The sequence below is a fragment of the Pleurodeles waltl genome, chromosome 11 (assembly GCF_031143425.1).
Source record: "Pleurodeles waltl isolate 20211129_DDA chromosome 11, aPleWal1.hap1.20221129, whole genome shotgun sequence".
Taxonomy (NCBI): domain Eukaryota; kingdom Metazoa; phylum Chordata; class Amphibia; order Caudata; family Salamandridae; genus Pleurodeles; species Pleurodeles waltl.
Genome location: NC_090450.1, coordinates 719,388,908 through 719,533,086, shown reverse-complemented (window position 1 = coordinate 719,533,086; position 144,179 = coordinate 719,388,908). Strand labels below are relative to the sequence as shown.

The following is a 144,179-nucleotide window of genomic DNA, read 5'->3' as shown; positions in this document are numbered from 1 at the left end:
GTTCTTTGGTGCCTGCGGTAGCAGGGGGACGATTCCGTCGACCCACGGGAGATTTCTTCGGAGCTTCTAGTGCAGAGAGGAGGCAGACTACCCCCACAGCATGCACCACCAGGAAAGCAGTCGAGAAGGCGGCAGGATCAGCGTTACAGAGTTGCAGTAGTCGTCTTTGCTACTTTGTTGCAGTTTTGCAGGCTTCCAGCGCGGTCAGCAGTCGATTCCTTGGCAGAAGATGAAGAGAGAGATGCAGAGGAACTCGGATGAGCTCTTGCATTCGTTATCTAAGGAAATCCCCAAAGCAGAGACCCTAAATAGCCAGAAAAGAGGGTTTGGCTACTTAGGAGAGAAGATAGGCTAGCAACACCTGAAGGAGCCTAGCAGAAGGAGTCTCTGACGTCACCTGCTGGCCCTGGCCACTCAGAGCAGTCCAGTGTGCCAGCAGCACCTCTGTTTCCAAGATGGCAGAGGTCTGGAGCACACTGGAGGAGCTCTTGGCACCTCCCAGGGGAGGTGCAGGTCAGGGGAGTGGTCACTCCCCTTCCCTTTGTCCAGTTTCGCGCCAGAGCAGGGCTGAGGGGTCCCTAAACCGGTGTAGACTGGCTTATGCAGAAATGGGCACCATGTGTGCCTATGAAAGCATTTCCAGAGGCTGGGGGAGGCTACTCCTCCCCTGCCTTCACACCATTTTCCAAAGGGAGAGGGTGTAACACCCTCTCTCAGAGGAAGTCCTTTGTTCTGCCATCCTGGGCCAAGCCTGGCTGGACCCCAGGAGGGCAGAAACCTGTCTGAGGGGTTGTCAGCAGCAGCAGCTGCAGTGAAACCCCGGGAAAGGCAGTTTGGCAGTACCCGGGTCTGTGCTAGAGACCCGTGGGATCATGGGATTGTGCCAACAATGCCAGGATGGCATAGAGGGGGCAATTCCATGATCTTAGACATGTTACATGGCCATATTCGGAGTTACCATTGTGAAGCTACACATAGGTAGTGACCTATATGTAGTTCACACGTGTAATGGTGTCCCCGCACTCACAAAGTCTGGGGAATTGGCCCTGAACAATGTGGGGGCACCTTGGCTAGTGCCAGGGTGCCCACACACTAAGTAACTTTGCACCTAACCTTTACCAGGTAAAGGTTAGACATATAGGTGACTTATAAGTTACTTAAGTGCAGTGTAAAATGGCTGTGAAATAAAGTGGACGTTATTTCACTCAGGCTGCAGTGGCAGGCCTGTGTAAGAATTGTCAGAGCTCCCTATGGGTTGCAAAAGAAATGCTGCAGCCCATAGGGATCTCCTGGAACCCCAATACCCTGGGTACCTCAGTACCATATACTAGGGAATTATAAGGGTGTTCCAGTATGCCAATGTAAATTGGTAAAATTGGTCACTAGCCTGTTAGTGACAATTTGAAAGAAATGAGAGAGCATAACCACTGAGGTTCTGGATAGCAGAGCCTCAGTGAGACAGTTAGTCATAACACAGGTAACACATTCAGGCACACTTATGAGCACTGGGGCCCTGGCTGGCAGGGTCCCAGTGACACATACAACTAAAACAACATATATACAGTGAAATATGGGGGTAAAATGCCAGGCAAGATGGTACTTTCCTACACAACCCCCCCCAAACGAAGGACAATAAGACTAGCCATGACCTGATGAATCTTCATTGTCTAAGTGGAAATATCTGGAGAGTCCATCTGCATTGGAGTGGGTACTCCCAGGTCTATGTTCCACTGTATAGTCCATTCCCTGTAGGGATATAGAGCACCTCAATAATTTAGGATTTTCACCTTTCATTTGTTTTAGCCAAAGTAGAGGTTTGTGGTCTGTCTGAACAATGAAGTGAGTGCCAAACAGGTATGGCCTCAACTTCTTCAGTGCCCAGACCACAGCAAAGGCCTCCCTTTCAATGGCAGACCAACGCTTTTCTCTAGGGGTCAACCTCCTACTAATAAAAGCAACAGGTTGATCCTGGCCCTCAGAATTAAGTTGTGATAGGACTGCCCCTACTCCTAATTCAGATGCATCAGTTTGGACATAGAATTTTTTAGAGTAACAAGGGCTTTTCAGGACAGGTGCAGAGCACATGGCTTGCTTCAGCTCCTCAAAAGCTTTCTGACAGCTAGCTGTCCACAATACCTTCTTAGGCATTTTCTTGGATGTGAGGTCATTAAGAGGGGCTGCAATGGAGCCATAGTTCTTAATGAACCTCCTGTAATACCCAGTGAGGCCTAAAAAGGCTCTCACCTGAGTCTGAGTAGTAGGGGGAACCCAATCTATAATAGTTTGGATTTTCCCCTGAAGTGGTGCAATCTGGTCTCCACCAACCAGGTGTCCCAGATAAACCACCTTCCCCTGCCCTACCTGGCACTTTGATGCCTTGATAGTGAGGCCTGCCTTTTGCAGGGCCTCTAAAACTTTCCATAGGTGGACCAGGTGATCATCCCAACTGGAGCTAAAGACAGCTATATCGTCCAGATATGCTGCACTAAAAGCTTCCAGCCCTTGCAGGACTGTATTCACCAACCTCTGAAAAGTGGCAGGTGCATTTTTCAATCCAAAAGGCATTACTGTGAATTGGTAATGGCCTCCAATGGTTGAAAATGCAGTTTTTGCTTTAGCATCTTCTGATAATTTGATCTGCCAATACCCTGCAGTCAAGTCAAAAGTGCTTAGATACTTGGCAGATGCCAGTGTATCTATGAGCTCATCTGCCCTGGGTATAGGGTGAGCATCAGTTTTGGTTACCTGGTTGAGACCTCTGTAGTCTACACAAAACCGCATTTCCTTCTTTCCATCCTTGGAATGAGGTTTTGGTACAAGTACCACAGGAGAAGCCTATGGACTTTCAGAGTGCTCAACCACTCCTAGTTCAAGCATTTTCTGCACCTCTTGCTTTATGCAGTCTCTGACATGGTCAGGCTGCCTATAGATTTTACTTTTGACAGGCAAGCTGTCTCCAGTATCTATAGTGTGCTCACACCAAGAAGTGGTACCTGGCACAGTAGTTCAGAAAACTGACCCAGGAGATTTATGCAATGGTCTCTCTGCTCAGCAGTAAGACAAACAGCCAAAACTACACCTTCCACTAGAGCATCTTGTTCTGTGGAAGAGAAGAGATCAGGGAGAGGGTCACTCTCTTCTTCCTGTCCCTCATCAGTTGCCATGAGCAGGGTGAGATCAGCCCTGTCATAGTAGGGTTTCAGGCGATTGACATGGAGCACCGTAAGGGGACTCCTGGCAGTGCCTAGGTCAACTAAGTAGGTGACTTCACCCTTATTTTTAACAATTATGTGGGGTCCACTCCATTTATCTTGGAGTGCTCTTGGGGCCACAGGCTCCAAGACCCACACTTTCTGCCCTGGTTGGTACTGAACCAAAACAGCCTTCTGGTCATGCCATTGCTTTTGGAGCTCTTGGCTGGCCTGAAGGTTTTTACTGGCCTTTTTCATGTACTCAGCCATCCTTGATCTGAGGCCAAGTACATAGTCCACTATGTCTTGCTTTGGAGCTTTTAAAGGTTGTTCCCAACCCTCCTTAACAAGTGTTAGAGGACCTCTTACAGGGTGTCCAAAGAGGAGTTCAAAGGGGCTGAAGCCCACTCCTTTCTGGGGTACCTCCCTGTAAGCAAAAAGGAGGCATGGTAAAAGGATATCCCATCTCCTGCGGAGTTTTTCAGGGAGTCCCATAATCATGCCTTTGAGAGTTTTGTTAAATCTCTCCACCAGTCCATTTGTTTGTGGATGATAGGGTGTAGTGAACTTGTATGTCATACCACACTCCTTCCACATGGCCTTTAAGTAAGCAGACATGAAATTGCTTCCCCTGTCTGATACCACCTCTTTTGGGAAGCCCACCCTGGAAAACATTCCCAGGAGGGCCTTTGCCACTGCAGGTGCTGTAGTGGTCCTTAGAGGAATTGCTTCAGGATATCTGGTGGCATGGTCCACTACCACCAAGATAAACCTATTGCCTGAAGCAGTAGGAGGGTCAAGGGGGCCAACTATGTCAACCCCTACCCTTTCAAAGGGAACCCCAACCACAGGCAGTGGAATAAGGGGTGCCTTTGGAGTGCCACCTGTCTTGCCACCGGCTTGACAGGTTTCACAGGACTTAAAAAATTATTTTGTGTCCTCTGACATTCTAGGCCAATGAAACAGGGGAACAAGCCTGTCCCAAGTTTTCATTTGCCCCAAATGTCCAGCTAAGGGAATGTCGTGGGCTAGAGTTAGGAGGAACTTTCTGTACTCCTGAGGAATCACTAACCTCCTGGCAGTTCCAGGTTTAGGATCCCTTGCTTCAGTGTACAAGAGGTTGTCCTCCCAGTAAACTCTGTGAGAGTCACTGACATCCCCATTTGCTTGTTTGACAGCTTGCTGTCTTAGACCCTCTAGTGTGGGACAGGTATGCTGTGCCACACTCAGCTCCTCCCTGGCAGGCCCCCCTTCACCCAAAAGCTCAGCAGTGTCTGCTTCCAGCTCCTCTGGTGTAGGTTCTGCACAGGGTGGAAATTCTTCTTCCTCAGAAGTAGAATCCACTGTAGAGGGAGGGATAGTAGGTAGTGCTTTACTTCTACTAGCCCTAGCTTTAGGGAGCACTTGGTCCATTGTTCCAGGATCCAAGTCACCCTGTCCTTTTTGCTTTTTGGCCTGAGCCCTTGTTAAAGCAAAAATATGCCCTGGGATGCCCAGCATTGCTGCATGGGCCTCCAACTCCACATCTGACCAAGCTGATGTCTCTAAATCATTTCCTAGTAGACAGTCTACAGGTAAATCTGAGGCAACCACAACTTTCTTTGGACCAGTAACCCCCCCCAGTTGAGATTTACAACAGCCATGGGGTGGCTAAGTGTGTTGTTGTGAGCATCGGTTACTTGGTACTGGTGACCAAGTAGGTGTTGTTCAGGGTGGACCAGTTTCTCTATTACCATAGTAACACTGGCACCAGTGTCCCTGTAGGCCTGAACCTCAACACCATTTATTAGGGGTAGTTGCTTGTACTTATCCATGTTAAGGGGACAAGCAACTAAGGTGGCTAAATCAATAGCCCCCTCAGAGACTAACACAGCCTCTGTGGTCTCCCTAACAAGACCAACCCCAACTAAGTTACCAAAAGTGAGCCCAGCTACTCCCTTGGATTGGCTATTAGTAGGTTTGCTCCCACCACCACTGCTATTACTAGGGGCACTAGGTGTAGCAGCAGGGGTTGTAGTGGTAGGAGGCTTGGTGCTTTTCTTTGGACAACTGGGATCTGTTGTCCAATGGCCTTTTATTTTACATAAATAGCACCATGGTTTCTTTTCTTTGTTTTGATTTGAAGAGGATTTGGGCCCACCACCCCCACCAGAGTGTTTTTGTGGGCCTGATGAAGACTCATTTTTAGATTTGTCCCCACCCTTGTCAGAAGACTTACCATCCTTCTTCTTATTGCCATCTTTGTCACCCCCTGTATGAACTTTTCTGTTCACCCTTGTTCTGACCCATTTGTCTGCCTTCTTTCCCAATTCTTGGGGAGAGGTCAGATCAGAGTCCACCAAGTACTGGTGCAACAAATCAGACACACAATTATTAAGAATATGCTCTCTCATGATCAAGTTATACAGGCTTTCATAATCAGTAACTTTACTGCCATGTAACCACCCCTCCAAGGCCTTCACTGAATGGTCAACAAAATCAACCCAGTCTTGTGAAGACTCCTTTTTGGTCTCTCTGAACTTCATCCTGTACTGTTCAGTGGTTAAGCCATAACCATCCAGGAGTGCATTCTTAAGAACTTTAAAATTATTGGCATCACTTTCTTTCACATTAAGGAGCCTATCCCTACCCTTTCCACTAAATGATAGCCATAGGATAGCAGCCCACTGCCTTTGAGGGACATCCTGTACAACACAGGCCCTCTCAAGTGCAGCAAACCACTTGTTAATGTCATCCCCCTCCTTATAAGGGGGAACTATCTTGTGCAGATTCCTAGAATCATGCTCTTTTGCAGGATGACTATGGGGAATACTGCTGCTGCCACCATGGGTTTCTAAACCCAATTTCTGTCTTTCCCTTTCCACTTCTAAGGACTGTCTATCCAAATCCAGCTGTTGCTTCTTGAGCTTCAGTCTGGTTTTTTCCACTCTCAATCTATTGAGCTCCCTTTCTAACACTCTGTCATCAGGGTGGGTGGGTGGTACATTCCTTGAAACAGAAGTATGGTGAGAATGTACAGAAGGAGACCCATCCCTTACAGAGGGCATCCTAACAGCTTGGTTAACAGAAACATCACTTCTACTATGATGTGAAGGAATACTCTTGCTATGATGTGAGACAACACTATCAGTATGGTGTGACTCTACATCAGTACCAACTATGCTAGGCTGTCTTGTAATGGGCAGGCTAGGAAGTTTCTTTCCTGACTCTTTTTCTAGGGGTGTCCCTGGATCAGATTGTGAACCATTAGCTACTTTTTCAACAGATGGGGCACCTCTGGCCTTATCCTGTTCTATAAGCATGTTAACCAATAGTTCTCTGGGGGGATTCTTCCCTACACTTAAACCTCTTTCTATGCAGAGACTCCTTGCTCCTTTCCAGCTAAGGTGATCATAAGCAAGTTTGGACAGATCAACAGTTTGGCCTGTGCCAGACATTTTAGAAAGTGTTTTAGTGACAGAAAAAGGAACAAAAAGTTTGTCAGAACTTTTAGAAAGACAGAAAAAAACTTTTAAAACTTTTTAAGAACTTTTTAGAAAGTTGAGAAGTACTTTTCAGCACTTTAGAAAAGAAGTGGGAAAAGAAATGCAAAACTTTTCGGTTAGGTGTACATACACTGAACTTGTTTTGTATATCTTTCTCTTATGAAAAGTACAATGACAAAAGTGGTAAGTAGTTACAGAGCACTTATCCCACCACTGCACAACCAATGTAGGAGGCTGGACTGGCTTGTAGTGAGTACCTAGGGGTACTTACACCTTGCACCAGGCCCAGTTATCCCTTATTAGTGTATAGGGTGTCTAGCAGCTTAGGCTGATAGATAATGGTAGCTTAGCAGAGCAGCTTAGGCTGAACTAGGAGACGAGTGAAGCTCCTACAGTACCACTAGTGTCATATGCACAATATCATAAGAAAACACAATACACAGATATACTAAAAATAAAGGTACTTTATTTTTATGACAATATGCCAAAAGTATCTCAGTGAGTACCCTCAGTATGAGGATAGCAAATATACACAATATATATGTACACAATACCAAAAATATGCAGTATAGTATTATAAAACAGTGCAAACAATGTATAGTTACAATAGGATGCAATGGGGACACATAGGGATAGGGGCAACACAAACCATATACTCCAAAAGTGGAATGCGAACCACGAATGGACCCCAAACCTATGTGACCTTGTAGAGGGTCGCTGGGACTGTAAGAAAACAGTGAGGGTTAGAAAAATAGCCCACGCCAAGACCCTGAAAAGTGAGTGCAAAGTGCACTAAAGTTCCCCAAAGGACATAGAAGTTGTGATAGGGGAATTCTGCAGGAAAGACACAAACCAGCAATGCAACAACAATGGATTTCCAGTCGAGGGTACCTGTGGAACAAGGGGACCAAGTCCAAAAGTCACAAGCAAGTCGGAGATGGGCAGATGCCCAGGAAATGCCAGCTGTGGGTGCAAAGAAGCTGCTACTGGACAGTAGAAGCTGAGGATTCTGCAGGAACGACAAGGGCTAGGAACTTCCCCTTTAGAGAACGGATCCCTCACGCCGTGGAGAGTTGTGCAGAAGTGTTTTCCTGAAGAAAGACCACAAACAAGACTTGCTAGCTGCAAGTTGTGTGGTTAGGGTTTTTGGATGCTGCTGTGGCCCAGGAGGGACCAGGATGTCGCCAATTGCGTCTGGGGACAGAGGGGGCGTCATGCAAGACAAGGAGCCCTCTCAGAAGCAGGCAGCACCCGCAGAAGTGCCAGAACAGGCACTACAAAGAGGAGTGAAACGGTGCTCACCCGAAGTCGCACAAAGGAGTCCCACGTCGCCGGAGGACAACTTAGAAAGTCGTGCAATGCAGGTTAGAGTGCCGTGGACCCAGGCTTGGCTGTGCACAAAGGATTTCCGCTGGAAGTGCACAGAGGCCGGAGTAGCTGCAAAAGTTGCGGTTCCCAGCAATGTAGTCTGGCGTGGGGAGGCAAGGACTTACCTCCACCAAACTTGGACTGAAGAGTCACTGGACTGTGAGAGTCACTTGGACAGAGTTGCTGGATTCAAGGGACCTCGCTCGTCGTGCTGAGAGGAGACCCAGGTTACCGGTGATGCAGTTCTTTGGTGCCTGCGGTAGCAGGGGGACGATTCCGTCGACCCACGGGAGATTTCTTTGGAGCTTCTAGTGCAGAGAGGAGGCAGACTACCCCCACAGCATGCACCACCAGGAAAGCAGTCGAGAAGGCGGCAGGATCAGCGTTACAGAGTTGCAGTAGTCGTCTTCGCTACTTTGTTGCAGTTTTGCAGGCTTCCAGCGCGGTCAGCAGTCGATTCCTTGGCAGAAGGTGAAGAGAGAGATGCAGAGGAACTCGGATGAGCTCTTGCATTCGTTATCTAAGGAAATCAGAGACCCTAAATAGCCAGAAAAGAGGGTTTGGCTACTTAGGAGAGAAGATAGGCTAGCAACACCTGAAGGAGCCTATCAGAAGGAGTCTCTGACGTCACCTGCTGGCCCTGGCCACTCAGAGCAGTCCAGTGTGCCAGCAGCACCTCTGTTTCCAAGATGGCAGAGGTCTGGAGCACACTGGAGGAGCTCTTGGCACCTCCCAGGGGAGGTGCAGGTCAGGGGAGTGGCCACTCCCCTTCCCTTTGTCCAGTTTCGCGCCAGAGCAGGGCTGAGGGGTCCCTGAACCGGTGTAGACTGGCTTATGCAGAAATGGGCACCATGTGTGCCCATGAAAGCATTTTCAGAGGCTGGGGGAGGCTACTCCTCCCCTGCCTTCACACCATTTTCCAAAGGGAGAGGGTGTAACACCCTCTCTCAGAGGAAGTCCTTTGTTCTGCCATCCTGGGCCAAGCCTGGCTGGACCCCAGGAGGGCAGAAACCTGTCTGAGGGGTTGGCAGCAGCTGCAGTGAAACCCCGGGAAAGGCAGTTTAGCAGTACCAGGGTCTGTGCTAGAGACCCGTGGGATCATGGGATTGTGCCAACAATGCCAGGATGGCATAGAGGGGGCAATTCCATGATCTTAGACATGTTACATGGCCATATTCGGAGTTACCATTGTGAAGCTACACATAGGTAGTGACCTATATGTAGTGCACGCGTGTAATGATGTCCCCGCACTCACAAAGTCCGGGGAATTGGCCCTGAACAATGTGGGGGCACCTTGGCTAGTGCCAGGGTGCCCACACACTAAGTAACTTTGCACCTAACCTTTACCAGGTAAAGGTTAGACGTACAGGTGACTTATAAGTTACTTAAGTGCAGTGTAAAATGGCTGTGAAATAACGTGGACGTTATTTCACTCAGGCTGCAGTGGCAGGCCTGTGTAAGAATTGTCAGAGCTCCCTATGGGTGGCAAAAGAAATGCTGCAGCCCATAGGGATCTCCTGGAACCCCAATACCCTGGGTACTTCAGTACCATATACTAGGGAATTATAAGGGTGTTCCAGTATGCCAATGTAAATTGGTAAAATTGGTCACTAGCCTGTTAGTGACAATTTGAAAGAAATGAGAGAGCATAACCACTGAGGTTCTGGATAGCAGAGCCTCAGTGAGACAGTTAGTCATAACACAGGTAACACATTCAGGCACACTTATGAGCACTGGGGCCCTGGCTGGCAGGGTCCCAGTGACACATACAACTAAAACAACATATATACAGTGAAATATGGGGGTAACATGCCAGGCAAGATGGTACTTTCCTACAGACATCACTTCTTAAAATTTGTATGCAAGCAGCTAGCACTGAGGGTGATGCTGGTGTTGTACTGGGTTACCTTCACGTGTTGCCCTTAGCCTGCAACACTGTCAGCAGACAGGCTTCAAAGGGGATGCATTGCCTTTTTATCAGATCACTTTTACTGATGTCTGCAGGATTACTCCCTCTACAGCAATCCCTGTATTCTTTGTGCTACCTATTCAGGTTTCAGGGTTCATAGTGCCCAGGAAGGGCCTCTACGTGGTTCGCATTTTGGGGTGCAACATCCTAGTACCTAGGTGAGGTATAGTAGGGGCCTCTTTGGTTGAGGAAAGTTGAGTTGTCCACTACTACTACCACCACACAGAAGCTATTTCTATTTTTTGGGAAGTCGATGTGTCACTAGTACATCGTCATTAGTTTACCAATTTTACATTTCTACAGGTTATTGGCACCAGAACTCGATTTTCCAGAGCTTATATTTTGTCATTATACTTTGACTCGTAGCATGAAAGATAAAGGAAGAAGTGAGTAAAAAGGGAGAAAGAGAAAACAGAGACCAATTGAGAAAGCAAGGATGAAAAATAACTAGCAAGAGTGAGTTAAAGAGATAGAAAGTGGAAGGTTTTGGTGGAAAGAGGCATGAGCTAGAGTCAAGACCAGGCAGCTTTTGTATTAAAAATCTTGGCATTCAACATTGGCAGCAGCTGCTCCTAAGAAAAATTTTGATCACCTGAACTTTTATTTATTTATTACAAATTAAGTACTGGCCTCAGCAGTGGAGGGCCACAGTTTCACTTCGGGCACCATTTGCATGCGCTTATGCACCATTGGCAGCCTCTCCTTGGTCTGGACTTCCACAAAAGTCCATCCTCATTTTCTCCCAATATATTTTGCTTGGTTGTTCTAAAAGGATGGGTGATGTCCTTTCCAACTAATATGATGCCTGACACCACTATCATAAATAGTCTGCTGATCCCAGGAAACCTCCAGTTGGCTGATGTGGGCTTTGGTTTCTGTAATGCACTATTGTATCACATCAGTGAGTTGGCTGGTACTAGGAACCAAAACATGAGATATGATGGTCCCTGCCCATTTTCAGACACAACTATTTCTTGCCCCATGTTCATGATAGCAGCAATGTATAGCTTTGCCTCAAGTACGGGCTCAATGCCCTTCTGGAATGTTCTTACACCTTCTGAGCATGGGAACAGATAACAGCTTGAAGGCACTTATCTACAGTGGTGAATACAATCTCCTCAATACTGATGGGTGACAGGAGAGCCACTTCCACCCTCAGACTTACAAACACCCCGGTTTTGGATGCCTCCTCCTAATCAGTGGTTGGACTGGTTAAGAGTGCCTTGACAAATAGTCAGGAGGGTTCTCCACTCCTGCTCAGTGTTTCTTAGTGAATGTGAATCCAGGCAGCTGCATGTTTTATGGTTAGGTCTAGGTTCGGACAGCAAAGCTGTCAATCAGACCTATTACTAACAATATACATAAAGTGACTTTTAGGTTTACCCCTTTCAACCCTTGATTTTGTTCGACCAGCCTCTTTCAGCCATTGGTTTGAGACTTTACCTATTATGGACAGTGCAGTCCACTTGGGTATTCTCCTCTTACCTAATGCTGTTTGGGGGTATCCTTACCCCTGAACTCAAGTGCTTGCACTGAACTGCATGAGGGCCTACTTTATATCTATGGCTGTTTCTTTCCTCTCCCGCTGGCACCATGTAGTGTTTCTCACTCAAATATACTAATACTGCATGCATCCACACATTAAATTCAGCTACAGGCTTTGCTAATACATCTACTTTGTGTGGGGGCAGGCATGGTGCAGAAACATCTTCAGCTGAAGCTCTTGAGCTCTGACATACAGCTTTGGGAGGATTGGCGTGCTATTCAAGTATACTATTATGTCATCAGATCAGGTGTCTCTTTTATATCACTTCACAGTTAAGTAGTCGAATGTCTTACTCTGTATGGTTTTGATCAAGTTTCTTTAGCTTTTGGCTGGCCACGAATAAGAAGGCCCACAAGAGGAGCCTCTGATTTTCTTGAAGACTGACATGTCTTTCAATTTCTGGATCTCCTTTTCCACTTCTTTGAGCATGCGTAAGCAAGTGAGGCACTGTCTGAAAGTCACAAGGTGCACTGAGTGGTCAGTACGTACCTTTAGCTTTTTTCTGTCCAAGAATCCTATCCGAAAAAACAGTGTTCTGAAATGGTCTAAGATGAAGGCACTAATGATGGATTTGAAATGGATATGTTTACCTTTGTCAGCTGATCCTCTGGGCTTCCATGTGTGCAGATTATTGTTTCAGTAGCTTGTAACCGTAGTCTTTACTTCAGTCCCTGTGGAGGCCCACATTTACTTTTTCTCCATTGAGACTCATTCTACTGCTTCCACTTCTCCAATTATGATTTGGCACTTTGTGAGTGACTGTGTCACAAAGTCCAGTTGCACATTGCTGCACACCTCCTTGCCCTCTTCTTAATATTCTGTTGGGTATTCTTGGATGTCAGTCTCATCTCTTTTTACCTTGCAAACACCGTTTTGTCAGGTAGTGCAATTCTCTATTGATGTATGCTGTCTGACAACCTGCAGACTTGGCCAAGAGAATTTGTTATCCACTTCCCCGAGGTGGGCATATATACTCATGCGTGTGGCTCCATCAAAGTACCCGCATGCAGGTTTTTATTTTTTGGCCCCTGGCCTTACTGTGGGCTTATGTTCTGCTTCACATCAAGGTCCCACATAACAAATTCGAAAACCTTGAAAACTGTCCTGTGCACGCTCCAGTTTCTTTGAAATGCTTTGTGATAGATTTTGTTTTAACATCTATGCACTGAAGGACCCACCTTTAAGCTAGGAAGCATTGGCAGAGCCAACAGGTCTGGAGTTTTGTTAGGGGGGATGTTTGATAATAATTAGACGACTGTTCCTCTTGTCACAACTTTGTGGAAAGAAAATCTCATAATGTAGCTACATCTCTATCAATATCGATATAAAATCTGATAGTAGTTCTTGACTGAGCAAACTCTATAAGCAGAATTAAGCTGTACTCTTAAAGAGGAGTATAATGGAAAGATTCAGAAAATGAAATTTGTATTCAAGAGGTGATATTTAACACCATATAACAAAAGAGATACTTAGGAAAAAGGGCCAGTACTTTTGTTGTATCTTTTAAAAGAACCCATGTGTGCGAACACAATTACATTATAAATAAAAAAGCAATAAACCAAAAACATGCTATCAAAATATCATAGCAAAATAAATGAATGTGCAATGTCAATTAGTGAATAACAATGTATTTTTATGAGCTGCTATGGCATCTGAACATCAAGTACTTTCTGAATAAACAAGCTATAAATCACCAATTGAAATTTCCTTATATTAGTAGAGTACATACATCAAAAAACAAACTGTAGCGTTTAGTTACAAACTACACATCATGTTTCATCTCCACTCTAATAAAAGGACTGTTTGATGCCAAATCACCAAAGTTTAATGATAAAACAAGTGGCACAATGTAACCATCCTCGAAATACTATGGCCTTTAACAGCAGCTCATCAAAGCTAGAGAAAACCATTAAAAACATGTGAGATCTACTGGCTAAATGGGAGTGGCAAAAACCCAGTCTCTGTATTTTGAAGAATTAATGACACCCAAAGCTGTCAGTAGCCACTACTAAAAGAATAAGTTACTTACCTTCAGTAAAGCATTATTAGACAATATCTAGCTGCAGACTCCTAATCTTTGAATTTCCCAGGCGTCAGACAGGATCTGGAAACTTTTGCATGAATAGTACCCCAGTGTACCGTCAGATGGCTTTGTTTGGTTCCATGCAGCGTTCTCGTCATTGTTGGCATAGGAAGTGACTTCACGGTCACCTATATAGGCGCTACCCAGGCGCGCCATTAGATATTTTCTTTCCGTGCCAGTTAGTGCTGATCCGGAGTAGAGCTACCCTTCTGTCTCTTTTTGACAGTTTTTTTCCAACATTTTGGCAAATATTTTTGTGAAGTGTGTTGAGATGTTGTCTAAGAAGGTAGGGTTTAAGCTGTGTGGTGCCTGACACCGTGCCATGTCAGTAACGGGCCCACACCTAGTGTGCTTATGGTGTCTCGAGCGTGACCACAACTCTAAGTCACTCGGACTGCCAGACCATGGTGCCGAAAGCTTTGAGGGAACGGTCCCTAAAGCTGCTTGCGGCCCAGCAGTCGATGCCATCTAGTGCGGCTCCTAGGAGGTCTCAATCCCGATCGAGAAGAAGGTCGTGGACCACTCCAGGAGCTCCAAGTCCTCTTTGTCACAATCGGGGTCAGCGAGCACTCAGGGAAGAGGCACAAGAAGAAGAAGAAGTCTAAACGGACTTCAACTTCACCTCGTCCGTCAGCTGACGTGATGAGTGGGGAACATCGGTGTTCCAGGCAAGATTCTATGGAGCCGTTGTCAGGTCAGATTCTGAGCCTCCCCCGTTTCCGGGAGCCAGAGCGACCACAGCTCATATAAAGGAGTTTTACAAGGCCATGCGCCACATACTCAAATGGCCAGATCCCTCCAGAGCACCTTCAGGCCCCCTGGGGTCAGTGGAGGGCCCCATCAGGTTTCCGCACAGGCGGTTCCAGCCTCAGCTCCGATGGGGGTCTCATGGATCTGATCTCGGATCCAGATCGGTGCCGGTCGTGTCAAAGTGACCTTCTCTGGCACCAGTGATCTCGGTGCCACTGGTGTCCACCGGTGGCACCAGCCCCATTCTTATCCCCGACAACTTGAAGTTGGAACAGTGTTGATCGATGCCAATTCCGGTGTCGACAGGACCCAGTAGCTCTAAGTCATTGCCTGAGAATTTTGTTGAGTTGCCAGGAAAGGGGGACACGTGGAAAGGGTCACTTGACACTTTAGAATACCAGTTGTACATCCATAGCAAAACTTTGGACTGATATGAAGATCTAGGAGATGCCAGTTGACTGGACACCTCTCCAGAAACTTGTCTGCTCTCTCTACATACCATATCTATGGAGGAGGGAGCATCTAACGCAATGGTGATGAAGAGGGCAGCAGAGGTCCTTGGCCTTAAGCTTCCCTCTGTGGCAGTCAAGAATAACCTCTTGATGGGAGTGCTTCAGCCTGGGGCTTCCTCTTCCGAATCCCTCTTGCCCTTTAAAGAAGCACTGACTGATGTCCTACTGGGAACATGGTCCAAGCACAGTACAGGGGCTCCTGTGAACAGGACAATTGCCCCCACCATCTCCCTGACCCAGGTGATCCTAGTTTCCTCAGCTCCACCCCTGAGAGCTTGGTAGTCCAAGCCTCAACTTCCCATGGTGCTTTCCCTGCTCCCACCCCTGGACATGGAATTCAAGAGGCTAGACACACTTGAAAAGAAGATGTTTTCTTCCGCCAGCCTGGCATTATGGTTGGAGAACACCACATGCCTTTTGGGCTGCTATTCCCATATATGAGATACGGTTGGGCAAGTGTTGCCACAGGTTCTGGAGGAGGCCGGGCCATCCTCCCCCAAGCAGTGAAAGACGGTAGAGATGCAGCAAAGTTCATCATTAGGTGTGGTTTGTATATAACTGACTCTCTGGGTAGAGTGGTTTCGTTGACAGTGGCAGGGGTACTGCTCACGCAAAAGTTTTCTGGATCCAGTCTGATGCCTGGGAATTCAAAGGTAAGGAATCTGCAGCTAGAAGTCTCTATCAGATAAGTTAATTACTTGGGTTAACTATGGTGTGTGTTTCAAATACAACTAGGTAGAAGGCATAGCTCACCATCAGCACCAGTTGCATGTGACAGCTCTCTCTCCCTTTGAGTTATTCAAGGGGGATAGGAGTGCAGTTAACTGCACCATATAGGACAGAAAAACCTGAATAAGCAGAATGATTGTAAGAATTGGTGACCCCTGGGAAAATGTCATAGCTTAACAGAGGTGAGATCATGGAACTCTTCTGATCAATCACTGTGGCTCTTTATGCGCCTAGGGAGTATAAGAATGAATACCATCCTCTCTATATAACAAGCCATCTCACAAGTTGCTTTAACACCACAGGGTCAAAGAGACTGAAGAAGGAATTCACACTATCTTTGATTCAGAGGAGTGTATCTACCAAAACTGGAAATATTATGCCAGATCATCTTAAATTCTTAACAGTTTGGTTGAGGCTGACTATCGGCTTTCTGAGATCTCTATTGAGTTGCGTTGAGGGTGACGAGGTTGAACTTTACTGGATGCTAAACTTTGAACACCTAAATCCCACTATATGGACTTATATTGATAGTTCCTGTTTGTGGTTTTTATTGTTTGAAAACAAGTAGTATTTTTCCCTCTGTTGAAAGGCGTTTTTCATGCTTAACAGTATGGCTTTGCTCTTCCAATCGTATGAAATATCTAGTGATGATAAATGCAACCAAACGTTGTCCAGCTCTGGCAAGGAGTGAAATTGGCAGAAGATAAAACTGGAAAGGCAGACATCTGTTTTATACTTCTGGGAACAGTTAGTGGTCTCAGTTAATAGGTTGCTGCTGTATAAAGCAACACAATGACAGTCCAAGAGATTGAGCAACTGGCGCAGACAGAGAATTCAGTCCAGGGACACTTGCTGCTTGTGGGGAAAAATTTAACTGTTAGCGGCTGGGAGATTTCCAGTGAGAGTGACAATGACTTAGAAACATGAAGAGCATGTGGGAGGCATTTCCAGGATGCATGCTAGTAAATTTGATTTTTAATGAAAATCTCTAAATTGATTCTTGAGGTAATCTTAGCAGATATCAGCCTGGACAGAAAGGCAATGAACAGTTCCAATATCGACTTTGAGTATGAGGGAAAAGCTTATTTAGAAAATGAACTAGGAGACCTGTCACTAGTCACAGTATCTGGGTGCATGCAAATAGGTGGCCAGGCACACTATGCAGCAGAATGGTGCTCCTATCATACCATTTTGTGGTATTCCTCTGTCGGGCAACCTCTGCCCCAAACTTCGGCAGCGCAATTTCTGTATTCCTCTATAAGGGCACCCTCAGTACCAGCCTATTTACTCCCCTAACCAGGCAACTGCTGCACCACCTGCTATGTTAGTGTCCCCTCTGCTGTATCCGGTCAATTTCTTTATGCGGGTTCTTTCAACAAGCCCTGTATTCTTTTATAGGGCAACATCTGAAGCACTAGAGTTTTTCTTGTTGGGACACCCTCTGCAGCAGACAGTACATTCATCTAGGGATGCTCCATTCACAGCATAACTGGTGTATAACTTTATGTGGTAGTGATAGACCTGACAGCCTTAGAGTGGTAACCCCTAACTTTTTGCCTGCCTCCCTCCACTTTTGAGATACTGTTTTTGCTGGTTTTTAGACTCTGCGCACTTTACCACTGCTAACCACTGCTAAAGTGCATTTGCTCTCTCCCTTTAAACATGGTAACATTGGATCATACCCAATTGGGCTATTTAACTTACTTATAAATCCCTAGTAGAGTGCACTATATGTGCCCAGGGTCTGTAGATTAAATGCTACTGGTGGGTCTGCAGCACTGATTGTGCCACCCACTTCAGTATCCCCTTAACCTTGTCTCAGGCCTGCCATTGCAAGGCCTGTATATGCAGTTTTACTGCCAATTCGACTTGGCATTTAAAAGTATTTGCCAAGCCTAAAACTCCCCTTTTTCTACATATAAGTCACCCCTAAGGTGTGCCCTGGGTAACCCCTAGGGCAGGGTGCTGTGTAGGCAAAAGACAGGACATGTAGCTATGTCCTGGTAGTGTAAAACTCCTAAATTCGTTTTTACACTGCTGTGAGGCCTGCTCCCTTCATAGGCTATCATTGGGGCTTCCCTCATACATTGTTTGAGTGGTAGCTGCTGATCTGAAAGGAGTAGGAAGGTCATATTTAGTATGGCCAGAATGGTAAAACAAAATCCTGCTGACTGGTGAAGTTGGATTTAATATTACTATTTTACAAATGCCACTTTTAGAAAGTGAGCATTTCTCTGCACTTAAATCTTTCTGTGCCTTACAATCCACGTCTGGCTGGGCTTAGTTGACAGCTCCCTTGTGCATTCACTCAGACACATCCCAAACACAGGATACTCATCCTCACTTGCATATATCTGCATTTTGAATAGGTCTTCCTGGGCTGGAAGGGTGGAGGGCCTGACACTTGCATGTCAAAGGACAGTAGCCTGCCCTCACACAAAGGATTGCCACACTCCTTACTGGGACCCTAGCAGACAGAATTGGACTGAAAGGGGGCCTTGTGCACTTCTAAGCCACTCTTTGAAGTCTCCCTCACTTCAAAGGCACATTTGGGTATTTAAACAGGGCTTCTGCCCTACCAACTCAGACACTTCCTGGAGAAGAGAACCTGAACCAGAACCTGCATCCTGCCAAGAAGACCAGCCTGGCTGCTCAAAGGACTCACCTGTCTGCTTTCTGTGAAGGAGTGCTGCCTTGCTGTTGCCCTGCTACCTTGCTGCTCTCTGGCTGTGATGAAGGAGTGCTCTCCAAGGGCTTGGTTAGAGCTTGCCTCCTGTTCCCTGCAGTCTCAGGACTAAAAAGACTTCATCTCTGCAAAAAGGACTCCTTGTGCGGCGAAGATCGATGCACAGCCTGCCAGAAACGACACACAGCCTGCACTTCAGTGAAAATTTCACTGCACGCCGAACCGGAATGACGCAGCCCGACTTTTCAACAAGAAGATTGACACAGCGCCAGCGTTTCAACCGGAAATTCGACACGCGGCCTCACCAGATCAACGCACAGCAGATCCGGAACGACGCAGCCAACTTCCAGAGAGGAATCGACACAGCGCCTGCCGTGCGGTAGAAAATTCGACGCAACGCCTACTGGATCGATGCAGCTCCTCTGACTTCGTCCTAGCAGCGCCGGAAATCCACCCATCAGCCCTGGGGCGTCTGAAAACCCCGCGACCCGAAGCGGATCCACGACCGAGCACTGGAAGTCAACGCACAGCCGCCCCTGCGTGAAAATTAAACGACGCATCACCGTGTGCGGCCCAAGAAATTTATGCACACCCCTTTGTTTCCACGCACCTCCTCCTCTGCGGTACTTTGCAGAGATTTTTTACGCGAACCAGGTACTTTGTGCTTCAAAGAGACTTTGGGGGTTATTATAACTTTGGAGGAGGTGTTAATCCGTCCCAAAAGTGACGGATATTCCACCAGCCGTATTACGAGTTCCATAGGATATAATGGACTCGTAATACGGCTGGTGGTATATCCGTCACTTTACAGTCACTTTTGGGATGGATTAACACCTCCTCCAAAGTTGTAATAACCCCCTCTGTTTGCTTTAAAAAGACTTAAGACACTTTATATCACTTTTCAGTGATATCTCAACATTTACTTATTGCATTTTAATCGTTTTGACCTGCATTTATCCAGATAAATATTATATATTTTTCTAAACACTGTGTGGTGTACTTTTGTGGTGCTATATTGTGTTATTGTATGATTTATTGCACAAATACTTTACACATTGCCTTCTAAATTAAGCCAGACTGCTCAGTGCCAAGCTACCAGACTTACCCTGACTAGAGTGAGGGTCCTTGCTTGGACAGGGGGTAACCTGACTGCCAACCAAAGACCCCATTTCTAACAGGTGGGCAGGTCAGGGGACACCTTTCGTGGGCTGGGGGATACTATGTAACTCGAATTTCTTTAGGCGCCATTGTCCATTCACCTGTGATGGCTCAAGCACATGGGACTGGCGTTGGGAGAGTTGATTTAACCAATCCGCAGCTGGATTTGTAACACCGTGATAAACTCTGCTGTTGCATCCTCGTCATTGTAATATGACCTTCCTCTCCTTCCGCTGGATTAGAAGTATCGTTACATTATTAACCCCAGTGCTGCAGCATCATCGAAACCATGACAACACTGGGACGTAGTTCATGCCACAGGCTGCGAGCCCGGGGTGGAGGCATGCTGCGTTCACACTTCCACAATTCTTTTTGCAGAAATCCCACAGTAATATTACACTGCAGAGTACATGAGCAGAAAGCAGGCAGCATCTACAAAAAGCCTCCCTTCCCCCACCAGACCTCCTCCAGGAAGAGCTCCTGCTCATCTGAGCTGGAAACAAATTTAATTAGAAGTAATTACAGGCCTGCAATCTTTCTTTCTCGAACACAGTTTGCAGGGTCCCCCCTCACCGGGCTGCTGGCACCAACCCTTGTTTATAGAAGCGAAAAAGGACGGCTAATCCCTGACTGTAGAGAGGCCTGGGCTGTAATCACTGAAAAAATGAGAGAGGGGGGCCCTGGATGTGCCGGGATTAGAGGGCCGCGACAAGACACCTAGCCCAGCCTAGTTCTAGCTCAGCACTCCCGAGAGGCGGCGTAGTATGCAACATACGCAGCTGGTCCCCACCTCACATCATGTATTCACTAAAGCGGCAAAGAGGGGGTGAGCATAACTAGGAGTAAAAGTACTCGTTGAAGCACAGACAAGCAGAGAGAGGCACCTCCGAGTGAGCCCGTGTCCGGCACAGTGACTAGCAGCTCCGCTACCTTCAGGCAGTCTTCCTTGTTGCTCCTCGCGTGGTCAACCCTCTTCAATCCCCTAAACCTCGGTCCTCCAATCTCTCTCCAATCCTTCGGTGCGCAAATCCTTTTCGGTACCTAACAACTAGCAGGGGAATTCACCTGGTCTAGTGCGTAAATTGTACAAAGCATGCCATCTTTCTCCTGTCAACTTTCATTTTCCCACGTACAAAACTCCCCTAAGCGCCCCACCCTTCCTGTACCTACTTCTATCCGTTGTGCCCTACTTTACCTTAGGCCCAAAATTCTCCAGTCCCTCAAGTCTCTTTGATGACTCAACTCTTCCCTTTGCCAACTGCCCCAACTCTCCCTTTTGCCCAGCCATTCCATGTACCTTAATTCTCCCAAATGCTCCCACTCCCTCTGATGCTTCAACCCTCCCATGAGTTCCAAGTCTCCCGAATGGTCCAGCTCTCTCTGGTCCACCAGCTCTTCCCTGTACCCCTTCTATCTCCAATGCTGCCATCCTCTCAGGCTCTTCAACTATTCCCTGCACCCACGGTTGGTCTGGAAGACAAAATCAACCCTGGCAAAAATGTTCAAACCAGTCTTTCATCCCAGGAGGCTGTGAGTAGAATAGGAGACATAGCCGGTTCATGGTAACCCATTCTGCTCTGAAGCTGCCTGAGCCCGCAGGCCAGCAGGAAGATGGCCAGCTGAATTACCTGTTCAGCTCTGCTTGCTTCCAAACTTTCTCCAGTGCCCTAACTCTCCCCAGGGCACCAAACCTCTCTCAATGTTCCAACTACAGTAGTTTAGCGTGCATACATAATTGCAAAACCCGGAGACAGTCATTTGTAGAGTTAATTATAGCGATGTATATGTTAGGCAGCCATAATTCACTAGGGCTGCAATGTGTTTAAAATACCATCAGAGGGCAACCAAAAGTCTGTCGTTAATGTTGTAATCATAGTTACTAAGTTGTTGTCGTGATTCGTACAAATGTAGAAGTTTTCTTTTTACAACACAAAGAGTCAAACAATTCTGGATATACACTGTTTAAATATGTAACTGGACACGAGTGTACAGTATTACTTTTACTGTAACTTTTAATGTTGTAGGCTGGAGGACTAACCTCCATCTGGAATAGGAAGTTTTTTCTATGGTCTGTGAAAGTTCAGGATACGTTTACTACTTTGGCCCTGATTCCAAGTGTGAAGAATTCTGATCCCCCTGGAGGCAAGAGTGCACTGAGAAAGGTAACCTCTGGTATAACGCCTACAGAATGCTTGCCCATATAGCTGCTTAGCATATGGCATTCAACTCCACCTTAGCCCTAGTGGAGTGCAATGACATTTGATGAATGGCTCCATGCATAACGTAGCAATGTGTGATGAACGATGTTGTCCATTTAAAAATTGTGTTTTTAGCAGCTCTTAGGCCAACATTATCGCCCCACAGATCATAGAGAGTTGGTCTGGCAATTGCAGTTTCCTGTTGATTTCAATTAAATGCACAAGGCACTCCTCAACTGAGATGACACACGAATATGTGAGAAAAGTCAGGAGTTTAGGTGGCACTACAATATTACTGATTGGATGAAGGAAGGAAGGGTGTTAAGAGAGCAAGCCTGTAACCTCTGAACACTGTGAAGGGCTCACAGGCACAAAGGGCTCGTAACTTGCTTATGCAACTGCCTAATATTATTGCTCCCTAGCTAGACCTTTTCCACAAAAGGAATTTTAGGTCACAGGATGCTGTTGGGTCAAAAATGTGTGCATCAGTCTGTTGATATGCAGCTTAAGGACCCTTGCGCAATGGATTGCTAATTGGAAGGAAGTAATTTATTTGAACAACAAGGTGTCCCTTTAAAACATCACTGGCCAAGGAAAGGATTCTCCAGACCTGCACAGGGAGGGTCTCAAGGATGCTAGTTATATCTTACCCTGCAGCAGGTGAATAGCTCCCCCATACAAGAGTCTCAGTAGGTGGCGCAAAAAAGACATGACACTTTAAACTGAGCACGTAAGTGGGTTGATGTTATTTATTACGCTAAGTGCTAGAACCACAAACATTGTCTATTATCCTCAGTTCAAGTGCAGGATTTCCTGACAGCCGCTAAAACTCGCAGGTTTCTGGCAATAGAGCAAACAGTGTAGCTTTTGAAGAAACATGTGCTCATGTCGGGTGATGGTACAAAAGTGTGAAGCACTCTCTCCCCCTCGACGGACAGGATGGCTCTATTTTGTGGCAGTCATATGTGGTTTGATTGCAAGATTTCGGCAGATGCAAATAGCCAACCTTGCAATGGCAATTGGAACTGCCAGAATCACTATACACCCCTGGCTCTTCCTGATCGTCTGGAGAACCATTGGAAACGTCTGACTCAGAATAGGCATACAGGAATATCCCAATCCAGACCATCATCATGATGTTCTCTAGGGAACAGGGCCAACTGGCCATGTAAAAAGCAAACTGCTCACACCAGATATTATGTTAGGTTCTAAAGGCATCAATTGGAGTTTGACCCCGGTTCGTGAAGGTGAGCTCAAGGAATTCCTGCAGAATCTCTCACTTGTGTACCGTGTATGCTCTGGTTCTGTTGAGCCAAAGTGGGACCCTCACAGGAACATGCTGTGAAGACGTGCCCACTCCCACAGAGGTACAGCAAGTTGGAAGAGCTGTAGGTAATGGTGACCACGTTTGAAAGAGGGCAGTGTTGTCTGTGTGGGCCATCACCATTCCAGATCTCAGCACTGGAAGGAAAGTCTTCAGTGTCAAGGAGATTGTTTTCAGCTTTAACATGTTTATGTGTGGGGACACATCTGATTTGTTCTACAAGTCACTGATGGTGAGCTTCTTTCAATGTTTCCTCAGCCTGTACACAGAAAAGTAGCAGTGAGTGTGAGGTGTGGGCGGAGCAGCCAGAAGAGGCATCCTATCACAAGAATGGGAGAATGAACCCATGATTCCAGGGGTAAAACCAAAGATGCATGGGTCGTTTGGGCTTTAACTCTTCTTCTCGCTGGTGGTTGCAATGCTAGGCCAAAAGGAGTTCCACAGAACATATATGTCAATCTTGAAGTTAAGTCCCACCCCCTGGCAAAACACTTGAGTCATAGATATCTCTGGAAGCACTAGGCTTTCATGGTGTCAGTGGTCAAGAAATGAAACAGTGCCTGGTTGATGGCCATAAAACATCTTTTAGAGAGGAAAGTGTTTTGCCAAGCTGGGGCCAAGAGTAGCCCCCATGACCTGAATCCTTCTGCAGGGGACTAGTATGGATTTTGGATAGTTTAATGAGGCTCCAAGTCTATACGAGGTCTCCAGTGTTAGGAACAATGTAGAGCGTGCACCCTCCCTTAAGGCCACTAGGATGAAACGGCCATATGGGTAAAGCTAACAGCAAACCTTCATTTGAATCAGGAAGGCAGAGTGTGGATCTTTATAAAATCCAAAAGGCAGCATTGAGACCAAAAGACCTGGGCACATGCTGCCAGGAGTACATTTTATAGTAACCCGCAGACTCGTCCACCTCGTTTGTGAGGATGCTGATTTGTGGGCCCAGGATGAGATAGGGAATTTGAGTAACTGTTAAATGTGTTTATATTTAACTGTTGCAAAAGGCATGAGGGCCAGAAAAACGCAAGGTTGAGAAATACTACATTGACATTGTGACATTTTAAGATGTACTGCTTGGGAGGTCAGAGATACTCTTAGGGGATTATTCAGATGTAGTACTTCTGGTCCTGAGGCTGGTAAGCTTGCCAGAGACGGATAGGCCCAGGTGTAATGTACAAACATGTTTTTATTGTTTTACATCATATAAGACAGAACAAACGACCAATACCAATTGTGCCTCTATCCATGCCATAGTATATCAAAAAGCACAATGGTTTCATTATAACAATCCCCCTCTTCCCTCCCCTACACACCTCCCCCCCATGTACTCATCTATGGTAAGATGCTTTGGACCATTCGTCACCATGGTGCTCCACCTTCGACTTAGGATGCAGCACCCCATCTGTGTGTTATCTCCCTGGGCTATCAAGTTCAATAGCCATAGATATATAGGGCATGTCAGTTCATTACACTGCATGGACTATAAAGCAATGTATGGCATCCATAGATCGCAGTAGGCTGTTAAGGTTGTTGGGTATTGTAAAGATTAGCTTCTCCAAACCAAGAATGTGCCAAATTCTATGCAGCCACATTGTAAATACGAGGATTTTGTCAGTGCCACAGAGGGAGAGTATTGCTTGAAGCACCATTCATAATGCCAAACTAACTTGTCATCACCATAGGGATTTCAGAGAAAATGTGAGTGGGTTAGGGAGCCCAACCATGATATATGTAGGAAAACGTTGGAGCAGGACTGCGTCCCAGTATTTAATGAGCTTTAGGCAGGTCTACAAAACGTGGAACAGTGTGCCATGCGTTGCACATCATCTCCAGTAATGTTCAGTACATGTAGAGTTATCCCTGTGTATTCTGGCACGGGTAAGATAACAATATGTCGTGATCTTAGCGACTGTTTCTTTACACACTGTATTACAGGACTCCCTGTGATAAATGTCTACCCATTCTTTACATGAGAGAGTGCAGCCAATTTGTGTTCCCATCTTTTCTGTTCTGGTGTTTTCTCTCCACTATCAGATTGCACCAGCAGTGTAAAAAAGGGTGTGTACAGCAAATAAACATTCATTTTAGGACATCATCACTCCTCAATCCTCATCCCTACTTCTTATCCCTGCTTCTCATCCCTACTTCTCATCAATCATCCCTACTTCTCATCCATCATATATCATCCCTACTTCTTATCCATCATCCCTACTTCTCATCCATCATACATCATCCCTGCTTCTCATCCATCATCCCTACTTCCCATCCATCACCCCTACGTCTCATCCATCATCCCTACTTCTCATCCATCATACATCATCCTTACTTTTCATCCATCATCCCTACTTCTCATCCATCATACATCATTGCTACTTCCCTTCCATCATCCCTACCTCTCATCCATCATACATCATCCCTACTTCTCATCCATCATCCCTACTTTTCTTCCATCATCCCCACTTCTCATCCCTGTGTCTGATCCCTGCTTCTCATCCATCATCCCTACTTCTCATCCATCAAACATCATCCCTACTTCTCATCCATCATCCCTACTTCTCGTCCATCATCCTACTTCCCTTCCATCATCCCTACTTCTCATCCATTATCCCTACTTCTCATACATTATCCCTGCTTGTCATCCATCATCCCTACTTCTCATACATCATCCCTACGTCTCGTCCACCATCCCTCAGCCCTACTTCTGATTCATCATACATCATCCCTACTTTTCATCCATCATCCTTACTTCTCTACCATCATCCCTACTTCTCATCCCTCAACCTTGCTTCTCATCCATTCTTCTTTTCAATCATTCCTACTTCTCTTCCATCGTTCCTACTTCTCATCCCTGCTTCTCATCCCTACTTTTTATCCATCTTCCATCATTCTTATTTCTCATGCCTCGGCCATCATACCTACTCCTCATCCATCGTCCCTACTCCTCATTCCTCATCCCTCAGTCATACCAACACATTTTCAGTTTTGTAAAACACATCTTCACACTGATCAGAGTTATGGGAGAGGCCTGCATTCTATTTCACTGAAAAACAGCCTTCTCATTGCATGTGCTGGATGAAGACGGAGGAGAGGAAATGCAACTGTGTGTTTGTTTCCAGTGAATTCAAGGCTGCACAACATTTCATTTTATTCAACTGAGTTTTTTTCTGTTTACACATGCTCTGCTGGTATGGGAAATACAAGGAGCCCACAGCTTGGGCCATACGTCAGCTCCTGGAGAAAGGGTTATACAGTTTGTCTACAGTTCCATGTAAACCTTTCTGGTTTCAGGAAAGAAAAGAAAACAGCTCTCAGAGTTGAAAGCAGCATTAGATTTAAACAATTTATTTGTTACAAATAAAAATAAAACCAGAAAAGGTTTGGATGAATTGGATTGCACTGTCCCCAGAGCTGATTTTAAACATTTTCTTTCTACATATGAAACTGAAACCAGGAATGTTTTTGGTTGAACCATAGATGAACTCTATAACTCTTTCTTCAAGAGCTAATTTATGGCTCAGGCAATGGGATCCTTGTATTTCTCAAACCAGCAGATCTATCTGCAGAGGACTGTGTAAACAGAAAAACACTCATGTAAATAAAATGAAATGTTGTGCAGCCTTGAATTCACTGGAAACAAACACACAGTTTCATTCCCCCTCCTTCATGCTTTTCAGTGGAATTGAATGCAGGCCTCTCTCATAACTCTGATCGATCAGCTGTTGCCAACCAATCAGTGTGAAGGTGTGTTTCACAAAACTGAAAATGTGTGGGTATGACTGAGGGATGAGGAATGAGGAGTAGGGATGATGGATGAGAAGCAGCGATGAGGGATGGGAAGTAGGGATGATGAAAGAGAATTAGGGATGGTGGATGAGAAGTAGGGATGGTGGATGAGAAGCAGGGATTAGACGCAGGTATTATAAGAAGTAGGGATGATGGAAGAGAAGTAGGGATGATGTATGATGTATGATGGATGAGAAGTAGGGGTGATGGATGAGAAGTAGGGATGATGTTTGATGGATGAGAAGTAGGGATAATGGATGAGAAGCATGGATGAGTAGTAGGGATGATGGATGAGAAGCAGGGATTAGACGCAGGGATGAGAAGTAGGGATGATGGAAGAGAAGTAGGGATGATGTATGATGGATGAGAAGTAGGGATGATGGATGAGAAGTAGGGAGGGCGTATGATGGATGAGAAGTAGGGACGATCGATGAGAAGTAGGGATGAGAAGCAGAGATGAGAAGTAGGGATGTGGAGTGAGGATGTCCTAAAATGGATGCTGTTGGTGTGAGGAAGTGTTTATCGCCGTTTTTAGTTAGGAGCCATGATTTATAAGGCATGAGCAGTTGCTGTGCTCCGCTTAGAATAGAAGGAAGAATTAGCCAGTGTCAGATTTGGAGGTATCAGTGGCATTCCATTTCAAGGTGACATGAGTTTTTGTTTTTTAATTATTCAAATGATACAGGCCCTGCAGCCTCAAAAAGATGCTCTACAGATCTGCAGCCTGAGTGCTGCCAGGAAGAGAAAACTGCTGTGTGAAGGTGTCGATATAGTCCAGGTTGCCCAAAATGGGATTCAGTGGTGAGGGGAAGGATATTAGCCCTCTCTGAGTGGCCACCCTATCCTACACTGCCAGAGGAGCTTGGTGATCACAGAGGAGTATAAACCTGCCCTTTGTTTTTGGTGGAGCCAGGGCACTTTCCATAGATGACAGTCTGCTATGGCCCTGTCCATAAAGCAACTTTGTTTCTCGGTTTTGGGCGGTTCCATTCTAGCAAGAAACAGAGCTGTACAGCTTGGTAGCTATGAGTGGGGTTGGGTAATCTCAGACCCCCTTTAGCTGGAGATTGATATGCAAGATTAAGATACAAGTACAGGCGGCGTTTCCCATCACAGACAAAACAGTTGAATTCTGCTTGAAGCATCTTAACCATACCCACTGGAGGAGTCAGTGATAAGGCCTGAAACAAAAAAATGGCCTTAGGGAGTGCAGTCATTTTTAGGACAGAAACCTCCCACGCCAGGATAGGCAGTAGTGCAGCAGTACCCGGTAGTTAGCAGTCAATCAATCAGTGCTTGTAAAGTGCAACTACTCACCCGTTAGGATCTCAAGGCACTGTTTACCATATCAATAAACGTCAGAGAAATCTGTGACCCAAGGTATAAAATAGAGGAGCTAGATCATGCCAAGGGGTGTAAGACAGCCAGATGTTCCTAAGTGTGAGGTGTGGTTGACAGGTTAAGGGCCTGCGACTTTTGGAGATTGATACAGAAGTCTGACGCATTACCAAAGCTCCTGAGCTCCTCAGGTAAGAGAGGCACGTAAAGCATGGGATCGTTGAGCACTACCAGCACGCCCTCTTCGAGGGTATGCATTTTCCCTCCAAACCACACCCAGGTGATCTTTGAGTCATTGTGGACTCTTCACAAGAGAAGCTCTTTATACAGAGCAAATAGAGGGGACAGCGGGCACCCCTGTTGCATTCCTCTTTGGATCGGGAAGCAGGTCGAGAGCATGCGTTTAGTCGTACAGCCAGCTTGGGGTCGCTATAGCTGCTTAGATCCAGTTAGGAAATCTGTTCCCAAAACCAAAGTGGCTCAGCGGCGCATTCGATATGACCAAAGCACACCATTAAATGCTTTTTCACCTTCGGCAGCTAAGAGTATTACCTCTTTCCAAGTCCTCGTGCCTTTCTCTATGATATGGAAAACCATTTTCGAGTAGTCTCCACACTGTCTATGGGGGATAAGCCCAGATTAGTCAGGATCCAATAAATCAGGCATGATGGGGTTGACTCGAGCTCTCAGAATGCCAGTAAAGAGTTTAGTGTCCACATTTATGAGCAAGAAAGGTTGGTAAGTGCCACAAGGGGACGCATCCTTCCTAGGCCTTGGATAAGTGAGATCAAGGCCTCCAGCATAGATCAGGGAAGGGTACCCGTGTGTGCAACGGAATTAAAAAGTCTGGTGAGGACTGGGACATGTGCAGGGCAGAAGGTCTTGTAAAATAGGATGGTGAAGCCACAAGGGCATAGAGATTTATGTAACTTTGGTAGTGCTACTACCTAGATGTCCTCCTGAATTTGTATAGCGTGATCTAGGGTAGCGACTTGCTAACCAGTCAATCAATATTGTGAGCCCCCTGCAGATGGGAATGGATGTCTGCCTCCTGTAAGTCTTGTGCCTCATTTAGGGACTTGTGAAGGTCCCAAAAGGCTGTCACTATCTGGCCATCGTCAGAGACTTTGCCACTGTTGGAGGGGACAGGCGTCTTAAACCTCTCTGCCTAATGCTTAGCCCAAAACTTGTGTGGCTGCAGTCTCCCACATTTGTCCCAGCCTAAAAAGAACGTATGCTGTAGTTGAAGAAGGGCGTATTCGGCTCAACTGTATTGTATTGTATTGTAATAGTATTTATATAGCGCTTACTACCCCTCCATATCTAGGCCACGCAGCTGGGCCCCTGCAGATTCAGCCTGTTACCAGACTACTGCAGCCCAGTGTGCTTGTGGATGGCCACTGTTCCCTGCATCTCTAATTTCTTTCTCACATCTGAATGCAATTTGTTGGCCGAAGAGAGGCAGTCTCACTACCCTCCTGAGTGTCTCCCATCGGGTGGAAACAGAGATGTCACCTGTGTCCTTAGACAGCAGGAAGATGGCGTTCGTGACCTTATCAACAGTGGCAGGTCGATGCAATAAGCTGTCTCTTAGCCTTCATGAACCAGTCACTCAATGTGAGAGGTTGGCTGGTATAGTGAGGCTCAGGAGGATGAGGTCAGGCAGGGTCCTAGGTTCAATAGAAATGTCATTTATTTTTGTTTGCATGGTCTGTGTACCTAAAAGTAGTTTATGGTGGTATGTTTTGTGGGCAGGGGACAAGTAGGTGTAATCTCTAGGGTGAGGGTGGACTAACCTCCACATGTCTTCAAAACCTGCTTTCCTTAGCCACTCCATCCCCCCCAAAAGAGTCCTAGCATGGCCATACCGTTGTCCCAATCTGTTGAGACCGTTGCTCATTACCAGGTTGAGATCTCCCCCATTAGTACAGCCTGTTCTTGGGTGTCCATGGTGTCCTGCGTGGTGTTCTGCACTGATTGCTTCAGGAATTGCTCCTAATTCTCATTAGAAGCATTTGCTGAAGCAATTGTGAGTGGAAGCCCCCAAACCTAACAGTCTACCTCATACCTTAGCTACTTTACTCCCAACTGTTCCCATATAGGAGCATGCAAAAACAATGGATACCCCCTCCTGTCTTAGTTGAGTTGGAGGAGAAATATTGGTGGGGATAATGGTGGGATTTAAGCCTATGCCAGTCACAAACAAGCAAATGAGTCTTGGAGGAGGCATGTGTACCCCCTGCTGTGTTCCACCACGTTTTGCTTGGCTGGGTTGTTGAGGCCTCGAACGATAAGACTGGTGATCTTTAGATCAGAATGGGTAGGGGCAGGTGTGTGTGTGTATAGGAAACTGGGCTTCTTTGCACATGCACCCCCTCTGACTTTTTGCCCCCTTTCAGGACCCCGACCAAGAGGAACTGATGTTTGATGGTTTGAGTATTATCCCCTTTTAAAACTCCACCACGGTTCCCTCGACTACAACATGAACAATGAAACAAAAAATTTTCCAGTGTATGCGGTCAGCTGCCTAGGCAGTCCTGTGGATGGCTCTAGGACTGAGGGCAGGATACTCCGTATTTGACAGTGGAGTGTACAGATTCCCACTCCTCTACCGCCATCCAAGTCTGATACAGGAAGCTGGCCCTGGGGTGTTTCAGGCCCTCCTTTAGTGTCAGTAAGTGCAGAACCATTCTTAATTTGCAGTCAGTCTCTCTGGGTCTCCAGTAAGACTGTGAATGACTGCTTGCCTCGCTAGTGTGATAGTCTCAGGGTCTGGGTAAAGAACTGTGGGAAGTTTTCTGACCTGTTGCCATTGGTGTCTTCATCTCTTGCTAGTCATGGGGATCTGTGGGGGGAGCTGCATTCCACCTCAGGTCGGGAGGCTTACCTGGTGACGCGCCCCTGTTACCATTTTTTAATATGGTGCAAGGGTCTTCTTAGTGTAGGATTAGGCGGAACAGATGGCCCCAGCTGCATGAGAGTCCTTTGCTGTGTAGGAACTTTGACTGGAGATTCAGGGCAGAAAGATCTTGGTACAGTGCAAGCTTGTGGCCCTGGATTGTATAGGGTGGAGGTCTCTAGCCGTGTGCAAGATATTTACGTTGAGCTGAAAATCATGGACACATGCAAGGTTTGGTAGATGTGTCCCTACGGGGTCTGCAAGCTTCACCTTGTGAACCGTAACCAGCTGTATTTGGAGCTCTTCTATTGAGTCTAAAATCTGATGAAGGAGAGCCATAACATAGTCCCATATAACCAAACCCTCAGCCCATTTTGGTACCTCCCTGATTCAAATGTTGTTCCTGTGGGAATGGTTTTCAAAGTCTTCTGCCTGGGCCAGTAGGTTCACCTGCTACTCCTGTAGGTGTAGAACCTCCTGCCTCAGATGTTCAAGCTCCTCACCTCTGCAGTTTCATTATCTTCCAGTGCAAAGACCCGATCACCCACCCCCGCCAAATCATGCTTCACATCCCTGACATTCTAAAAAAGCTTGCTATTGACCAGTTGAATGTCCTCATGCAGAGACATAAATAGCTTCTCCATACATGATCTCATTAGTAGGGCCTCACCCTCCCTCCCTCCTTCACAGACATGGCTGGTTGAAGGTGTTATCCTCAGTGGTGCCTGCGGAGAGAGTGAGTATATCTTTTAAGATGCGGTCCTTCTTTCCTTGTGCCGATGCCATACTGGGCTACCACATTAAGGAATTTGAAAAGAAAGACCCCAGGTGAAATGCAAAATTCTCCACCACTTAACACTCTACTGAAACACTCATACATCCAAATGATCAATCTTAATAAAGGAATATCTGAAAAATGATTTAATAAATAATCCCAAATACAACAAGAAACATAAAATCACTACTAAAAAAAAGCCCCCACCTGCTCCACAAGGTACCACTAGAGGGAGTTTAAGCTAAAACAAAACATTATGGGAGACAAAACACAAGACATCCTCATGGTCTATCACCCAATGCTGTCCTAAATTTGGTATATACTGGCCAACTGATTCATACACCAAGTTCTTAATCAATTTTAGGCCAATTCCAATGGGTCCAGCAATCCAACTAGCGTCAATGCGTTTCAGTGGTCTTTCACAGTCCTTTTACCTCCTTCTTCAGGACAATTATATATTCTCCCAACACAAGCAATCCATATTAGCATACAATATAAATCATACAGGCACAGACTCACTCATCGTCACCAAAGTATATCAACATCCAGTGAGTTTCTTTTACTTCTCTTTCACTTATGGACGGATCACTTCATATGGTCCACTTAGGGGTATATTTATACTCTGTCTGCGCTGAATGTGCGTCAAAAATTTTGACGCACATTTAGCACAAACCTTGCCCCATATTTATATAATGACGCCCGACCACGCGAATGTCAAAATTCCTCAGTGTGCGTCATTTTCTGGATGCGGGAAACTGCCTTGCGTTATTGACCTGCAAGGTAGGTGTTCCCGTCCAAAAAATGACTTTAAGGTCTGTGTGCCTTATTTATACTCCCGCGTCATTCTGACGCACAGGAGGGGGCGGGCCTTAAAAAACAGCGCACAGCCTGATGTGTGCCGTTTTTTAATGCCTGGATGAGGGCAGGCGTTAAGGGGCCTGTGGGCTCACTTCCATGGTCTCTGACCATGGAAACAGTCCAGAGGTGCCCTCCCCTGCCCTCAGGGACACCCCCTGCCACCCTCGCCCACCCCTGGGGGACACCCATGGATGGGGGGAGCCATCCCAGGTAAGTAGAGGTAAGTATAATTTTTATTTTTTTAAACGTGGCATAGGGGGGCCTAACTTGGGCCCCCCTACATGCCACTGTGCCCAATGGCCATGCCCAGGGGACAGAAGTCCCTTCGGCATGGCCATTGGGCAAGGGGGCATGACTCCTGTCTTTGCTAAGACAGGAGTCATTTCAATGGGGGTTGTGCGTCACAAAATGGCGCAAGTCCGGTTTGAGCCATGACTTGCACCATTTTTTGACGCACAACCCCCATTTTTCCCTATGCTGGCGCTGGCTGGTTTGAGTCATTTGTTTTATACTCTGACCAGCATGCAGTGCCGGCTAATGCCAATCCTTAAATAAGGCGCCCGCCTGGTGCATAGGAATGGCGTTAGCCGGTGGTAAATTTTTTAAGGCAAACCAGCGCCGGCGCTGGTTTGCGTCAAAAAGTATAAATATGGGCCTTAATCGTTAAATTCCTTTAAATGTTTAAAAAGCTCCAGTGCCATCCAAATGGCTCTCAATCTCAGACCTTTTTGATGAAGCAGCGTGACAGCGTTCTTGTCCTTCCTTCGTTAATTTATAAAAAAAAAAAAAAAAAAAAAAAGAACTAACACATTACGAGCCAGTGCACGTCCACCTGATAGGTGCAAAGATGGGGATCTGCAGGCTCAGATCAGTTTGTGACAAAACCTGCTGTGTTCTGCTGTGGTCTGTATATCTGTCTTAAAGATCTCTTGTTTTGGGTGTACCTTTTGTTGCTATGCACTCAGCTGACTTGTGCCTCGAATCGGCGAGGGTGCAGGAAATTGCTTAAGTAGAGTCATCGAGATACCCACTCATTTAGGCCCATATTTATGGATGGTTAGAGTCATTTTAGCGCCATTCATTTTGGTGCTAAAACGGCGCTAACCCAACTCCATATTTATATATTGACGCAAGGCCCATCTAGCATCAAAATATAGGGGTTAGCGCCATGTTTAGGATGCGCAAAACGACCATCTGTCAATGAGATGCAAGGCGCACTGGCGTTCTGTGGCCTCGTGTGGTCCCAGAGGCAGCTCGCTGATTCTATTCTGTGCCTCTCAGCTGTGTACCAGGTGTGTTTCTGCTCCGATCTGCGCGATGTTGGGTCCCGCGGTTAGCTGTGGCAGGCAATAGCCATGAGGGGTGGCCGGAGGAGCCAAGCAATGCATCTTACTCGGTTGTCATCTTGGCCCCGCACTCCCAAGCCCGGGTTTAGACATGACCAGTATATCAGTAGCAAGAAAGTAGTCAGTGGCCTGTCAGGATGCAGACAGTTATAGGAAATGTATGAATGCCTAGAAAATGGTCAATTTGTTTCTGGGGTAGGAGAGGTGTAGAGGTATAGATAGTCACATGTACTAGTTTGATAGGTAGGGTTATTAGTCTGTAAAGTAATTGAGCAAAGGAACAGACCCTTATCTTACCTTTTTACTAAAGCAACCTTTTGCTGACGTGGAAGTGTGTCTGTGTGATATCTTTGTCTGTGTGATATCTTTAGTTAGCACTGTGAGTTACGGCTTACACCAAATTCTTGGCCAGAAACAATGGAGGGCTTTGGAGTCCGTCAGCACATGGGGTGGGCAGCAATAGACTCTCTTACTTCAACCCTAGCCAGGATCAACAATCCCTCCCCACCTGCACACCTCTGTGTCACCCCACCTCGTGGACTTACACACATCCACAGACACAGATCGTATTCAGCCCAATGGATACTAAACTCCGCTAACAATTGCCCCGCGACAAAGTAATTTAGTTTTACTCCATGTAGTGGCCCACACTGTCCACCACTTCCCCTGGGCATAGTTTTCACTGTGCACCATTCATACTTTCACAAAAAAAAGGAACACAACGAGAGAGTCAGAAAGACACCCTTTTGTTACAAACTGTACACCAATTGTACAGTTTTACACCGTGGAATGAGTTAACGCCAACTCTAACCAGGCGTTATCCTCGTTAAATCACACAACACAGTGCTTCCAATGTAAAGCAGGACACATTTAATAAAACAACATTTTCATTTATTTAGGCACACGCTGAAGCATGGTGTGATCGCCATACCCCCGTGAGCAGGGGGAAATAAATTATAAACAACCCATCCAAAGAGAAAAGACCGAAAACTGCTTTATAACGATACTTTTTCAACAAGAAAATATCTGGATACATACAAAGGATAAAGGAAGATCGCATTTTCCTTGTTTATGAAATTGATACAAACATGTTTTTGCACAAAAAAATAGCGACTTTAAAGTCATGGCTGTTCTCTGACGCATTCGCACGCAAGGCGCACACACTGCTGTGCTGTTCACTCGCTCCCCTCCTTGGTCCCTTTAACTGCGGCGGTCTTTGCCTCGGTGTTGGAATCAGCGTCACCGGCGGCACTGCCCGGGACAGAGGCCAGCACCTCGGATTCAGGGACCCTTCCTCGGGATAGCGCCGCGTCCCCCACAGCCCTCCCTCGGCACGACGCTATGGCCTCGGCATTGATGATCATTCTCCGGCGCCGCGCCACCTCCTCGTTGTCGCTCATCACAACCATGGTACCAGCGCCTGGGAGCTCCGAGGCCGGCCACACCGTCGCACGGCAATAGGGGTGCAGCTCCTGCGGGTACAGCTCCTACGGCACAAACAGTTGTATTAGTGCTGTCACTGGCAGTATGTAGCTGGACAAGAACTCACACTGGAGGCCAGATATACTACAGTAATACTGAAGGACAAAAGATGGCGCAGCGACTGCATGTCCGCTCTCCAATTGACATCAAAATAAGGAGATGCAGTGTATGTCCTTAAACGGCCTAGGCAGACAAACAGGATTAAAATGCACTGTTTTTTGTTTTAAAAAAAAAAATGATATTGTGTTACAAAAGGCTATCTTTATCAGAGGAGATGAGAGGGGAATGGAATGCATTCTCATGAGCTCTTTTCAAATACCCTCTTACTACACCCTTTCTCTATTTGGACTTTGCTACACTTGATTGCTGAATTCTTGGACTCTTCAACTTAGAGAACCTCCGAATGCTGAACCTCTGCTACCAGGAACTACTGACCCTTTTTGCTACTCGCGTGTATGTGCACCTAGCTCTTCTCACTGTGCCTACCTTGTCTGGGCAAAGCCGAAGGCCTCTTAGCTGAAGGATGCCTTGAATGGTATAAATAAGGCACTAACTCACGAGGAATGCCAGAATTTGTCTTACTGTCACTCTTTTATGCCTAATATGTATGACTTATTGTGTAAACTGTCCACTTCTCGAAGCCAGGTATGCAGTCTGCAAGAAACTGTATACTGGCTCAACAAAGTGCACATGTGACACGTTCTCAGAGCTCGGCTGAGTGCTTCACACCATACTGTTCAATGCAGATACACCTCTGATGCTTTTGGAATACATCTTGCTCGCCTGATCTTTCTAATCATAACCTTTCAGTCAAAAGCCAGTGCTGAGGAGTTACAAACTCTTTGGTCAGTTCCGCAACAATTCTTGGTGTCAGAGCATGGTATTGCCTGGTTCTCTGTGTAAGGGGCTGCCATGATGGGAACAGACAAAGGTTGTCCGGTCCGTAGTTTTTGTGAGGTCTCTTCCTACCTGCTGGCCCACTGCAGACAGTGGTAATCAGCATCCCAAAAGCGTCCAAGTAAGGTGTATGGGGACCTAGCGTTAATTATGAGTGGCAAGATAGAAGGGGTATTCTCTGTTATATGGGACTCTCTTGAGCTCTCTTCAGGTGAAAGGCATGGAGTCACTCCCTGTTGTCTATCCTCCGTAAGATAGTCCAGACCTGTGAAGGGTTGGGAACTGGGAAGTATGTGAGATGTGTGATTATCTGTGTGGATGTCTCTTTTGCATTATTGTATGGTCCTGTGACTCTAGATGCAGGGCCAGTAGCCTCCGCAACTGCAGTAGCTACAGGGTCTCCCCCGCTATAACCCACTGTTTGTTGAACACAAGGGCCACCAAGCGTTTGACTTTGTTCCTCTGCAAATCCTCTCTTCTCTTTCTCTCAAACCCTACAACACTCTGCTCATTTTTTCCCTTCTCTTGTCAGTGACAAGAATGGCGATGCCTATGCGATTCGACAGAGTCTGCCCTCTGTACACTGGAGATTAAAGTGTGACTGTTGTGAAAGGGCCAGGACTAAAGGTGAAGCAAAATAGGAGGAATATTTTCTTGGCCCTCTGGCAACACTCCAATGGCATACGTGTGTAAGATTTGTTTGCAATTTTTAAGAAGGGGGGATTGTCATTGAAAATATGATATCCTTGTGTCATGTTAGCATGGATAGATTTCTGACAAGCCTGGTTTGCAATTTCCTGATGTTGATCCTTTTGATCTTGATTAAGTTGAGGTATTTGCAGGGGTTTTTCGAAGTGTCCCACCCAGGGAAAGGTCTATTTTTACCTGTGGTATAATGAAGGTTCACGAAGATATGATAAATCTGTTATTGCTAGTTTGCAAGACTCTAATAAGATGATTGAAGAGAAATGGAAAATCTTTAAACAAGACACTGAGAGGGATTTGGGGGTTCAAACCCACAGTCGCTGGTTGTCCTCCACGCCCAGTCAAAGAGAGAAAAACAAGACCACCCCTATATAATGAGGATACACAGGGATTTGCCTTCCTCCTCCCCAGATTCATTTTCCTAGGAAGCAGAGCCAACTGACCATTCCGCGCTAACCAATTAGGGGCTGAGGGAGGGACCATTGGAAGAGGACTTGAACTGGGCAGATTTTGAAATAATGTTAGACAACTTTCTAACCCCAGCTGAGAAGGGTGCTATAGTTACCCAAGCAGTCAAAGCTCACGAGACAAATAATACTGCCCAGATGTGCCAGTGCAGAACCCTTCATGTGACATACCAGCAGAAAATAGATCCCACCTAACTGTTTTAAGGAATGCCTGGAGGGCCCTGATTCGGGCTTCGGAGGAGGTGGGGAAGACACAGGCGAATTGGACTAAAGTTAAGCTACACATGCAGCGGACTTTGCCTCCAGAGTGGTAGGTATCCTGAGAGTACCCGAGGGAGTAAATGCAAGTTCAGCTAACTCTGTGCCCTTAGTGGTCGGAGCCTATGTTAGAAATTCACTCCGTTACATCAGAGGGTACACTGAAGAACACACTGCCATTGAGGTTATTTTGTGGCAGAGATAGTAGAAGGACAAGTTGAAGGAAAAGTATAAGTGGGGTAAAGTCCTTGCACTTTAGCTGAAAAACTTGGAGGCTTTAGTAGAGGGGCAGGGAATGGAGCACAGGCAATAGGGTCAGGGCCTTCAGGGAAGACTAACAGGTTCCGGGCAATGAGGACACACCCCGGGGATAAGTGTATATGTATTGTCATAGGAAAGGACATGGGGTGAGGTCTTGCCCTAAGAAATGGAACAGAGACCCTAGATTTGATGAGCAGATTGTACCCGAGTCTTCGCGTGACCAGTTTACCAGCCCTAATGTACCCCAACACCAGAAACACCAATGTCATGCACACCTTTGGTTTCTGACGGTCTTCTCCCTCCGAGGTTCCCAACACTATGGGGCTCATTCCGAGCCCGGCGGGCGGCTGGAACCGCCCGCCGGGCGGGAACCGCCCAAAGACCGCACCGCGGTCAAATGACCGCGGGGTCAATTTGACTTTCCCGCTGGGCCGGCGGGCGATCTCCAGAAGATCGTCCGCCGGCCCAGCGGGAAAGCCCCTGCAACGAGGAAGCCGGCTCCGAATGGAGCCGGCGGAGTTGCAGGGGTGCGACGGGTGCAGTAGCACCTGTCGCGATTTTCACTGTCTGCATGCAGACAGTGAAAATCATGGTGGGGCCCCCAGGGGCCCCACGACACCCATTCCCGCCATCCTGTTCCTGGCGGGTTTTACCACCAGGAACAGGATGGCGGGAAGGGGGTCGGAATCCCCATGGCGGCATGGAGGATTCCCTGAGCCAGGGGAAAACCGGCGGGAAACCGCCGGTTCCCCTTTTCTGACCGCGGCTTTACCGCCGCGGTCAGAATGGCCCTGGAAGCACCGCCAGCCTGTTGGCGGTGCTTCCGTGGTCCCCGGCCCTGGCGGTTTGAAACCGCCAGGGTCGGAATGACCACCTATGTGCCTTGCAGTGTGCTGAACCCTCAGGTTATCATCATCATTGAGGTACATCCTTTTGAAATGCAATCAACACTGGGACATCGTTCAGCTCTCTGGGGATGTGAAAATGCTGCCATCAGATGTTAACACTGTTGTTCAGGGCTTTGCTGGCACCCCCATCAGCCTCCAACTATCTGAATCTCTCTCTGTCTCTTTTGGCCCTATTAAAGACAGACACATGTTTCTTCTCAGCCCTGTTGGAAACGTCCTGGTGATGGTTGATAAAATGTCAGGGTGGCTGGATGGTTGATAAAATGTCAAAGCCACAAACTTGTCACAACGGCAGGCATATTTGGTCTTTGTGGAGGAAGACCTGGTTGCAAAGATAACCTCACAGACTTTGGGAGGGAGACTGAGGACTCTCAACTGCTGCTGCGCAATCTCCATGCAAGAAGGCGGCACATGCGCAGGTTTGGGTGCAGAACCCTGCCCTAATGCTGGACCAGGCAATCCTCCCAAAGGGGAAGCCTGATCGGAGGACTGATGTTTATGTGCAGGAATTCGGGATACCATACTCTATATGCGCAATTCAGAGTCATAAGGATGAGTTGGGCCCAGTCTGTCCTGACAGTCTTCACAGCCTGGGCAGGAGTGGTATTGGCGGGAAGAAGTGAAGGAATCCTCAGCTCCACTAAAGAGTATGGGGACATATTTATGAGCCCCTAGCGCCACTGGAGCATCACTTTACATGTTGCTCCGGTGGGGCTATGCCCTGCACCTTATTTACAAGGTGGGGTTAAGCCACTTTTTGTGGCTTTACGCCACCTTGTAAATACGGCCCCTTCACACGCAGCACTTTGCGTTAAAGGGGCATGCAATCAGTGTTGCTGTCGGCGTGCCACAGCAACACCCATTGCATTTTGACGCTGCCTCAGATTTATGTGTTTTCGTAATCCTGAGGCAGCACCAAAATTTAACACCACCCCAGGGGTGGCGTTAGAGTGACATGACGAAGAGGAATACTCTTATTCCTCCTTGTTTTTTTGCTTTTTCTATGTGTGCTAGAGCAAAATGCCAGAAATGATTGTTTATGTGCGGGAAGGTGTCCCTTTCTGCACATAAACAATCATTCAAAATGACGCTTTGGCATTCTGCAGCAAAAACAGAAGTGCCAAATCTCCATTAGTGATTGTTTATGTGCAGGAAGTGACACCTTCCTGCACATAAACAATCAAACCCCTCAATGCAGACATCCTTGCATGATGGTGCAAGGATGCCTGCGTTGGCGCTAGGCAGCTCAATTTAGCGCCAGCGCAGGGGGAAACGCAGGCGTATTTTAATTAATATGGTGCATCCCTGCATTTCTAAAGTGACGCATTCTGGCGCTGCCAATTTTGGAGCAGCACCGCAATGCGCCATTTTCTGTTAAATATGGTCCATAATGCGTCTCTGAGCAAGAGCCGGCTTGGAAAATCCAACACACAGAAGTGCTGACATTGCGCGTTCTAAGCAGTTGTAAATAGTTCAAACCTAGGTTCTCATGAGTCATAGAAGAGACTTTGCATCATCCCCGGATGTGGATAATCCATGAGGCATTGACAGCTGAGTTCAGAGACCCCACCAGGTGTTGCATGTCATGGAAAATGTCCTGACGTTCCTGCAATGCCCAGAGTCACAGACACTCCTGGCACAGAGTCCATGTGACGGTGTGTTGTCCGTGAAAAACCTAAACCAGCCGTCCCTTGATGGAGGGATGGAAGATTTTCAGTGCCAAGCCTATCGCTCTCATCTCCAACAAGCTGATGTGGATATGAGACTCCACCAAAGACCAGAGTCCTCTGATCTCTGCCTCTCCAAAGTGGCTTCCCCAACCCAAAAGCAACGCATCTGTTACTACTGTGAGATCTAGTAGGGAAAGAAGATGGGTCTGCTGCTGACCTACTCACTGTTTGTTAGCCGCCACTCCTGACCTTTTGCAGCACCCTCCGATATCTGGGCCAGGTTGGAGAGATTTCCCTGATGCTGTGTCCATTGAGGCCCACATGTGTCAGTGATCATGCTTTATCAGCAGGATGCAGGAGACCATGAGACCCAGCAGCCTCACAGTCAGTTTCACCAAAATCCAAGATAGAAGCTGAAACATTTTTATTATAGCCCGAATATCCTGGACACAACGATTCGGAGGATGGTTGCGGAAGTGCACTGTGTCCAGAATGGCTCTGATTAAAGTAAGCATCTGATACGGAGTCAGGTGTGACTTCAGCACATTGATGGTGAGTCCCTGTGAATGCAGGAGGTCCGCCGTAGTCTGGAGATGTGTGATGACTACCTGCAATGAGCCCGCTTTCTACTGCCAGTTGTCAAGGTAGTGGAAAACTGGAACCCCTGATTTCTGTAGATGGGCAGCAACACTGTCATCACTTTCATAAACACCTGAGGGGCACTGTTAAGGCCAAAAGGGGGCACAGCAAACTGAAAATAAGCAAACTGAAAATATTCATGGCCCGCTGTGAACTGCAGGTAACATCTATGGACCAGCAGGATGGGTATATGGAAATATGCGTCCTGCAAGTCCACCACTAACATCCAGTCTCCTGGATCCAGGGCAATCAGGAACTGAGCTAATGTGAGCATCTTGAATTTCTCTTTCTTCAGGAAGTAGTTGAGATGGCGCAAATCTAGAATAAGGCGAAGGCTGCCATCCTTTTCGAGCACAAGAAAGTAGCAGGAATAACTACCACAACCTACTTCTGATGCTGGTACCCTCTTGATGACCCCTTTGGACAACATTGCCTGTACCGCCTGATGCAAGAGTTAGAGATGATCCTTCAACAGCTGATCTGAGGAGAGTTGCAATTGATGACGGGGTTTCTGTGAATGGAAGGGGTAACTCCGCTGAACAATTTAGAGCACCCACTTGTCTGAAGTTATAAGGTGGTGCTGGATCCTGCAGTCAACTGATTGCTTGTGATGTTCTGAGGGCATGTTAAAGAGGTTTGGAAGGGACAGCTGCCAGACTGGGCAGATCTCTGGTTTTGGGTCCCACAAGGCTTGTGGGAGCTGTTCCATGACCACGAATGACTGGAGAGTCTGTTGGCCTTGGATTCTGGGTGGAAATGGACTGATAGCCCTTACCCTATCCACGGAAGGAGCGGAAGGCAGGATTAGGCTGGCGTGGGACCGGGCAGTGGCCCTGCTCTCCCTAAAGTGCTCAAGTAGTGAATCTACCTTGTTGCTGAACAGGCAAGTTCCTTTGAAGGGCATGTCCATAAGGGATGCCTGAACTTCCCTTTGAGAAGTAAGTGGATCTCAATCAAGATGGCTATGAAGCACCACCGACTAAGCAATTGCTCTATCCAGTGACGGCAGTGCAAGGCTGATGGAAGATAAAATCCTCTTGAATTCCCTAACTGATGGCGTGGTAGGGAACACAGCAGTGTTAACCTTGGAAGTTGAGGCTTGTATTACCAGGCTTTCAAGGGTGGGTGCCTGGTGAGGAAAGGTGGATTCCCAGGAGCAGGGCATTGGCGGTGCGTGATCATCTTCTGCTCATGAGCACTTGTGCAGGGCTTGGCCCAGACCCAGTGGGGGATATCAGTGAGGGCTTCATTGAAGGGGAGGAGAGGTTCCAAAGGGTATATACCCCATGTTGAAGCACCACTGTAAAGACATTTGTCTTGACTGACACCAAGGGCAGCGTAAGATGCAATACCTCAGCCATCTTTCACACTACCCTAGCAAAAGAAGCCCCATGCTCTTTAGCTACAATAGGAGGAGAGACCGGGACATTGTCTGGTGAGTTTTGGTATCAGTCAGTTCCTCATACCAGTTATCCTTGGACAAGGGCTCCTCAAGGTGGGTCAATGTAGCCATACGGATCCTCAGATCTGCCCAAAGCATATTCCTCACAGGTCCTGTAAAAAAATAAAGGCACTGTCTACAACTGAAAGATGGGAAAACATTGGCCACAGCACACAGAGAGTAATGTCCAACAGTAAGGCAGAAAAAGATATTCCTGGTGTGGTTCCGAGAGTTGAGGGAAGTATAAAGTTGAAACGAGTCTCAAATCCTGTTTGCAGATGGTGTCTTTATTCGTAGGTGCTTAGAAAGCATTGAGTCATCGTGGAGATACAGCCAACACGTGTTTCGTCACACAAGTGACTTTATCAAGGCTGTAATAAAGTAATGACAGCAAACATTGGATACATATGTGTGTATTGGAATCTGGTGTGAAACCAGAAAGCGTTCTGATTATGTAAGTGAGTAAGTGATTAACATGGCTTTAGAGGTGAGTGGTAGTGGGGTCAAATAACAGCACCGTGATCAAGTTTTAAAGTTGGTCTATAAAAACAAAATGTTGGAGAGTAATAGAGTATATGCAATTTGAAGCAGTGTGAGCATGCAATTGTTGTGCAATAGGGAGAAACTTAAAAGTCTACGAGAAATGCAGGAGAGAAAGTAGAAAAGATAAAGGGGAGATACGGCTAAATGCAAGTTTAGAAAAAAGAAACAGTAATGAAGGCGGTGAGCCCAGAGGGCATAACAGACGGGTGAGAGTCATACCTGGGACAGCAGGCTCAAGTAGGTTTGGTGGTGGTGTGTAGTAGTGAAGTATAGGTGGGCTGGAGAGAAAGTGAGTGAGATGGATCAGAGAAAAGGAGAGAAATAGAATGGGATAAGTAATCGTGTGTGACAGGATAGTTGGGAAAACGTAGAGAGCTAAAAAATGTAAAGGTAAGGTGATAAGAAGGAAAAAGGTGGGGAAAAATGTAAAGGTAAGGCGATAAGAAGGAAAAAGGTGAGGAAAAGTTGGATTAGAGAGAAAGGAAAATCTATATAAATAGAAGAAAGATAAGAATGGTCAGTGAGAACATACCTGAGTAAATGGTAAAGAACTGAAATAGGTATGGCTGCGCCAGGCAGCTACAGGTGCGTGTGTAAAAGGCTTGCATGGAATCGAAGATATGAGAAGGCCCTGATAAGCCTATAAAATGACCTAAAGTGGTAACAGGGAAGAAAATAGGTATATAAAGCGAGGGCAGGATTTTAAAAAAGAGTAAACGCAATAAAAGCCGGTGAATGAATATCCAGTTTAAATAAGCGGTTGGTAATTGGTGATTTAAGGTAAAAAGAATTAATTGTTGCGTCTGAGTAAGAGTCACACCGGTATAAAGACACAGAATCGGGGTGTACGGTGGCCCCAAAATGAACAAGTCACGGTTGGGAGAATGCAAAAAATATAACCCGGGTCGTGGTGAGCGGCTGGTGAGGGCTCGACACACGTGAGTCTAATTAATTAAAAATGACCGCAGGGGCGAGGGCGTGCACTAAATAACGGTGAGAAAATCACTGAGAGAAAGGATAAAGTGCGAGTCTCGATCGTAAGGCGAGGTAAGTGATAAGCACATTGAAGTGACTGTTGCCCGTGAAGAGGAGCGTAGGGGTGTGGGTATAACTAGAGTGATTAGGGGGGAAAAGGAACGCTTAAAACATGGAGTAATAGAAGCGATTCTCGTTCTTAGGAAATATCTAGCAAAATGCGTTAACTAGTGGCAGTGAGGACCGCGTTACGATGAGCGTGGCGAAGGCGAGTTGGGAACTTACTGAGTAGTAGCGTAGTGGTGAGCTGTCCGGTAAACGCGAGATCGAGTGATGATCTGCGAGGGGAAATACTAGTAGATTAAGTAGGAGGCAGAGGTGCAGTTGACATGGAAAAGGGACTAAGTTAAATAAGCTGCACTGACGACCCTCTTTGGTGTGACTGGGCTGAAAGGGTGAAAGCGACGGCCATCTTGAATGTAAATCGGAGAAAATGTGACACCATATAATAGGAAAAGCATAAACAGTAGAAACGTTAGTAAGGGTTCGACAGTGACTCTGTTGATGCTGGGCACCGAGAAGGTGCCTGGAGAACCGGAGAAGAGGATAGAATCAAGACATAAGAGAGTGACAGTGTGATTGTGTCCAAGGATATAATAGGTGTGTAATGTTACACTACTGCACTATACAGTTGTGATGGTAAATGAGACCAACAAGAGGTAGAGGCAATGAAGTGTAGTAGGTAGGTGCAACAGTTGAGCCATATGCATAGAAACATGTATACATCAGTGGGATATACAGTAGTCCTCAGTATTATACAGTGTTTGGGAAATATTAGTCAACAGTATAAGAGCCATTCATATTTGTTACAATGAAAAGAAACAGAAAATATATAGTTCTTTGTATTGAATGTGTTCTCAGTGTAGTGAGTGGGTGTAGCAGTTCACACCCATTGCATAAAAACATGTGTTTATTAATGGGATATACAATAGTTCACAGTATTGTTAATGTTTAGGAAATATTAGTAATAGTTGTAAGAGCCCTTCACATGTGTCGTCGTGAGGAGATAAGTATATAGCACTAAGATGGTACACAGTGGTCCACAGTATTACTAGAGTTAGGAAATATTAGGTAACGGTATGTGAGCGAATCTCATGCGTCGCAGTGACAAGTTACAACAATCAAATCAGTAAATGTGGACGTACTGTACATGCGCAATGGAAAATCAAATTATAGAAATAAAGACCATGAAGTACAGTAAGTATAGTAGTTAACACAATTTGTGTAAGCACATACATGTACCAATAAGGAATACAGTAGTGCACAATATTAGTGAAAACAGGCAATGCTAATGTGTATACTGTAGACAGGAGGAATGGCGAATCATGCGAGAAAAAAGTGAAGTTCACGATCCGTGTTCAAGCCTAGTTCAACTGCGCGAAGCTTTATGATCCATTTAGATTCGCATCTACGTAGATCCCTGGTTCTATCTCCCCATCTTGGTGAATTGGGAACTTGAGTGATGCCATGGAATCTAAGGCTCAGGAGATCCTGCTCCCCGTGCGATGTGTTGAAATGGACAGCCATAGGATAGCTGATGTTAGCATTCCTGATGGCTCTGACATGTTCCTGAATACGTTCTTTTAGTGGGCGTATTGAACTGCCAACATAGATCAGACCACATACACATATCAGACAGTAGACAGTGAACTTCGTGTTGCAATTCATGAAAGTCTTGATGTGATGCGTGGTCACGGTGTTGTAGGAAAAGGAAGTGGTTTTGTTAAGGGCTAGTTGGCAAGAGATACAGCAACCACATTTGTAAAAACCATTTGGTTTTGCGGGAATCCACCCTGTGGATGGTGTCAGAGGTGTGGGACAGAGAAAGCTCGGGCACAGAATGTTCCTAAGGGTCCGACCTCTGCTGTGTACAATGGTAGGAGACCCTCCTATTGAGTCTTTGAGGCAAGTGTCCAACCTTAACAGATGCCAGTGTTTCTTGAGAATACGTAGCACATCCTTACTTGCAGGGCTGTATTGGGTAATGAAAGAGACCGGTCTGCTGTTGGAGAGACCCTGAGCCACTGGTTCTTTGCGGTTCTTAATCAGTAAATCGTGTTGGTTTTTGTTACATATACGTTTTCTGGCCGCCGAGATGAGTTTGTTGGTATACCCTCTAGTTTGAAAACGGTAAGTCAGGTTCTTAAGCTCCTGTTTAAAGATGTCATTGTCAGTGCAGTTGCGCCGAATTCTAACCATTTCGCCGTATGGGATGGCCCTAATCTGTGAAAGGGGGTGGGCGCTGTGAGCATGTAGTACAGAATTGCAGGCGGTGGGTTTCCTGTACAGTCTAGACATGATCTTGTTGTCGGTGATGTACAAAAGCAAGTCGAGGAACTCGATTTTGGTCGTGTCCATTTTGTGAGTGAAAACTAAGTTAAAATCATTGGTGTTAAGGTGTTTGATGAGTATATTGAGATCCGAGACATTGCCAGTCCAGATAGCTAGAATATCATCAATATATCTACCCCAATACAGGATATGTTCAGTAAGATCAGGCGGGCAGTTGGACCATAGGTGTTTTTTCTCAAATTGACCCATGTAGAGATTGGCATATGAAGGGGAGAATTTAGCTCCCATGGCTACACCTTGACACTGTCGGTACCATCTACCATCATGTAAGAATACATTGTTCTCTAGTACCAACCGTGTGAGGTCAAGCAGCATACGTGTGTGATCAAATAGTGTGGCATCTCGGGTATTGAGCGTACGTTGGAGCATTTCCAGTCCCCTTTCCAGGGGGATGGATGTGTAAAGAGAACTAACGTCGAGGCAGACAAACATAAAGTCTTCTGACCAATCAATGTCTTCCAATTGACACAACAAGTCACGGGTGTCCTGTATGTAGGACGGAAGGTTATGAACCAAGGGTTGGAGAAAGGAGTCAATGTACTCAGAGATGTGTTCCGTAGGTGAACCAATCCCTGAGATAATGGGTCTGCCAGGAGGAAAGCCCCCTGGCTTATGGACTTTTGGTAAGATGTATATACAAGGAGCCCGGGGCGCCTCGATGTACAGAAATCTGTATTCTAAGTCAGTCAGGAGACAGTGATTTCTCCAAAATGTCAATTTCTTTTTGATCATGCTGGTAATGTTGGAAAGAGGGTTACTTGGTAGTAGAGAGTAGGCCTGGGTGTCATTGAGTTGTCTGTCTATTTCTGCAACATAGTCACTCCTGTTCATGACGACGACATTGCCCCCTTTGTCAGCCTCCCTGATAACTATATCTGGACATATGGAGAGTTTATGCAGCGCACGCAGTTCCTCGGAGTTGAGATTGTTGGAAGGTCTGTGGGTGCGTGTGCTCCTTTTGTCCTCTAGGTTATAGAGTTCCGTACTGACGGCTTGGTAGAAGACGTCAATGTGATTGTCTGGCGGTAGCGTGGGGACAAACATGGAATTGGGTTTGAGCCAAACATTGATTGGTCAGAAGACTTTATGTTTGTCTGCCTCGACGTTAGTTCTCTTTACACATCCATCCCCCTGGAAAGGGGACTGGAAATGCTCCAACGTACGCTCAATACCCGAGATGCCACACTATTTGATCACACACGTATGCTGCTTGACCTCACACGGTTGGTACTAGAGAACAATGTATTCTTACATGATGGTAGATGGTACCGACAGTGTCAAGGTGTAGCCATGGGAGCTAAATTCTCCCCTTCATATGCCAATCTCTACATGGGTCAATTTGAGAAAAAACACCTATGGTCCAACTGCCCGCCTGATCTTACTGAACATATCCTGTATTGGGGTAGATATATTGATGATATTCTAGCTATCTGGACTGGCAATGTCTCGGATCTCAATATACTCATCAAACACCTTAACACCAATGATTTTAACTTAGTTTTCACTCACAAAATGGACACGACCAAAATCGAGTTCCTCGACTTGCTTTTGTACATCACCGACAACAAGATCATGTCTAGACTGTACAGGAAACCCACCGCCTGCAATTCTGTACTACATGCTCACAGCGCCCACCCCCTTTCACAGATTAGGGCCATCCCATACGGCGAAATGGTTAGAATTCGGCGCAACTGCACTGACAATGACATCTTTAAACAGGAGCTTAAGAACCTGACTTACCGTTTTCAAACTAGAGGGTATACCAACAAACTCATCTCGGCGGCCAGAAAACGTATATGTAACAAAAACCAACACGATTTACTGATTAAGAACCGCAAAGAACCAGTGGCTCAGGGTCTCTCCAACAGCAGACCGGTCTCTTTCATTACCCAATACAGCCCTGCAAGTAAGGATGTGCTACGTATTCTCAAGAAACACTGGCATCTGTTAAGGTTGGACACTTGCCTCAAAGACTCAATAGGAGGGTCTCCTACCATTGTACACAGCAGAGGTCGGACCCTTAGGAACATTCTGTGCCCGAGCTTTCTCTGTCCCACACCTCTGACACCATCCACAGGGTGGATTCCCGCGAAACCAAATGGTTTTTACAAATGTGGTTGCTGTATCTCTTGCCAACTAGCCCTTAACAAAACCACTTCCTTTTCCTACAACACCGTGACCACGCATCACATCAAGACTTTCATGAATTGCAACACGAAGTTCACTGTCTACTGTCTGATATGTGTATGTGGTCTGATCTATGTTGGCAGTTCAATACGCCCACTAAAAGAACGTATTCAGGAACATGTCAGAGCCATCAGGAATGCTAACATCAGCTATCCTATGGCTGTCCATTTCAACACATCGCACGGGGAGCAGGATCTCCTGAGCCTTAGATTCCATGGCATCACTCAAGTTCCCAATTCACCAAGATGGGGAGATAGAACCAGGGATCTACGTAGATGCGAATCTAAATGGATCATAAAGCTTCGCGCAGTTGAACTAGGCTTGAACACGGATCGTGAACTTCACTTTTTTCTCGCATGATTCGCCATTCCTCCTGTCTACAGTATACACATTAGCATTGCCTGTTTTCACTAATATTGTGCACTACTGTATTTCTTATTGGTACATGTATGCGCTTACACAAATTGTGTTAACTACTATACTTACTGTACTTCATGGTCTCTATTTCTATAATTTGATTTTCCATTGCGCATGTACAGTACGTCCACATATACTGATTTGATTGTTGTAACTTGTCACTGCGACGCATGAGATTCGCTCACATACCGTTACCTAATATTTCCTAACTCTAGTAATACTGTGGACCACTGTGTACCATCTTAGTGCTATATACTTATCTCCTCACGACGACACATGTGAAGGGCTCTTACAACTATTACTAATATTTCCTAAACATTAACAATACTGTGAACTATTGTATATCCCATTAATAAACACATGTTTTTATGCAATGGGTGTGAACTGCTACACCCACTCACTACACTGAGAACACATTCAATACAAAGAACTATATATTTTCTGTTTCTTTTCATTGTAACAAATATGAATGGCTCTTATACTGTTGACTAATATTTCCCAAACACTGTATAATACTGAGGACTACTGTATATCCCACTGATGTATACATGTTTCTATGCATATGGCTCAACTGTTGCACCTACCTACTACACTTCATTGCCTCTACCTCTTGTTGGTCTCATTTACCATCACAACTGTATAGTGCAGTAGTGTAACATTACACACCTATTATATCCTTGGACACAATCACACTGTCACTCTCTTATGTCTTGATTCTATCCTCTTCTCCGGTTCTCCAGGCACCTTCTCGGTGCCCAGCATCAACAGAGTCACTGTCGAACCCTTACTAACGTTTCTACTGTTTATGCTTTTCCTATTATATGGTGTCACATTTTCTCCGATTTACATTCAAGATGGCCGTCGCTTTCACCCTTTCAGCCCAGTCACACCAAAGAGGGTCGTCAGTGCAGCTTATTTAACTTAGTCCCTTTTCCATGTCAACTGCACCTCTGCCTCCTACTTAATCTACTAGTATTTCCCCTCGCAGATCATCACTCGATCTCGCGTTTACCGGACAGCTCACCACTACGCTACTACTCGGTAAGTTCCCAACTCGCCTTCGCCACGCTCATCGTAACGCGGTCCTCACTGCCACTAGTTAACGCATTTTGCTAGATATTTCCTAAGAACGAGAATCGCTTCTATTTCTCCATGTTTTAAGCGTTCCTTTTCCCCCCTAATCACTCTAGTTATACCCACACCCCTACGCTCCTCTTCACGGGCAACAGTCACTTCAATGTGCTTATCACTTACCTCGCCTTACGATCGAGACTCGCACTTTATCCTTTCTCTCAGTGATTTTCTCACCGTTATTTAGTGCACGCCCTCGCCCCTGCGGTCATTTTTAATTAATTAGACTCACGTGTGTCGAGCCCTCACCAGCCGCTCACCACGACCCGTGTTATATTTTTTGCATTCTCCCAACCGTGACTTGTTCATTTTGGGGCCACCGTACACCCCGATTCTGTGTCTTTATACCGGTGTGACTCTTACTCAGACGCAACAATTAATTCTTTTTACCTTAAATCACCAATTACCAACCGCTTATTTAAACTGGATATTCATTCACCGGCTTTTATTGCGTTTACTCTTTTTTAAAATCCTGCCCTCGCTTTATATACCTATTTTCTTCCCTGTTACCACTTTAGGTCATTTTATAGGCTTATCAGGGCCTTCTCATATCTTCGATTTCATGCAAGCCTTTTACACACGCACCTGCAGCTGCCTGGCGCAGCCATACCTATTTCAGTTCTTTACCATTTACTCAGGTATGTTCTCACTGACCATTCTTATCTTTCTTCTATTTATATAGATTTTCCTTTCTCTCTAATCCAACTTTTCCTCACCTTTTTCCTTCTTATCGCCTTACCTTTACATTTTTCCCCACCTTTTTCCTTCTTATCACCTTACCTTTACATTTTTTAGCTCTCTACGTTTTCCCAACTATCCTGTCACACACGATTACTTATCCCATTCTATTTCTCTCCTTTTCTCTGATCCATCTCACTCACTTTCTCTCCAGCCCACCTATACTTCACTACTACACACCACCACCAAACCTACTTGAGCTTGCTGTCCCAGGTATGACTCTCACCCTTCTGTTATGCCCTCTGGGCTCACCGCCTTCATTACTGTTTCTTTTTTCTAAACTTGCATTTAGCCGTATCTCCCCTTTATCTTTTCTACTTTCTCTCCTGCATTTCTCGTAGACTTTTAAGTTTCTCCCTATTGCACAACAATTGCATGCTCACACTGCTTCAAATTGCATATACTCTATTACTCTCCAACATTTTGTTTTTATAGACCAACTTTAAAACTTGATCACGGTGCTGTTATTTGACCCCACTACCACTCACCTCTAAAGCCATGTTAATCACTTACTCACTTACATAATCAGAACGCTTTCTGGTTTCACACCAGATTCCAATACACACATATGTATCCAATGTTTGCTGTCATTACTTTATTACAGCCTTGATAAAGTCACTTGTGTGACGAAACACGTGTTGGCTGTATCTCCACGATGACTCAATGCTTTCTAAGCACCTACGAATAAAGACACCATCTGCAAACAGAATTTGAGACTCGTTTCAACTTTATACTTCCCTCAACTCTCGGAACCACACCAGGAATATCTTTTTCTGCCTTACTGTTGGACATTACTCTCTGTGTGCTGTGGCCAATGTTTTCCCATTTTTGCTCTAGGGTACTCCTAGTACCCGTTTTGGTGCCTACCGGGCAATAAGGCACCGGGCCATTCTGCACCGGACTTTACTCTCACTTATCTATTCTGTTTAAACCACATGTCTACTGTCTAGAAGAGCGGCACCTCTCACCCTTACTGCCCCACAACTGAAAGATCTTGGTCTGGCCAGCGCCGGAGTTGACAGACGATGCCAGTCTGGCTCCAAATAGGAGTTGAGAATTACAGTGGGTTCAGCACGACCGATGGGTGTTGGCAATGCCAGGAATGGCACCACTGGACGACTAGAGCCAGTCCAGATTTGGGAACAGATCTAAAGGACCCGATTGGCACTGAGGTCAAACACACCAGCAGGATTCCAGCCAAAGTACCTTTCAAACATATGGGGACCTGAAAACGCTCCAGAGTGGGTGGTTCGTCCACAGATGCGGTGCATATCCTCAAAGAATTCTTTCAATTGGGTGAGGCTCGCTCTAGGAAAATCTGGGAGGGTGGAAGTGGACTCAGGCACTGCAGTGGAAGCGTGGGCGCAGGACCTAGATTTATGTTGTTGTTTCTGCACCTCGTTTGATACTTGGGCTGATGCAGTGAAGTCAAAGAATGCTTTGACTTCTTGGTCTTCTTCTTGTGGGACTTACTTGACAAAGATTTTGGGCTGACGTGTTGACTTAGAACTTCATGATTTTCTTCTGTGGGATTTACTTGACAAAGATTTTGAACTTGATGGGGACCGAGGGGAACGACTTTGAGAGTGGACCCGTGACCTTCCAGGTTCACTGGCACCTAGTGCGGTACAGAGTCGTTTGATGCTGATCGACCAGGAGCTTCAACGCATGCTCCTGGACGCCTTTGGTGTTTATTGCACTGAAGTCAGGGAAGGCCGTGGAGCCATGGTCCGTTTCCAGGCACAATAGGCAAGCCAAGTGAGGGGTCAGGTATAGGCATTTGCCTCTGACAGGCTCCAAAGGACTTAAAACTTACAGGTGTCTTAGGGAACATCCCTAAGACACACTGGGAGCAAGAATACTCAAAACATATTGACAGAAGTCGAAAAAAGGAAGTCAAAATATGACTGAGGTAGCCTTTCCAGATTTGCACAGAAAGAAAAGAATTGATGTTAGTGTGCTGGGGTGGTGTCCGTATAGGTACAGTGCACGTCACTAACAGCTTTGCAATTATTATCTCAATAAAGAAATTAGACTTTTGCTCCACAGCGTGAAGACTGACATCTAAAACCAAATCTGTTTTTCTCATTGCAGCTGAGAAAAAAATAAACTAGAGAAATTACAAGACCACTGGCATTCTGTATATCTATATACATATTGTCATCAAAATGAGCAGAAGGCAACAATTTCACCGTCTCTTGAAAGTCATCCTCAACTTGCTCAGGGTAAGAACGTTTAAATTTGAGAGCATTTGAATCTATGCCAAAAAGGTTATCAAAGCCCTTAAAAATCTGTTGCAATGCAATCACAGACTTTTGTGGAATCACATCCTCCTTTAAAAAAGCACATGTTTGAGTCTTAGGGCCTGATTTATGAAACGTTAGCGCCGCCTTTATGTCATTTTTTGACGCAAAAGTGGCACAAACTTTTTTGTATTTTTTTTACGCAAAAGCAGCGCAAACTTGATGCAAAACCAGCGCAAACTTACAAAATATAATTATATTTTGTAAGTTTGCACTGCTTTTGCATCAAAAAACTACGTAAAGGCGGCACTAACTTTTCATAAATCAGGCCCTAAGTCTTTTAAGACGACTCTGTCACTGGAGTCTTAGATGAAGACTCCAATTTCATAGATGCTGAGCCCGACATTATTCGCAAAGTTAATTTCACTGTCAGTACAGGCTTTGTATAATAAGTAGTGAACCCACCAATTGTTTTTCTCAAACGAATCCAAGGCCAGACATAAACCCCCAACTACTTATATAACCTGGCTGCTGGTATGCGTCTCCGCCACTATAGTGATTCCATAAGGCTGCTGTGTAGCACAAATTGCCAGCATAGTTTTAAAGATATTGGGGGTTATTACAACTTTGGAGGAGGTGTTAATCTGTCCCAAATGTGACGGATACACCACCAGCCGTATTACGAGTTCCATAGGATATAATGGACTCGTAATACGGCTGGTGGTATATCCGTCACTTTACCGTCACTTTTGGGACGGATTAACACCTCCTCCAAAGTTGTAATAACCCCCATTGACCTTATACAATGTCATCCCAGGGGAAGGAACTCTTATCACTGATCTGGGCTGAAAATTCTCCAGGATAGGTACCAACTCCGAAGACGACAACTCTAACTATTCCATAGCATTCCTCTTTCATCGTTCTCTATGAGAGAAAGATACGTTTATTTTTGCTTCTGGTGCTTCTTCTCATTAGACTACCTAATTTGATAGGGTCTCGATTTGGATTTGGCAGTATGCAAAATAATTTGCAATTCCACATCTCTTAGCACTGTAGGCTGCACGAAAACACGAGATAACACTTAGCAGCATCATGAGCGCTAACCAAACAGCTAAGGTGCTTGTTGTGGATATCGGTTATTGATAAAAAATAGTTTGTACATTTTTTATGTCAAGGTAGCAAAAAGATGAAAACTCGACAACTCTGGTTTCGCATCTCTTGTCCACAGAAAAAAAATGGAAGTGTTACTAGTGTTGTATGGTGTATTCATATTGGCGGTAATATTGTCAGCTGTGGAGACTCTGATACATGGTGAAGCCCTGCTGGCACTGAAGAAGGGTACTGCTGAAAACAAATCTGGATCTTGTCCTGGCGCCTTGGGGATGCTCAGGCAAGGAAGTATGGAAGGTATCCATTAGGAAGAAAAGTTACTCACCAGTAACACGTTAACTTCAGGGCTGGGTTTATCAAAGATTACGGACCCCATGAACTTCCCTTTCCAGCTTAAGGAAATCATTATTTCCAGTAATACCTGTAGGAGGCTGGACTGGCTTGTAGTGAGTACCAAGGGGTACTTACACCTTGCACCAGGCCCAGGTATCCCTTATTAGTGTATAGGGTGTCTAGCAGCTTAGGCTGATAGATAATGGTAGCTTAGCAGAGCAGCTTAGGCTGAACTAGGAGACGTGTGAAGCTACTACAGTACCACTTAGTGTCATATGCACAATATCATAAGAAAACACAATACACAGTTATACTAAAAATAAAGGTACTTTATTTTTATGACAATATGCCAAAGTATCTTAGAGTGTACCCTCAGTGAGAGGATAGGAAATATACACAAGATATATATACACAATAGCAAAAATATGCAGTATAGTCTTAGAAAACAGTGCAAACAATGTATAGTTACAATAGGATGCAATGGGGAAACATAGGGATAGGGGCAACACAAACCATATACTCCAGAAGTGGAATGCGAACCACGAATGGACCCCAAACCTATGTGACCTTGTAGAGGGTCGCTGGGACTATTAGAAAATAGTGAGAGTTAGAAAAATAACCCTCCCCAAGACCCTGAAAAGTGAGGGCAAAGTGCACTAAAGTTCCCCTAAGGACAAAATAGTCGTGTTAGAGGGAAAATGCAAGGAAAACACAAATCAGCAATGCAACAACGATGGATTCCTGACTGAGGGTACCTGTGGAACAAGGGGACCAAGTCCAAAAGTCACAAGCAACTCGGAGATGGGCAGATGCCCAAGAAATGCCAGCGGTTGGTGCAAAGAAGCTCTTACTAGGCTGAAGAACTGTGAATACTGCAGGAACGACAAGGGCTAGAGACTTCCCCTTTGGAGGATGGATCCCCCACGCCTTGGAGAGTCGTGCAGAAGTGTTTTCCCGCCGGATGGACGCCAACAAGCCTTGCTACACGCAAATCGTGCGTTTGGCGTTTTTGGACGCTGCTGGGGCCCAGGAGGGACCAGGAGGTCGCAAATTGGACCTGAAGAGAGAGGGGACGTCGAGCAAGACAAAGAGACCTCACTGAAGCAGGTAGCACCCGGAGAAGTGCCAGAAACAGGCACTACGAGGATGCGTGAAACGGTGCTCGCCGAAGTTGCACAAAGGAGTCCCACGTCGCCGGAGACCAACTTAGAAAGTCGTGCAATGCAGGTTAGAGGGCCGTGGACCCAGGCTTGGCTGTGCACGAAGGATTTCCGCCGGAAGTGCACAGGGGCCGGAGTAGCTTGCAAAGTCGCGGTTCCCAGCAATGCAGCCCAGCGAGGTGAGGCAAGGACTTACCTCCACCAAACTTGGGCTGAAGAGTCACTGGACTGTGGGGGTCACTTGGACGGTGTCGCTGGATTCGAGGGACCTCGCTCGTCGTGCTGAGAGGAGACCCAAGGGACCGGAAATGCAGCTTTTTGGTGCCTGCGGTTGCAGGGGGAAGATTCCGTCGACCCACGGGAGATTTCTTCGGAGCTTCTGGTGCAGAGAGGAGGCAGACTACCCCCACAGCATGCACAAGCAGGAAAACAGTCGAGAAGGCGGCAGGATCAGCGTTACAGAGTTGCAGTAGTCATCTTTGCTACTATGTTGCAGGTTTGCAGGCTTCCAGCGCGGTCAGCGGTCGATTCCTTATCAGAAGGTGAAGAGGGAGATGCAGAGGAACTCGGCTGAGCTCATGCATTCGTTATCTAAAGTTTCCCCAGAGACAGAGACCCTAAATAGCCAGAAAAGAGGGTTTGGCTACCTAGGAGAGAGGAAAGGCTACTAACACCTGAAGGAGCCTATCAGCAGGAGTCTCTGACGTCACCTGGTGGCACTGGCCACTCAGAGCAGTCCAGTGTGCCAGCAGCACCTCTGTTTCCAAGATGGCAGAGGTCTGGAGCACACTGGCGGAGCTCTGGACACCTCCCAGGGGAGGTGCAGGTCAGGGGAGTGGTCACTCCCCTTTCCTTTGTCCAGTTTCGCGCCAGAGCAGGGGCTAAGGGGTCCCTGAACCGGTGTAGACTGGCTTATGCAGAATTGGGCACATCTGTGCCCAAGAAAGCATTTCCAGAGGCTGGGGGAGGCTACTCCTCCCCTGCCTTCACACCATTTTCCAAAGGGAGAGGGTGTCACACCCTCTCTCAGAGGAAGTTCTTTGTTCTGCCATCCTGGGCCAGGCCTGGCTGGACCCCAGGAGGGCAGATGCCTGTCTGAGGGGTTGGCAGCAGCAGCAGCTGCAGTGAAACCCCAGGAAGGGCAGTTTGGCAGTACCAGGGTCTGTGCTACAGACCACTGGGATCATGGAATTGTACCAACAATGCCAGGATGGCATAGAGGGGGCAATTCCATGATCATAGACATGTTACATGGCCATATTCGGAGTTACCATGGTGAAGCTACATATAGGTAGTGACCTATATGTAGTGCACGCGTGTAATGGTGTCCCCGCACTCACAAAGTTCAGGGAATTGTCTCTGAACAATGTGGGGGCACCTTGGCTAGTGCCAGGGTGCCCTCACACTAAGTAACTTTGCACCTAACCTTTACCAGGTAAAGGTTAGACATATAGGTGACTTATAAGTTACTTAAGTGCAGTGTAAAATGGCTGTGAAATAACGTGGACGTTATTTCACTCAGGCTGCTGTGGCAGGCCTGTGTAAGAATTGTCAGAGCTCCCTATGGGTGGCAAAAGAAATGCTGCAGCCCATAGGGATCTCCTGGAACCCCAATACCCTGGGTACCTCAGTACCATATACTAGGGAATTATAAGGGTGTTCCAGTAAGCCAATGTAAATTGGTAAAATTGGTCACTAGCCTGTTAGTGACAATTTGAAAGTAATGAGAGAGCATAACCACTGAGGTTCTGGTTAGCAGAGCCTCAGTGAGACAGTTAGGCACCACACAGGGAACATATACATGCACACCTATGAGCACTGGGGCCCTGTGTGACAGGGTCCCAGTGACACATACATATAGGCCACAAACCTATGAGCACTGGGGTCCTGACTAGCAGGATCCCAGTGACACATAACAACCATACTGAAAACATAGTGTTTTCACTATGAGCACTGAGGCCTGGCTATCAGGATCCCAGTGAGACAGTGAAAACAGTGACAAACACCCTGACATACACTCACAAACAGGCCAAAAGTGGGGGTAACAAGGCTAGAAAGAGGCTACCTTCTCACAATACCTGCTTTCTGAAAGTTGTCTGTTTTTCAAAAAGTGAATTAGAAATATGAAGGTCTGATTGTATGTGATGATACTAAGAAGGGCAGGGCCAAAAGCCTTGCCCTATGCCCAGCAGCTAATGTGGTGAGGTACTGGCATCGCGGAAGACCACATTCGGTTCCCTGAGCATGTCAGGGCACGAGCACTAGGAGCACAGTGCGACCTGTGCTCAGAGCCCATTCTTCATGGGCACAGGTTGTGCACACCTGTGGTGCAGGAGGATTAGGCTTAGACCATGGCTTGAACTCAGATCCTGAACTCAGATCCTGAACTCAGATCCTAGGGAAACTCCGCATAGGGCTCAAAATATATGTTAGCAACACCACAAAAGACACACATACACGTTTTCACTAATAGCTTTGTAGCGTTATATTATGTTTTGAGCGTTCCTATAAGGGCCTCTATCATTAGCATGACGAAGTAGCAGGTTGATAATCTGGGCGCTGTTGTGTATACTTCTGGGAATTCCATTCATCTGCTGCATATTTCGTTTGGTAGCACGTGATTAGCAGAGTTGTTGAATGTTTAGCGTAGTAAAGTTTGTTATGATTAATGTAAAATTAAAATTAGCTTAACCTTCATAAATGTTTTTTTAGTGTCTTTTGTGTATAGAAGGACTTGCGAGGTCTTTTTCGGCTTTTCATTTGAGCTAGATGATTGTTTATGCATTGCTTAGCGAATGCGGAGTATGTTCTAGGCGTGCATGGCTACAGGGACAGATCACTGCGATGTAGAGTTGTGCATGTGAAGGTGTGGTACGTTTACGCTAACCTTTCTCAGGCGCTAGTTGGTGTTATGCTGTAAGCAGTGCTTTAAATGGGCCGGTACTGTCCGGTACTGAGTACTGGCACTTTTTTATTTGGAGAGGGAGAGTACCGGCACATCTCAAGAAAAACGCAATACTTTTAATTGGAGAGTACCGGCACTTCTCGGAAACAAGCAGGTACTCTGGCACAGAGTACCTGCACTTTAATTTTTCCATTTCAAGCACTGGCTGTAAGTGTTGTGTGCATGATGGTTTAGGGGGTCAGTGAAGTATGTTCTGCTTGAGAATGAGTGGTTCCCAGGAAAGGTTGACAAATCTTCAAACATGAGCCAAGTTATATGCATACGGTACGTTTTGTGAAGAAGGACCTCACAGCATTGAACAATTTCATTATTACACTTGTTACTGCATAGCTAAGGATGTGGTAAAATGAACTGTATAAAACAGTGAAGGCTTTAGTCACAACAGTGCATAGTTCACAATATAGTAATTCACAGCCATATGTACACATTTTAGGAATACCGATTAATTGTGATTTTCTGCAAAACACAATTAGGAAATTGCAATTCCAAATGTATAAAACACATTAAGTTTTATTTAGTGATTCCTATTGGGTCACAACTCTACCTACCTTATGAATATTAATGAGGTAGTGTGCATTTTGTGACCCATTAGGAATTGCAGCCATCATAGAGATGGTGGTCATGCTAGGGTCAGAAGCTCACCATGTCTGTGACTGATTTTTAATAATGTAATCATGTTTTGTTTTTTAAATGCAGCCCCTTTTTCCTTAGAGGAAAACAGAAAGTATTTAAAAAGCAAAAAATGAAATGTTTAAGTTTAATTTTTTTAAAGTAGACAGTGGTCCCTGCCTGCTTTTAAAAATTATTTGCACCAACTTTCAATTATAGTTAATGTAGTGTGGCTACTGAGTTGAATACACTGTCTATGGAGATGTGTGAGTTATAATAATTTACACATGGTGCGTAAATTACATTTAAGGTATAACTATAGTGACTTTTAAGTTTGGTTGTATAGAAAGGATAAATAAAGTTTTCCTAACTACAACAAATGTTTCTCCATCTTCAGGGACCCCAAAACCTGCCCAGGCCAGCTTCGCAACTGGCTATGAAGAAGACCGTAATGGTTAAAACGCGTTGCCATTGATGTGAGCTATTAAACAACTATTGGAGCTATCTGGAGTGCTGGGATTTAAAACGTTAAAGTTCTTTTGCTGTGTCATATAATTACGGGTACTGCACCCGTAGCCATGCACCGATCCCGGCTGGTGTGGCCAAGAAGAAATATAAATATATATATATATTGTGTTAATAAATACTATTAGCTTTTGTGAATTCCTGAGTGTGCGTCTTCACTGTGGAAGTTTTTGCATTTTTTTATATATATATATATATATATATATATAAATATATATATATATATATATAAATATATATATATATATTTATATATGTGTATATATATATATATATATATATATATATATATATGGGTTGTCTGGTTAGCAAGCTCAAAAGACTGTGTAATGAGGTAACAAGGTACGCTACTTTTAATAAATGGAAGGTGATGGATAATTTGTAAATGAAAGTTATACCTATAACTTTAGAATTTTTAAAGTTTGTGTAGTCTAAACTTGGTTTGTATAGTGAAATGAAGTTTTCCTAACTATAACTAAGTTTTAATGATTGGTTCTTTACATTGAATTTGAATGTTTTCTTTTTTCTTTTTACATTTTTAATAAAAATGTGTTTAAAATTGCAGAGCCCAGTGTTGCAATTGAAGAGTTATTATGTGTAGTGTTGTACAGTACAGTGGAGGAGAGTGTTGCAAAGTCTTTAGTCATAGATTGGAGCATTGTAGATTATAATCGAGTGTAGTAGAGTGTAGTACCATACGTACAGTGTAGTAAAGTGTCATGTAGTGTAGTGGCAAGGTGTTGTAAACTGTCATAGAGAGGAGTAGAGTGTTTTAAAGTGGAGTAGGGTGAAGTAGAGTGTTACTGAGTGGAGTATTGTCAAGTGGAGTGACGAGGAGTACGGTGGAAGAGAGTATTGTAGAGTGGAGAGCCATGTCATATAGTGGAGTAGGGTATGGTAGAGAGAAGTTGGGTGGCATGGTGTCAACTGTCATACAGTTTAGTACAGTGACTTAGAGTGGCTGAGCTTAAAGTGGAGTGGAGTGGCATAGAGTGTAGTACAGTGTTGTAGAGTGGAGTTGTATACAGTGGAGTAGAGTGTCGAACAGTGGAGCAGTGCAGAGCAGAGTATACTACTGTGGCGTAGAGTGGGATAAAGTGTAGCAGAGTGGAATATAGTGGAGTGGAGTACACTGGAGTGGAGTTGTGCAGGTTGGAGTAAAGTTTCATAGAGAGGAGTCGCATGTTGTAGGCTATAGTGGCATGGAGGGGAGTAGAGTGGAATGCTGTAGCATACAGTAAAGTGTCAAAAATTGGAGTACTGTGTTATACAGTAGAGTGTAGTGGGGTGTTTTACTGTATTGGAAAGTAATGCAGACTATAGTAAAGTAGAGTGGCATACAGTCTAGTTGATTTTCGTAGAATGGAATGCTGTACAGTACATACATGTTGTACAGTGCAGTACCTGGAAATGACATACAGTGTTATAGAGTACAACGGCATTGAGTGACGTAGAGTGGAGTACTGTGACAGAGTAGAGTGGAGTAAAGTGGGGTGCAGTGGCATACAAAGAGTTGTGTACAGAGTTGTATAGTGGATTGTAGTATTGTAGAGTAGAGTAGAGTGCTGTACAATGGCATACAGGATAATACAGTGTTGTCCAGTGGAGTGAAGGGGTGTAGACAGGAGTAAAGTGTCTGAGAGTGGCATACAGTGATGTAGAGTGTTGTGGTGTGGTGGTGCATAGAGTACAGTAGTCTATGAAACACTAGAGCTGCATAGAGTGGATTGTTTTATAGTAGCGTAGACTGAGGTAAAGTCTTGTACAGTGGAGGGGAGTGGTGTAACATACTGTGGAGTAAAGTACAACAGAGTGTATTGGTGTGTCGAAGAGTAGCGTGGAGTGTACTGGTGTAGCATAGGTCATAAACTGTTATAAATTAGAGTGAGGTTTCATAAGTAGAGTGGAGTGTTGTGTGGTATAGAAAAGTGTCTTAGAGTTGAATAGAGTATTGTACATTGGAGAGTATGGCCACAGCTGGAGTATAGAGTTAGACAATGGATTGTACAATGATAGGGCAGAGTAGAATGTCGAAGACTACCATGAGGTGTGGTAGACCTTTATGGAGTGGAGTTATATACAGTGGAGGAAAGTGTCATACAGTGGAGAGGCGTAGAGAGTTGAGTGGAGTACACTGTAGTGGTGCAGAGTTGATTACCTTAAAGTGGAGTAGCTTACAATGGAATAGCACACACAAGAATTCTGTACAGTGGATTATAGAAGAGTTAGTGGCATAGAGTGGAATAGAATAGATTAGAGTGGTGTACAGTGGAGTGGCGTAGAGTGGAGTATGGCATAGTAAATTCGCGTAGAGTGGGGTGGCATACACTGACGCAGCATAGTGTAGAATTGAGGAAATTGTGATAAATTGGAGAGGTGTCTCATACAGTAGAATGGTGTGCTGTGTAGTACAATGTTGGAAACTGTCATACAGTGAGCATTGTACAAAAGAGTGTACGGGCACAGAATCAAGTCCAAATTTGGACAGTGGAGTGTACAGGGATAGAGTGTAGTAAAGTCTAGTAGAGTTGCACAGAGTGTAGTAGAGTTTTGTAGAGTGGAGTTATATAGAGTGGAGGGAGTACACTGGGGTGGCTTAGAGTGGAGTAGAGCAATGTGGAGTGGCAAAAAGTGCAATAACGTAGAGTGAAGTAGCATAATCTGGAGTGGTATACAGTGAAGTGCTGTAAAGTGAACTTGCATATAGTGTAGTAGCATACAGTGGTGTGGCATAAAGTGTAATAGCGTATAGTATAGTAGCGTACAGTGGAGTGGCATAAATTGTAATAGTGTATAGTATAGTAGCGTACAGTGGAGTGACATACACTGAAGTGGTTTAGACTGGAGTGTTGTATTGTGGTATGCAGTGGAGTGGGGTACAATAGAATACCATACAGTAGAGGGGCAAAGACTGAAGTTGTGTACTGTGTAATAGTGTAGAATGGAGCGGCATAGAGTGGAATAGCATAGAGTGGAGTACAGAGGAGTGACGTAGAGTAGAATAGCGTAGAATGGAATAGTGTCAACTACAATAGCATAGAGTGGAGTGGTGTACAGGGGAACGGTGTAGACTGGAGCAGTGTACAGTGGAGTGGGGGTAGAATGAAGTAGTCTATAGTGGAGTGGCATAGAAAGGAGTGGTGTATACTGGAGTGGTGTAGAGTGGAGTGACGTATAGTGGAGTAGTATACAGTGGAAAAGTGTAGAGTGGAGTGGTGTACTGTAGAGCCGTGTAGACTGGAATAGCGTATAGTGGAGTAGCATACAGTGCAGTGGCATTCAGTGAAGTGGTGTAGAATGGAGTGGCGTATCCTGGAATGAGATAGAGTGTAACAGCATACAATGGAGTGCCGTACAGTGGAGTGGCGCCCAATGGAATAGCATAGAAAGGAGTGGCGTAGAGTGGAGTGGCATAGAGTGGAGTGGCATACAGTGGAATAGCATTCAGTGGAATAGCATTCAGTGGAATTGAGTAGAGTGGAATAGCATATATTGGAGTAGCGTATAGCAGAGTGGCAAGCAATGGAGTTGTTACACTGAAGAGGCCCAGAGTGGAGTTCCATACAGTAGAATAGCGTAGAGTGGACTGGCTTAGAGTGTAGCTGTGTACAGTGCAATAACGTAGAATGGAGTGTTGTACAGTGGAGTGGCCTAGAGTTTAATAGTGTATAGTACAGTAGCGTACAGTGGAATGGCATATAATGGAGTGGTGTAGACCAGAGTGGCATACAGTGGTGTGGGGTAGAGTGTAACAGCACACAGTGGAGTGGTGTACAATGGAGTGGGGCCCAGTTGAACAGCATAAAATGAAGTTGCATATAGTGGAGTGCCATACGCTGCAGTGGCCTACAGTGGAGTAGCGTACAGTGGATTGGCAAACAGTGGAATAGCATACAGTGGAGTGTTGTACAGTAGAGTGGCAGACAGTGGAATAGAGTGGAGTAGAGTTATGTTCAGTAGAATGGCATAGAGTGGAATAGCATATAGTGGAGGGGTGTCCAGTGGAGTGCCGTACAGTGGTGTTACATACAGTGCAATAGCGTAGAGTGGATTGCTGTATAGTGAAGTCTCATACAGTGGAGAGGCGTAAAGTGGAGTGAGGTAGAGTGGAATAGCGTAAAGTGGAGTGGCTGCAGTGGCATGGCATAAGGATGTATGAATAATTTAGCAGCATTGTAAATTATGATGTGCAGAGTAACTCAGAGGAGTGGGGTCCAATTGAACAGCATAGAATGCAGCGGATGCAGTGGTGGTTTCTTCTTGAGAGCAGGGGAACATCACTCCCCCACACCCGCTGCAAGCCACGCAGGCAAAAATAAAATGCCAATTTAAAGATTTCATTGCCATTTTATTTTTATCTGCACAGCACACACCAGCCTAGAGACATGCGAGGCGTGTCTTCTGCTGCTGAGTGGCAGCAGAAGACTGGAGCAGTGGCTTGACTGGATGTTCTAAAGTGCGCATGACATGTTGGACGGCTGTTTTGTGATGGCCAAAGTGACATGTGCACTTTGAAACTCTCCTCTCAGCTGTCTTAAGATAGCTGGGTGGAGACCAAGCACTGGCCTCTAGGGAAGAGGCCTTCAAACTTTTTGATGCCGGGACCCGCTCAAACCTTTTTAGGCATAAGGACCCCCTCCTGACAAAAATTTCTAGAACCTGGTACTCCTCATCCTCAACGGTCATAAACATCCCCAGTTTCCACTGCAAATAATTTTTATGGTGAGGAAATAATGAGAAACAGTGTTTAGCAAACCAAAGGTCACTGAGTTTTGGGGCATGGTCAATGGTGTGGCTACTAACAAAGGTCCTTATTTATGAGGAATTTGCATGGGGCAGCGGTGCAAGTCTTCTTTCTACACTGCCCTACCCCAATATAAAAGGGCAGGAATGCATCGTATTTATGAATTACAGTGCATTCCTGTCCTTTCCCCTTTGCCCTAGTGCACAAATTGCTGCCTAGAGCCAATGTAGGCAGGATTGTTTTTGTGCAGGAAGGGGCACCTTCCTGAACAAAACCATCCTGAGAGATATTTTCATCTTTCCATGTGTGCAGCATAATGCAACACACATGGAAAGAAGAACAAATGAGGAGAAATGAAAACATTTCTCATTCTGCATGTGTAATGTTTTGGCACTGATCCAGTTTACGTGATATTGTAAATCTGGGACAGCGTCAAAATCTATGGGTGTTGCTTGGGAACACCCACTGCAACCCCTAAGGAACGCCTCCTTGACACAGAGTAAGGTCAGAGGCCATGCAAAGCCGCTTAGGGTGGCTGTGAGTTGCCTCATAGGTATGACTGAGAGGCTTGTGCCGCCGGAGCGTCAACAAGTTTTTAAAACATTTTTGCTGGATCCATGGACCCGCCACGTATCAGGGTGAAAACATTAAAAAAAAAATTGTTTAGCCCTGGGGTGGGGGTTCCTCTGGGACCCCACCACCAGAGCTAAGGGGTCAGGGTATCTGTACCTTGTCTCCTTTTCTTTTTTTTCCAATTTTTTTCTGGGACTTGGCAACCGAGTCCCAAGACAGCAGCCAACACCTCCTGGTTTTATGTTGACAGTCAACGCGCTTCGTGTTCATTAAGCCCCCAGGTGGGCCAATTCCTGGGGGCATTTTTTTTTGTGTGTGCAGGAGATCTCCTGGCCTTCCCACAGCCCCAGGGACCACTACCTCGCTGGGGCGAAATGGAAATTATATGCGGGGGTGCACGCCCCCCCCCCCCTCAGCACCCTGGGGTCACACCTCCCAAGGGTGAAATTATTTATTGGCATGGGGGAGACCTGTTGGCCTCCCCCCGAGCCCCGGGAACCGCCACCTCCCCAGGGCTTAAATTAATTAAGAAGCGGGGTCCCATCCAGCATCCGGGGAGGTGCCCGGGGATTGCTACCTCCCTGGGGCTATATAAAATAAATAGGGGAGGTGTGCCCGGCCCCTCCCACCCCAGAGACCACCACCTCCTTGGGCTTCTTTAGTATTTGGCGCGGGGGCCACATGCCCCCTGCTACTCCGGGATCTCCACCTCCCAGGGGCTAACATAAAAAATAGTGAAGGGGTCTGTTGCAGACCACCTTTAGGCCCAGTGATCACCACTTTGCCGGGGCTATATCTTGTAGAGGGGGGCCGTGTGACCTCCCTCATGGAGCCACTGATGGCCCTAGAGATCACCACCCACTAGGGCCGGCTGCTGCTATATCCCGGCATGCCCAGCCCTGGGACATACATGTTTGCTGTGGCTTGGCTGCTGCTTTGCAGCAAACACTTCGTTTTTTTACTGCGTGACCTGTAAAGCAGGTCCTGCTTTCAAAAACAGAATCTTTCATCTCTGTGTGCAGGGACAGAGATAAAAGGTTTGCTTCAGCAACCACGGAGCTGCTGCTTCAAGCAGCTCTTTGGTTGCTGAAGCAATGAGACTGCGGGGGAGGCCTTGAGGCTTCCCCCACAGTCCCAGATAGCCCATAAAGGGATTGTTTAAAAAAAAAAACATGTAGGGACCGCGGGGGAGCCCTCGATAGCCCTTTAACGTCCGACAAAAAAAATTTGAAAAGCAATAGCTCAGTGTGAAGGTCGCTGACCTTCACATTGAGGGTTCAAGTCCAGCTAGACTTGTGTCCCTGTCTTTTATTTTTTTTGCTACAAATCTTTAAGGCTCATACTGAAAGTTACTCTTACTCTTTTTAAATGACAAATACAATTTTTATTTTTTATTTGTACAGAAATATCTAATTCTAAGTATGTCATATAACAAAGCCTAAAAAAAACTCTCTCTCTCCCTCTCTCTCTTTATCTGTTTCAAACTTTCTCACACTCACGCACCCACTCAGACACTTACGCACCCACTCACAGACCCACTCAGACACTCACATACCCACTCACAGACCCACTCAGACCCTCGTGAACCCACTCAGAGCCCCAGTCAGACCCTCACGCACCCACTCAGATAATTATGCACCCACTCACACCCTCATAAACCCACTCAGAGCCCCAGTCAGACCCTCACACACCCACTCACAGACCCACTGAGATAGTTATGCACCCACTCACAGACCCACTCAGACTGTCACACACCTACTCACAGACCCCCTGACACTCTCATGCACTGATGGCTTCCATCACTTCCTGGACAGCAGCATTAGCAAACTTCTGGCACTGGCATATTGTCTGTAATGATTCAGCAAAAGGGACACCCATAGCAAAATGCTGGCCCTAGCAATGGAGGTAATTTTTTACATATGGGGCACACATAGGACTTTTTCAAAACATAATTGGGTCAACTGATTGGCACTGTCAGATTTCAACAGTTTGGCACACAATGAAAGGACTTGAAATGTTCTATTAGAGCCCATTGCTTTTCAAAATGTTCCCGGGGAGAGAACCTCACACTCTTTAATCTCCTCTAGAAGACATCAGACTCACTTTGCTTGCATACTACAATTCAGTTAATGTTCCCATGACACATTATATCCACGCCTTCACATAGATGATATACAAAAATAGACGTTTGTGGTATATTAATCATGCAATATTATGGAAATTCAACTATGTGAATAATTTTGATATCATCAGGATGAAGGTCATGTGACATCACTGCCTAGGAATATTCAATGCCAAAGGTCATATGATGTCACTTCCTGTGACATCATTAAGATCAAAGGGTAGATGGTGTCACTTTCGCTACCTCTAGCATTTGGGAGAAGCGACATCCATGCTCTACTGTCCCTTCAACTTGGCAAGGGTGGAGCAGTAGTGGAACTCCTGCCAATTCAGTGTTCTTATTTCTGGAGAAGGAGTGCCTCATGGTCCCGAAAACTGATAATATTTGCAGTGGTGTAAAGGGAGCTGGAAGGTGTACTGCCACATTTGGCGAGACAAAAGTCCTCATATTCCAAGCCACCTCTAACTATACTGACTGAAAATGCTGTGACAATGTGTGCGAGTGCGCATGCTTAAGAACACCCACCCACATCTTCATGTAGCATATCGGTTGCCCCACGAAAGAGGTTGACACTATGGGGGTCATTCCGACCCCGGCGGGCGGCGGGCGCCGCCCTCCGGGCGGAGACCGCCAAAAGACCGCACAGCGGTCAAATGACCGCGGCGGTCATTCTGACTTTCCCGCTGGGCCGGCGGGCGACCGCCAAAAGGCCGCCCGCCGGCCCAGCGGGAAAGACCCAGCAACGATGAAGCCGGCTCCGAATGGAGCCGGCGGAGTTGCTGGGGTGCGACGGGTGCAGTGGCACCCGTCGCGATTTTCAGTGTCTGCAAAGCAGACACTGAAAATCATTATGGGGCCCTGTTAGGGGGCCCCTGCACTGCCCATGCCAGTGGCATGGGCAGTGCAGGGGCCCCCAGGGGCCCCACAACACCCGTTCCCGCCATCCTGTTCCTGGCGGTAGAAACCGCCAGGAACGTGATGGCGGGAAGGGGGTCGGAATCCCCATGGCGGCGCTGCAAGCAGCGCCGCCATGGCGGATTCCCTGGGCCAGGGGAAAACCGTCGGGAAACCGCCGGTTCCCCTTTTCTGACCGTGGCTTTACCGCCACAGTCAGAATGGCCCAGGAAGCACCGCCAGCCTGTTGCTGTGCTTCCGCGGTCGTTGGCCCTGGCGGTCAGAATGACCCCCTATGTACTACAGAGGTGCGCCCATTGGCCTGTGTTTCATGACACAAAATCTAAATGGGCCACACTGTGCTCATTATACAAAGCACCCAGACATGCTCCTTACTTGTTCTGATGCTTCTTCATTGATTAATTTATTGGTGATTTCTCTAGTGTGCTGCATGGAATGTCATTTTGGGGGTCATGAAGCAAAGCATGGAGGAGTACATACATACTTTCTCTATATAATAACATATCTTTATGCCTAATATTCCTATTTAGGATAGCGACACACTCATGTCACCCAGAAATATACATTGTCAGTTTTCCTGTATAATTGAATTTGCCTCTGCTCCCGAAAATCTAAATATAGCTCTTCGAGACCACAGTAATGGCACAATACACATTATATGACTATGTCTACTATCACGTACAGTGCAAATAAATTGGCAAACACAATTACACATTTAAATATCCCTCTTGTGTGTCTCAGATATTGACATGTGTACTTGCATAAGGCCAGCGTGCATCCGAGAGCTTCCCCATTTAAGGCTGGCAGCCAAGTATGAATTTCCCGCCCCTCTACAAAGAGTGGAGACGCTGTGATAAAGAAAAGTAGAAAGGAGCCCTCTTCTGTCTTTTTGCCACTTTTTTCTAGGGACTCAGCTGAGTCTGAGTTCCAAGATGGCTGTCAACACTTCCTGGTTGAAGTGTTGGCCGCCAATCAGATCTCACTATGAGATCTGTGCAAAGGCTCCACCCAGATATCTATATTTCTTTTTTTTTAACTCCAAAACTTCTGAACAGATTTACACCACATTACCAAAAAATAGCTCTTTCTAGACCAAGAGCTAGCTTTCTGACAAATATGGTGTAATTCCATCTAGCTGTCCGGGCTGTAGTTGTGTCTAAAATAGCTATAGGAAACTGCTTGGGGAAATGTGTTTTGGGATCCCCCTTTTTCACGGCCCCTGCTTGACTTATCACCCTCAAATTATTAAGACAGTAGCTACAGTGAATGGAAAACTAGTTTTGAAAAGTTTTGTGAAGATTCGGCAAACAATGACAAAGTTACTAGCAAAACAATAAACGCTTTGTCTATGGAAACTAGTTCCTAATTATAACTACCTACTGGTGACCGCCAGCAGGTAATATATACACCTAGCAGAGTGCTCTGGGATCCCATTAGTGGGTGGGACAAATCAGTGCTTCTGACTATTGATGAGGATCTCCTGGAAGAGAGGGGTACATACCACACCACAAAGTGAGGCCTGACAAGTGTTTCCAGGAACCTCATGCATTCCTTGTGCCACTAACCCACTCATCTCCGCTCTACAGTCTCCTGTTTCACTCCAATATCTGACAATGCAGTAATTTTCTTTCCTCTCGAGGAGCCATGAGTGCACAATTCCTATCTGTGAACCCCTCGCTGGTCCCACTTCATTCATCCAGGTTTACCTCTTTCCACTCTGGCAGGAGCTCTGTGTTTCAGAAGGGGCGACCAAATTGAGAAGCAATGCAAAAGAGCCCAGCTAAGCAGCACTGGACCAAGAGAGGGGGCATCAGCTCAAAGTAAGCTTCAAAGGCATTGTCTGAATTTAATTATTAATGACACATACACTCCCCGTGTTAATCTCTACTCGAAGTAGACTGGTAGGACCATCTCTTGATGCTTGTGGCTTTCATCATGCCTGCTCTCACAACTCCCTCCAACCCACCACTCTGCTGTTGACAACCTTTCACATCAAAATGTATCTATAACAGTGTGCTTACACATGTTACTGTATTGGATTGCTCATGGACTACAACCAACGTTTTAAAACACTTACGTTCCTCTACAGTTGTGAAAACATTGTTTGACAGCTGCTACTCTGCATTATTAGCTGAGACTAACATGATAGCTCCTTTCAAGAAGACCAGTCACTCAAACTCTGTCTGTAATTCTTAGTTCTAAGTCTCTCTCTTCCGCTAACAAAAGAAAATTTGTGAACTAGAAAAAGGCGCTGGAGTTCTCAAAGGTCCTATACTTCTTTGTATATTATAATGACTTCCAGGATCATCTACATTCCTTAAGGCCTTGGCTGTCAAATTGCAATTCATCTAAGATAAAATAAACTGTTCGAGAACTCCTTAAATGGGAGAAACAAAGTTCACCACACCAGCCTTCTACTTAAAACCTCAGCCCACATTACCTGCAATGAGTATGTGGGCTCTTTCCTGAAAAAAGTATCCCCTTTCAGAGATTCCGTTAACAAACACATCTCTCCGCTTGATGCCCTTACTCCATTGAAAACAAAGCAAGGGGATTCTTCTCTCTAATGACAGAACTATCTATGATACTAATAATCAAAGGACCAAGGCCCTCATTATGAACATGGCAGTTCAGACGGCCATGCCGGCGATGGCGGAAATTACCGGCACCGGCACGGCAGTCTGGACCGCCATATTCTGAACAAGGGAGAGCCGCCACAGGCGGTCCTCCGCTACTGCCAGGCTACCGCCGACAGGCAGCCTGACGATGGCGGATTACTTTATCCGACAGGGCAGCGCTGCCCTCCGGATAAAGAATCCTTGTTTCTCCAGCCTTTCCCTGGCGGGTTCCCCTGCCAGGGAAAGGCTGGCGGAAGGGGTGCTCAGGGGCCCCCCTGGGGGCCCCTGCACTGCCCATGCACTTGGTATGGGCAGTGCAGGGGCCCCTGTGCAGGGCCCCGTCATGCAGGTCACTGCCCGATTTACGGGCAGTGATCTGCGCGACGGGTGCTGCTGCACCCGCTGCACAGCGGCATTGACGACGGCTCTATGTGGAGCCATCGGCAATGTCCCGGCCCAGCAGAATGTATATTATTTGGCCGGCAGGGTCTCAAGGGGAAATGCGGTCTGTGATAAGACCGCCAGCATGAACACGGCGGGGATTCCCGCTGTGTTCATAATGACCCCCCAAGTCTTCTTTCTGACAATGTCAGACCATTGCACGTTATCAAAAAAAGAACTATGACAACTTCTCTAAATTATAATGTCAGCTTATTATCTCCTCATTAACTTCCGCTTATCTTATAACTTCAGACCTGTTATCACCCTGTCCTGGATGAGCACTCTCTTCAAGAAATGTGTTGCTCTCCAACTGGAAAAGCATTTAAAGGAAAACCAACTACTGTGCCGAAATAAATCTGGCTTTAGACAGTGATGCAAAACCAAAATGTACACCACTTGTCTTTTTATTCTACTACATCTGTCTTCAGTGTTTGACACAATTAACCATTAAAGACTCTTACAAATGCTAGAGTTTTGCATGTGTTTCAAAGGAGGGGTTCTAAATTGTTTTCAATCGTAACCAACAAATCATTATCAAGTAATAAGGGAAGATATTCCGTCTCCAGACCTGTCTGCGTTAAATGCAGTGTTCTCTAAAGGTTACTGATTGCACCAATACTAATCGTCCTCAAAATAGAACCTTTAAGACTACTGATGGAAGAGACTGGAGCATCCATTCATAAGTACTCTGGTGATACTCAACCGTACTTAATCTTTTTGTGACAAAAAAAAATGCCTCATCAGCTTTCAAGAGTGATTGCCAATAAATATCTGGGAATTAAATTCAGACAAAATCAAATTAATTGTGACTAAACGTGTACACTACCCCAAACTATATGAAGAATGGCTGACATTTCTAAAATCAAATAGTTTCGCACTGATTTTGGCAAAGGTCGTTAAATCCTCAGACGTTGTTTGACTGTCTCCTCTCCATGGTGACACAATTTGATCAAGTAGTATCCAAAGCCACGCTTCGCACAATAAAAAAACGCAAGGCTTTCTTAAAGCCAAATTACATCTGTATCACTGCACATTGTATTATAATCTCGAAGACAGACTAAAAACATTCCCTTTTCGTTGGAAGCGTCATTATGACCAATTGAAGCAATCAGCCACTGCTGTTACCCTTTCTCTAGCACTAGATATATGTACACGTCACATTTGTGATGAAATACATTCACTGGTTCCCACTGGAAGATACATTAAAAGTTATATGGTTTGCATTACCTAGAAAGCCATCCATATGCTACAACATTTGCCTAATAGGGGCCACTAGAAATCTCCAAAAATACACCCAATGACAAAATAATTAATGTCCTGCAAAGCTGCATGTCAGGTCTTGTCCAAGGCCACCCCTTCACTTTGGAACATCCAAGATCAGAACTTTGGAGACACTGATCATCTTTAGGAAAAGATTCAAGATAAACAAGTTACTTACCTTCGGTAACGCCTTTTCTTGTGGATACACTAGCTACCTGTGGATTCCTCACCTAATGAATTCTCCCAATGCGCCAGCATTGACGGAAATTTTCTTCCCAGCTCTGCACGTCGACGAGGACGTCACTATTGCCCGACTCCCACTTCAGTTTTCCCCATTTTTTACGTGCCTTTGAGGCGAACAGGTGATCACCTGACATCACATACTTGACATGACTACATCAATCAAACATAATACGCAATATTTAATCAAATAAAAACAGCAAAAATATGCAAATATAAATATCTATATATCACCATATATGTATATATATATATATACATATATAATCAAATATAAATACACATCCTTATATACATACACCCTAGGAAATCTTGGTATGACCAACCAGGCAACGGGGAGGCGGGTGGGACCGTGAGGAATCCAGAAGTAGCTAGTGTATCCACCAGAAAAGGCATTACCGAAGGTAAGTAACTTGTTTTTCTGATGGATACAACTACCTGTGGATTCCTCACCTAATGAATAGAGTCCCAAAGCAGTACCGCACTTGGTGGCGGGTGCCTGAATGGTCACACCAAGAAATCCCGCAGCACGGACCGTGCAAAATGGCCATCCCTCCTAAACTCCGAGTCCAAGCAATAATGCTTTGCAAAAGTGTGGAGGGAAGCCCAAGTTGCAGCCTTACAAATTTCATCCACAGGAACACCTCTAGCCAAGGCCGAAGAGGCCAACTTAGCCATGGTGGAATGGGCTCTAATTCCAACAGGTGGAACCTTCTTTGTTAAGGAATAACATACTTTTATGCAAAGAATGACCCACCTGGACAGCGTTCTTTTGTGGACAGCCTTGACTTTCCTCTTCCCCACGTAGCCAATGAAGAGCTGATCGTCCACCCGGAACTCTCGTTCTCTCCATGTAGAAACTTAAAGCTCTCCTCGGGTCAAGCCAATGCAGTCTCTCCTCCTCTTTTGATGGATGACGAGGAGGATAGAAAAACGAGAGAGTTATAGATTGTCCCAAATGGAGGGGTGTAACAACCTTTGGTAGGAAAGCCGCCCTGGTCCTCGGCACCAGCTTGTCCGCATGAAAAGAAGTAAAAGGGGGTTTAACGCTAAGCACTTGAAGTTCACTCATTCGCCTAGCCCACGTGATGGCTATGAGAAAAACAGTCTTTAATACCTAAAACCTTAATGGACATGAATGTAAAGGTTCAAACGGCGAACCCATCAGGAATGTAAGAACTAAATTCAAATCCCACTGAGGCATAATAAAAGGAGTGGGAGGAAACCTATTGGTCAGACCTTTTAAGAACCTTATAACTATAGGGGACTTAAATAAAGAGGGTTGATCGGGAAGGCGCAGAAAGGCCGACAGTGCTGACAGATAGCCCTTAACCGTTGCAACTGCACAACCCCTCTGCGCCAAGGACAACGCAAACAATAAAATGTCCGACAAATGGGCACGTAAAGGATCAATTTGCTTATCTCCACACCAAGCAACAAATTTTGCCCGTCTGCCAGCATAGGTAGATTTAGTGGAGTGTCACCTGGTTGATAAAATAACGTCCACCACTTCTGGCAGGAGAGAAAAGGAACTCAGATTGCCCTGTTCAATTTCCAGTCATGAAGGTGCAAGCTCTGGAGGTGGGGGTATAGAACCTGCCCCTGCGACTGCGAGAGAAGGTCTGCCCTGTGAAGGAGGTGGAGAAGAGGGCACAGTGAGAGTTGGAGAAGATCTGTGTACCACACCATTTTTGGCCAATCCGGAGCTATTAAGATGACTTGGGCCCGGTCTTGGCGAATCTTCCTCAGAACCCGAAGAATCAAGGGTATGGGGACAAACGCGTAAAGCAACTGGCTGTACCAGGACATCTGAAACACATCCCCCAACGTTCCTTTCACCGGATACTGGAGGCTGCAGAACGGTGGACAGTGCGAGTTCTCCCGAGTGGCAAAGTGGTCCACCTGAGGGGATCCCCACACCCGGAAGATGTGAAGGACCAGGTCTGGATGGAGACGCAACTCGTGATCGACCGAGAAGTGCCGACTGAGACTGTCCGCACGTACGTTCAGAACTCCGGCCAGATGGTTTGCTACTACGCAAATCTGATGGTCCTGTGCCCAGGACCAGAGCCGCAGAGTCTCTCTGCAAAGAAGGTACGACCTTACTCCTCCTTGCTTGTTGATGTGCCACATCGCGGTAGTGTTGTACGTCAGGACCTAAACTGACTGACCGCAAAGGGAAGGGAGGAAGGTCTTGAGAGCCAAACATATTGCCCGCAATTCGAACACATTGATATGAAACATCTGTTCCACTGGAGACCAATGACCTTTGGCCTCCAGGTCCCCCAGATGAGCTCCCCACCCTAGAGTGGATGCATCCGTTATAACCGTGGCCACTGGTGGTGGTAGCAAAAACGGCCTTAGTTGGGAAAGGTTGCCATCCGCAGCCCACCATTGTAGATCCACTGCAGTGTCTCTGGAGATTTTTATCGACTCCTTGAGATCCCCTCTGTGCTGAGACCACAGTCTGCGGAGGCACCACTGAAGAGCCCTCATGTGCCAGCGTGCATGAGTGACCAACATAATGCATGAAGCGAACAGACTGAGCAGACGAAGAACCTTGAGGACTGGAACAACCGCTCCATTTTGAAACATTGGAATCAATGCCTGAATGTCCTGAATCCGCTGAGGCGGAGGATATGCCCGATTCAATGTTGTGTCCAATACTGCCCCTATGAACAGGAGGCGTTGAGAGGGCTCCAGGTGAGATTTGGGCACATTTACCGAAAACCCCAGATCAAACAACAACTGGGTTGTCATCTGCAGGTGATGCAGCATGAGCTCCGGAGACTTGGCTTTGATCAACCAATCGTTCAAGTAAGGGAATACCGATATTCCCTTCCTCCTGAGATTTGCTGCAACCACCGCCGTCACCTTCGTGAAGACTCGAGGTGCTGAAGTAAGACCAAAAGGAAGGACCGCAAACTGGTAGTGTTGCGACCCTACCACAAACCGGAGATACTTCCTGTGCGACTTCAGAATAGGGATATGAAAGTAAGCATCCTGTAAGTCGACAGACACCATCCAATCTTCTTTGTTCAATGCCAGAAGCACCTGCGCTAGGGTCAGCATTTTGAATTTCTCCTGTTTGAAGAACCAATTCAAAACCCTCAGGTCCAGGACTGGCCTCAAACGACTATCCTTCTTGGGGATCAGGAAATATCTTGAATAACAACCCTGACCCCTTTCCTGCTCTGGAACCAGCTCCACTGCACCTTTCGATAAAAGGACTAGAACTTCCTCCTGCAACAACAGGAGATGGTCTTCTGTGCAAAAGGATGGACAGGGAGGGATGGGAGGGGGAAACTCCAGAAAAGGAAGTGCATAACCTTTCCCCACAATATTGAGGACCCAGGAGTCCGATGTGATCAACTTCCACATGCAGAGAAAATGAAACAACCTTCACCCTACAGGAGAAGCATGGGATGCAATGGATGGAGGACTAAGGCTGCTTTGCCTGTTGTACCCCCCCTGAAGCAAGAGGAAGAGGCGGGGTGCTGCTGGATGGCCCCTCTCGTTCTAACCCTACCTGCCCTCTATAGGACCTATAGGGAAGGCTAGATGGTTATTGGCCTGTCGGTAGGGGTCTCCCCAGAAAGGAAGTTCCTTGTCCAAACCCCTTGAATCTTCTAAAAGACCTGAACAGGGTGGTCGTAGAAACCTGCAGGCCTAGGGACTTGGCGGTAGCCCTGCTCTCCTTAAAGTGCTCTAAGGCAGAGTCAGCTTTGGAACCAAACAACTTGTCCCCATCAAATGGCAAGTCCAACAGGGTCGACTGTACATCTGTTGAAAATTTCCGAAGACCTCAAACATGCATGTCTCCTTGTGAGAATGGATGTGCCCGTTGCTCTGGCCACCGAGTCCGACATGTCCAGCCCCGAGTTATTAACCTGAGTCACTGCCGCTTGCGCATCAGACAGGAGACCCTGCATATCCTGAGGCAAATCAGGCAGCACAGCCTTGGCCGCGTCCATCAGGGCATGAATATACCTGCCCAAAACACAAGAGGCATTTGCAGACTTAAGGGCCATACTGCACGACGAAAAAATCTTCTTGCCAGACTGCTCCATCCTTTTTGACTCACTGTCCGATGGAGCCCCAGGGAAGGAACCAGGAGCCGAATGCGAGGAGCACGAGCCCTGAACCACCAGACTCTCCGGAGTAGGACGCCGAGAGAGGAATCCTGAGTCCCCAGGAGCCACTCTATATCTTCTTGCCACCAATCTGCTTACAGCAGTCGAAGATACAGGTTTCCTCCAGACTTCCAGGATTGGTTCTGTAAGAGCCTCGTTGAACAGAAGGAGTGGTTCCGCAGCAGCTGAAGCAGGATGCAAGACTTCCGTCAGAATGTTCGTCTTTACCTCAGCTGCCGGTAGCGGAAGGCCCAGAAAGTCCGCCACCTTCCTTATCACCATATGGAACGAGGCAGCCTCCTCAGTAAATTCCCAAGGAGAGGCTAGATCCCACTCAGGGGAAGTATCGAGACCACTTGCGAAGTCCAAACCCTGAAAGTCCCCCAGGAGCTCAGTGATCTCTCCTTCCTCCAGGAGCTGCCTTCTACACTCTTGCTTCTCCAAAAGCCTCAGAGCCCTTCTTCTTGAGCACAGCCTGGCCTCTATCCTCGGCGTCAACATAGAATTGGCCGACGTCGGCAACCTTGGCTGACGCGGCCCAGGAGACACACCCCGATCTCTGGATTCGTCCGACACTGGATCAATCAGCGCCATGGATAAACGGACTCTCTTTCCCGGCATTGACTGGATTTGTGGCAAAGTCATCGGCTTCACCGGATCAACAGAAGACACCGGTGTCGAAGGTCTCCTCGGCGACGCCAACGGCACCGGCGGCAGACCAGCACCCTCTGCTGGACAGAAGGGCATGAATGGCGTCGGCTTGTATGAAGCCGGAACGCCCAATCCAAAACCCAAGGGACCTGAGGGACCAGCCGGTGCACCGCGAGGGGCCATGGAGCTAAAGATATTAAACATAGCATTCAAGAATGCCGCCGGATCCTCCCCTGGAGCCGGGGATGCTGGATACTCCTGCGGCATTGGCGCTGGATCAGGTACCCCCGACTGTGCTGCAGGCGAGAAGCAAGGACTCTGGTGAGGCTCGACCACCTCAAAGACCAACGGCGCCAGAGAAGCCTGAGGGCTCTCAGGCTGAGGAGTCACCGTCGGACTGGCATCCCACGTCGGACGACGCCGAATAGATGGTGACCTCGACCGGGATTAGTCTCTCTCCGAACGGCGCCGGGAATCCTGCCGACGCCGGGAATCATGTTGACGCTGTCTCTTATGCGACCTCGAGGACTTCCCTGAATATGACCTCCGATGCCTATGCTTCTCTTTCTTTTTAGCCTTGGCCAAAAACAGCTTGGCCTCTCGCTCCTTGAGTGCCTTTGGGTTCCTTTTTTGACAACAACCACACTCCTCCATGTCGTGCTCGGAACTCAAACACCACAGGCAGTCATTATGCGGGTCCGTCACTGACACACGACCCCAGCACTCTCTACAAGGCTTGAATCCTGATTTACGAGGTGGAGACATTTTAACAAAGTAACACCTTCGAGAAACAGTAGCTCCCCAAGAGTCAGGAGAAAAACCGTTATGCTTCGAAGGCATGGAAAAAAGGGAACTGACGTCAGCGGGCAGGCGAGGTCCTCTTATTGCCACAATGACATCAGACGGAGTCACGTGGGAGTCGGGCAATAGTGACGTCCTCGTCAACGTGCAGAGCTGGGAAGAAACTTTCCGTTGAATGCTGGCGCGTTGGGAGAATTCATTAGGTGAGGAATCCACAGTGAGTTGTATCTATCAGAAGTATCCTTTTAACTTGTATCTAAAGTAGATTTTTGATACGTGTTCTTCTCAGCCTACTGTCCGCCCAACCTCTCCCATTTGTTCTCCCTTTACAGATTTTACTACTGACCCATTCTTGATTTGCCCCATGATTTCAATGTTCCTTTCTCCCTACAGCTCTAATTGGCCTCTTTAGATCTGGCACCTATCACTTTCTATTGACCTACAATTCTAACTAGACTCTCTTGATTCTTCTCTTCCTGATTTATTTTCTAATAGGTCTACTTAGTTTCACCTAGTATTTTTTGTCAGTCATGCTTTGTCACATATTTTCAATATAAAGCATGATGATATCTCAGGTGGGGTGCACTGTATTAAAAAAGTCAAAATAAATAAAATAAATTATCCATTCAAACTGTCCGAAGCTTCTAGTGTGTTGGGAAGGTACTACCCATACCACATTGGCATTGTCACTCCCCCAGCCTGACCACCTGTCCAATTCCATCCCTCCCACTTTCAGGCTCTGTCACTCTTAGCACTCCTTTCAGGTGGCCACGGGGCACGCAGGGGCTACTAGGCCCAATATGAGGGTTGAGGCCTTTTACTCCTGATGTCCTGGGACCCGACCTAAAATGGATACAGAGAAACTGGCAAGTACCCCTTCTGCACTTGACTCTCAGTGGTAGACGTGAACAAGCAGTCTAAGAGTCCCTCGGGTGGGAGGGGAGGTGTGGATACAGATTAGTGAACACAGCTCATAACTCAAAGAGAGCACAGCAGCAACAATAAATCAATGACTAGCCAAATACTATTTTTTATAACAAAAAGAAGTATCTTATTTCTAACTCTACTCATTCAAAGAAAAGTTACGGCATTCACAGACAACAGCACATTTCCCCCTTGAAGTCTAGGCTCTAGTGTTTTAACTGGCAAATCCCTGTTCCACCCGTTCCTCGTTGTGTGAATGGGGTTATTCCCCATTCACTGGTGGCTGCATCCAGGGAAAGGCCTTAATCTCAAGAGTACATTCTGACTTTTAGATTACAGCTAAAAGTGTTCTAGAGCCACAGCACTCTTAGCAATAAGTTCTGCAAGGCACGATAGGCCCATCAAAGGTTTTACCCGCTCTGGCAGAAAGGAAGCATGCAGCATCCTGGAGGATGCCTGGTCCACAGGCACTCTCAATGGCTCTGGCCCTGCTCAGGTAAACCGGCTACAAGCGAGTGTCAGGGCAGCACTTGGCAGGTGCAGAAACTCCTCTGAGTCCACGCAGTCGAGCTCCAGCAGTGATCAGAGGTGTTTCAGCATTCCTCCTGCAGAGTAAGAGTCCATGCTCCCCAAGAAGTTGTGAGGCTGTGATTCTGATGCTCCCGAACCGGTTGAGGCAGATATTCTTGCAGGGTGCCCTCACTTGATCCCTGAGGTCTTGTCAGATTCAGTTCTTGTTGCTCCTGGTGACCTATGGGTCACCGGTACTCACATTCCGTGAGCTCCTGCCCAGCCCATATAGCATAATTACTCCCAGTTTCCCCTTCTGGTACACAGGGTTGTTGTGCCACATAAGGCTTCAGACTTTACTGCAGGGCAGACCTTACTATTTTGGGCCGTCTTGGCATAGGGGTCGCCTCTAAAGCGTTATACCAGCTTCTGCCCCTCTCCGCAAGGCAGTCTTTTCCAGGGCAGCCCCTCCTGGCACAAGGGTCTCTGCAAAGGTGCTACAGAGATTTTCGCCCTTACTGCACAGCAATATTTACATGGCTATCTTCATGGTGGCCCTCTCTTGGCACACAGGGGTCACCAACTCAAGTCTGCACATGGGCAACGACCTGATCAGCACAGCAGCCATCTCTTAACACCTCGCAATGGGAGTCCATTTGACAGTACTCTCCACTGAACCAGGCACCCCGATCCTCTCCTCAAAGGGCCCACTGGTCTGGGCCAAAAGGCAAGCATGGTGCTCCAGAGCAGGTGGTTATTGTTTTCTTGGGGGATGTCCCCACACCAAGCAGGGAGACTAGCAGGCTTTTGCCCCCAGTCCTGGTCACAGGCAGAAGTCTTGCAGAGCTTCTACTCCTCACACACCCTGACGGGCTGCTTGGCAGATGACAATTTTGGGGGTTTCAACCTCCCCTTCTTATAGTCCAATTCTAGACACCAAATTTGATTTAGAAGGTGGGACTTTGAGGATTTATGTTGGGAGTTCTGGTTCTTCTGAAGAATATACTTCTCCTCTCCTTTTCCCTATTGAAAAGCAGTCTTTCACATCAGGAAGGACTCCCAAGCTGGCAGACTCACAACATAGGGCATGGAAGTGACTAGAGTTCACACATGAATGCCAGCCACAGTGATATACATCAAAAGGTTAATCGAGTGCTCCCAGCCCCACTATTTATGATTCCCTTATCAGCTCCATCTCCTTCCTTAGATGCGTCCAGGCCCCTTCATTGTGATCTCTCACTGAACCAAACAGCACTCTTGGAAGTGTATGGGGGAACCTACTCCCCAACCTCCAGTGTCTCCCACCAGGCTCACAGGAATGCAGAAATACACAAATCTGTCTGGAGGGATTCCCCTACTTCCTCATGTCTTCACCAGACAGGTCTGGGACTCCCAAAATGGAACCCAGCTCCCTCCAGATAAAGTACCAAACAGGCAAGCTTTCATTCAGTGTATATACACAGCATGCACACTATCCAGCACTATTACCTCCATGTATTGTGCCATTCCAGACACACATACAATCAGCACACACACATTCACTCTGCGTGCAATACTCAGTACTGTAGCCTATCTGTGTTGCCACTTGCAGGCATACAAGCAACCAGCACACACATTCATCATCTGTGTGCTGCACAACACTCTACCCTTCATGTGCTGTACTCCTCCCAGGTACAGATACACCCACTACATGCACTCACCACGGACGCCCTGCATATAACACTTCATCTTTCATGTACTGCTCTCCTCGCAGATACACATACACCCCATACATGCACTCACTATGCATGCACTACACAGCACTGCTCTATCCTTGAATTTTACCCTTTCCAGGTACACATACAACCAGTACAGTCACCACTCCTGCACTGCAAAGCACTTCACATCTAACTGATGTAGGCTAAGAGAGAGTTAAGCACATAGCAGCAGAACTTTAAAAAGTGAGTGAGCCTGTAGGCCTCACTATAGTGACAGATTAAAAAGAACCTGTTTACTTCTACTGATCACTACACAGTATGCTGCCACCACAGCGCTTGTGCTGCTTAACTACCGTGAATGCAGTAGCCATGCACCACTCTGAGGGAAGACTTTGGGCGCCCAGTCCGGTCCAGCAAGACCGCAATGCATGAGAACGGCCTGTGCCAAGCCACACGTGAATGATACATGTTTGCCTATGACAGCACAAATTAGCATTAGGGATCCAGACATCAGCACAACTGGGCACTCAGGGCAGGGGTACATGTTCATTACCATGCAGAGGACTTTTCTGTCCCAGCAGCCATCTACGGCCCACAAAAAAAGATGGAGAAGCCTCAGAGAAAAGCATGCTGAACCATCACACAATGGGAAGCACATGACGAGGAGAAAGGAAGTTAGCTTGAAAACTGAGTAAGCAACATATGGACCATGGGAAAACTTGGTGGGATGGAAACGAAAGGTGTTTCTGAGGAGATATTGATTGACCCCTTGAATCTCACTATCAGTGCATGCAGCCGTTGTTGTCCTCACTGACCTACTTTGCTAGTGAATGAACAGAGAGGAGGTCTAATACAGTAAGAGGGACTGGGTCTAAGTCAGGGGAATGAGGTTTATATTGGAATGCCGCAACACAGGTGTAAGTTGCAGGCATAGCGGGGGAAGCATCACCAGCAGGAATGCAACATGCACAGAAACAGAACTGAAATGGACGAAAACAAAACGCCACTTCCCACCCACTAACCCACAGGAACCTGGCGAAGCAACAAATGAAAATTCATACAGCCTAACCAGGAGTTATACAGCTACCACTATCATCACAACTGGTGAATCTATTAGCCAAAAGATTCAATACATGAAGGATCATTATAGCAAGTATGAAGGCCTCCAGTAAATTGCAGCACCGGTTTCAGTCCCCATGGTCGAACCCTGCCTGGCATCCTCTGTTCTGCAAAATCCCACCCACTGTGGTGCCATCTGATGAGTCTTTGCAAAATTTGGCAAATCTCTTACCCATCTAGAGGCCTATATTTCAAATTGGGCACACATTGGCTCCGGCAGGGAGGGAACTATGTTAAAGGTCAGTACAAATATGTAACCGACATCATATACTCTGTGAGACTTAACATTATTAATGTAGAGTGAAGCATCAAAACTTATTTTTGGAGATATATTCACTGTAGAAACTAGAGATCCATATATGCCTGTGTTCTAATGTTTAACTTTAATATTATGATTTGTAGTTCTTATTCTCATTTACACTTGTATTTCAATATATTGCATTTATTAAAAGCATGTTCACATCATGAATTCCTTTATTCACGTTTTGCATTAATCCTGACATTATGCATACACCTATAACTGTGTAATTGAATCGAAGTGCAAATTGACTATGATTTACTAATGTTAGCTCAACGAGGGCTTTTTTTTAACATATGATGTATTTTTCCAAACTCTGCATGTTTCTTCTTTTGATGGAGTGGCATTCGTAATTTCTTTGTTAGAGAAATGAGTATTGTGTATTAGAGATGGAGAGAGCTGAGAAAGAAAACTTGGCAAGAACAGGACAATTTAATTAGCAGAAGACTTTAATTCATTGTGTATCAGAAGCGAAGGTGCTCAAGGTTATCTTGGTCATTCGAGCTCTGTAGGTTGGGAAAATCTATGAATGTTGTAGATGTGCCATGTGGAAAAGAGAAATAATTGTGTTTTTGGTGACACGTTTAGAGATGTGAATGCTTCTGGAACTTTCCACTTTAAGTTAGTGTTTACCCTGTTAGAGTTATGGCGGATTCTTTTAGACTTTGAGAGGTACGGACCTCTCTGCTTCCCCTTGCCCTTTGAGTACACAGCTTTATGCTAACAGTGATTTCACTTTTTTAGAAGGCTTCAACTGGAGTCTTCATGATGTTGACACCTACCTTGCTTCATTTCCAAATCCTTTGAGATTTTCTATTCTTCACTTTCCCAGTTTATCATAGAACCTGAATTGGATGACCCTAGATCTGTTCATATTTAGGAGGAGCAATCCAAATTTCTTCAAGAAATGTACATTTCTGTTTCTCAGTATATGTACCGCTGTGGCTGCAATCTCTGTATGCCTTATGCTACTGAGACTGAATTTATTCTGGCGTTTCAGTTTGCTGGTTCTAATTCTGTACTTTCACAATCTGATTTCCATATGGACCTGTATTGGATTGATTACTAATTTCTAATAAATCTATTAAACTTTCCATAGTGATTCCTGGTCCTCATTGTGATGCCAAATGGGCTTCATCACATTTAAACTGTAAAGCTGTTGCTTATTCTCTTGCTTCCCAGTCAGCTAACAAAGTCCATCGGATGGCGACTACCTTTCCCTTCCAGGCGCACAGTCACAGGCCTGATCCAAAATTAATATTTCCCATTCAATGTCAATAGGTAATTTTGCTCTCTGTTGTAGTAATTAATGCTAACTGAAATGACACCAAGCCTCATATGAAGAAATAACTTTTTTGTTTTTGTTAAGGCTTCTCCATTCGGGAATCCAAGAACGTTCATAAATCATCTGTAAACCCTTTGTTGAGGAAAACATTACATTACAGATGCTGGGACCTCGGGGATCTGAGGACATCCCAGAGACTGTGCAGCAACCAGCGAAGAAAAAGAGTAGGTGCAGGTGCCTAGTCTTCCAAGCCAGCTACCCGCAGCCTAAGGATGCGTGAAGTGGAAAAAAATTGGTAAGAGGTTAAAATGCACTGAAATGTACGCAGGAAACATACATCCCTAACCCCTATGCACCCATTTATTAATTACTTGCCTGAGGTCCAATCCGTTGGCTGTGGGAAGAACCCAGTGAGTAAGGGCCATCACTCCCCTCCCCTAAAACGTCCCTCTGCCCATCAAAAATGAATCTGTTTGTATCAACTCAGGCTATATGCTTAACATTAAGGAAAACTGTACAAAATCCCACTTCGCAGCCAAAAATGAAGGCAACTTCCTCGACGCGCATTCTTGCTCTTCTGACCACTGACTTATTTTGTGGTTGTTTCTTTTAGCATTTTATGAGCGCTAAAGTGCCACTATACGGCTGCTTTAGAGCCATCTGAGACACACTGAGGGAGCAGATTTGCCAAAACAAATTAATATCCACACCGTCACAGTGAACACCGAGCACGAGAAGTCTGTTTTCTCCGTGGGGACTTCTGAATGATTCCAAGTGTGGCCCAAAGGCCACGAACGGCCAGGTTCCCAATATAAGTGAACCCATGGGAATAGGGGAGCATTCAGTTGAGCGAGTTCACTCTGAATGTAAATGACTGTGGTTTATGATGTCAACATGCAATGAAAGAAAATGGCCTCCCAGGATTTGTGTGTACTTTGCACGTCAAGTTCTAGCGTGTTTGTGTTTATTTGTCTTGTTTGTGTGCGTCCTTTTTGCCTCGGCGTGCTTATGAGTTAGAACACATCCCACAGAGAGGGGCCAGTTTTCTTTATATACGGCTGGAGTGTCACCTCTTGCCACAGTATCCCGAGGGCATCACCTGTGAGCCGCAGTTGCGCCAGAGCTTTAGGGCACGTATCCATCTCTGCACCACATCACATACTGGCTTCTGCTTTTGCAGAAACATGCCAGCCGTTGCTGCTGCCAACCTCCATTCTCGCTTGCAACACTTTCCCTGGTAGGGCGAGGTCTTACTTTGTTCGTGTGAGGTTCATTTGTGCAGCGCTGTGTATGCTGAATGTATTAATAGTGTGTGAGGTGACGAAAGAAGGTTTATTATGTATATTATATGTAAATATATTTTGTTGCAGTTTTATATAGCGTGAATTCGACTGGAAGGAATTGGAGCGCTTTACCTGAGCACCAGTTGCATTACACAAGGTCACATTAAATTTTTACTCCTCCAACTAGCATACAAACCTTGTCAAATTTAATAATATTATTTTGCTCTTACGCATGGAACTTTTTTTTACATTTTATTTTGGAGAAACCCCTTCTTCCCCATAGGGTGAACAACTATGGTGTGCCCCTTTACCTTCTCAGTCTAAAGAAGAAGTTACTTACCTTAGATAATGCACTATCTTGTAGAGACTATGGCCCTCATTCCGACTCTGGCGGGTGGCGGTAGCCGCCCGCCAGGCGGGAACCAGCATTTGGCCGCCATGCGGCCAAAATACCACTTCCCGCATTCGGACATTCCCGCTGGGCCGGCCGGCGCTAACCAAGTTAGCGCCGGCCGGCCCAGCGGGAATGGGGGCCGCAACACAGGAGCTGGCTCCGAATGGAGCCGGCGGTGTTGCAGCGGTGCGACGGGTGCAGTTGCACCCGTCGCGCTTTTCACTGTCTGCTAGGCAGACAGTGAAAAGCATCATGGGGCCCTGTTAGGGGGCCCCAGGACACCCGTTCCCGCCAGCCTCTTCCTGGCGGTGAAAACCGCCAGAAACAGGCTGGCGGGAAGGGGGTCAGAATCCCCAAGGGAGCGCTGCTTGCAGCGCTGCCCTGGAGGATTCTCCCAGCCTGGGTAAATCCGGCGGGAAACCGCCGGACCCGGCTGGGCGACCGCGGCTGTACTGCCGCGGTCGGAATGACGAATGAAGCACCGCCAGCCTGTTGGCGGTGCTTCCGTCATTCGCGACACTGGCGGTCTATGACCGCCAGGGTCTGAATGAGGGCCTATATCTAGCTGCAGATTCCTTACTTATGAATTTCCTGGGTGTCAGACTGGAACTGGAAACGATTGTGTGAGTAGAACCCCTGCGCAGCATCGGATGGATCACTCGGTTCCATGCAGCATCGGAAGTGACGTCGCAGACACCTATATAGGTGCCACCCGGGAGCATTGACGTCAGCTACTTTCGACAGCTTTCCACACCAGGAGTGCAGAGCCATGAAGTGAACTGACAAATGTGTGTCCAAGCTAGGGCCCTGAAAAGGATCAACCTTGACTTTATAAATCAGTTTGCAGAGCGTAGAAGCATGGGTTGGTGTAAGGAATGTGCAGCTAGATATAGCCTCTACCACATAATGTGTTACACCTTTGAATAGATACCCAAGCCATACCATCCTGGTGGTGGGCTCTGAAAAATTGACTATACTAAGAAGTCCAGCAGGACTTAACGGGCGAAAGGCCCATCCCTGTGGACCTGACTGTCCAGGCAGTAGTGTTTGGCAAATGTGCAGGGATGCCCACACTGCTGCCTGGCAGGTGTCCAGGACTGGGACACCACAAGCTAATGCTGTAGTTGCAGCTTTTCCAAGGTGGAATGGGCCCCTAAGCCCTCGGGAGGTTGGTTTTTAACCAGGGCGTAGCAGATCTTAATACAGATAACAACCCAGTGCGAAATGGTTCATTTCTCTACTGCCTGACAATTTTTAGCTCATACATAGCTCACAAAGAGTTGTTCGTCCACCATGAACTCTTTTGTGTAGTCAAAGTAGAACGACAATAATCTTTTTGGATCCAGACAATGGAGTCGCTCCTCTTCTTTAGAGGGATGTGGAGGAGCATAAAAGGTTGGTAGGGTGACAGATTGTCTCAAGTGGAATGGGGTCACCACCTTAGATAGCAAAGAGGCCAGTGTGCGAAGCACCCCCTTGTCCAGGAACACCATAAGATAGGGAAGCTTGGATGATGAGGCCTGCAGCTCACTCGCCCTCCGGGCAGATGTTATTGCCACTAAGAAGACTGTCTTGATGGTAAGCAGACGAAGGGGGCAATTGTGTAGCACACATGAGGTATGTGAGAACCAGGTTCAGGTCCCAATGAGGCATGATAAAGAGCGAAGGGGGGAACATATGTACACGCCCTTTGAGAAACCTATTTATAATAGGGAACTTAAATAAAGAGGGTTGGTCAGACAACTGCAAGGTGGATAGAGTAGAGAGATAATCCTTAAGAGTGCTCAGAGCAGAGCCAGGCTGGGCAAGGGTAAGAATGAAGAGAAGAATATCAGAAAGAGAAGCAGAAAGAGGGTTGATAGACTTTTTCGTACAATATTTTTTTTAAAATTGCCAATGGCAGGCATATACTGTTTTGGTGGAGGACTGCCTGGCAAGATAAATTTACATACTTCAGGAGGAAGGTCAAAAGCTATAAACTGTCTCTGCTCAATCTCTACATCTGGAGGCAGAGAGTTGACAGGCTTGAGTGGAGGACCCTTCCCTGCTGCTGCGATAGAATATCCTCCCAAAGGGGCAGCATGATCGGAGGTTTGATGCTCATTTGCAGAAGCTTGGGATAGCAGACTCTCGTTGCCCAGTCCGGAGCCACAAGGAGGACTTGGGCCCAGTCATTCTTGATCTTTTTTAGCCTGGGCAGAAGTGGTATGGATGGAAAGGCACACAGGAAGCCTGAACTCTACTCGAGATGAAAGGCATCGCTGAGCGATTGCCACCTTGGAAACTCAAATGCACAAAACTGCTGACATTGTGCATTCTCTTCGAAGGCCAGCAGATCTAACCAAGGCTCATACCACTGCTGAAAGAGTCTTTGTGCCACCTCCGAATAGAGACGCCAGAAGTGTTCCACTCGTCATCGATGGTTGAGTTTGTCTGCCCTGGAGTTCAGAGAACCTGCCAGGTGTTAAACCACTAGGTTTATGCGCTGCTGTTCCAGCCGTATCTAGAGGTGCAGAGTCTCTTGACAAAGGGTCCACAACTCCACCCTGCTTGTTGCAGTACCACATGGCGGTGGTGTTTTTCCATGAACACCTGCAATAACTTCCCTTTGACAGAGGGGAGAAATGTTTTCAATGCTAGCCGAATTGCTCGGAGCTCCAGCAAGTTTATGTGGAGTCTGGATTCCAGAGGAGACCAGAATCCTCTGATCTCCACCGCCCTTAGATGGTCACCCCATCCCAGGAATGGTGCATCTGTCACTACTGTTAGATCTGGTTGGGGAAAGGAGAGGAGTTTGTCGTTGATCCAATTACGGTTTGTAATCCACCACTGCAGGTCTTTTGCAGTTCTCTCCAAGATCTCGACCATGTCGGAGAGATTCCCCTGATGCTGCCCCCAGTGGAACTTCATGTCTCACTGCAGAACGGGCATATGCCATCTGGCATGATTCACCAGCAGGATGCAGGAGGCCATGAGAACCAGCAGACGCAGAGTTATTCTCACTGAAATGCAGGAAATTGGCTGATACATTGTTATCATAACCTGAATATCCTGGACTCGCGTCTTGGGAGGATACGCCCAAAACTGTTCTGTTTCCAGAGCAGCTCCAATGAAAGGGAGCATCTGAGAAGGACTCAGGTGTGACTTTACCACATTTATAGTGAACCCCAGCGAAAGCAGGAGGTGTGCCGTACTCTGAAGGTGGGAGATGATCACATGTGGCGAGGCCGCCTTCAACAGCCAGTCGTTGAGGTAGGGGAAGACTGAAAATCCTAACCTGCGCAGATGAGCAGCAACCACCGCCATCATCTTGATGAACACCCGAGGGGCACTGGTAAGTTCAAAAGGTAGCACTATGAAATAAAAGTGCTTGTGGCCTACCTTGAACCACAGGAAGTGCCTGTGGGCAGGCAGGATGGGGATGTGAAAATACGCATCTTGCAAGTTCAACGCTACCAATCAGTCTCCTTGGTCTAGGGCAGACAAGACCTGAGCTAAAGTGAGCATCTTGAACTTCCCCTTTTTGAGGAACAGATTGATGGTTCACAGGTCCCGAATAGGGTGAAGACTCTTGTTCTTTTTGGGTATCAGAAAGTAGTGGAAATAACAACCACTGCCTACTTCTGATATCGGAAACCTTTCCATAGCCCCCTTGGCCAGGAGAGCTGTAACTTCCTTTCGGAGCAGAGACAGGTGATCCTCTACCAGCCATTCTAGATTTGGCGGTATTGGGGAAAAGAAGGATTGAAAGGGTAGGGAGTAGCCCCTCCGGATGATCTGCAAGACCCATTTGTCTGATGTTATTGGCTGCCAGTGGATGAGATGGTGATGGATTTTCCCACCAACTGGGCACCCATGGTCTTGCAGACCAAACTAGGAGGTCTTAGAAGCTGCAGCTGTCAGGGGCTGGTAGTGGATGGCTTCTGGCTACCCTACCCACAGGGTCAGAATGCATAGCCTCCACATCTTCGCATAGCTTGGGAAGCTTGAGCAGGATGGTGGCTGAGACATGGATGGCGCGGTGGCACGCCCCTTCCGGAGCCACGAAAGGGGAGAAAGGAAGACTGAGGGTGAGGTGTCTTTGAGAGGCCCAAGGACTTGGCTGTAACCTGCAAGTCCTTGGCTCCAGTGCAGAGTATGCCTTTTCTCCGAAGAGAAGAGTCCTGTCGAAGGGCATGTCCATGAGTTTGGCCTGGACATACACTGAAAAGCCAGATGTTTTCCGCCAGACGTGGTGCTGTTAAGGCCACTGTCACCGAAACTGCTCTGTTCAGCGAGTCAGTCACCCCAGACCACCCCTAATAGTGAACTTTGCTGCATCCCTCCCATCTTTCATTGCTTGGGAGAGGATGGCCCGGGCCTCCTCTGGGATCTGTGGCAGCGCTTGCGCAACCGTATCCCATACGGTAAGAGAGTAACGACCCAAAAGGCATGTGGTGTTTACTGACCGCAATGCCAGGTTGGCAGAAGAAAACATCTTCTTCCCAAGTGTGTCCAGCCTCTTGGATTCCCTGCCTGGGGAGTGGCAGGAAATGTGCCATGGGAAGTTAAGACTTGAGCTACCAAGCTCCAAGGGGTGGGGTGTTGGCTGAGGAAAATAGGATCACCCAGGGCAGGGCGATAGCGGAGGGCATTTGTCCTGTTCACAGACGCACCTGTGCTGGGCTTCAAGCAAGTTCCCAGAAGGACATCAGATAGTGCTTCATTAAAGGGGTTCAGATGAGTGTAGAAAGCTGGGTTCTGGTTGCAGTACTCTTGATGCAACTTTCACTGAAGTGCACTGGGTTCCTGCTAACCAGGTACCCAGTGCCAGTATTCCTTCCTAAAAACAAGACACCTAGTCACTTGATCCCCAAGTGGCAAAGACCTTTATCACCTCTGTAAGTCCCTAGTAAATAGTACCCCTGGTAGCTAGGGCATGGGTACTATAGAGGGGACCTGAGAGCTGCAGCACAACTTCTGTCACTCTATGGGATCCAGCACCAAACTCATGCAGACTACCATTGCGTGACAAGGTGCTCCTTAAAAGTGAAAACACGACATGGCACACAGTCTTTGTACCAAGTTCCCTAAACACTGCATGCTTTATTTGTAAGTCACCCCTACAACAGGCCTCACAGCCCTAAGGCAGAGTGCATCATCTTACATGTGTGGGCATATCTGCAAAAGCAGATATGCCCCTGCTATGTCTTTGTCGATTCTTAGACATAGTAAGTGAACAAGGAAGCCATTTTAAATACATGTGCTGGACACTGGTCAATACGATGGCTATAAGATGGCTTCCCTGAAACTAGGGATGTTTGTTATCAAACATCTCGTATTAATAAACCCTCCCTGATTCCAGTGATAGGTTTATTAATACATGCACCCAGAGGGCACCTTAGAGGTGCCCCCTGAAAACCTACCAACTGCTGGTAAGCTCACTGACCAGTTTTGACCAGTCTGCAAACCAACAGACGAGAATATGACCTCCGAGGGTGAGAGCATCTGCTCTCTAGAGGTCAGAAACAAAGCCAACTCTGGTCGGGGTGTTAACACAGGATGACCCGCAAATCTATATTCCAAACCAGGGAGCTTCAAAGAAGCCCACCAACTCTGGTATGCAGACTGGCTTTCCTCAGAGAAGGATGGTGACTCTCCGTGCACCAAGGCCCATCTGGCACCTGGACAGGCAGGAAATGAGCTATGCACGAGGTGTCCCATCCTTCCAGGCTGGACACACCCCTAGGGTGACCAGCCTGGAGGTGGACATGACCTAGGAAATTCTGCTATCTTGTGTGTGGTGAAATGTAGGAACTCTGGACAGGATGATGCCCATTCCCCACAAGGAGTGGTCCTATAGGGGATGTAGTGACCCCATGGGTAAGTAGCCCATTGGCTACTACTCATCACTCCCCTTAGAACCCCCGAAATTGAGTTTTTAGAGGACTCTCTGATACCATGAAAACAGATCTTTGCTGGACACAAAGGAAGGAGTGGACAAGAAGCCTGCTGAACACGAGAACTGAGAAGCACAAATGACTTGGAGCTAGTCCTGCCAGCCTGTCTGGTGCACCTGATCTTCAAGGGCCAACTGGCCTGTCCTGTTGCTGCAGCCTCCAAGAAACTGGGACAGCTGCCAGTGCTTCGTAAGTTGCCAAGGAGAACTCCCTTGGAGTAGAGGAGCTGCTCCCCTGTATCTGCAGGCACCCACGAAAGAACTGAGAGGACGGGGACCGCCAAAAACCTGATGACGGACATCACCACTGCACCTGAGACACCTAGCCGATGCTGAAGTGGGACAACAGTGTCAGCTTGGTCCCCAGGCCCTCGACGAGACGAAGCTCACCTTTAGTGAACCCACTGTGGACTTCATGTTAGAGCCTGCAGCCTGTTTCTGCAGACCCCCCTACAACCGCAAGTGATCAGGAGACAAAGACCTGATGCCCCAGGACACCTCTGCAGCTGTCCACCCCGGATGGAGGAAAAGAGAACCTAGAGTGTCCCCCGTCTCCCAGCCTCATAAGACCTGAGCCCTCTTGTTGGCTTGGTCTGACTGGACCCCCAGTCCAACCCTGCAGACCATCTGCAACCACGAGGAACTCTAACCCCAGATCCGACACCAGAAGACACCACTGCACCCGCGCCCTACAGCCTGAGAAGGAGTGGACCGACGGTGTTACCACATGCCCAAGGACCTCAAAGTTCGAGCCCCCCTGTGGGTTCCCCTGTACTGACCTTCCAGTCCTCCCCTGCAGCAACTTTTGTAACCGGACCGATCCCCATAGACTTACACGGAGCACCCAATGCTAAACTGCACCCCTGCACCCTTCCCACCCAGTGCTACCCGAGGTGACCTGCTGGTGTGACCTTGGACCATGCCCCTTACTGACTGTAAGTCCAGGAGATGGGTCCCTTAAGTCGCTGTGCTACCTGGTTTGCCGTCTTCGTTTTCTTCTATAGGATTGCATTGCAGCTTCCTAAAAATGAACGTTGTCAACTTTTAAAAACTCTACAAAATCATTACTTGAAAAGTACTCACTTGACTCTTGTGAGCTTGGAATTTAAATTTATATAAAAGTCTTGTAAGTTTTATAAATTTATGTCAGATTTCTTTTTTTGTGTGAGTCTCTATTACTGCATGAGTGTGTGCCTTATATGAGTAGCACTACCCTCTTACCTACCAGTTACCTATGCCTAACTGCTCGATCACACTACCACAAAAGAGAGCATATAGGATGTCATTTGTGTCTTTGTGATACCTCTGGGGTTTGTTGGTGTCTTTGCACAATGTACCTCATTTTGGTCCACTACATAAAGAGCCAGCTTCCTACAATGGGGAAGCCCCAGGTCACTTCAGTCGAGAGGTTAGTCGACCTCCGCTGCCCGCTTCACCACCATTCTGTAAGATGCTCCCTCCTCCATAGCCACGGTTGGTGGAGAGAGCAAGCCAGTATCTAGAGAACTGTCCAGTCCACTGGCATGTCCTAGCTCCTCATATCAGTCTAAAGTCTCACTAGGAGTGTACATCTAGTGTGCTAAAGGGTTCAGTGACCCCTCCCACTCTTCCCCCATGCCTAGGTGCTCCAAAGAACGCTCATGCAACAACCTAGGACCAACAGACCCTATCAGCACCAGAATCAGTGTTGATTGATGCCATTCCGATACAGATTCATTGGGGTTGAGAATGGGGCGGTGCCACCTGTGGGCACCGGAAGTATTGGCATTAGGACCGGCACCAGAGAAGGTCACGTTGGCACAACCAGCGCAGATCTGGATCGGATCCATGAGACCCCATCAGAGCCGAGGCCAGAGCCGTTGGTGCAGAACCTTATGGGGCCTCCTCAGATCCTGCGGGCCCGAAGGTGCTCCAGAGGGGGTCAGCCCACTCAAATACATGGTGGATGGACTTGCAGAACTCGTTAATTTGAGCAGGGTCAGTCCAGATCCCTGGAAACAGGACGATGGGTGGAGTCAGACCTGGCAAAAGCTCTGCAGAAGCGTGCTTGGAACTCCGATGTTCCCCGCCCATCGCGTCAGCCGATGGATGAGGTGAAGTCAAAGTCTGTTTAGACTTCTTCTTATTGTGCCTCTTCTCCGAATGTCCCGAGGACCTTGAGTGCGACGAAGAAAACTTGAGGCTCCTGGATCAGTCCCGCGACCTTCTTCCTGATCAGGAATGAGATCTCATTGGAGTTGGGCTTAGTGGCGTCGACTGCCAGGCCACAAGCGGCATAGGGACTGCTCACTCAAAGCTTTCAGCGCCATGGTGCTGCAATCCAAGCACAACTTTGAATCATGGTCACGCTTGAGACACCACTAGCACACAAGGTGTGGGTCGGTAATTGATATGGTGAGTTGACAGGTGCCACACGGCTTGAGCCCTACCTTCCTGGGTGACATTCCGATGACACACTTCAGAAAGAAACGGACAAATTGTCGGAAAAAAACCTGTCAAAACGAGACAGAGGGGTAGCTCTTCTCCAGATCAGAGCTAACTGGCACAAAAAGAAAATAATTGATGTCCACGCGCCTGCGTGGCACCTATATAGGTGACTGTGATGTAACTTCCGGCGCCAACAACACCACGCAGAACCAAACAAAGCTACCCGATGGCACACAGGGGCACTGCTCACGTAAAACTTTCTGTATCCAGACTGACACCTGGGAAATTGAAAGGTCAGGAATATGCAGCTGGAAGTTTCTATCAGATACAAGCTTTGGCAAAGCCCATAGGTCTTGCCTTTGAGATTTATGGGCTTTGCCAGTGGCTTGTACTATGCTGCACAGCATCGCCAATACTATGCAGCATGGCTAAATATGTTTTAAAAAAGCCTTTGACACAGCCGCCTGTGTCATTTTTTAAGCACACACCACGCATGTGCATGCCTACTAAAAGACCTGGGGGCTTGTCTTCTGTTTACTTATGGAACCGAGTGGGATCGATAACTAAAAAGAAACAAAAGTGTTGAAGCAAATTAAAAAAAAGGCGGGTGGGGGGAAGCAAGGGAGGGGATATGAAGCAACATGGTTTGGGGCAGAATCAAACGGGAGGAGGCAGAGGCAATGCAGGGCATGTAGTTGGGGGAGAAGAAGCAAAGAGCAAGAGAGCAAAGTGGAGCAGGCAGGGAAGGATAACAAAGTGGAGCAGGCAACGGAGAGTGTCCGGGGTGAGGAGAAGCAAAGGGTAGGAGAGGAGGGTGCTGTAGGGAGAAAACAACTTGGAGAGTGGTCGTGGAGAAGGGAGACAAAACGAAGGATGGGAGGTGAGAAGGAGAAGTGACAGGGGAGACAGCAATGTGGAATGTGTGGGGAGGCACAGTCAAGAAAGCAATAGTGGGAAGTACAAGAGAGTGATCACAGTGAGGAGGGGTGTGGGAGAGAAGCACATAGACTACAGCAAGCAACACGGAGTGCAGGGAGAGAGAGGTGCACGAAGGAGATAACTAGTAAAAACATGCACTCTTGTAGAGTGTTCAGTTATAAAAAAAAAGGGTAGTGTTTGAAAAGAAATCAGTAGAACGACAGAAGCTAGCCAATTAAAAGTAATGGTAAAGAAGTAATGCTCAATGGAAGGAGTAAACACAAGACTGACAGTCTGGTACACGAATAAGCAGTAGGCGTTACCAATGGTAAGCAATGAGTGAGCTCCAAGGCCTTGTTTGTTCTTGGTAAGCACACACTTTCTCTTGAAAAGTACTGCACATATGCTGTATAGTAGGCGAGACCTAAACAGGGTTTACAGGAGTAAATCTTGACCTTTTTTTTAGGGGAGAAACACAGGAAGGGATGACAGACGAATTGGCCCTGCGTACAAACCTGCAAGTTTGTGAATGTGCACAGGTCGTTCTCCATGCTTCCCACTCCCCATCCTTGCTGGTATATGTACTCACTCAACAATCTTCGTCCGAACACAGAAAATACATATTTGTTAAGCCAATGTGCTTAAGGATATTGAAATAAGTATGTTAACGTAGAACAATTTAGTGCTGTCACAAATTTACATTTCTCACAATAACACTACTCATGCATTATTCATCACAATACTTTTCTGTAAATTTCTATAGTCGTCCTTTGTTCCACGTGGAGCTGATCTGTGGAATGAAATTCACATGACATTTGTATAGATAAGTCACACGCAAAAATTATTGGTTGACACCTCTATAAGAAGTAGGCACAACAAAAAAGCCTCTACCACTGCAAGTGGACTATACCAATTTCTTTGTTTTATCAATTAAATGTTTTCGGCACATCCCAGTACTGCTTAAAAGGCCCATGAACTAACTACCCATTTCACACCCCAGCTTGGTAGATATTCGATCAACAACGAAATACCCAGCACCTGACGTTAGAACTCAAAACTCAGTGTGAAACAATTTAGTAGTAGATCAAGGCAAAGGAAAAACTGGGTATGTCGAGAGAACCAGGCAGCCTCAAATCACATCAACGATATTGAGGCAATTAAACCTTGGACTAGGAACAGTTAAGAAAATGGTAGTCTCCAATGCAGTAACTTCGGGCCCTCATCACAGAAAAATAGTAACTGCTTGCGTGGGCAGAATTTTTACCCATATGTAGAAACTTAAGAACAGGAAGGGATTCATTTGATTCTCTCTGGAGGGAGCCGAAACAATGTCTACAATGACCGTTTTTCTACCCAGCAGGTAATGCCTAGCTGCGTGTCTAAGAGTGTTGGATGGCACATGCAATATGTCTTCTGGGATGAGGTAAGTCAGCCCTGAGAGGTATCCTCTATGACTGGAGAAGTCTGTGCTCTCCTCCCTGAGGGTGGATGATCCATTGCAGCCCTCACTCATATGCCAGCCAGTTTTACGGCGTACCTGCCGGAATTAGCCAACGCATTCTGGGTAGCACTGGCAGTTGCCTCACAAACACCTCAAATGCTTATATGACTCTGGAAAACTAAGGACGTTCTCTAGGGTCTGACAATGTCCGCATGGGTGTGTTTCAGAAGGGAAGTTCTTTGGTTGGAATATCGTTTTTTAAATAGTGGGACAATCTAATAGTTTGTTTTGCATAGCGTGAACTTGACCCGAAGGAGCGCTTTACATAAGCACCATTTTCATTACACAAGGGCACATTCATTTTTGTTTTTAAGCATTGGGAGATTAAGTGATTTGCCCAGAATCACAGTATATTGAGCGGATGCAGAGACTCAAACCTGGTCACCAGTTTCACATTTAGCAGCTCTGACCGTTACCCCACATCCTCTCCACATATGCAAAAAGTAGCTTTGAGTCTGTCTTCTATGTGAAAGCCTGTCATAGATAGACCCCTGAAAAACCACCAGAGTGATAAATGCAATGCTTAAATTAATATTAGCCACTGATGATTGCTCGGGCTGCATCCAACTCCATGCCCAAAATGAGGTGGGGTGGTGTGCAAAATCATGATGGATTGGGATGCTGCCTGAGTAATTACACGTGGCTGAAATTGATTCAAGCATTCCATCCATCACCTTTTGTATACTTTATTATGTCACCCAAAGTGGGATAGGTATGCCCAGACTTGGGTCCTGTGCACACTGTGTCACTGGAATCAAGCTATGCCCAGCTGATGAGCTCACATCCAGGGCAAAACTGGTCCGGGGTTGCTTGTGCTGTGGTTTAAGGAGGATCTGGCTTGACAGTTCAGGATGGACTGCTCCCATTGGAGTAGGGTCAAGACAGATTTGCATAATGCTGGGTCCAAACTGAGGTGGCAAGGTATGCAAAATAACAAATGGATTGGGATGCGGCCTGAGTAATAACTAGTGGCTGAGATTAATTGAAGCATTCCACCCACCACTTTTTATATACTTTATTATGTCACTTTAAGTGGGATGGATATGGCCAGACGTGGGTCCCGTGCACACTGTGTCACTGGAGCCAAGCTATACCCAGGTGATGAACCTATGACAAGGGCAAAACTGGTCCTGGGTTGCTTATGTTCCAGTTCAGGGAGGATTTGGCTTGGCAGTTTGGGCTGGGCTGCTATCACTAGTGCAGGACCAAGACTGATTTGTATATAACTGGGTTCAACCTGAGGTGGCATAGTGTGCAAAATAACAATGAGTGGTTGACACAAATTCAATCATTCCATCCATCACTTTTTGTATTCTTTATTATGTCACCCTAAGTGGGGTGAGTATACACAGATGTGGATCTCGTGCATGCCTTGTCATCTGAACCAAGCTATGCCCAGCTAATGAGCCCATAACAAGGGTGAAACCAGTCCTGGGTTGCTTGTGTTCTAGTTCAGGGAGGACCTGGCTTGAAATTCAGACTGGGCTGCTCCCATTAAAGTGGGATCAAGACTGAGGTGCATATAGATGAGTCTAAACTGAGGTGGCATGATGTGCAAAATTGCAAAATAACAATCGATTGGGACGAGGCCCAGAGTGGTTACCAGATTCAAGCATTCCACATTTTGTATTCTTTATTACAGATAGATCCTGGACAAAGATTTTGTACCTTGGTTATCGCCAGTGAGAATTTTGTCTTAGAATTCCGAGATCACAAAAAGTCTTACAATTCTCTCAGCAAATCTCCCAATTGCTGTACTCACATGTGGCCTGTTCTGCACAAGCAACTCCTGCCACTTGACATAGGTTCGTACAGCTAGGTTCTTGAGTTTGCTGCGGTACATGAGTTGAGGAGTCTCACGGATGTTACTCATGATCTGTTGATCCAGCTGAATGCATAATGCATGGAGGTAATTCTGCAGATGCACAAAGAGGACAGCAAGGGTTAGCGAGAAAGACACTGGAGGACATATCAGTAACTGCATTTAGATGAAAGAGTAAGCACATGGAGAATAGACTGCATGAAAAAAGCAGATAAAAACAACATCAATTAGAGTCTGAGAGGACAAGCTAAAGTACACATAAAGAGGGTAAAAGCACAGAGCACGAAGGGAGAGAGTGAAGAAGGAAGAACAGCATGAAAGAATGATTTGAGGGCACGGAAAGAAATACAGATTACAAAAAATGAATCTGCGTCAGATGAAATAGAAAATATAACACATATTCCAGTGGCACAGGCCCCTGAATCCCCTGCAGTCTCTGCAGTGCAAGGAGGCCCTAAGCCCCTCAGGGCCCCCCTGACCCTCCAGAGGATCATTCAGCCCAAGGCCAATGTATATCTGTGACACATGGGAGTCTCAAGGGCCCCTCTTGGGTTGCTTGTGTTCTGATTCAGGGAGGACCTGGTGTGATAGTTCGGGCTGGACTGTTCCTATTGGAGGAGGGCCTAGACTGATTGCAGATGGCTTGGTCCCAACCAATGTTCCCTCTAATTTTTTTCCTTTATGTGCGACAGTAAAGGTGCTTCGTGCACTACAGTCAAGGTGGCGTGCACTGAAGATAAGCAACAACTTAATATGCAAGTATGTGTAGCGTGCAAGATACCAAATTCAGTGGCACAGCAACAGTACCGTCAGCCTTAATTTAAGGGTATTAAAAGAGACAGGGTCGCAGTGAGCTCCTTGCACCTCTGAGCACCAGTGACACTGAATCTTGTGACCCTAATCATTCTACGTACCATTCCTGTCGCTTCGCTATTGTCATGAATCTCATCTCTTCCTCACACCTTTTCTTTTCTCTATCCACTTCTCTTGCTTGTCCTTACCTTGTTTCTCTCTTTTTTTAACGTTTTTGTCTTGTCTCCTTGCGCCTCCTTATCTTCCCCACTTTTCTTTCTCCCTTTCCCCTCTCCTCTACTTCTCCGTCATCCCGCCTCCTCTCTCTTCAGCCTACATCCTGCCATTCTCTCTCCCCCAAACTCTATCTAATCTCCCTGTCCTCTCTCTCTCATTCTACTCTTTCTTTATCAAATTAATATCTTTACTGTGTTTCTCTTCTACTCATCTCGTTCTTTATCTCTGACGTCTTTGGTTGTCATCTTTGTCTACATATCTCCTTTTTTGGGAAAATCTGTTTTATTCAAGTGTTCAATTTGTTACATTAGAAGAACACAACTACAAAACGCCCCCCTGGATGAAAGCTCCTAAGCAGCAACCATTTGCAAAACTACTTACCCACTATACTAACACATTTTGTTACCTAGGAGATTAACCTATCGAACTAGTGTGTGGGTGTTGCCCTGATAGTTTTCTAATTGTCCCTTTCAATCTTTTGCCTCCCCTGTGGCAACCAATCATCTTTTCTTTGTTCTTATCGTCCTTCCTTCTTTTTTTCTTTTTCTCTCCTTTCTATGTTTCACAGCCCTTTCTTTCTTTTTCTCAGCACTTGCTTATTCACATCTTTCTTTTTATTATCTCAATCCCATAGGTCATCCTCTCCATACATGCCCCCTTTTCTCTCTTTATTCAAATCCCTCTTTCCTTCATCCTCTCCTCCAAATCTTCTTCCCTCGCCATCATTCTATTATTTATGTCCTTCCTATTATTCTACTTTCCTATCCTGCACATTGTCTTTCTTTCCAGTCCCCATTCTTATCTTTTCTCCTTTTCTTTACTCTCCCATCTTTATCATCATTCTGTCTTTCCTACATTCTTTGTCCATTTTCCAACACTGGGACTTTCCTGTCTTTATTCTCTCTACTCCATATCCCATTCTCACTGTACCCTTCTGTGTCCCTCCTTTATTTCCTTCCTCAATATCACTCCACCATAGTTGCCCACTCCTCCTCCCAGCCTCTTTTTATCCAGCTTTACTGCGTTCTAACCTTCTGGTTTTCTTCATTTCAATTGCCTTTTCACCTTATCTATCAACTTCCACTCTGTCACCTTGTCCTATTTCTTTTCTAATTCATGGCAAGCTCCTCCACAAACCCAGCGAATAAACGTCTGGCCTGTGCACTCGAGGTGAGAACCCTCATCACTGATGACTTCTACCATTCTGAGTAGCCTCTGGCTCTTAGGTAGCGTGGTTCAGATTCTTGCACCTCATGACCACAGCTTCCAACCATTGTAGGTATATGGGGCCTAGGTTGCAAGCCGGCTCCCATTGCCACAATGCATCTGCAGGTACCCTCAGCCTGTGCCGGGCCTCAGAAGGTACCTCTATCCAAACAACCCTCACTGTGCGCATATGCATGCCCTGCATTTCACCAGATGGAATACATGAAAAGCAGTGTGCAGGAGTGCAAATCACCCTTGAAGACTCTTGTGTTGAGTCCCCCTCTTCACACAGCTCTAACTCTGGCCAATGGTGCTAAGTAAGGTTCCTTCACTGGGCCTTCCAGAGCCCAATGTGATGTCCCCATTTACTCTGAGTTCTCCACAGTACTGACATGCTTCTTCTCTGCAATCCCTGCAAGCCAATCTATGAGTCCTTCATACCCCTGCCCCTGTGCTGACATGCCCCTCTCTGACCCTCAGCCTTTCAAACTCTACCTCCAGGGCTGGCTCCTGCCACTAGTGAGAGCAGATTGATTCTCAGAACTCTATTTTACATGGGTAAGGATTATTGTATGCCTGGCGACTCATTCTCATTTGCACCAACATAAGCCTACAGCCAAAAGCTATACTTTGAGGAACTGTTACAAAAATCATTGGTGCTCAGGCTATCAACCTCGGATGAAAGGCTAACCTTACAACCCAAGCCCAAAATTCTCCTTAATCCGGCTCACTATTCCAAGAATAGAGCTCTCCCCAACCAGCCCTCTGCAGGTCTGGTGCTACCACAAGACACTAAAACTCTTCCCAAGACAACACACACAGGCATCCACTCCCTTCCCCCTCTATGATGCCCTTAAATATGATGGACTCCAAGGAGTGAAGGGAAGATAATGCATGAGCTAAATGCTGCTGGCTGTGGAAGAAAGAGGTAACCAATACCATGCAGTTTGCAAGCAACTTTGATAACAATTCATAGGTCACTATGCTATATTAGGATTGTAACTTTTGAATTGCAAAGAAGAAAAGGATCTCTGTGACAAAAGCAGTAACTCACTGAGCTATCCACATAAATACAGTTCTGTTTGCATAGTACACGTTCTTTGCAGCAGGCATATTAAACCTTGGCGCTACCTTAGATGTCAAAACTGCCACTGGACAAAACTTCGATCTCTCTCCAGCAGGCCCATTAATCACCAGTTATCTTAACACTTTTATCGTTGCCTAAAAACTGTTGAACACACAGCACAACCCTCAAACCAGGCCTGCTCCATAGGCATCCTGAACCCACGTACTTGAAAGAGCTCTGGTCTGCGATGAAGAATGAAACAAAGTATTTTCCAAGTCTTTAAACAAAATAATCAAGTTCAAGGCATTTATTTCACACTGCCCCAGATTGGCCTCCTGAAATGCTCCATTCTTGAATTAAAGGAAGGGGCAACCCCTTTGAATTTGGTGTGTGTCCTGGGCCTCATGCAGTGCAGCCTGGCACACACAAAAGAGGATTTTTCACACTTGCTGCACATTGAAAAAATGTATTTTTATCATCCCTTTTGGTCCTGGAAGTGGCCAGGGTGCTCCCAGAGACAGCCTGGGCGCAGGAAGAGGCAAGGCTGCGTGCACACGCATATGTGCAGTGTAAAGGGAACATAGGTCTCAACTGAGGTGGCATTGTGGGCAAAAGAGCAATGGTTTGGAATGTAAGTCCAAGAGTTTTCTAGTGATTAGACTAATTGCAAGCCTTCCTCTCATTACTTTTTGTGTGACTGATATGATGCCATAAGTGACCTGGGTATGCCTAAAGATGGGTCTTGTGCTTACTATGCCACTGGAACCAAGTAATACACCAAGCTTAAGAGCTCCATTCAGATCAAGCCCAGTCTTGGGTTGCGTGTGTTCTGGTTGATGGGGACCTGGCAGTTTCTGCTAGACTGTTTCTATTGGAGCAATGATTTGTACATTGCTGGGTACTAACTGAGTTGGCATGCTGGGCAACGAATGATGGATTGGATGCTCCCTCAAGTAACTGACAGTGGTTGGACTTATTGCAAACATTCCTCACATCACCATTTGTGTGTCTAAAGAATGATCCCTCCATCCCCACATTACAGTTATTGTAATCACCCTCCGCTAAGTCACAAAAACAAAGCCTGGAAAGTGGGCACCCTAAGACTTAGACACCACCATTACATATAAGGGCTTCTTGACTTTTTTATTGAGTAAATGAACAAGTTACTTACCTTTAGTAACAAATTATCTGCTAGAGCCATATTCTAGTTGAAAATTCCTTACCTTAGAATATCTCCCAGGTGTCAGTCTGGATCCGGAGATTTTTCTTCGAGCAGTTCCTTTGCGCACTGTTAGGTGGTGTTGATTGACTCCACATCCATCGTTGATGTCGTGATCGTTAGATGTGACGTCGCAGGTCGGATATAGGCATCACCCTGGCGTGCTGATGTCAGTTTCTTTTCACAACTTTCCATGCCAGAAGTGCAGAGCCATGAAGAACACTAATTCTAGAGCGCCAGAACTAAGACCCCAAAAGTGAAGTCTGTGTCCCTAGAAATTAGTTCGTAGAGCAGGGAGGATGGGTGGGTCGGTAAAGGAATCTGCAACTAGAATATGTCTCTACCAGATAATTTGTTATTGAAGGTAAGTAACTTGTTCATCTAATAGAGATTTGTAGTTGCAGATTCCTTATCTTAGAATAGATATCCAAGCAATACCATCACCGGAGGAGAGTCTGCGTACCAAGATCATACTAGGAAGTCCTGCAGGACCGTATGGGCAAAGTACCTGTCCCTTTGGACCAGACTGTCCAGGCAGTAGTGTTTGGTAAAGGTGTGCAAGAATGCCCACATTGCTACCTGGCAGATGTCCAAGACTGGAACTCCACGTACTAACACAGTGGTTGCAGCTGTTGCCCTGGTAGAATGAGCATGCAAGTCATGCGAGGGTTGGTTCCTAGCCAGTGAGTAGCACATTTTAATGCAGAAAACCACCCACCTTGAGATGGTTCTCTTCTGCACTGCCCGACCTTTCTTTGCACCCACATAGCCCACAAAGAGTTGATCGTTCACCTGGAACTCTTTTGTATAATTAAGATAGAGCGCCAATGCTCTTTTTGGGTCCAGACAGTGGAGTCTCTCCTCTTCCTTAACAGGATGGCGGGGCACGTAAAAAAGTAGGCAAGGTGATTGATTGGCCTACATGAAAGGGTGTAACCACTTTAGGCAGAAATGAAACACTAGTACAAAGCACCACCTTGTCAGGGTGGATGGATATGAAAGGTGGCTTAGAAGAAAGAGCGTGCAGCTCACTCACTCTGCAGGCAGAGGAAGGCAGTTTTCAAAGTAAGCAAGCGAGGAGGACAGTTGTGAAGCGGCTCAAAAGGTGCGTACATTAGATAGGTAAGAACTAAGTTCAAATCCCACTGGGGCATTATCAACCGGGAAGGAGGAAAGAGATGGGTAAAACCCTTAAAAAATCTTCCAACAATGGGAGATTTAAATAAAGAGGGCTGATCAAGGAATCGGAGAAAGGCCAAGATGGCAAACAAATAACACCTGAGGGTGCCCAGAGCACAGCCCTGCTGAGCCAGAGAAAAGACAAACAAAAGAGCCTCAGGAAGAGGAGTGGAGAGGGGGTCAACAGACTTGTCTGTACACCATGTCACAAATTTGTTCCATTTACAGGCGTGTACCGTTTTCGTGAAGGGACGCCTGGCTGCTAAGATAACATTGCAGACTTCTGGCGAAAGTTCAAAGGCTGTCAACTACCGCCACTCAATCTCCACGCAAGAAGGCAGAGACTGGACAGGTTCTGATGGACAACCATCCCCTGCTACTGCGACAGAAGATCCTCTCGAATAGGCTGTCTGATCGGAGGATCGATGGCCATTCACAAGAGCTTGAGAAATGACTTGTGCCGGTGTTCTTGATCTTCTTGAGAACTCTGGGCAAAAGTGGTATTGGTGAAAAGGCGTAAAGGAGGCCTGAATTCCACTCCAGACGAAAAGCGTAGCCGAGTGAGGTCCATCTTGGAAACTCTAGCTCGCTAAACAGCTGACATTGCACCTTTTCTATGGAGGTAAATAGATCTAACCAAGGCTCTCTCCACAGACTTTGCCCCATCTCTGGATGGAGATGCCATTTGTGATTGAACAGGCATTGACAACAGAGATTGTCCGCTCTGATGTTCAGAGAGCCCGCCAAATGTTGAACCATCAGGGACATGTCCTGATGTTCCAGCCATGTCCAGAAGCGGACAGCCTCCGGACAAAGGGTCCACGACCCCACCCTGCCGTGCTTGTTGCAGTACCACATGGCAGTGATTTTGTCCATGAACACCTGCACCACTTTCCCTTTGAGAGAGGGAAGGAATGCTTTTAATGCTTGTCTGATCACCCTGAGCTCCAAAAGGTTGAGATGGTGCTCAGACTCTGCCGCAGACCAGATATCTCTGATCTCCGCCTCTCCCATGCGGCCACCCAATCCCAGGAGGGATGCATCTGTCACTACAATCACATCTGGTTGGGGAAGGGAGAGGGATCTGCCTCTGACCCAATTGTGGTTCAAAAGCCACCACTGTAGATCTTGCACAGTCCTCTCTGAGATCTGGACCATGTCGGAAAGATTCCCCTGATGGTGAGCCAAATCGAACTTTAGATCCCACTGCAGAGCCTGCATATGCCATCTAGCATGTGTGAGCCGCAGGATGCAGGAGGCCACAAAGCCCAGCAGCCTCAGAGTCATTCTCACCGAAGTCCAATATAGAGGCTGAAACATCGGTATCATAGCCTGAGTATCCTGGACTCGCCACTGGGCAGGATAGGCCAGAAACTGCAGTGTGTCCAGAACAGCTCAGATGAAAGGGAGTGTCTGAAAGGGAGTCAGGTGACTTCGGCGCATTTATAGAGAACCCCAGCAAATGCAAGAGGTCTAACGTAGTCTGGAGGTAGGAGACGACAGCCTGGGGTGAGCCCGCCTTCAACAGCCAGTCAGTGAGGTAGGGGAAGACTGAAACCCCTAACCTGCCCAGATGAGCTGCGACCACCGCCATCATTTTGGTGAATACCTGAGAGGGACTGGATAGCACAGTGTATTGAAAATGCTTGTAACCGACCAGGAACCGTGAGTAATATCTGTAAGCAGGCAGGACAGGAATATGATAATAAGTGTCCTGCAAGCCCAACGCTACCATTCAGTCTCCAGGATCCAAGGCAGATAGGACCTGAGTCAGAGTAAGCATTTTGAACTTCTTTCTGTGGAAGAGATTGAGGGACCGGAGGTTGAGAACAGGACAGAGACCCATGTCCTTTTTGGGCACGAGAAAGTAGCGGGAATAACAACCACAACCTACTTCTGGCACAGGGACCCTCTATATGGCTCCTTTGGCCAAATGAGCAGTAACCTCCTCGCGGAGAAGTATCAGGTGATCCAATCGTAGGATAGTGGCATAGCAGGAGGAGTAGTCATAAAGGGGAGGGAATAGCCCCTTCTGACTATTTGCAAAACCCACCTGTCTGATGTGATGGTGTTCCAACAGGGCAGGTGATGGCAAATTCTGCAGCCTACTGGTTCTTGGTGGGGAAGCACCATACTAGGAAGGTGTGGAGGCTGCAGCAGAGGGGGGTGGTGGACTAGCTAGGCCGCTGGCTCCCTGATCCACACCAATGCAGGATCCCATGTCTCTGGCCACGCACGGGCTGAGCAGCATGCGCAGCATGGTGGCTGGCGGGGAACGGACGTGGTTGGACACCCCTTCTGTAGCCATGAAAGGGGCAAAAAGCCGACTTAGGGGTGCGAGTGGCAGCAGTGAGACCAAGGGACTGGGCTGTAACCCAGGACTCCTTAAAGCGCTTGAGTAATGGTCTGCTTTGTCAAAGAGGTGGGTGCCATCGAAGGGCATGTCCATCAGAGAAGTGTGGACATCCCCTGAAAAGCCAGATGTCCGTAACCAAGCATGACCTCTCAGGGCCACAATCAAAACAACTGATCTGCACAGTGAGTCAGCTGTATCCAGCCCACATCTGTTGTGAACTTGGCTGGGTCTCTTCCATCAGCAACAGCCTTGGAGAGAACGTCCCGGCCTCCTCCAGGACCTGTGGCAGCACTTGTGTAACTGTGTCCCATAAAGTATGGGTGTAACAGCTCAAAAGGTATGCGGTGTTCATGGACCACAATGCAAGGCTGGAGAGAGAAAACAACTTCTCCCAAGGTGGTCCAGCTTCTTTGATTCCCTATCTGGAGGAGCAGAAGGGAACGTACCAGGCTTGGATGACCAAACTCTTGGTGGTGGGGTGTTGGTCCAGGAAAGCCGGGTCACTAGGCACAGGGTGTAAGAAAATGCCACTGTTGGCCTGGTTACCCCCTAACTTTTTGACTTTTGTTGATGCCAGCTTTGATTGAAAGTGTGCTGGGGCCCTGCTAACCAGGCCCCAGCTTCAGTGTTCTTTCCCTAAAACTGAACCTTTGTCTCCACAATTGGCACAGCCCTGGCACACAGATAAGTCCCTTGTAAAAGGTACCCTGTGGCATAGATAAGCCACCCCTCTAGCAGGCCCCACAGCCCTAAGGCAGGGTGCACTATACCGCAGGTAAGGACATAGCTGCATGAGCACTATGCCCCTACAGTGTCTAAGCCAATTCTTAGACATTGTATGTGCAGGTTAGCCATAAAGAGTATATGACCTGGGAGTTTGTCAAACACGAACTTCACAGTTCCATAATGGCTCCACTGAATACTGGTAAGTTTGGTCAAACTTCTCAGCACAATAAATCCACACTGATGCCAGTGTGAGATTTATTGAGAAATGCACTCAGGGGGCATCTTAGAGATGCCCCCTGCCTGCCAGCCCAACTGCTAGTGCTAGGCTGACCAGTCTCTGCCAGCCTGCCCCTTCCAGGCTAGTTTATGGCCACATGGGGTGAGTGCCTTTGTGCACTCTGTGACCAGGAACAAAGCCTGTCCTGGGTGGAGGTGCTTCACACCTCCCCCTGCAGGAACTGTTACACCTGGCAGTGAGCCTCAGAGGCTCAAGCCTGGTGCACACCACCCCAGGGCACTCCAGCTAGGGGAGATGCCTGTCCTCCTGGACACAGCCCCCACTTGTGGCAGCAAGTCCAGAGGAGTTAATGAGAAAAACAAGGAGGAGTCACCCTCCAGCCAGGACAGCCCCTAAGGTGTCCAGAGCTGAGGTGACCCCTTCCATAGAAAATCCTACATCTTGGCATGGAGGATTTAGTCCAATAGGATTAGGGATGTGCCCCCCCTCTCCAAAGGGAGAAGGCACAAGGAGGGTGTGGCCACCCTCAGGGACTGTAGCTATTGGCTACTGCCCTCCAGCCCTAAACACACCCCTGAATCTAGTATTTAGGGGCGACCCTGAACCCAGGAAATCAGAATCCTGATGACCTAACAAGAAGAAGGACTGCTGACCTGAAAACCCCGCTGAGAAGAAGGAGACGACAACTGCTTTGGCCCCAGCCCTACCGGCCTGTCTCCAGATTCAAAGAACCTGCAACAGCAAAGCATCCAGCGAGACCAGTGACCTCTGCCAACTCAGAGGACTGCCCTGCAACCCAAAGGCCCAAGAAACTCCTGTGGACAGCAGCTCTGTCCAAAACAACAAAGAAGAAACCATCTTTAAAGGGACTCCCACCTCACTCCTGAAGCGTGAGTCCCCAACACTCTGCACCCGACACCCCCGGCCTGTGTCCAGAGAAACCAGCACTGCAGCGAGGACCCCCAGGCGGCCCCCACGACATGTCCACCCTGAGACAACCTCCCTGCACCCCCACGGCGACGCCTGCAGGGAGAATCTAGAGGATCCCCCTGACCGCGACTGCCCGGTTACAAAGACCCCAACACCTGAAAGAAGCACTGCACCCGCAGCCCCTAGGCCCGAGAGGAACCAACTATCGGTGCAGGAGTGACCAGCAGGCGGGCCTCATCTTTGTCCAGTTGGTGGCTGTCCCGAGAAGCCTCCCCTGTGCCCTGCCTGCATCGCCAGAGTGACCCCACGGTTTCTCCATTGAAAGCAATACAAAACACAATGTCTTGTTAGCACACTGCACCTGGCCGCCCCTGTTCCTCTTAGGGTGTATTTTGTGTGCCTGGTTGGGACCTCCCCCCCAGTGCTCTACAAAACCACCCTGGTCTGCTCCCCGAGGACGCAGGTACTTACCTGCTAGCAGACTGGAACCGGAGCACCCCTAGTCTCCATAGGCGCCCATGTTATTTGGGCCCCTCTTTGACCTCTGCACCTGACCGGCCCTGTGTTGCTGGTGCTGGGTGTTTGGGGTTAACTTGAACCCCCAATGGTGGGCTGCCTGTGCCCCAGAGACTGAACTTGTAAGTGCTTTACTTACTTGACAAACTAACCTTTACTTACCTCCCCCAGGAACAGTTGAATTTTGCACTGTGTCCATTTTTAAAATAGCTTATTGCCATTTTATGCTAAACTGTGTACATTACTGTTTGGATTCAAAGTTCTCAAAGTTCTACATTTACCTATGCCAAGTACCTTACAATTTATGTACTTACTTGATATCGGAATCTTGTGGTTCTAAAATAAATTAAGAAAATAATATTTTTCTATCTAAAAACCTATTGGCCGGGAGTTAAGTCTTTGAGTGTGTGTTTCCATTGCCTGTGTGGGTACAACAAATGCTTACCAATACCCTCTGATAAGCCTAACTGCTCGACCACACTACCACAAATAGAACATTAGTATTACCTATTATTGCCAATATCAACTTCTAAGGGGAACCCCTGGACTCTGTGCACACTATCTCTCACTTTGAGATAGCATATACAGAGCCAACTTCCTACACAGGCCTATAGGGGCGAGCTATTGTCCTATCAACAAGAGCCCCTGTGCTGGGTTTGGACCAGGTCCCCAACAGGACTCTGATGTGGAATCCCCAGGCTGAAGCACCTCAATCAGGAGATTGGTCCTGGCAGCCACCGAAGACAGCTCGAAGCCCAAGACCTCGCCGCTCTCCACACCACAATGGAGCAGGAAGCCCCCTCCTCCATAGCCACGGTAGGGGAAGAAAGCATACCAGCACCAGGGGAGGTATCCACACCGCTGGCTTCACCCAGTTGTTGAGCCCAGTCCATAGGGCCTTCAAGCTGGAAATCTAGTGGGTCTAGCGACCCCTCCATACTCCTACCGAATTCATACCCATAAGAATAAGGGTCAGGATCTGATCTAGGGACCAAGGTCCCCACCGAAGTTGGAACTGGCGTAGAGCGATGCCGCTCTGACTCCATGTCGGTGATGAATATAGGATTGCCGCCTGTGGGCCAAGGCGACGTCAGGAGCGTTGACGCTGGAACCGTCATTGGGGAAGGACGCAAGGGTACGACTGATGCCTGTCCAGAGCGGGAAGTGGACCCTTGGGTGTCCCTTTGAGCCGAGGCAGAAGCTGCTGTTATGGAACCCAAAGGGACCCCTTCCAACCCTGCAGGGCCCTGAGGCTTCCCAACAGGGCCGTACTGCCCAAAGGTGAGGCACATGACCACATAAAATTCTTTTAATTGGGCAAGGGTGGCTCTAGCTTCCGCAAACTCAGGGAGGCACGGAGCCGACCCAGAAACATGCTCCGAAGACAGAGGCCTAGGGAAAGGACACTCCTTCTCCTGCGAAAACACATCATCCAACTGACAGGGTGAAGTCGAAGAACGCTTTTGCTTCTTCGACTTCTTCATGTGCTTAACTGAATGACCTGACGATTTGGAGTGGGACGAGGAGGAGCGGTGATGGCTCCGCAAGTGGTCTCAGGAGCTTCCTCTCGACTGAGACCAGGAGCGATGAAGAGCCGGACTATGAGCAGCTTTAGGGGCAGCTCTCTCAAAGCCTTTGGGTTCATGGCCCGGCAGTGGGAGTACGACTTTGGATCGTGGTCGCGCTTCAAGCACCACAAACACACCAGGTGCGGATTCGTCACCGATACCAGGCAGTGACAGGTGTCGCAGATCTTGAAGCTGGTCTTATGAGACAACCTCTCGATGCACCCGAAGTAAAAAAACGTTGACAAAAAGTCAAAAGGCCAGTCAAAAGCGACTGTAAGAGTAGCTCTCTCAGACCCAGGTGAAGGCTGACATGGAAAGAAAAGAACTGACATCACCGTGACGGGGTGGTGCCTTTAAACTACCCACGATGTCATATCCGGTGACCATGATGCCAGCAACGGATGAGGAGTCGACCGACACCACCTAGCGGCACTAAGGGTACTGCTCAAAGAAAAATCTCTGGATCCAGACTGACACCTGGGGGAGATTCTAAGGTAAGGAATCTGCAACTAGAAATCTCTGTCAGATGTAGTACATTATAACGTCATTGTACTACATTTATGGATATCAAAAAAATAGTAAATGTTCAGAAAAGGTTACAAACGAAAACACACAACAAGGTGAATGAAAAAATGTGTAGGAGATACCTCATGAGAACAAAAATGAGGAGTCTAACATGGTAGTAGCAACACCACCCAGGCTTCTCATCATTGGTGTGACATAGGCTGTTGCGAAGGTTGGGTACAGATATGGTCTATAACCTACTGTCAAAATCTAACTATCAAGTGCTATTCTCTATTCCTAACCCTACTGCTAAAACCTCATTATCAAGCATGTACATGTGATAGGATTAGCATTCAGGTGGCACATGACAATTTACCTAGTTAGATTTTATAGATTAGAGGCTAGTAAAAACTGAGGAGGTGAACTGCAAGTTTGATGGGCCAAGAGGACTGCTGGATTACGGTGGCCCTCCTACTCCCCCTAGATCTAAATTAGGGCCTTAGTGTTTGTTCGACCAATGCTATAACTTCTTGCAACAGAAGAGGTGACCTGGCTACTCCTTGCTTTAGAATGGTGAAAAGACATGTCATCATGATTGTCTTATTTTGCGAACCTGGCAAAAAAGGTTTGAGGGCCAACCTGCCTGACCATCATTGGCTACAGAAGATTTATGTGCTTCCAGTGTTCAGTGGTCCCTTACCACCAATCTGAGGCCCAAATAACGCAGCTACCTACATCCCCAGAATGACAGAAGTATGACGAAGCTCAAAGGAAAACTACTGATGTTTCTACATCGTATTTTGGGGACTTTGCTTTTGCTAGTTATATGCCCACCAACCCAAATGGGGTACTGATCTTATCAGGTGGAGTGTGGTAGGTGTTTTGTCAATCCCCTTAGACTCTAAAATTTTCCTGCACATAAATGTGAGGAAATTCTGTCTGCCATTGGCAAGATATTCCAGGTAGAATGTAGTGGAATACAGGCAAGTCAACCCACCCTGTCCTGTTCCGGAGATCTAGTTTTCAGAAATATCTTGGATTGGTAGATTTCCAAGGGTACTAGCTAACCTTGGACCAAATACAGGGGCTCCCCACAGCCTCATAAAAATGGAAATTCAAATACAAAATTGAGACGTTTACACAGAGTGTTTTAGTTTAGGATGACAGATCCGCCCTCAGATGAGGAGTACCATTTTTATTGAGAGAAGTGAGGCAATGTTATTTGGTAGAACTTCTGTCGATCCATGATACTGTTTCAGTTAGGAGATATATGGTAACAGTGGGTAATAGATCTTCAGTCAATCCAAATTGATTGTGAAAATTTCCCTCGTAAATTTGAGGGTGTTTTCAGGGCAATCTGGGTAAAAAAGCAATGACAATCATGCAAGACATAGTACCCTGGACGCTCCCGGGTGTCGGTGTCTGCATTTCAGAAATGTTTGGGATTGGTAAGTTTCCTTGGATGCCTAAATACCGCCTAAATACCGCAGCTATTTACATCCACAGAATGATGGAAGTTCAAAGCCAAAATTGAGACTTTTCTATAGTGTGTTTTGAGGCCTTTCCTGTTGCCAGTGTCCGGCCACACTACACAAGTAGAGAACATTTTTTATTGGGAGAAGTTTGGCAATGCCTTGTGGTAGAACGTTTGTTGCTCCCCACAGATTTTAACGTCACCTCAAGGGAATCTGAGGACGTGCTTTGATTTTTGTCATATTTGACATTTGCAGGACATTCTCTGAAGAAAAAGTAGGTGATCCATGTAAGCCACATAACCGTGAACCGTCCCGGGTGTCTAATTTAAAAAAATGCACGGGCTGGTATGTTACCCAAAGGCCCAAATAACGCAGCTATCCCTATCCCAATAATCAGTGTAATTCAAATAAAAAATCTTCATGTTTCCATGGTACGTTTGTGGGGCTTTAGTGCCCAGAGTGACAGCCCCACTCACACCTGTGTACTATTGTTTTTATGAGAACTGTGGGAATTCGGACGTTCTTAACATTTTTTACTTTCACGTGTAATCCAGAGTGCACAAAAAACATCAACATGTATTATGGGTAACCCCAAATTCAGAGGGTGAAAAATAACCCCTATTCTCAAACTCTGATTCTTGGGCACATTTCAAAATGCATAACTTTCCTTCATGTCCACGTCTGATTCATGAGATTTTACCTTATGAATGTGCCACTCTAAATCTTTGTCATACATTGTAGAGCTTTCCTTGCCCTAACACAGATTACCAGACACTGTAAATCCTCCCGAGACCCCCTTACAGTCAGTTGATGGGACAAGATCATACACTGGGGCATGGCAGAAGGATGTGCACTAAGAAGAGAGGAGTATCGTGTTCTCTGTAGACAATAGCTTTAGCTTAGGATGACCTACAAGTAATTTTGAAGACCCTAACAGACGTTACGTAAAGAGTCCATGGGAGAATGAGGAGCCCATTACCTATGTATAGCTACTGTCACCTGACCTTCCACGTAGAAGTTGTTAAATACCGAAGCAGATTCATCACCTTCGGGTTTGTGTTGTGTCGCAGGTCCACCTTGTTTCTTAGATGTTGCTCTCATCCCTTCCCACAACCCCTTACCCTGCCTACCCTTTGATGTAATGCACAGGAAACGCGTAGTTGGGGTTAGGGTGGGGGTAAGGAGTTGATATTGTGTTTCTATGTGTCCCTTTGTTCCTTTTTTCAGCGATATTCTGTTACAAAGCCTCTGCACACACACCTCTTACATTGCTTACTAATGTTCGTTATGTGCTCTGTACAACGACTGCTTTCAAGTCAAATGTAATGCTAACAACCTTGTCTACTTGCAATATACAAGATGGCTGTAACTATAATATATATTACATATTTCTTTCTATACCACAAAACTCAATAAGGTTTGTTTTATAAATATGAATGTGTGCATGGTCGAAACAGAATGAAAAAAACATCATAAGTTGGCAGCGTGGTTGATGAATGTAGGTATCTCGTGTTCTTCGACAATCGACACATGCTTTATATTTCTGCGACTGGTAAAGCCTAATTTACATAACAGTACATCTGTTTGTAGACTGGCCTTTAGTGCACACACTTAAAAATGAAAACACCATCATCTATTTGTATATTTTTCTACTTACTTTCACTACATTTTTTGTATTTCAAGCTTTAGTTTCTTTGGTACACATATAAGCTATCCACACAAATGACACTTTGCTGAATTCAGATTTGTATCTACTTTTCAGAAATCTATGTTTCCGGTTTCACACTCCCCCCATCCCTCCACTAACTGTAAGTACACACAAACCGGAAAAATATAAAATGTTGACCACCACTTGAAAAATTGCAATAAGTACCCTGGAAAGGCGAATTTTCTTTTACATCTCTGCCTGTTTCTGAAAGCTGGGACAAAGATGATCTTAGCACAGTGAACCTTTTGTTGATGCCATCTGTAGAAAAAGAAGCCACCTTTCTTGCACAGCACATTTTTCTCATTTTAAAAAAAGGCATCTTTGGGTACCTTTTAAACTACCAAAACATAGGAAAAAAGGTAAAGTTGTAAAAATCCTCAAAATGTCGGTAGCCCTCTGGATGAGTGGCCATATGGAGATACGGTCTAAAGACAGAAACAGTCATTGCCAAGGACAGAACGAACTCCAGGGACATATTTACTGACCAGATACGTTCGTTCTGACAGAGACAGAGCCACTCGTCAGAGAAGGAAACTGAGTTTCTGGTGAGAGGCAGGCAATGGGATACAGAAGGGCAAATCTGACAAGTGCTTCCATGTCAACCTTTGGCACCAGGCTTGACTGGACGGACTTGTGCATACTGTTTAGAACGTAGGAGGAAAAAGTACAAATGTCGGTTAAAAACATGACTGGCTCAGGCTATCTCACTTTGAATGGGGCCACTTATCATCACCTCACAGTGCCACTCGTCACACCGCGCCTCGGAACAAGCGGTATCTCAAACAAGTACAAGGCCAGTCAAAAAACGACGGCACAAGGGAGGACAAACAAAGCCTCTGCTGCAGACAAATAAGGTCCGGACAAAAATGGAAACTGGATATGGGAGACGGGCCCCTCGAGCCCAAGAGCGTGCTGCTGAGGAGAGCAAGTATGCACAGATGTGCGAGCGGTTTACTCAGCTGTTTACTCACCCAGTTATCCCGGGAGATGGCCTCACTCCCAACTACCATGTTGGCCAACGTGAGCAAAGTGTGGCAGAGGTAGCAGACCTGTGGGAATAGATAACACATGTCATTCATGTGGAGCCTAAGCTCTTTACACGACACAAACTGCAGGACCAGCAATGACTACACTTTTTAATACCGATTCTGTGCACTCTGCTGTCAGCACCACCGCTGAGTCTCGAACCTGAGGCCTACTTTGTAACCTACACATATCAACAACACTGGGCGAGCTACTCCACACTACACCCAATGCACTCAGAACCACCACATCCTGAACCAGGATGAAGCGAGCAGTTCTAGATCTGCACTTAATCCTTCACCGTAATATGTCACTCACTCTATACATCCTATAATTAGCACACAGACCTTCTCCGTGTCCATTTGAGACGTCACCAGCGCAGTGTGTGGGGCTCAAACCTACTGTGTGTTGTCCATACAACAGTCAGCACTGAGGAAGAGGCCTAAGATATGCTCTGTGCTACACAAACTGCAATGACCATCAGGTAGGGAGCCTCAGCCCCTCTCTGTGTTGTACACACTGCAGTCAGCACTCACTGAAGTATTTTCATTACTGCAATCAGCCACGAGTGAGAGCCAGTGGTCCTCTCAGTATTTACACACTGCAAACAGCCATGGGTGAGAGCCTGAGCTTCCTCTGCACTTTACACACTGCAGTCATTCACGGGTTTGAACTCCCTCAGTACTCTTTTAGGCACTGGGGTAAACGATGAGTGAGAGCCTGAGCTTCCTCTGTGCTTCACACGCTGCTATCAGCCATATGTGAGAGCCTGAGTTCCCTATCTACTCTACACACTGGAATCAGCCAAGAGCGAGTGCCCGAGCCACCTTTTTACTTTACAACTGCAAACAGCCATAGTTGAGAGACTGCCCCCCCATACACACTGCAAACAGCCATGGGTGAGAGCCTGAGCTTCCTCTGCACTTTACACACTGCAGTCATTCACGGGTTTGAACTCCCTCAGTACTCTTTTAGGCACTGGAGTAAACGATGAGTGAGAGCCTGAGCTTCCTCCGTGCTTCACACACTGCTATCAGCCATATGTGAGAGCCTGAGTTCCCTATCTACTCTACACACTGGAATCAGCCAAGAGCGAGTGCCCGAACCACCTTTTTACTTTACAACTGCAAACAGCCATAGTTGAGAGACTGCCCCCCCCCCCCCATACACACTGCAAACAGCCATGGGTGAGAGCCTGGGCTCCTTCATTAGAGCCCGTAAGAGCCCGTGCCCCTCTGTACTTAATACATTGCTGTCAGCCATGAACCCGAGTCTTAGCTCTCTCTGTTCTTCACACACTGCAATCAGCCACGAATGAGAGCCTGAGCTTCCTCTGTACTTCACACACTGCTATCAGCCATGAGTAACAGCCTGTGCCCCTCTGTACTTCACACACTACCATCAGCCACAAATGACATCTTGAGACCCTTCTTTACTTTACATCCTATTAGCCATGAGTGAGAGCCTCAGCCACCTCTGTACTTCACAAACTCCTAACAGCCATGAGCCTGAGTTTGACCCCCTCTTTATTTTATGCACTGCAATCAGCCATGAGTGACAGCCTCAGACCCCTCTTTACTTTACACACTGCAATCAGCCATGAGTAACAGCATGAGCCCCCTCTTTACTTTACACAGTCCAATCAGCCATGAGTGAGAGCCCGAGCCCTCTCTTTACTTCACACACTGCTATCGGCCAAGAGTGAGAACCAGAGCCTCCTCTTTACTTTACATACTGCAATCAGCATGAGTGAGAGCCTGAGACCCCTCTTTACTTCAAACACTGTAATCAGCCTGAGTGAGAGCCTGAGCCCCCTCTTTTGTTTACACACTGTAATCAGCCTCAGTGAGAGCCTGAGCCACCTCTGTACTTTACAAACTGCAATCAGCCACGAGTGAGAGCCTGCGCCCCCTCTTTACTTTACACACTGCAATCAGACATGAATGAGAGTCTGAGCCTCCTCTTTACTTTACACACTGCGATCAGTCATGAGTGGGAGCCTGAGCTACCTCTGTACTTTACACACTGCAATCAGCCACGAGTGAAAGCCCAGGCCCTCTCCGTACTGTACACTCTGCGGTGTGGTCGGACTAGAGATTGGGACCCCTTTACTCACGGAAGACATCACTGAAAGAGAACCTCAGATACACTCTATACTGTACACACTGCAGTGAGCTGAGTGGAGCCACTGAGAAAACATCTGTACTTTAGACAAATTTCAGATTTATTTACGAAATGATTTAGACCTTAAAGCAGGTCAGCAATAAAGTAAACTTCAACCATAAATACAACAGTTCCATCAATTTACGACTTCTATCAACATTTTTTTAAAAAAAAAAGCTCTAACAAAATTAAAAAGCTTAAAACATACAAGTTCATCAAGTTCATTCGGTGGTGATAAAATAAACGTTGTACATTTCTCTGATCTTGTGATGCTATACTTAAAATTTAAATGTTACAAAAAACTGTTCTATACACACAGCAGGCACTTCTGCGTGGAGTGCATGAGATATACTATGTGCTGCCCACTCTGCTGAGGGGACCTGTGTACGCTCAACTCTGAGTTCTGAAGGGCATGCAGTAAACTTCACTGAATTCTCTTCTGACAGCTTTTGAGCCTGAGATGTATTCTGTGCTGTGCACTCTGGTGTCTGCTCCAAATGTAGAGCCTGACATATACTCTATGCAGCCCACGCCGGAGACAGCTCTGAGCACTGTACAGCCTATGACACACTCTATGTGGGGCACTGATGCCAGCTCCCAGTGAGGAGCTAGAGATATATTCTAAACCATGGGTACTCACAAAAATTTTCTCTGGGGCCAAAAAGTTTGGTCTGTGACGTGCCTGGGGGCCGCACTGATGCCAGGGCAGTGGCGGTCGTTGGGGTGGCTGGAGGGATTGGTGGCAAGGTAGGTGTAGGAGAAGCAAATTATATACATCTAGTGGCTGAAATAAACTATGGAAAAACCAGAAAACCTGGAACTAATCCCGGCTTACCCACTTTTCCAAATTGTTTGATCCCAGGCAATTGTTTAGTCTCACTTAGACCTCGAAATACATGATTCGTGGTGTGCGCTGCACAAAACCTGCTTCTATATTTGATTTATTAAAGTGTAATGTTGTTCATGTATGATAGGAACCCAGGCCACCCATAAAGCGCACATACCAAGTGACTTGTCTCTTTAATTTACTCTTGGTGGTGTTCTCAGGTTAAAGGAAATAATTAATGTTTCCAAATTTATGTTTCCAAATTTATATTTGAAAACTATCACTTTTAAATGGATACATCTCAATGCACTGATAAAATAAAATGTACTAAGGCAAAATGGTTCTGCATGTTAACTAAATAAAAAAATTTAATTTTGAAGAGGCTGTCTTAGTTTTACACTTAAGTTACAAAATCTCTTAAAAAATTAAGGCGTTTCTAACGTTAAGTGCAGGAGTCCCTACTTACTTCCTTTCTTTAAGACCAATTGAGCTTGAAATAAATGATTGTGCGTGTATTTTATATTTTTATTGTTAGTGCAGAGTCGAGCAAACAGCTGCCCAGTGCTCCTGTTTCTCGAAGGGCCGCATGTAAAGGTCAGAGGGGCCGCATGAGGCCCACGGGCCGTACTTTGAGTATCCATGCTCTAAACCATGGGTACTCGCAAACATTTTCCCAGGGGCCAAAACGTTTGGTCTGTGATGTGACCAAGGGCTTTATCAATGCCAGCGGAATGGCGATCGGGCAAGGGGGTTGGGAGGACTGGCGGTTAAGTATTGGTGGGGGAAGCGAAGGATATACATCTAGTGGCTGAATTGAGCAATAAGAAACTAGAAAACCTGGGATTAATCTTGGCTTACCCACTTTTCCTAATTGTGTGATCTCAGGCAATTGCTTAATTTTATGTTCAGGGTCTGCACCATACAAATCTACTTCTGTGTTTGATTTGCTAAACTATAATGTTGTTCACCTATAATAAGAACCCAGGACACTCAAAAAGTGCGCATAACATCTGACTTGCTTGTTTAACTCACTATTGGTGTATTTGTCAGGGTAGAAGTGAAAATTAATGTTTCTATATTCTTGTTTGAAAACTATCACATTTAAATTAATACTTATCATTGCACTTATACAATAAATTATACTTAGGTGAAATGGACTGCATGTTAACTTAGTACACTTTTTGAATTTTGAAGTTACTGTTATATTTGTACACTTTTGCTGCAAGGTTTCTTAAAAAATGAACTTGCTTCTAAAGAGAAGCTCAGGACTCCCTTGCTACTTCCTTTCCTTAACACCAGTTAACCTTGAAATAAACAATTGCCTCTTTATTTACGATGGAGTGAAGAGCAACCCTGTACTCCTGTTGCCCAGGGGGGCGCATGTAAAGGTCAAGGGGGCCGCATGCAGCCCCCGGGCGTACTTTGAGTATCCATGCTCTAAACCAATGGTACTTCACTTGTAGTCCCAGGAGCCCTGGGGGTGGGCAACACCCATTCAGGGAAGTCTGCAACTGTTTAGAAAATTAAATAGCATTAGCAAAATAACTGTATACATACAAAAAAAGCAAAACTACAAAGCTTTTTAAATGTGAAGGAATTTGAAACTGGAGGCCAACAATTAAGTTGGTATGCTACTCTTAGCGTGATTTGAAGGAGCAATGCAATTGCAGCAGATAGTATTATGGACTTTTGATGGTTTCAACTGAATCACTGTTATGCCCTGCAAAAAGGCAGAACATACATTAGGCGCAAAAACACAAATTGATATAATAGATATACAAGGAGTCTTCCATATTGCTTTTTCTTTTAGAAATAAATAAACATTTTTTAAATCTCCAAGCTTCCCGTTAAAACTTCGATTTTTTATATATTTGTTAATTAAAGAAATAATTTATATAGTGTATTAGTGACGTATATTTGTTCCTATTTGGTCCTGTAGTTGTGTAGTAGAAAGTGCTTACATAGGAGAATCCCGCTTCCAATAGTTATTCAATGGAGCAGTGCTTAATTTGCAAATAAAAACGGGCAGGTGCCCAAAGCTCTCCTCTGCAATTAAATGTGCGAACACTGAATATTGAGGCAGCGTAATTCTGAAGCAAAATAGGGCCTCTTTGATCCATTTACAGCCGCTCCCTGCCCCTTCAGCTCACTCCTGCAGCTTTCTGCGTTCTCCCTTTGTGACGTTTTTTTCGTTTTTCTTTTCCTTCGTCTTTCCCATATGTGTATTTTGCTCGCAGTTAATGCTTGAGGCAGAAAAATAAGTGTTTGACCTCAAAAATAAGTGCAGGCGCCTCGCAGCGGAAACCATCGGCTCAAATTAAGCACCGAGTGGGGGTCTACAAATGTCAAAAGCTTAAGAACGACTGCTCTAAACACTCAGTGCTCTCTGCAATCAGCACAGCACGGACTGCGGTGCAGAGAAACGGGCTCCTCGCTACTGCACAGTGCACACAATCCATTGGGAGCTAGCCCTGCCAGGACAGCCGAGGCAAAGAGATAATGTTATTTGTCTGAGGTCAGCGGCGCTAATGTCATTAAGTCTTTCTCTGCGTTTGGAAACCTGATTAGCGAGAAGCAGAGATGCGGGGGTGCTTTCTCTGAGAGCTTTCCCTTCCCAGTCATTAACAGACAGCTTCCTGTGAAAGTGAACTCTTAATAGCAGCTCTATTATTTTGAAGTACCCGCCACTGCCGAACCCAGAGCGCTCGAATCAAATGACAAGTGTGAGGTTAAGGGCACAAGACCTGCGAGGACATCGGAAGAACGGCACATCGACTCTGATCCCCCCAGGCAAAGCTTGGATTAGCCTCATCTGGAAGAGACTCTTATGAAGTCACCAGCCTCTAGCCTCTCCTGGTATTGCGCGTCTCAAGGGAGGAAGGAAACTATTAGCTTCAAGGTACCAACAACGCAATAAAATAGAAGATAAATGACGACATACTTGAAAATAATCTATAAATGCAAAATTAAATATTCTTAAAGGGGGTTGGTTTGCGATATAGTCTGGCAAGACGAACAGAAACTTCCTGTTAACAAATGCTAAAAGCAAAGTTTTTTGTACATTTGGATGGCTTACTAATGATTGCCTAAATATGCCTCAAAAGTATTGCGACCAATAGGACGCAGGGAGACATTCTTCATAGCACTACTAACAGGGCTTCTAGAGATACCATTCTTCCTTATCAATCATTTCACCTTGATACACCCCTTTGTTAGGAAAAAAACCCTGGGTGCTTTCTATCAATGGCACTGGAGTTCTTGAATTTCTCAAACTTATTCTGCCTATGGAAAGTGGTTCTTGATGGCAGAAGAAATGTTGCTTGGTGTCACTGGGTTATTCGAATGAGATCAAGGGCTAGTGTCGAATGCCTCAGCACCTCAATACACTTCAAAGGCTGGTTGCAACTTGGTCTTTCCCTCGCCATTCACAAGCAACAAAGTGAACCGATGGCAGTGTCCAATGGTCGGCAGTCTTCTGCTCTAGTTTGTTTTTGCCACAGCGACTTTGGTAAAGACATAGGTTGGCTTCTTGAATACAGAAAACTAATCCCGTGATCTACCAATGATAATTTCCATTTTTGATCTCTCCAAAGTTAAAATAAGCCAGCGAAATTCTCACATTTTCTGAATATTTTGCATTACATAACCTTGCACAATGTTATTTGAGCAAGAGGGCATCTTGTGTAAAAAAGCAAATTATTTTAATATACAAGCTGGATACTGGTTCACACAGAAAGTGCTTTGGCCAGAGACATTTTGTGATCGTAACACTCTCCCGAGGGATCGTAACATACTTTTTTAGGAGGAGGTGTAAGGTACAAAACATTTATCTCTGAAAGCACAAGTTAATGCAATTACATAAACTTTCACAATAAAAGTACGAAATTTAGTAGCAAGCATCCCTGAAAGAATATCTGGACAAAGTCCAGCTGCATTGGCTTTAGTTTGTCAGCTTTTTAATCAAAATAACAATGGATTAAACTCAGATCTTTGTGACTGGGGGTGAATGTTTGCATTCTTCAGCATTCCATCCATCATCTGTTCTTTTTGCTTTTGTCGCCCTAAGTGGGAAGGATATGCCCAGACGTAGGTCCCGTGCTCACTGTACCACCGGATTCAAGCTAGCCTGGCTGATGAGGGGTGATACTCCAAAAACGGTCCCAGGATGCTTGTTTCCGGTCCAGGGAGGACCTGGCTTGGCAGTTCAGGCTGGAATGTTCACATAGGAAACAGGGTCAAGACTGATTTGCATTTGGCTGGGCTCAAACTGGGGTGGCGTGGTGGGCAAAAAAACGATGGATTAAACTCATATCTTTGTGACTGGGGGTGAACCTTTGCATTGTTCAGCCTGTCGTCCTTCATCTGTTCTATTAGCTTTTTAATCTACGCTTGTCTGGCTTTTCATGGAGAAACAGATTACAACAAACGGCATACCTTAGCCCCAACCAGCTTCAACATTGGACCTAACAGAACTTCACAAATACCTAACAGACCTTCAAGCCAGGGCCATAGAAGATATTCTACCATCAGCTAACAGAACATCATATAGCCACGGCAACCCTGGTTATTGCTCCAACAAAATACCAATGGTGGTTGCAACAGACTTTCTCTTACAATACAACAGATCATCACACAGCCTACAGCATACCTCACACAGTCCCCAATAGACTCTCACAGCACTCCCAAGAGACCAATCACTATCTTCCAACAGATACGATCATATACCCCAAGCAACTTCCTCTCCTTTCATACCTGTAAACTTAACTTTCTCACACTGGCTTCTTCAAGAACAAGTTACTTACCTTTGAGAGACTCTATCTGCAGATTTCTCACCTTAGATTAGAATATGTCCCAGTCGTCTAGACTGGATCTGGAAAATCTTGTGCAATACCTCTGCACTGTGGCATAGTTTAGCCCCACATCTGCATTGGAAGTGACACCGCTGTGCCTGTATAGGGGCAACCCCGGTGCTCTGACATCAATTTCTTTCATGATGAGTTCTGCTCCAAAAACGAGGAGTCGCATACAAAACAATGTAACTTTTTAACTAGTGTGAAGTGTCTGAAGGGATCTTTTGGTTAAAGAGCCTAGTTCGCAGAGCCAGAAGGCTGGGAGTCTCAGTAAAGAATGTGCAGTTAGATAGATTACCTTCTAGAAAAGGCAGAAACTAAGGTAAGTAACTTGTTCTTTTCTCCTTTACTTGATGACTTTCATGCAATGAATGACATGTTTCTAATAGAGATTTCTAACCAAAGGTTCCTCACCCTAGAATAGATACTCAAGCAATGCCCCCCTGGAGGTGGGTCTGCAAACTGACTTAGACCAAAAAGTCCTGGAGGATCGAAAGGGCAAAATGTCCATCATGATGGACCTGACTGTCCAAGCAGTAGTGCTTTGTGATATATGGAGGGACGCCCATGTGGCAGTTTGGCAGATGTCCAGGACAGATACCCCATGCGCTAATGCAGCAATGGTGGCTTTGGCTCTGGTGGAGTGAGCATGCAAGCCCTTAGGAGGTTGCCTCTTCACCAGTGCATAGAAGATTTTTATGCAGAGTGCTATCTATCTGGTGATGATTCATTTCTGCACAGCCTTGCCCTTCTTAGCTCCAGCAAATCCAATGAAGACCTGATAATCCACCGGATGATATGTGGAGCAATCAGTATAGAGTGACAGAGGTATTTTAGGGTCCAAATGATGGAGTCGCTTCTCCTCCTTTGAATTATGAGTTGGAGCGTAGAACGCAGGCAGAACAATGCTCTGGACATTGTGAAACTAGGTGACTGCATTCAGAAGGAAAGAGGCATGTGTGTGAAGGACCAGTTTGTCAGGGAAGAAGTTGGTGTATGCAGTTTGGACCGACCGACCCTGAAGCTTACTGACTCTCCTGGCTGAGGTAATGGCACAGTATTTTGAGAGTCAACAGCCACAAAGGGCAGCTATGTAGGGACTCAAAGGGAAAACCCATGAGAAAAGTATGAGCCAAATAAAGGTCCCACTGGAACATCAGAAAAGGAGTAGGCAATATCAAAATGTTGCAAACGTTTCAAACAATTAGTCACAACAGGTGACTTAAACATGAAGGGTTGATCTGACAGCCGCAAGAAAGCCAAAATGGCTGACAAACTTTAACAGTGCCCAGAACAAGGCTTTGCTGGGCTAAAGAAAGACCAAACAACAAAACTTCCACAAGAGATGCAGAAAGGGGGTCCACATGGTGTGAGGAACACCTGGCTACAAGCTTATCCCAACGGCAGGCATAGACAGTTTCAGTGGAAGGATACCTAGTTGTCAGGATGACATCACAAACTTCAGGAGGAAGACTGAACTCTCAACTATCATCACTCAATCACCATAAATGAAGGTGTAACATGTGAAGGTTAGGGTGTAGGGCACTGCCCTGTTGCCGCAACAGGAAATCCTGCTGAAGAAGCAGCCTGAGCAGAGGACAGATTCTCATGCTCAGAAATTCTGGATACCATACTCTCTGTGGCCAATCCGAAACCACTAAGATGTTTTGGGCCCAGTCCATCCGGATCTTCTTGAGAACTACGGTCAGGAATGGTATCAACAGAATGGTTGAAAGGAGTCCAGAGTTCTACTCAAGGGGAAGTCATCTCTGAGCAAGAACTGCTATGGGATCTCCAGAGAGCAGTAGTGCTGACAATGTGCGTTCGCAGTGAAGGAGAATAAATTGAGCCAACATTCTCCCCAGTCTCAGAAAATACCTTACACTACCTCTGTATGCAGATGCCATTTGTGATCCACAAGGCATTGACGGCGGAGTTTGTCCACCCTGGGGTTCAGAGATCCTGCCAGGTGTTGACCAGGAAGATGTCCTGATATTCAAGCCATATCCAGCATCGCAGAGCCTCCTGGTATAGGGTCCATGTTAGACCTGACAGCCTTAGGGTGGTCATCCCCCACATTTTTGCCTGCCTGCCTCCCTCCACTTTTCTGACACTGTTTTGCTGGTTTTAGGACTCTGCACTTTATCACTGCTAACCATTAGTTCCCTCTCAATTGGCATGTTTGATTTACTTATAAGTCCCTAGTAAAGTGCACTACATGAGCACTACATGTGCCCAGGGCATGTAAATTAAAAGCTACTATTGGGCCTGCAACACTGATTATGCCACCCACATACGTAGCCCCTTAACCATGTGTCAGGCCTGCCATTGCAAGGCCTGTATGTGCCGTTTGACTGCCACTTCGACTTGGCATTTAAAAGTATTTGCTAAGCCTTAACCTCCCCTTTTTCTACATATATGTCAACCCTAAGGTGGGCCCAAGGTATCCCATAGGGGAGGGTGCTATATAGGTAAAAGGCAGGACATGTACATGTGTGTTTTATATGTCCTGGTAATGCAAAACTGCTCCTTTCATAGGCAAGCATTAGGACTGCCCTCATAAAAGTTTTGAGTGGTAGAAAGGGGTAACTAGGTCATATTTAGTATGACCAGAATGGTAATAAAAAATCCTGCTTGTTGGTGAGGTTGGATTTTATATTAATATTTTAGAAATGGCACTTTTAGAAAGTGAGGATTTCTCTGCACTCAAAAAACATCTGTGCCTTACAGCCTGTCTCCTATCAATGTCTGGGTTGGGCTGGTTGACAGCTCCCTTGTGCATTTCACCCAGACAACCACAAACACAGAGCACTAAGTCACACCTGCACTCATCTCCATACTGAATGGGGTTTCCTGGGCTGGAAGGGTGGAGGGCCTGACACTTACATTTCAAAGGCTAGTGGCATTACCTTCCACAATGGACTGCCAAACACCCTACTGGGACCCTAGCAGACAGGACTGCACTGAAAGGGGAACTTTTGCACTTCAAAACCAATCTTTGAAGTCTCCCCCACATCAAAGGCAATTTTGGACTATTAAACTGGGTCCCTAACCCCACCAACTCAGACACTTTTGGACCTACACCTGCATCCTGTCAAGAGGAACTGCCTGGCTGCCCACAGGACTCACCTTTGCTGAGAAGGACTGCTCTCCTGCTGTTGCCCTGCTGCCCTGCTGGCCTATGACTTTGCTGAGAAGGACTCTGCCTGCTCAAAAGTGTTCTCCAAGGGCTTGGGTTGAGCTTGCCTCCTGTTTTCTAAAGTCTTGGGGCCAAAAAGACTTAATTTCTTCAAGAAACTCCTTGTGCATCGAAAATCGATGCATCGCCTGCTAGAATTGATGCAAAGCCTGCAATGCGACCGAGAAATCGCCGCACAGCCCACCGGAGCGACGCAGCCCGACTTCCTGAGTGGAAATTCAACACAGTGCCTGCCTTGCGACAGAAAATTAAACGTATCGCCTACCGAATCGTCGCAGAGCCAGTGTCTTCTTCCAGCACATCAAGGATTTTCCCCTGCATCGTCCCTGGGCTTCAAAATACCCTGCATTGCAGTGAGGAACCAAGACTGCCCCCCAAAAAACGATTCAAACCCCTTGCAGCATGGAAAGAAACAACACCTTGTCTGCGCTGCGACAGAAAATCCAACGCACGCTTTATTTTTCCATGCCTCACCTCCTCTGTGGTCTCTGTGCGTCGTTATTTTTGACGCAAACCAGGTACTGTGTGTAACAAAGAGACAACTGTTTATTTCCAAGGATTAAACCTTTCCATAATTCCACAAACCTACTCCACCCTGTTTATTGCAGCACCACATGGTTTCCTCTGATCTCCACCTCTCACAGGTGAGTGCCCCAATCCAGGAGCAACGCATCTGTCACCACTATTGTAAGGAAATGCCTCCTTTGCATGGTTACCCCCGGACTTTTTGACTTTGCTGATGCCAAGTTCTGATTTATTTGTGTGCTGGGACCCTGCTAACCAGGCCCCAGCACCAGTGTTCTTTCCTCAAACTGTACCTTTGTCTCCACAATTGGCACAACCCTGGCACTCACGTAAGTCCCTTGTAACTGGTACCCCTGGTACCAAGGGCCCTGATGCAAGGGAAGGTCTCTTAGGGCTGCAGCATGTCTTCTGCCACCCTAGGGACCCCTCACTCAGCACATACACACTGCTTGCCGGGTGCAGCGACCTCTGAAGCCTTAGAGGACTACCCTGCATCTAAAGGACCAAGAAGCTTCCGAGAACAGCGGCCCTGTTCAAGAAACTGCAACCTGTGCCTGCCTGCATCGTTGAAGAGGCCCCTGGGTCTCCCCATTGATTCCTATCTGAAACCCGATGCCTGTTTGCACTCTGCACCCGGCCGCCCCTGTGCCACTGAGGGTGTGCTTTCTGTGCCTGCTTGTGTCCCCCCGGTGCCCTACAAAACCCACCCCTGGTCTGCCCTCTGAAGACGCAGGTACTTACCTGCTGGCAGACTGGCCCCGGGGGCACCCCTGTTTCCATTGAAGCCTATGTGTTTTGGGCACCACTTTGACCTCTGCACCTGACCGGCCCTGAGCTACTGGTGTAGTAACTTTCGGGTTGCTTTGAACCCCCAACGGTGGGCTACCTTGGACCCAACTTTGAACCCTGTAAGAGTTTTACTTACCTGTGAACTTAACAATTACTTGCCTCCCCCAGGAACTGTTGATTTTTGCAGTGTCCACTTTTAAAATAGCTTATTGCCATTTGTGTCAAAACTGTACAAGCTATTGTGATAATTCAAAGTTCCTAGAATACCTGAGTGAAATACCTTTCATTTGAAGTATTACTTGTAAATCATGAACCTCTGGTTATTAAAATAAACTAAGAAAATATATTTTTCTATATAAAAACCTATTGGCCTGGAATTTGTCTTTGAGTGTGTGTTCCTCATTTATTGCCTGTGTGTGTACAACAAATGCTTAACACTACCCTCTGATAAGCCTACTGCTCGACCACACTACCACAAAATAGAGCATCAGAATTATCTCTTTTTGCCACTATCTTACCTCTAAGGGGAACCCTTGGACTCCGTGCACACTATTTCTTACTTTGAAATAGTATATACAGAGCCAACTTCCTACAACTAGGATCTCTAGATGGGAACAGAAGAGGGGTCTGCCGCTGAGCCAATTGTGGTTCATCAGCCACCACTGCAGATCTTTTGCAGTTCTCTGTGATCTATTTCCCTGAGGCTGAGTTCATTGGGACCTCAGATCCCACTGCAGATCACACATGTGCCTACTCGTTAGATGTAATTGCTGACCATGGCGGCAGGTGGGGCTTGATTCTGCTGCCAAAGGGGTGACTGTGCTGGATGAAGGGCTAAAGGGACCTGGAGGCAATGCCAGCCAGAGGAACGGGTTACTGGGCATCACGCTGGGACTGACTCCTGCATCCTTTTTGGTCTCTACGGACTGATCCTTGAAAGGACTGGGCATGGTGTTGGACTGGGCACGGTTGGAACTCACATCCAAACCTGCCCCTTTCATGTCCACGGTAGGGGGTGGAAGACTGCTATTGCAACTGGGTCGAGAGGGAGAGGCCAAGGCCTAGCAGTAACCCTGCTTTTATAAAAGAGTCCGAGTGCTGCATCAGTCTTGTCATCCAATAAGTGAGAGCCATTGAAGGGCATGTCAATCAATGAAGACTGGACATCCTCCGAGAAGCAACCAGGCCTTAACCTGACTTCGTGATGCAGTGCCAACGTAGAAGCCATGGCTCTAGCCAGGGAGCGTGTGGTGTCCAGTCCACACTGTTGGGAAACTTTGCTGCATCCCTGTTGTCCACCAAAGCCTAGCTGAGGATGATGTGGTCTTTCTTGGACAGCATGGGAAGCAGATGAGGAACCAAATCCTAAAAGGCATGGTCATATCAGCCCAAAGGTATGTTGTGTTCACTGGCAAAGCTGGTAGGAGAAAAGATGGGCTTACCATAGATGTCCATCCTTTTGGATACCCTATCCAGTGGTGTGGTAGAGAACATGCTTGGGCTGATCGTCACTATTGAAGCTTGCACCACCAGACTCTCAGGGGAGGAGTGCTGGGAGAGGAACTTTGGATCTCCTGGGATAGGAGAATCCTGACAGGCAACCATTTGGTGCACAGGAGCACCTATGCAAGGTTTCACCAGGCCCCCAAGAGCATGTCAGTGAGGGCTTCATTAAAGAGAAGCATGGGTTCAGATGAGCATGCCCCATATTGAAGTATCTCTGTCAAGACACTGACCTTGACCCCAACACCCTGCAGCTGGAGATCAGGAACCTCTGAAACCTGGGTGTTTTGGTGGCAAAACATGCACCTTTCTCTGAAATCTTGCCTGGAGGGCATATCATGCCAAGGGAGGTATCCAGGCCACTGGCATCATGGAGCTCCTCATACCAGTTATTGTCTTTAGGGTCCTCTAGGTGACCATACAACTACTCTTCATCTCCCCTTTCAGGAAGGTAGAGACCTGTAAAGAGGTGGGAAGGTTAGGGGATGTTAGGGCGTGAATGGCAGCGGCATCAACACTAAGGGTCAGCAGGATAATCGGCTCACCATCATACAGCAGCAGCACCGAAAGGGATGGAGCTGGTGTAGGAGGCTGGCCTGGCTTATAGTGGGTACCTTGTGGTACTTACACCCTGTGCCAGGTCCAGTTATCCCTTATTAGTAGAATAGAGGTGTTTCTAGCAGCTTAGGCTGAAGGAAGGTAGCTATGGAAAATCAGCTTAGGCTGAACTAGGAGACATGCAAAGCTCCTACTATACCACTCATATCATATAGCACAATATCATAAGAAAACACAATCCTCAGAGTTACTAAAAATAAAGGTACTTTATTTTAGTGACAATATGCCAAAAGTATCTCAGAGAATACCCTCACTTAGGAGGTAAGTAATATACACAGGTTATATGTACACAAACCCAAAACAGGTAAGTAACAGTAAGAAAAGTAGTGCAAACAATGTAGAATCACAATAGGATGCAATAGGTGCACATAGGTCTAGGGGCAACACAAACCATATACTCCAATAGTGGAATGCGAATCACAAATGGACTCCAGACCTATGGGAGCTTGTAGAGGGTCGCTGGGACTGTAAGAAAACAGTCAGGGTGTCCAAGATACCCCACCCCAAGACCCTGAAAAGTAGGAGTAAAGTTACCCTACTACTCCAGAAAGACACAATAGTCGTGATAGAACCACAAGCACCAGCAAAACACTGAAGACGGATTCCTGGACGTGAGGACCTGCAAGGCAAGGGGACCAAGTCCAAGAGTTGTGATAGTGTCCAAGGGGGGCTGGAGCCCAGGAAACCCCGGATGAAGGTGCAAAAGGGCTGCCTCCGGGTGGAAGAAGCCAAAGATTCTGCAACAATGAAAAGGGCTAGGAACTTTTCCTTTGGATGGAAGATGTCTCACGGAGTGCTGGAGGTTGCAGATGTGTTTCCACACAGAAATACCGCAAACAAGCCTTGCTAGCTGCAAGGGTCACAGTAGAGGTTTTTGGGTGCTGCTTGGGACCAGGAAGGACCAGGATATCGCCCCTTGGAAGAGGAGACAGAGGGGGCGCTCAGCAACTCAGAGAGCCCCCGGAGAAGCAGGCAGCACCCGCAGCAGTACCGGAGCAGGCACTTGGAAGTTCTGTGAACTCAGAGTCACAAAAGGTGGGTCCCAAGACATCGGAGTCCAACTCAGCGGGTTGAGCACTGCAGGACGGAGTGCTAGGGACCCAGGCTAGGCTACGCACAAAGGAATCCTTGGAGAAGTGCACAGAAGCCGGAGCAGCTGCAAATCACACAGTACACAGGTTTGCTGTCTGGTGTGAGGAGGCAAGGACTTACCTCCACCAAATTTGGACAGAAGGGCCACTGGACTGTGGGGGACACTTGGACCCAGTGCCTGTGTTCCAGGGACCACGCTCGTCAGGATGAGTGGGGACCCAGAGGACCGGTGATGCAGTCTTTTGGTGCCTGTGTTAGCAGGGGGAAGATTCCGTCGACCCACAGGAGATTTCTTCTTGGCTTCCAGTGCAGGGTGAAGGCAGACAGACCTCAGAGCATGCACCACCAGGAAACAGTCGAGAAAGCCAGCAGGATGAGGCGCTACAATGTTGCTGGTAGTCGTCTTGCTACTTTGTTGCGGTTTTGCAGGCATCCTGGAGCAGTCAGCGGCCGATCCTTGGCAGAAGTCGAAGAGGGAAGTGCAGAGGAACTCTGGTGAGGTCTTGCATTTGTTATCTGAAGAATACCCCAGAGGAGAGACCCTAAATAGCCAGAAAAGGAGGTTTGGCTACCAAGAAAGGAGGTTTGGCTACCAACAGAGGTAAGAACCTATCAGAAGGGGTCTCTGACGTCACCTGCTGGTACTGGCCACTCAGAGCAGTCCAGTGTGCCCCCAACACCTCTGAATCCAAGATGGCATAGGTCTGGGACACACTGGAGGAGCTCTGGGCACCTCCCCTGGGAGGTACTGGTCAGGGGAGTGGTCACTCCCCTTTCCTTTGTCCAGTTTCGCGCCAGAGCAGGGCTACGGGGATCCCTGAACCGGTGTAGACTGGCTTATGCAGAGATGGGCACCATCTGTGCCCATCAAAGCATTTCCAGAGGCTGGGGAAGGCTACTCCTCCCCAGCCCTTCACACCTATTTCCAAAAGGAGAGGGTGTAACACCCTCTCTCAGAGGAAATCCTGTGTTCTGCTTTCCTGGGCCGGGGCTGCCCAGACCCCAGGAGGGCAGAATCCTGTCTGAGGGGTTGGCAGCAGCAGCAGCTGCAGTGGAAACCCCGAAAAGGCAGTTTGGCAGTATCCAGGTTCTGTGCTAGAGACCCGGGGGATCGTGGAATTGTCCCCCCAATACCAGAATGGTAATGGGGTGACAATTCCATGATCTTAGACATGTTATATGGCCATGTTCGGAGTTACCATTATGACGCTACACATAGGTAGTGACCTATGTGCAGTGCACGCGTGTGATGGTGTCCCCGCACTCACAAAGTTCAGGGAATTTGCCCTGAACAATGTGGGGGCACCTTGGCTTGTGCCAGGGTGCCCACACACTAAGGAACGTGGCACCTAACCTTCACCAAGTGAGGGTTAGACATATAGGTGACTTATAAGTTACTTATGTGCAGTGCAAAATCGCTGTGAAATAACGTGGACGTTATTTCACTCAGGCTGCAGTGGCAGACCTGTGTAAGAATTGCCTGAGCTCCCTATGGGTGGCAAAAGAAATGCTGCAGCCCATAGGGATCTTCTAGAACCCCAATACCCTGGGTATCTAGGTACCGTACACAAGGGAATTATAAGGGTGTACCAGTGTGCCAATGAGAATTGGTAAAATTAGTCACTAGCCTGCAGTGACAATTTGAGAAAGCAGAGAGAGCATAAACACTGAGGTTCTGGTTAGCAGAGCCTCAGTGATACAGTTAGGCACCACACAGGGAACACATACAGGGCATACATTATGAGCACTCGGGTCCTGCCTAGCAGGATCCCAGTGACACAAGGGCAAAAACAAACATACATACAGTGAAAATGGGGGTAACAATGCCAGGCAAGATGGTACTTTCCTACAGCAGGGGTGTGTGGAAGTATATATGGCACATTGGTCCGGATTTGGGGACGGATCCAGATCGCCCAGCTGGCATTGAAGATGGGGTCCAAAGGTGCTCCAGAGGGAGTCAGTGGCCCAAAGATGGCATGCATGGCATCATAAAAATGTTTGAGCTGGGTCATAGTTCATGCACCATGAAACTCAGGATAGCACAGAGCGGGCCCTGATGCTGGATCTGAAGGTGGAGTGCAGAGGTAGCCTGGAATCACAATGTCTAAAAGGTGAAGCTGAAGAGCATTTAGCCATCTTCTTCTTCTAGCTGTCTTGACTCACCTGACTTCAATAAAGAGGTGTTGGAGCGGGAAAATTATGGACCATGGAAGGGGCTCTGGGAATGGATCCAAGATCTTCTGCAGGACAGAGAACCAGGCATGAGCAGCCCAGAGCCTTCTTTTGCCATGCCACCAGGAGCTTCACCACTGCTCGCCAATAGCCCTTGGGTGCATCAGCTTGCACTTGATGCAGGCCTTGGGGTCATTTCTTGACCACAGGCACCAGAGACAAATCAAGCATGGATCAGGCACAGACATCTTACCTGTCGCAAACCCTCAAGTCTTCAACCCTGAAGGCTTTGCAATTGGCATTATATCCTAGCACACTGGGAGCAGAGCTCAAAAATGTCAAGAAAAAGTGAAAAAAAAGTAGGCAGAAAAATGAATGAGATAGCTCTTCAGATCAGCGCTGTTGGCATAGAACAAAAGTAGCTGATGTAAGCACGCTGGGAGTGGGGTGGGGGTGTATATAGGCATCGCAACATCCCTTCCGAAGCAGATGATGCTGAAGTGGCGCCAAACATCACCTACTGACACGCAAAGGTACTGCTCAGAATTTTCTAGATGTAGTCTGATGCCTGGAGAATATTCTACGGGGAGGAATCTGCGGATAGAAGGCTCTATCAGAAATTACTCAATACCCAAACCACATACACTACCATGGCTGCCATTTTAGCATGATGATGGCAGAATCTTTAAATTGGACCTCAACAGCTCTAGTTAGGTCTACGTCCTGTGTAGACCTGCCATCCTTTGAAGACTTACTTATTGCCAGCACCACTGGAAATATACGATTCTGCGGCCACTGAGATTTTTGTAAATGTATGTATTCGCTACATTTGCTACATAATCCATCATCTGCTGCACAATGTGCAAATTTAAACAAAAAACTGTTTCTAGCTCACACTGATCAGACGTTACTATGAATATGGTGACATGTTTCTGTGCGCTGGAAGGCCCTTCAGACAGGATGACTGATCATCCTTCAGTTGCTGTTGCAGTATTTGGATGTTAAATTGGTACTAATAAGGTGATTTGTTCCCAGATAGTAATACCATGTTTAAAAATGATAAAATAATGAAGTAATACTGTTAGAAAATGTGCTCCATTATGCTGCATAATTTGCCTTTTCTTGCTGCATAATTTATTCAACCCTGCTGCATAATTTGGTCCTTCTATACCACATAATGCCAATTCCTCTTGCTCCTCTGTGTGGTTCGGGTATGCTTCCAGCGTAGGTACCCCAGTGATCATGACATATAGCCACTGAAAACTCGTCCAGGAGAAACTTGCCAATGGAGTTCTGTACGGGTCACAGGGCATGGCCAGCGAAGAATAGGTCAGGCCTTACTTTTGCCTACTTTGGGTGTATTGTAGGGCCCAGTTTCTATACAGTGCTCAAACCTGACTGCTCGTGTGCTGCCAAGTGCTCTCAGGTCTTGACTAAAGGAGAAGCCCACACTTCCTCCTTGTGTCTCTGTTAGATTGTGTCCATGATTTTCATGTATCTTACTTACTCCTAAATGTGGACCAAATTCTATACAAAAAGCCAACATGGCATATCATCAGATAGCATCTTCTTTCTCTTGTTCCTCCGCAGCATTCTGAAGAGCTACAAGGGTGACATAAGTCCTAAAAGATTGGCATAGAACATCATTGGTTTCTCTATTCCTCTCCTATTTCCTGTTCCCTCCAGCAGTGTTCTTTTCCCTTTCCTGTTCCTGCGCTGCTTTGAAGCCGAAAGCTATCATCAGGATAACTGTGCAAGCAACCAGTGTGACAAGTCATGATGTAGCCAGACTACAATGAAATAGCATAACATGCCGGAGGTGAGCCAAGGGGTGGAGGAAGGACTTCGACTGGAAATAGGATGTGCATGACAGAGAGGGAGAAACCATCGGAAATCCTCTTGCACTTGCTCCACTCGAGGCAGGTAATGGTGGGATATGGACCTAACTAGCCGGGCTACCCCACGAGTATATAACAAACAGTGATAGTACTTTCGAACACGTGTTGAAACCTTCTCTGCAGACTTCTGCAAAGAGATGTTTTCAGCAACAGGGAGTGAACTGACCTTTGTTTTGTTTACTGTTGCAACAGTTCACAGAATTTTACCAGCCGATCTGGGAACACGACCATTTTAGTTCTTTTAACGAATCCTGTATCCAAGCAACTGACAGTGATCCCGTGTTGAATTTACTTGTGCAGATCTCTGCTCCTCGTTGATGTTATATGCACCAAGACCTTTGTACATATACATGTGATCGACAACCTGTGATGTTTATGTCAAACTGTGGTGTACAGAAATACCCTGGCCTATGGCATAAATATTGTGTACTTATATCCGGAAAAATCCTCCCATTGGGTGTAGATTTATCACCAGTGGCGCAACGCAAAATGATGGGGTCCCCCTGCAAATGTGATGAGGGGCCTCTGCTCTGGGCCTCCCATATCTCACAGATATTAATTGACCTTGGGCTGAATGGAACCCCCATGAAGGGTTGGGGCCCAATGGATAGTACCGGGGGTGGAGGATGGGGGGGTGGGGGTGCGCCATCCTCCATCCTTTACAACAAAAATGTATTTTGTAGGTATGTGTATATATACATACATATATATTATTATTATTATATATATAGATATAACATATATATGCATATATATGTATGTATGTATGATATACATAGAGATATATTATATATATATATATATATATATATATATATATATATATATATATATATATATATATATATATATAGATTAGGGTGGGAAGGGGCTTTTGGGGGATATTTTTAGGGTTTAGGATGGGTGTGCATTTTTGGCTGACAAGGGTGTATTTAGGGTGGGTGTGGGTTTTTGGCTGGCTCTGTGCACAGCAGCAGGCGAGGCCCACGGCCTAGAACACTGCTGGGTCTGTGCACAGTCAGACAGCCCCAACAGTGCTCGGATGTGAAGGTGTGCGTGGGAGCCGAGCAGGGTGTATATATAAACCAAGGAACCGAACAGCTATTTTAATCCTCGCACTGCAACGAAAGAAGCGTGTCTGGAGAAACAAACACTCACACCCCCTCCCTCATCTCAATCCACCCACCTGCCACAGAACAAACAAAACATTCCAGGGAGGGGGTCCGAGGGTGCTCGCCACAGAAAGAGGGAAAGACATGTTTTAATAGGAGAGGCAGGTGATGGAGAAGGAATGGAAACACCAGCTGAAAAAGGGGATTGGGGGCGGAGAGAGACAGAAAGGAACAGAGAGCAAGAGAAACGCATTTCTGGGAAGAAAATTATGCTCTGGAGGTAGAGTGTGTCAGACACTGGCGAGAGAATGGGACAAGCACTGAAGACAGAGGGACAAGCATTAGAGATTTAGAAAGACAAGCACTGGAAGTGGGGGGGGAGGTGGTCAAACACTAATGGGCGGCACAAGTACTGGAGACTAGAGGGAAACAATGAATGGAGGGAAAAATGCCTTTGAGAATAGAAAGGAAAACTTCAGCGCAGGGGTGTCCAAACTTTGTTATAATAGGAACCGCTTATGTTCAATGAAAATCACCCGAGCCACTAATGTTACTACTATTGTAACAGTGGCCACGTCAGACACGATTACACTAGTGGCTACCACATGCAAACCTTGATCACCTCACTGCACCAGGCAGGGCTTCCAGCAGTAACGGAAAACAGGCTTTGTCCATTTAGAATGTCCAGTTTAGGGTAATACACAATTTCCACATCTGCAGTGCTCCTGGCACCACGATAATATTATTAGTAATGTCTCCCAAACGCCACAGAATTTTTCAGTCAAATGTCAGCTGTTGAACATCAGTTAATGAGGTCTCAAAATACACACGTTGTCTCGAACACAGTCTGAACTTTGGTCTACAGGTTTGAAGCTTCTAATTAAGATGGGCACAGCACAAGAGAACTACTGACAGGTTGCCGGAGGCCTACCAGTACCTCACAAGCCACTCATTGGAGAAGCCTGCATGGAGCCACGGACTAGATAGAGACCAAGAATTACCACAGGGGAGAGTAAGAGATAATGGCGGGATCAAAGGTGAGCAGAGAAGACATTGGAGAGAAATAAGGCCAAGATACGGAGATAAATACTGGAGATAGAGACGCAAACAGTGGCGAGAGGAAGTCTAGCATTTGAGGTGAGAAAGGGACATATTGGAGTGAGAGTGCGCCTGACATTAAAGGGCTAGCGTGACGATAATCGAATAGACAAAGGCAACTTTGGAGAGAGAGGAGGGCAGGTATTTGAGGAATGGAGTCAAACATGGGAATGAGTGTGAGACCCACTGTGAGTGGACAGGGGCACAAGCATTGGGGATACACATGCGCTCACACATGTTTCTCTCTCTCTCTCTGGCTCTCTGTCTCTCTCTCTCTCTGAAGCGCTTGAATCTGGCCGAAACAAGCAAGTTTTGCTTCAGAGAAGAGTTCTTGAACATCAATTGGATATATCCGGGACACAGTCTGGCTGAGCTTTCGAAGGAATGCATAGGTTTTTAAAATTTATTCAACACACTACTAGGAATCAAAGCAAATCTTTAAAGCCAGTTGTGATTAGAAAACATTTCTTTAAAAGGGAGCATAGTCTGGATGCTTGTTTTTTTCTATTGTCCACGAGACTTAGGCTCTAATATATGAACATGGTACATGGCAAAGCAGACAGTGTGCATTTCAAGGGTGCTGGGCAGGGGAACCCCTGCACAGCCCACAACTGCCCATCACTTCCTTTTCGCCAGCCTTTTCATGGCGGTTAAATTGCCATGAAAAGCCTGGCAGAAAGGGGTCTCGAGATCAGTACAGCAGCGCTGAACTCAGCAAAGCAGTGGCTGACCACGAGTCTGCTCTCTGTCAGCCAGTTGGGAACCATGTTCCTGACCGGGTCAGCAGTCCCCTGGCAGTCCAACCGCCAGGGTCGTAATTTGTCAGTTGGACCATCTGGAGTGCGGCAATTCATCATTCAACGCGAGGCTGGCAGTCTTAAGACCACCAGGCTCATAATTAGACCCTTAGTATTTAAAAAATATTCATTTTTGTTAAATATTTTAAAATATTATGTACAATCGTTGAATCAATATTGTATGAAATATTTAAATATTTTTAAAGTGACTAATAATTATATGCCTGGTGTTTTATTCTTTAAATGTATATTTATGAATTATAGTTAAGTGAAAAAAAGGTATTGTAATCCATAATTCTAGATTTTTTAAGAAGAATTATAAATGTTTTCATAAAGGTATATGCATTTTACATTTTTAAACTTAATAAATTAATGTTTGCATGTTATTTTGTTTGTTATATGTATATGTTTAAATATATTCATTCCATACAAATACCTTAATGTTTTATTTTTTATTTTAATTTATAATATTATTAGTTCCAAATATATATTTATACGTTCCACCATAATGTCAATCTTTTTTACCATAATAATTTTGTAGTTTATGTTGTAAGGTATATAAAGTCAATATTTTTGTGGTTAAAATGTTATTATTCAACCGCATGTGCATCTAGGGAACAGCATAACAAATATACTTGTACACACCTTCCCCCATTCCATAAAGGCCAAAATGTTGAAACAGACTGCATGCGTGTATGGAAAGTCTGGTGCCTTGTCATAGTACCAACTGTAATCTATTTTACATGTCTCTGTTGCAGTCGATGCTGCATAATAGGCTCTCTCCCCATCTCCTCAGCCACTTGTGACGTTCAATCACTTAGCTTCAACGGAGGTACATCAGAGCACCTATAAGCACACAAGGCACTCATTGAGTGCTCTTTTGACATTTTCAAGTCATGTGCTCATATTTGAGATGTATTGATCATAAAGGTTGTAAAAGGACATTTTCCTGTAGTACACTGTGGCAAGATAATGATGCCCCTTTGCTTGTTGCACAACAGCACCTTGCAAAAAGACTGACATGTAAACCCTAATCCTGCACTACACTGCCAGAGTTGTGTTGAAGTAGGAAGAGACCACTATGGTAAAGTCCCACGGCAAGGCGTTCTTCCTGAAGAGTACCATTTTGATCTTGTCTGAGTTCAATTTAAGGCAGTTAGATTTCATCCAGGTGGCCACGTCTGTCATGCATGTTGTGAACTTTTTCCTGTTGTTGGGTGTTTTGTCCACGAGGGACAGTATGAGTTGCCTGTCATCGGCATAGGTAGGGCCACTGGAATTATGCAGCAACGGAGGCCCAAATTATGCAACATGGTTAAGTAAAGTATGCAGCAAGAACAAGCACATTATGAAGCATTATACTGCACATTTTGTGATTGTATTAACTCATTATTTTGTCATTTTGAAATTGAACACTGTCTGACATTAGATGCGCTTCATTAGTACCAGTTTAACAGCTAAATATAGCAGCAAAGTACTGAAAGGTGAAAATCCAACCTTTGCAAAGGGCCTTCCACTGTGTAGTAACTTTTGAACTTTTCAGCTAGAAACATTTTTTTGGGGTTAAAATCTGACGATTATGCGGCAGGTGATGGATTAGGTGGCAAATGCGGCAAATCTACAAATATGTGAAAATCGCTGCAGCTACACAATTGCATAATTCCAGTGGCCCTAGGCATAGGGGAGGATGTTTATGTTATGAGCTCGTATGGCATTGGCCAGAGGGGTATGCAGATGTTGAAGAGTGTTGGTCTGAGCCAGGAACCCTGCAGAACTCAGCAAATAAGATCTCAGGCTTCAGAGGAGTAGGGTGGCATGTTGATGGTTTGGGTTCTTCTGGTAAGGAAAGAACAGATTAATTTGAAGACTTGTTCCTGAATGCCTGCTTTGTGGAGTCGTCTGATTAAAATATGGTGGAAGACGGTGTTGAAGGCAGCCAATAGGTCTAGAAGGATGAGGTATTTGGTTTCCCTCCCCTCAAAGATCAACAGGGTGTGATCCACTGCTGCTACACGTACAACTTCTGTGCTGTGGTTGTGACCCTGATTGTGTGGTGTTAAGAAGCTGGTGTTTAGTGAAGTGGTCAGCAAAGGTGCTTGTTATTGGCTTTTTCCAGGACTCTGGCTGGGTAGGGAAGGAGGGATATCAGTTAGTAATTGGTGAGCTTGGCTGAGTTGGCTGAGATTTTCTTTAGGACGGCGTTGATGGCTGGATGTTTCCATGGTTCCAGGAAGGTCTGTACTGATGCAGGTGTTGAGAATAGGAATGAGAGTCTCAGTGATAGGGACTGTTCCTTTGTCAAAACTATGGTGAGGGCCTGGGTCCACTTGGGGCCTGGAGTGAATAGTCTATGATTGTTATGGTTATCTCTGTGCTAATGGTGTCCTACGTGGTGACTGCGTTGACTTCCTTCATCACTGGGAGCCTCCTGGAGAGGGCCATGTGGTCCAGATGCAGTGGGAAATTGCTGTATATGGTTGAAATTCTGCTGCAGAAGTAGTTTAAGAGGTCATTGCACATATTTTGTGATGGGTTGATGATTCCGGTGACCGCTGTGTGAATGGTGAAGTCTTTGAAGATTGCAAATATGTCTTTGCTGCTGTTGAAGCCGGTGTTCATTCGTTCGACTGAGGCCTTCCTCTTTGATTCTTGGATGAGCTTGTGGTACCGCTTCTGGGCAGATCTGAATGTGTCTTTTTCCACTTCCCTTTGGAAGTTCTCCATTTTTGTTCCTGTTGCTTGCTGTGTTGCTTGGTTATTTTGAGGTCTAGCTGGCTTGTGTTCTAGGTTTTGCTGTGTTACTTGATTTCATGGGTGATGGCGTGTCAGACAAGTTGGTGATCCACTTTTTGAAGTTCTCAGTGTTGTGTGCAAAGATGCCTGAGGGTTTTGGCTTCTTCTTGTGAAAAACAATCATCCAGTCCATCTCTGTTAATCTGGATCCGCGGTGGGGGCTCTTCTGGATTGATGGCAGTCGACTGTGAAACTGACTATGGCATGGTCTGACCAGGTGATGGGTCTTGGTGTGTGAGACAGTGTTAGGTAAGGCGATAAATGACATGTCAATCTATGCTTGCAGAGAGGACAAACAGTGTATTACAGGAGACATTTACATGTACTTATCAATCACCCTTCACACTGGGCATCATTTTCAGGCATCAGTCTGCACCAACCACAGAAAAGATACTTTATGGAGAACGATTCCACCTTTCTATGAACAGGAAAAATATTTGGGTCAAAAAACAGAAAATACATATCCCTCACACCAGGGGTCTCCAAACGTTTCTGTAATAAGACCTACTTATATTCAATGAAAATAATTTCAGGTTACTATTAAAAGTGTTGTAAAAGTGACCACATCAGACAAGATTCCCTTAGTGTTCACCCTATGCAAGTTTATGAGCAGTGATCACCTCAGTTCATCAGGCAGGGTTGCCAGCAGTAATGTCAAAAATGGTATGTCAATATGGAATGCCACTGCATGAGTAATATATAACAGCCATAGCTGCAATCCCCTTGACACCCAGCGCAGCATGACTAATAAATATATTTTGGATATTCAATAATTTTTCTCAAAACATCAGCTTAGGAGTTTGGAAAATACAAACATTTTATCTTGAATACACACTTTTCAATTCTGGAATACATATAATAATTCAACTAAGCTAAAGTTTCTATTTAGTAGTGAGGGCTGCATGGAGGAGAGCTACTTATAGATTGTTTGAGAGCTACAAGTATCTCATGAGCTACTCATTGAAGAAACCTGCCTTCGGGCCTCACTACGAGTTTGGCAAACCCTCGACCGGCATGGCGTCAGTCTAACCACCGTCGGGATGGCGGTCTGACCACGTATTACGAGTAGTGCAGGCCTATGGAGCAAGGACCGCCATAGTTCCACCAGCACTGCCAGGCCGCAAAGACTGCCATGGTCATGAGGCTGCACCAGCAGGCCGGCAGAGCCTGTGTTTCCGCCAGACATATTACGCATTTGCACATTGCCAATGTGACCGTGGTGGTCCAACCACCACGTCTCAGAAGGCAGAAACAGACAGTATAAAGGGAGATACTCACCTGCAGGCAGCCTCCCTCATCTCCTGCCACCATGGAGCCCATTGCAGTAGTCCTGCAGCTGCTGCTGATCCTCGAAGGTGCACAAAACTAATGCTACAGTGGATGCCACGAACCGTAGGGACACACAACAAGTGTATCAGAAAGCTCAAAAACAAATGGTAGCGCCATCGTCCACATCATATAGGGGGAACGCCACAGGCACCAAGTACACGTCACATTCAGTACACAGTCCGAAACATACATCAAGATGGACACAGTCACAATGTACCCCGTTTGGGAAGCTCACTCACATCACACTGTAACACTACACAAAAACACACGGTCACACATCTCAGACAGAGAGACAGTGAAGGCTACACAACATCATCATACACATCACCAACAACACAGAAACATCACATCTACCAACTCACTTACTTACATTCTACATAGGCCAGGGACTGCTGTCATATACAACACACATATCTCCATGTCCGCACAAACAAACCTCAAGCTGACACGCAACAGATGAATACATAAGCCATATCAGGGTGACAAGTTCAACACCATACATGCTCACATTGGCCAACTCAAGATAAAATACGTACCACAACAGACAGTACACAATGCCATTTCACCACCATTGCATTTACACACACACATCTATACACTCAACACATTCCCTTCTCTTGGGGGACACAAGCACTGCCAACAAAGTCAGATACTGCAAAAACAGCAAATGGAGCAGCAAGCATGCTCAAACACACACAACTGTAACCACACAACACAAGTCACTCAGGAACAACATAACAATAGAAAAGAAATTGCAGGACAAATGTATACCCAAATAAAACCAACTGGTTGGGTTTAATAACAATGAAAATGGAAAATGTCCAAGGCCATTGGCCAGTCCATAAGCAAATGTTCATGCTCATCACTGTGCTCAGACTTGACTCCTCAACTGCCAGGGAACCTCCACTTGAAGATGCATCAAGGGGGCAGGCAGGTACCTCAGGCATTATCAGGGGGAGTCGGATTTGGGAGGGGGTGTTTGAGCTTGGGCTTAGGAGGAGTGGTATTCTTCTTAGGAGGGGTAAGCTTCTTCTGTGGCAGAGGTATGGGTGCTTGCGGGGGGCAGGGGAGGGCTTGGAGGTGAAAGTGACTGCCTGGGAGGTAGGTGGGGGCCTCTTAGCTTTGGGATGGGGGTGGAGGAACAGGGCAAAGGTTACTGTAAAAATAAGTTTCTTAGGGACACTGAGACGGTCAACAGAAGGGGGGTTGGGATTTGGAGGTTGAGGGAGTGGTCGTAGGCTGTGTTGGTATGGATGTTATGGGTGCATGTTTCTGGGAGGTATGCTAATGTGTGGTGGGTGTCTGTTTGGTGAGGGTGATTGAGTGCTTTTGTGTGTCTTGGGAGACTGAGAGGTGGAGGTGCTGGGGGATGTGGGGTTTGTGGATGTGTGTGGCTGTTGGGGTGGTGAATGCGGGTTGGCTGGATGTGGTGGATGTCTGTGAGTCTGTAGTTGTGGTTTCTGTGGTGCTTTTGGTGGATGTCTGCAGGTCTGCTGGGGTGGTGCCTGCGGGTATGATGGGTCTGGTGGTTTTGTCACTGACTGTTGGTGTGGTGCCTGGGAGAATGCTGGCTTTGGTGTGTTTAATGCTGGGGATGGGGGGAAGTTGTGAGTGTTGTTGTGTCTGTGTATGGGTGGCTGTTGTTTGTGTGTGTGTGTTGGTGTGTTTTATGTTGCTTGTGTTTCTGTGCTCCTCTTGGCTTGTGATGTGGATGTCTGCAGATGTGTCTATGTGCTTTGGGTAGGTAGGGGAAGGGGGGTTTGGAATAGGAAGAGGGAGTTGGATTGGGGACGGAAGATGGAGGGTGACTGACTGCCATCAGTGAGGAGGCCAGAGCCTGAAAAGATCTCTGCAGGCCAGACATTGCAGCAGGAATGCCTTCCAGGAATACAGTAGTCTGTTGTAGCTGAGTTGCCAATTCCTGGATGGTATTCACAATGGCTGACTGACCCACAGAGATACTTCTCAGGAGGTCAACAGC

The 144,179-nt window shown here is 46.4% G+C and overlaps 1 protein-coding gene and 1 pseudogene across 1 annotated transcript; one reads left to right on the top strand and one right to left on the bottom strand.

The window, feature by feature from the left end:
- Positions 1 to 34,949: 34,949 nt before the first annotated feature.
- FAM178B (family with sequence similarity 178 member B) lies at positions 34,950 to 115,456 on the bottom strand. Its single transcript, XM_069215478.1, has 3 exons — positions 115,383 to 115,456; positions 98,632 to 98,784; positions 34,950 to 35,488 (listed from the first exon to the last, which is right to left on the bottom strand). The coding sequence occupies exons 1-3, from the start codon at positions 115,419 to 115,421 to the stop codon at positions 35,177 to 35,179; spliced, it is 504 nt and encodes a 167-aa protein (XP_069071579.1). The 5' UTR covers positions 115,422 to 115,456; the 3' UTR covers positions 34,950 to 35,176.
- LOC138266767 (small nucleolar RNA SNORA64/SNORA10 family) lies at positions 66,395 to 66,499 on the top strand (annotated as a pseudogene).
- Positions 115,457 to 144,179: the final 28,723 nt, after the last annotated feature.

Excerpts from the sequence above, each read along its gene's own strand:
- FAM178B (XM_069215478.1), bottom strand. The coding sequence starts at position 115,421 with ATGGTAGTTGGGAGTGAGGCCATCTCCCGGGATAACTGG. Across the intron at positions 98,785-115,382 it reads CCATCTCCCGGGATAACTGG|AATTACCTCCATGCATTATG; the intron begins GTGAGTAAACAG and ends GTGCATCTGCAG. Across the intron at positions 35,489-98,631 it reads TTGTGCAGAACAGGCCACAT|GAGCTGTACCCGCAGGAGCT; the intron begins GTGAGTACAGCA and ends TTTGTGCCGTAG.